Raw genomic sequence first — 144,179 nt, 5'->3', positions numbered from 1 at the left:
TTTTTTTTACATTTTTAAGATCACGTTTTTCCTTCAGGAATCAGCCATATCCTTCCAGCTTCCATGGGGAAAAAATAAAACTTTCAAACAAAACCAATCTCTTTAAAGTATCTTTGCAAATCACTGGGACTTTGCCTTAATAGTGGATCTATGGCTTTCTGGATGCTTTTATTGTATAAACGGCAGAGATTAAAAAAAAAAAAAAAAAAAAAAGGCTGTGCTTCCTAAAGCCAAAGTGTGTTTTTGTCCACGTGTAAGGAAAATAGCTTTAAATCCTCCAATTTTCAGGTTCTTAAAAAATCCCACACTGTTTCCATAAATCTTAGGATGATTTGATTTAATTCTCTTGCTTACAATTTAGATCCATACCCTCTTTCACTAGTAGCTGATGATGCTGGTACTTCCTTGATTCCACCCACAGCTCATAAATCACTGTTTTTTGAATTAAAATCTAAGCAGCTCCTGAAGGTGGATCTCAGTTCCATGGTAGGTATTAAGTTCTTATTTCAATTTCACGACAATGGATCTTCGGTTGTATTTCTCCCAAACTGCATGCTTGTTACTATATGCCTGATACCGTATCAAAATGTTGCACATTTCTTAAGAAGCCTGATTTACACATCTTTCACTTTCCACCCTATAGTGGCTACAAAGCGGATTCTTTGGTGAAAGATATTTTCGAATATGGTGATAGTTCTATGCAAAACTATAATCAAAGGAGTAGTGAGTAAACTATCAAAGGCTACAGTTGTACCCCTACTTCAATTGGTTTAGAGTCAAAGCACAGTAATAATTCTTTTCAAGCCTGCTAAGATTTCAGACATGACCTACGACTTCTCACCAGGTTTGAAGATAAGCTTATATTGTTCTAAAAGAAGACCGACAGGAAAAATGCCACATTTGTGATTTGATTTGTTCCTAAAAGATAACAAACCACCATTTAAGTAGGCTTTTTATTTGCTTCCAGTGCAGCTCTAAATATTAAGGTTCAGATCTTAGAAGTCTGTTTATTATCTTCTCAAATTATGTAAATAACAGTATTATATATTTTAATGAGTGTTTTTCTATATTAATTTAAAACTGAAAACTAAAAGAATGTTACAAATATTCTTTTTTTGTGAAGTTTTTAATAGGAGCTGAATGCCCTGATGAGGCTTTTGGACCCCTGGATTTAATCAACTTTGCACTGAATTTTTATCCTTTTTTTCTCTAGTAAAGATTCCTTTAGCAAGCACTCTTCAATAGTTGAAAGTAGTGACTGGCAACAAAAAGTCTACAGATCAAATCTGGCTGTCCACGTGCTTCTGTAGAAAAAGGCTTATTGGAACATGGCCATACCTATTTGATTACATATAGTTTAGGAATGCTTTTGCCCTGTATCGGAAGAGTTGCAGATGAAAGAGAAATCATGCACACAGTTGAAAATATTTACATTATCTAGCCCTTTCCAGAAAGAAGTGTCAGCCCCTGGTTTAAATCACTTCATTCAAAATTTGTGCATTTGCCTCCAAAAGTATCATTTTCTTTTGAGTATCTATAAATGCCACCAAAGTCTTCAGATATTATGCTGGAGAATAGAATACTTTTGCTTATCATCCTCTCATATTTCTCAGGGCAGAGGGACACAGAAGAGCAAGGGACCTCTGACAGAATGGGAGAATGAGAAGGAAAAACAGGCTTTCCTTGACTCCCTTATAAATTTTTTTTTCTTGCCAATGTAACTTGGCAAATATTTAAATTTCTGGAAAGTCTTTACACTTACCACAGAAAATAGCTTTCCTCTACAAGTATTGAAGTGAATGTTTATGGGAAGTCTTTGCTTTACACCAGTACTTACCACGTACTCCTGTCAAGTTCTAACAGGGGTCTCCTCTGGAGTCATGTGCTGTTTGTCAAAAACACTTCCTCACTTTCCCCTCTGAACTTGTTAACCTCTAGAGAGGCAGAAACTATCTTTGCCAGTATTCATTTTTTGATCCAGGGGTGTAGGGATTTCAGGTATGCCAAAAGTTTTCCTTCTGAAGTGTTCAATTCACATGAAACTCCTGCTTTTCAAAACATTCTATTTTTTTCTAAGTTCAAAATTGTGTGTGGAGTGAAAATTATGACTTGGGGCTAGCTCACTTTCATGCAAGAATTTCGTTGACTCAAAATATACTTCATGTACAGATCTATTTGACATCCTATGCATCATTGTTTAATTTTCTTATGTAAGATTAAATCAATTTCTAAGTTTGAAAAAAAAAAATATCCAAAGATGAGAGGCTTGTGATGAACATGTCTTTCCTCTGATTCTATGTTCAGAATCAGTCATGTTCCCTTTCACCTCATCCTCTTATGAGGGTTGCCAAGGGGTTTTGGTCCAATGGAGTCAGCTGTCAGCTGTTTATAAATAAAAATCACAAGCCACTAATATTATCAGAGAGGAGGGATGTTGTAGGTCAAAACATCTTAAGTCTGGAAATTTGCTTTCCTTTTATATTTTAGACAAAAATTTTAATATCATCTTCTGTAGTCCTATCATTAAATATGCAATATAAAAATGTAATAAAAATTAAGAATCCAGAAGCCTCTTTGGTAGGATGATAAAAGAGACAAAAAACCAAGAAGATACACGAGATTGAGTCAGACAGAAAAATATTACATTCAGTCTCCCACTAATATTCTCCTATAGAAATCTCACTGTCTAGTTAAAATTAACTCTTCGTATTCTCTAAGATATAGAAAGAATTAAGAATAACTACCTATGTTGTGAAGTGAACCATGGAGAGGCATGCAGGGAAGAAAGGTGGAAGGGTAGAGAAACAACATTTCTGTGGAAAACTGGAAGACCTATCAAATCTGAGACATTTAAATGCCTATGTTAGTACTTTAGTCTCCATTTTGGTGTCCAAGTCCAGAGCTCAAGGGAAAATGCACCACTCTTGATTCAAATCTGAAAACCATCAGAACACAGTATTTAAAGCTTTGGAACTAAAAGGGGTTATATATATGTGTGGGTATATATATATCATATACACACATATATGCAGTGTATCTAAGAACACTTAACTTTCCAGTATCCAATAGCAGGCAGAAAAGGAATAGCTGTCAAGGTAGACAGAGAAGGAAGCAATATCCAAGACTACTTTACATGATCCCACAATCCAAGGGAGATCTGTGATGAGAAGGTGAGAGAGACAACATGTCTGAATGCCACAAAACCATGTGCTAAATGCTGCTGCTCTGATGTAAAGCAAGGCCAGTAAAAAGAAAAGGTGCCTCTATTTAAACACTTGAAAGAGCAGTTTAGTTGGGGTGGGAACACAGTTGATAGGAAAGTGGATGAGACATAAAGAATACGGATATGTTAAATATTTTTTGGAGGCCATTTTTTGCAGCATCAATGTGATTAATTCAGATCCCCTCTCATCCTAAAAAGTAAATAAGCAAACAAGCAAAGAACAACACAAGCTATAAATGATGCAGCTGATTATTTCTATTGTTATTAAGGCCTCTTAATGGTGTCTGGAGCCATCAAAGCCTTCTTGGGAGGACGCTAAAGGGAGGACAGTATGGTACAGTAGGACATGACATGGTCATGTGAACTTTTCCTGCTTGCAAACATGAGACACCTAGCTGATAGTTTATCCAAAACACCCTTTGTGGTTGCCATTCATGGAGAGCTGCTTATAACTGTATGGTCAATCCTGAATCTATGATGAGATACTATCATGCTGCATTCAACAGAAAAATTGTGAAGGACAAAATTTATTAAAGGAATATTTTTTTAAAGTCTTTGTTCAGGGACACCTGGGTGGCTCAGCGGTTGAGTGTCTGCCTGCAGCCCAGGGTGTGATCCTGGAGACCCTGGATTGAGTCCTACATCGGGCTGCCTGCTTCTCTCTCTATCTATGTCTCTGCCTCTCTCTGTGTTTCTCATGAATAAATAAATAAAATCTTAAATAACGTCTTTGTACAAATGAATATAAGATATATATAAGTAAGAGTGTTAAATCTCAAAGTTACATGCTCAAACTTTTTCTACATTATTTTGTTGGAGTACCAGTGTAGGGTTTGACTGGAAAAATCCCCTAAAATCAGACTTTCGGTTGTGAAGGCAAGATACTTTACCTTTTTAAAGCAAAATCCCTATCCCTGGTACATAATGATTCGGTTAGACTAGAGCCACAGACCTTGTGAGTGTGAGGGTCAAAAGAAGGCAATTCAAAAGGGTACAAACTGATGGATTAAGGTTCTGCAACAAAGTACTGAAGGATAAAAGGAATTATTGACAATAACTATAATGTACAGTAATGCAATTTACCCTGCTGGAGTCTGTCAAGGGAGATTCGTGGGTGAAGCCAGCAAATGATCTGCAGAAGACAGCCATTTGAGTTGAACCATTAAGCAGATTATTGCTAAATATGAATTCTAGAGAGAAGAATCTGTTTATTTACTTGAAAAGTACCTGGATTACAAAAATACGTGAAAAATGAACTGAATTTATAAACTGGTTTAGAGTGGAGAACCATTTTTCATAGAGTAGGTATAATCCAAGGATTTAAAACTAAGGAATATTCATTACACATTAGACATTTATTATTCCCTGGGTCTTTTAGGAGAGTAAATCTGCTTTGTGTCTGTAAATGGATTTTAAGTCAATGCATGCATTCTCTTTATGCATATCATCAGTCAATTCCATAAGTAAAACTCTTGATTTGATATTACGGGTTGTGAAGCTGATTGGACTCAGGTAGAAAACTGAAGAATGTAGTAGTAAGACTTCCTCTGTGACAACACTGAGAGGGCAGGGATTGCTAATGGAGAATACATTCCAAAACATATTTCATCCCATTATCTTTTTTTTATCTCATGCCATTATTAATCATGAATTTGATAGTGAAGTTTATGATGATAGTGTTGAACTATTATCCTTTTGAAAAGGAAAGATTAATTCAAGAGTCATTTAAAATAATGTGTTCTTGCAGGAAATCTTATCTGTGGCTCAAAACACACTAAACTTTTACTGTATCACTACATTTTTTTTTCCAGATAAGCCTTTGACAGACTTTTCCATAGTGGGATCAACCAGTTTATATGGAGAGACTTTTCTGTCATAATCGAATAACATCAGAATAACAGATAATTACTGATTGTTTACGCAGCTCCACCATGCACATGCATAAACACCTTTAATTTTTAAAAATAGCCTATTAAATGTGTACCTTTCTTATCCTTAATTCACAGATGAGGACACTGAAGCTTAACTAGATTGAGCAATTTATTCAAAGTCATACAATATGCAGTAAACTCTGCAGTTTTGTATACTTTTAAGTGCCCTTGCATACTGTATAGCCATAATTAGACAATCAGGTTTTAAACAAACACTATGTGAGTTTGAATCCCAGCTTGGCCCCTTAGACAAATACCCTATTTTCTTGTCATGTCAGCCCTCTTTGTGGCAGAGGATCAGTAAAGGGAATACTAGTCCCATTAACTTCATAGAGCTGTGGTGAGGATTAGATGAAACAATATATGTAAAATATATAGAATTTTCCCTGGTACTCAATAAATACTTAGGACACTAGAGGTTTAAACCACAACAAGAACACAATAATACTGCTGCATAATTTGAAAACTTTACTCAATCATTGAATAATGGGTGTCAACTGGCAAAGAGAATTACAAAAAAAAATAATAATTTCAGAATTCATCCATGATATGAGTTATGAAGCTCAAACTAGAACTTTTTTAGTGGATCTTCCCACTATCTTACTAAATTAATAATTTTAAAGGGACTAATGAATTTCCCAAATTCACTCTTATCACCATGGGCTTTTCTAGTTCATAAGTGATTTCAGCTGAAACCTTTCTAAAAGGATTACCTTTGTCAAATATAAAACATATTGAGTGACAATGGTTCATTCTCTGAATACATTTTGAAGTGGATACAACATTGGAATTCTACAAGAGTAAACTAAGCCTACATTCAGAACTCAGGCTTAATCTAGTTTGTTTGATCATGAAACCAAGTGAAATTCCAACCCATTCCTTCTCCAAAACCACCAGCTTTGACTCTGTAATCCTTAAAAATTTCATTGTCGACCAACATTGAAAGAGCAGCATACAATTCAGGGTACATTCTCTTCTCTCTTTCTCATGAAAAATGTGAAGGCAACTTCCACCCGTCAAACTGATTTTGACTCATATGTACAGAACAAGTTCACTCAGTGAACCATTCAACAGTAACAAGAGGTAACAAATTCTTCACAGATGCCTTAACTCACTGCACACTTCAGGGAATAGAGGACGGTGTGGGATGGGGGTCAATTTAACAGGCTGGATTTCATTGTCCGGAGGTTAAGAAAAAAGAAGATTGTCCTTAAAGAATCACACTAGACAGAGTGCTGAGTTCTCTATAGAAATTTCTGATCCTTAACACTTACATGCTTTTTCAGTGATCATACATTATCTAATATGTGAATCAATTGTAGTGAGGGAATTTTCAAGATAAAAAGATTATTTGCCCGAACAAAGTATGAAATATAACAAGATATAATGTTCCACATTGTGAAATATTCAAAGAAATGTTTAGCGGAAAATGATTAAAATTTAAAAGGAACTCTGTGGGCAAAGAAGTTGAATCTTTGCTAATTATAGATCCTTCATGGAGATGCATAATGCAGGTTAACAAACGAAACAGTCATAGGTGTGCAATTAAAAGACTCTATTTCGCTTTTCCTAAACAGTCGTCCCCCAAATTTAGTTATCATGGAATCTTTTCCAGATGAAAAGAACAGCATGTGTGCAGAGTTAGGAGCTAGAGAAGTAAGCATAGAGCATAATATGGAAACTCTCAGTTCTCCATGCCAAATACTCATGAGTACTAAATTGTTTGGCTAGAAAAAAAAGGTTGCCAGAGGAATGGGTATAGAATAAAATAGGCCTGCATCCTAAGCAAAGGAGTTAGTTGCTGCTAAATTTTAAAGTATAATATTAACAATAAAAATAATTATCATTCTACTTTAAAAATAAAACATATTCAAATAAATTTGAAAATTAAACATAAAAAGGAGAAAAAAATTACCTATAATTTAACCAAAGTCCTTTATAAAACATAAAAGTAGAGAAAAATACAGGGAATTTAAAAATGTCATGAAATTTTTATCGATTTAAATAATTCATATGTTCATATATTCTATAAATACTTTGAGCAGTTATTTTATAACACATACTTTTCCAGCTATTGGGGATACAGTAGTGGCTAAGATAAATTTCCTACCCCTCAGAGAACTTGTAGTCTGGAGGCAGACAGAGAACAAAGGAATTTTTTAACAAATAAATATATAATGTGAGGTAGTGACATAAACAATAAATAATCCACATCCTTGTGGAGTCATAAGGGGAAAGACTAACAGTAGACAAACCAGTAGTGCAATATAATGTCAGATAATATTAGGAATAATTAAAGGAATACGATAGAATAAGGAGATAGGGGGATTGGCATTAAAAGAGATAAATCATTTTAATAGGGTGATCGAGAAAGGTATTTCTCAAGAGGCTGCCTCAGCAGAGACATGAAAAGAATGAAGAAGGAAACCACTTGCTTCTCTGTTGATAAAAATTTAGGATAATTTACATTTTTTGCTAATAACAAAAAAATAATGAAATGATCAACTAATTTTGTCTCCCTTAGCACACACAAAAAAAGTTTCTTTGGGGTTATGTGATGAAAAACAGGATTCTAGGCCTGCTCATTTTCAAGTTTGCTAGATACTGTTTTGTATATTGCACACCACAATGGCTGCAAATGTACATCCACCTAGGAGCACAAAAAATTAGAGGATCTATAGTCCAAGAAGGTGAAGAAAACCCAAACTGTATGTGTGTGTTTTTTTTCCCTTGTCTTCTTGTTGGCCAAAAAGCTTTAGTTATTCTATTCTGCTGTGTCTCTGATGCTGACAAAGTCATAGGAAGTACATAGTATGTAGGGTAGCTCAAGTTCCATATTTCTGGCCAGAGCACAGAAGAGGGGGATATCAGAGTACTTTACAGAGTACTGTAAAGTATCAGAGAAAATTTGGAGAGGGTGGAGGTCAAGAGTGCAAGCCCATTTAGTTGTTATGAACTAATGGACTCTAAATGACCTAAATACACTAACAAAAAAGAGATCAGCAAAGTAGGTTTAAAAAACTGACTCAACTGCATGCTATCTACAAGAAACTAATGTCTAATGCAAGGATATAGTTTGGTTAAAATTAAATGGATGGAAAAATATTTACCACACAAACATTAAGACAGAGAAATCTGGAGTGGATATAGTAATTTTAAAGCAGACTTCAGAGTAAAGAAAATTAACAGAAATTAAATGGGGCATTACATAATAACAAAAGGGTAAATCCAGCAAGAAACCAAGACAGTCTTAGATATATATGAACATAAGAAGAAAATTTAAGAATATGAAGCAGGAATGAAGCAGAGAAAAAAAATCCCCAAATATAGCTATGGATGTATCAACCATAAATAGAACTAGTAGACAAAAAATTCAACAAAGATATAAAAGAATTGAACAATGCCATCAACCAGTGGGTTCTAACTGATATTTACAGAATATCTGACCTCAAAGAGCAAAATGCACATTGTTTCCCAGTGTGTATACATGAACCAAGATAACCACATTCTGGTTCATAAAACAAACTTTAACAATATAAAAGAATTAAAATTATAAAAAACATGTTTTCTGACTATAATGGAATTAAACTATAAACCAATGACATAAAGATAAATCTCCAAACACTTAGAAATTAGACAAAATGCTTCTAAATAATCTGTGGGTCAAAGAGAAATTCTTAAGGGAAATTGGATGTATTTTAATGGAATGAAAATGAAAATACAATGTATCAAAACTTGTGGGATGCTGCTAATCAGTAAAAAGGCCTCAAATAAAAATAGTAGAGCCATTTTGGAAAAAGAGTTTGTCAGTTTTCTATGAAGTTAAACACTACACTGCCCAAAAATTTTTCTCCTAGAAATTTACTGCAGAGAAATGAAACATTTCCACACAACGAACACTTGAAAATGTATATTGCAGCTGGATTCGTAATAGCAAAAAAAAAAAAAAAAAAAAAAAAAAAAACTAGAAACAATCCAAATACCTACCAGTGATGAATACATAATCGAATTATGCCATATCTACCCAATAAACCAGCATTCACCAATAAAAGAAATACTCTTGATACATGTATGAATCTGAAAAGGCCTATGCTAAATGAAAGCGGCCAGGCACAAAAAAGTACCTTGTTTTTGCCCCAAACTCAAGGGACAGTGTTTCATATTTATTTAACCAGGAAGAAACATGTTATCTGATGTCTTTGCATTGAAACCCTTTATCAAATTAAGAAAGTTTCCTTCTCCAAATACGTTGCAAATATTTATCATGTGTGTTTAATTCTTTATAATCAATTTTTTAAATATTAAATTAAATTATATTAAATGGAATAAGCCTCATTTGGTCATGTTATATATATTATGATTCAATTTGCTAATATTTTAATATTTTGTGTTCATGCTTGAGAGAGATAATTTTTTTCCTTACTATTATTTAGGTACTGTTGTGATGAATTATGATAGCCTTATAAAATGAGAAAAGTTTACTTTTTATTTTTCTCTGAAAGCACCTATTCCTGCTTTAAGTGTTCTGTTCATCACAAAGTCATTGGAGCTTGGATGGTTTTTCACTAAGATTCATTACTTTTAAACAGATATAGGGCAATTCTTTTACATTTTTTTCTTTTGCAAAACACAATATCAGCTTCATCAAAGTTGTTAAATTTATTGGCATGCAGTTTGTAATATCGTCACAATTCTTTTAATAACTGTCGGTTCTAGAGAGATGTCCCCACTCTCCTGTACTGTCCAAAATTCAGCATAAGTGTCTTTGAGAGAATCAAATTAGCTGGCTTTGTACTTCATTCTACAGGTTCAATTCTGTAGGGTAGCCCAAAAGCAGCCAAGAACAGCTCCGCTCATTTCTTTTTTGCCTCAGGAAAAAACTTTGCCCATCTCCGCCAAAAATAGACAAGTGCCTGCAGTAGGAATGTGTATGCTGCTCCTTATATCTAGAAAGAGATAGCACTCTCTTGGAATTTGGTCCTTTCAGATTTCTTTGCATCTCTTGCTCTCTATCAGATTAACAAATATAGAGCGCACATAGCATTCAGATCTCGGTTTCTTCAATGCCATGTTCTAATAAAAGGAATTGGCTGATTCTTACACTGGAGAAGGAAATATATAAGATGAGCTAGAGCATCTTAATGTAACAGAAAGTAAGGAAGTACTTAAAAAAAAAATCCCACTTTGGTGAGGATAAGTCAAAGAGGCACAAGAGCCAACTAAAAGAGCAATTAATAAAACTAGAGCTATTTGAACAACAAAATAAGGTAGTATTAGATTACTACCCAAAGTATAATAAATATGTTTGAATCCGTAGTGATATAGGACAAATAAATGACTGAATAAGTAAATCAATGGGGACAAATCTTTTATACAGAATAAAACCAGATAATTTATGAAGATACTCCACCCTCAAAGAGAAGATACTTTTCCACTCCTTAAGTACGGGCTGTGCATAAAGACATCTTCGCAAAAACTTTAGTATAGAAAAGTGATAAAGAAGGGAGATTTAGAGTGGAGAAAGCTGAAATAATATTACCTCAACCAAGTGATCCAGATCAACATCAAAGTGATATTGATACTATTTACTTTTGACATGTTACAAAATCAAAGTAACCTCTGTGTTTTTCCTCCCAAAACAAGAACAAAAAACCATAACCATAGTCTAATCATGAGACAAAACATCACAAAAATTCCAAGGTGGGATATTTTACAGAATATCTGTCTGGTACTCCTCAAAACTATTAAAGTCATCAAAAACATGGACAATCTGAGGAGCTATCACAGCTAAGAGGCGGCTAAGGAGCTAGGACAGCTAAATATACTGTGATATATTTGATGGAATCCTGGAACCAGAAATAGCCATTGGGTTAAAAACTAAGGAATTATAAATGATAAATACTAACAATGTGTCAATATCATTTCATTAGCTGTAACAAATGTATCATGCTAATTAATGTCAGTTGTTAATAACAGGGGAAGCTGGATACAAGGGTATATGGAAACTCTCTTTACTAGCTTCTCAAATTTTCTAGTAATTTTTAAACTGTTTTAAAAAATAGTCTATATAAAAGTTTTTTAAATACAGTAAAATAAATGATTTTTGTAGTGCATCCTTTTTTGTTTGTTTTTGGTGGGTGATGTGCTGTTAAATCTGTATCTAAATCATTTTGGAGGGGCAGCCCCGGTGGCCCAGCGGTTTAGTGCCACCTTTAGCCCCTGGGTGTGATCCTGGAGACCCTGTATCGGGTCCCATGTCGGGGTCCCTGCGTGGAGCCTGCTTCTTCCTCTGCCTGTGTCTCTGCCTCTCTCTGTGTCTGTCATGAATAAATAAATAAAATCTTTTAAAAAAATAAATCATTTTGGAGTATACTGATGTTCATTTGTTGTGTTAGTTTCCTGTTTATTTATTAACATTAAGCCAGTTTTCCTCACAATATGCGTTAAATAATTTGTAACTTTCCTTTCATGATCTTTTTTAAAATCATACATTACATTCTTATATAATTCAAATTAAACAGGACTTATAGTGATCCCTAAACCACTTCTCTAGCTATCCATTCTGGGACCTATTCTGTTGGTCCTTTAACTTTTTATTTCAAGGTATTGTATTTAAAAATATATCTTTGGCCTTCACCCATACATCTCTCAACCCAAAGAGAGCCATGACTACAATTCCACTATCCCCAAATCTAAATCACTTTAATATTCCTCATTAGAGAAACTAAATGTTTCCAAAACTCATTGGCTCACAGAACACTTTTATTTTTAAGCCATTTTTCAGACATCGTCTTTCACAAAACAACTATTCATACATTACTGACGTAAATAAAGTTAATTAAAATTCGAAGTATATATGTATTTTCTACACAGTTAATAATCATTAATTCTTTTCATCTTTATTCATGTATTTACTAATGACTCCTTTGAAAAGAAAAATACAAGGATTGGGGTTAGTATTACACTGAAAAATCAGCTCTTTAAAGCATCATTTCAAAGAACAGAATACAGATCAAGTGAGAAGAAGCTGTTCATAAATTTTGAGATATTGTTTGCCACATATTGATATAATGGTTGTAGAAAATGTTTCATTCTTCAGTTAGTGGACTCAGTAAGAAGCTCTTGCAACTGTATATTGATTCCTTAATGCTTTCATTTCCTTTAAATTTACTCACTTGTCTTGATCTGGCTCTTTACAGGAAAACTTCACAGTTGTTATTGGTTCACCACTTTGAGGTCTTTTAAATTTTTCAAGAATCTCTGATTACTATCTGAGATTAAATATGTAACCATTGACCCTGAGAGGTAAATGAAAGAACAGAGCAGGCATATTACATTACATAAACAATCTTTTCTTCCTAGATTATTTTTTTGTTCTGTAGTCCTGTTTTCCCAAGGATGCCAAGTAACACTTATCTATGAAGGTATTTGCCTTCTATTATATCTAAGGTGTGTATTGTGCATGACATTATGAGACTCTAGAATATGTTTCCCAGCTCTCAATTCAAATTATCCCCTTTCAAACCTTCTGCATTAATACCAAAGTGTTTTATTCTTCCTACCTCTAATTTTAGCTGTGTCTTATATAGGTTGAAGACAGTGAATTCATCCTTTTATCTATATTCAATGTGATGATAAACAAAAGAATGAAGTATAGAGTTAGGTGTTACAGAATCACAGTAAAATAAAGAGAGTCTGAAATCCCACATCCTTAAACAAATTTGCCCACACTAACTACTTATCCAAATTCTGCTACTTTCCTGTTAGATAGGAAACCATCCTTGATGAGGTAGCTGTAGGATATTTATTAAACATTAACACATAAAAATGATCATGTTTGAATTTTCTGCAATCAGATCACAAGAAAGACTAAACTCTTTTAGTGCTTGATGTTAAAAAAAAATTAGGATGAAATTCTGAATTCTGAAGATATGAAGTTCCCTTCACACAAGGTTCCAAAAGAGTCTATGTATGCATGTGTTTGTGTTTGTGTGTGTAAAATGAGATTACATTTATTTTGTATCTTCATTTTAAAAAAATCTGTGGCTTAGATTTCAAATACCAAAGGAAAATGTCTTTTCTGAACTGGACTAGGCAAGCCAGTAAATTTGTTTTTTCTAAAGTAGCTTGGTTTAAGAGTTGAGGTGAAATAGAACAAGCTTGAGAACTGCTCTTCTCTGAGACTTCTCAAACCTACCAATTATACCTTATACTAGGATATGAAGAAAGATCAGACTCACATATACTCAGACTAGGGCAAAGGCAACAACCACAGAGAGATGGAGACTGAGGAAGAACATTCGATGGGGGAATATCAAAGCAACACAAGAACCAACGTAAGAGCTCCCAGTGGCCAAAAGAGAAGCAATTTGAGAGAGCAACATTAGTAAAATAATACTGAGTTTCCAGCCAAAGTATTGAATATACATGAGCCAACAGTGATACAAATCATTCATATAACCACATACACACAAAGGAACCACATTCCACACAAACCCAGTTTCCCATGGTGCCTACAATTTGGATCAAGACCATATTTTCATATTTTTCCAATGGTGATAATCTACTCAAATAGCTAAAGAATGTGTGGTGGACAGTAACCGAACTGGAAGTAAAACGCTGGTGGTTCTGCACTGATCCTATTTTCTAGAGAAGCAAAAAAACCCCACTGCCCTGGGATATACTACAAACTTTACTTTGCTGATCTTATGGCTATGCTATCCTATTCCTGCAGGAGTGCTTCTTGCTCAGAATGACACTTCTGATTTTGGTAACTGTATGAGAACTGTCTTACTGTTTTAGAATGCAGCATATATGAGAAATCAAGGAGATGGCATTTGTTTCACTCATGACAGTTTGAGTTGACCTGCTATTTCCTGGTGCTTCAGTCCTCCGTTGTAGACATGGGACTTTGGAACTGTGTCTGGCATATTTCTGAGCTCTAGAAGCAGAATTACAGAAGACTGGTAGAAAAATCATCCAGATAATAACAGATTAGCTTCAATCTTTGCACAAGACTAAACACAAGACTAAAAAAATGTATTCACAAATGGATGCCATGTTTGTTTCCATCCACAATTTCAACAACTTCTACATCAAATTCAATGGTAATAGCATGGCCTGTAGTTAAGTTTGTTTTGTTAGGTGTTATTTTTCTAGTAATGGCTGAGTTGAGGCATATTTCTCATATTATCCTTTTTATTGGCTATAGTCTTGAGATTAGAGTCCTATAGCAATGACATAAAAGAAAGTTAACCATGACTCTTACTGATTTATTATGGAGTACTAGTACTTTTAACTAACTGATTCTTTGGAGGAGTATCCCTAAGCAATTTTTTTATGCTTAGTCTTGATCTAGAAACTCAACTGTAAAGTCCAGGAGATTGGTTTTGTACTTTTATTTTCTTCAGGATTAGCACAGCTTCTGGTGTAGGTAACCACTCAATAATATATGCTGAATAAATATTACTATGGGGATACAATGAGGAGTATTATATACTTGGAGCCTAACTTTGTGGAATTCACAGTCAAGTGAAAGAGATTATTAAATAAGTGATTATATTGTTTTGTCATAAGTGTGATGGAAGAAGGTTAGTTTCATAGTGATCAGTGATTAATCACTGCAGATATTTATAACAGAAAGACTACAATGCAACAAAATAACAAAAGTCATTGAAATACTGATGGATGTTCCTAGAGCAAATTGAATGGGAACGATTCACAGTACAATTTGCAGATACTTATTTTTTGTTTAAAACATGATTAGGTAAAGTGTTGAAAGGCACCTAACAAAATTAAGTGAACCTTATAAATGGTGCCAGAATGTTTATTGGATTTGTTTGGAAATTTCTCAAAAAAATAATTTAAGACTTGGCCACCTTACTACAAATCTAATTCTATAACTTGATCCACAAAAGAACAAATCTATTGCCTCAGCATCCTCACTAAGAACAAGAGTAGGCACAAAAACTTGAACAGTAATTTCAAAGATGTTGATTTCTCTCATATTCTTCTCATAGATAATTCATTAAAAGCTTGTAAATGTCAATTCACAAATCAAAGACACATTTGTATCTTCAGGTTCTCACATTTAAAAGGAGAAATGCATTCATGTTTATGTAGGATATGTCATCTCAATTTATAATTACCTGTCAACTTTTAAGGACAAATGAATATTCAAGACACAGGAAGAATCATTACAACAAAACCCACAACTTCACTGATTGTTCTGGAAGGCACTGAGTAAGTTGTCTATTGATAACCCTTAGAATAGATCTAAAATTATCTAAAGCCTTTCCTATAGACCATTAAAAAATAGAACCTAACCAACAAACTCTTGACTACAAGAAGTGATGTTTATAGTTTCCAAAGCAACATTCGGCAAACTTTTCCTGCAAAGGATCAGACTGTAAATATTTCAACTGTGTAGGGCAAACATTCTCTGCTACAACTACTCAAACTCTGCAAGAGTAGAGCGAAAGCAGCCTATGCCAACAAAGGAGTGTGCCTGATAACACTTTATTTACAAAAGCAGACAGTAGATTAGGTTTGGATCTAGAGTTTTAGTTTGCAGACACTATTCTAGGAAATACTCATATTAAAGCTCAGGGTGCTTACCACTAATGATTACAATCAAGTACGCCCAAATTCTTGAATGCTATGGTATCTCAAGTGACATCAAGCCTTGTGAATAAATCCCATTTATGTTAATCATTAAAAACCCAAGTGAAAACACCTGAATTTGCTTGTAGTTGATACATTCAGGCAAAGGATTTAAAACAAAACAACCAAAAAGCCAGAAATTAACCCATAAAAAGAGGTTTGAACAAAAGGGATGCTTAACTCAAATGTCTTACATCCTTTTCATGGGACTCGCCTGAAATTCATGAAAGCAGAACACAGATTAAACCAGAAGTCAAGATGTCTGGATTCTATTACTAGTTTTGGTACTAAGAGCGCATGTGACCTGCACACTTCAATTACTCCAACTCTAAAGAATATGTGAACTCAGTGAACTTTGAAATTATTCCAAATTAGAAAAGTTGCTGGTATTCTGGAAGAAATGGCCTCATTGAGAATATCACCAATAGTAGAAAGTCACTGCAGGAACCGCCAATGACAATCAAGAATGGAGGTGTTCCATTAGGCAGATCTTCTGGCATTGAAAATTAAGTTGCCAGAGACAATTACAATTAATGACAATTACAGCAAGATGTTGGAGTACCTTATAGCATACGTGCTATAGATTATAGGGAGAGTCTGTTCAGCACTCAAAGAAGTAAACAAATGTACTGCCAGTAAGCCAAAATATTTAATTGCTTGCAAAGCAGAAGTATGGCTTACCTCAGAACATATGAAGCATAGCCTCCTATACAAATGTGTGTTAGTATCCTCACATTTCTTTTTTAAAAAGTCAATTTGCACTTTATATTTGATTATTTAAGATACTCTTTTTAACTGTGAATCTTAAACAGCCTCAGCCCAAGTCGTTTTCGAGAAATATCATTTTAAATTCCCAGAAACTCAGCTTTCAAAACTCAGCAGAGAAAAATATTGGAGGACTGCCTGAAGGATATACTGCCTGTGGATTAGACAGGATTCTTTAAAATCTATCTTTTCATTAAGCCAGACCAGCAGAGAAACAGAGTTCTAATGTGCATTTTATTGTCCACCCCAACCCTCTCACCTGCTCACCATAGAATTGCTTTTATTGAATTATACTTTGCTATAATGTTATAAACATTAATTGATGATACTTACAAATAGTGCTGCTATGTGCTCTGGTTTGCTTGGGACAATCCTAGTTTATGCCTGTGTTCCTGGCACAGTGACTAATAATGCCCTTCTAAGCACCATTTTTCCTCTAAATGATGAAGATTTAAACAATGAACACCTTTCCAATAATCTCAGGGAAAAGAAAAAAGCAAAACATTCTATTGCTTATTTTCCCTAAGCCAGGTGAGAAGAAAGGGAAGGATCAATGAACATATGTTCACTATTCTAGTATAGGTATGGCAAATGTTGGATGCTCAAAGAGGAAGATTAATGGCTTTCTGCTTCTTGGTTACTAAAGAAGCCAGATCTTGACTTGTCCCATCACAAGAGGAATGGCAGGGTTCAGTAGAAGGATGACAACTCTATAAACCAGACAGGTGCCTGTCTAGACCAGGAGGTGCCTACCCCATCCTCTTGGCTCAGATTATTCTGGAGAGATGACAAAAGAGAGCTCACTTTTTTAAGGACTAGCTCTCCTCCCAAGTAGCCAAGCATTTAGGACCTAGAACATATAAGAAAAAATCAACTGCAATCCTTTAAAAATACATCACTTCCCTTTCACTTGCACCTGAAATTAAATAGCTACATGATAATTCAAGTTTTATCAGTTCGCTGTATTTTTAAAATATACAAATTTCAACTACTTTGTACGACAGCACAATGATTAAGTGGAGAAAACAACATTTGTTTTGGAGGATCTAGTATCCAAAATGTTATAGTCTAAATTCCCTCATTGTCTTCTGTACTTTATATTTGTTATAGCTACTTGCCTACATTTTTATATCATTTTAAATCTTTGTTGGAACAAGGCAGCTTATAAATAAGTGAATAGAAAAATATAAATGAATAGTTAAGAAGCCAGGATATTTCTCAGGCTTCCTCAAATCACGCTGAGATTTACCAAAAACAGAATGGGACTTGCTCATCTGACAATTATTAAGTATTAGCACTAGCCACTGAATTAGGGACGATAACACCATATCACCCTCTTAAAAGTGTATAATTTCTTTTCCTTTCTCTCTTCAACAATGGAGTATAGTTATAGACAGTGAACCTCTCTCCGCTGCCCATTTCTTTGTATGAGCATAGGACACATTTTTCCAAAGGATCAGCCTGAGGAATGTAAGACAACAGAGGATTTTGTCCTATCCATTGATTTATTTAAAACGCTTTGGCTTCTTATGCATCCTGCATCAAGAGAGCTAATCCAAACATAACTTCTTAAAGAACCATGGCTAAAAAGGAAAATGAGATAGTAATGTTGTGGGTTAAACTGTGTATCCCAAAATGTTAAGTTGAAATCCTAACCCCCAGTTCCTATAAATGTGACCCTATCTGGGAAAAATTCTTTGCAGATATGAATAGGCAGGAAGAGGCTGTGCTGGGTTATGGTAAGCTCTAAGTCCAATGACTCTTATCCTTTATAAAGATCATGACAAATACCCACCATTTGCTTCAACGTGGATGGAACTGGAGGGTATTATGCTGAGTGAAGTAAGTCAGTCGGAGAAGGACAAACATTATATGTTCTCATTCATTTGGGGAATATAAATAATAGTGAAAGGGAAAATAAGGGAAGGGAGAAGAAATGTGTGGGAAATATCAGAAAGGGAGACAGAACGTAAAGACTGCTAACTCTGGGAAACGAACTAGGGGTGGTAGAAGGGGAGGAGGGCGGGGGGTGGGAGTGAATGGGTGACAGGCACTGGGTATTATTCTGTATGTTAGTAAATTGAACACCAATAAAAAAAAAAATAAAAAAAAAATAAAAATAAAAAGAATAGGACTTGTACAGGAATAGCAAGTTAGCAATAAAATAATTTATTTACAAACACCTAAAAAAAAAAAAAAAAAAAAAAAGATCATGTGAAGAAACAGAGACACATGGATATACACAAGGACATGTAGCAATGGAAGCAGGGATTGGAGTGATCCAAACCTTCATACATTCTTACAGTTGGACACTGTCCTATTAAGGATGTTATCAGACCCCACTGGTAGAAAAACTTTTCATATACAGTACATTCCACTTCTAGTTTGCATTGCTGAAATCATACTTCTGGTTCATTTGAACCTAAATCCTAAATGAAAAGTGGTGGATATCTAGTCAATGTAATGGTTATTATTAAATTAACATATTCTATATGTCACCTACAATGCCAGGTATTTACCTATAGAATCACATTAACTACACCTATCGATGCATAGAAAGCATTCAATGATGTCTGTTCAATAAATGAATAGAAATGAATATATCAATGTGCCATCAAACTAAATTTAATAAAGGCATCAAATTATAGAGAAAGGATTTGAAAATCCCTATTCACAATAGAGGAAATGAGCCATTTGTGCATGAATATGACCTTTGGAAAACTATGATTCAAAATTAGGCTTCTGTAAAATTCTCTTCTACTTCAATTATACTAATATATATTTTAACCAGAATATCAAAAATCATATTCTTATTGTTGGTTGTTTTAGTCTCTGAACTAGCTCAGAGCTAGTCCTGCATGATCTCACACCCAGGGTATTCCTCAGGTGAGGACGGCATTGTCCTGAAATCCAAGGAGACCAGCATTCTTCTTTGGAGCAAGTCTTGCTGCTCACACATTGAGGCTTTGGAAACTTATCAGATCCTCTTTTACCACTGAGTTTTGCTTGCCTGTTTACTCATAAATAGCAAAAGTAAGAAACCCTTTCTCTATAGATCAATGATTATGAGCTTAACCCTAGAGTCAGATAGCCTGGGTCTACAATTCACACCACTTAAAATCTTTGTGAACTTGGCAACTTATTTCAACTCCCTGAGCCTTTTTCTTCATCCATATAATGAATGTAAAATAATGCCTAATACAAAGTTTTATTCTAATAGTGAAATTTAGAAACAGAAGCTCACAGCACAATGTCTGTGAGCATTTAAAAACTACTAAGTTAAAGCAGAGTGATAATCAAACTGTACCCTGCCTTTCCCTCTCTCTTCCCCCACCACATACCACTCCCCCACACCTTTCCCCTATTACCTTACATAAACATACTCTGAAAACATGCTGGTATTTGAGAATCCTACATTGTCATGAAGAGTATGGGCATGGAGGATGCCCAAGGCACTGGAAGCTGTGTGCAGTTACAGTAGCTCAACATCTGTCTGCTAACCGCATTTCTGTATCCCAGTAGATTTGTTGCAATTATAGGATTTCTCTATGTCTGTAGTGGTGATATTATGAGGGGGGAGAGTCGTGGATAGATAGAGTCTCAGAATTCAAGGACAGAACATTCAAACTGAAAGAAATATACTAGATCAAGACATATACCTAATAAAGACATGAGCCACAGAAGTAGCATGTCTGACTCAAGTCTGGATTCACTGAAATCCTTGGGTCCCGCTTCTCTTTATAAACCCTATTCCTGCACCACCCCATCTCTAGTAACTTTAGTAATGTCAACCAGAAAGTAGAAGAGAAGAAATTCACTAACCATAGGACTCACTTTGCAAGAAGAGGATGATTCTAGGTCATTAACTGATTAAACGAAGCAAATTCTAATGGAGCATTTCCTTTTCTCTCTACCACTTCTTGGAGAAAAATTTGAGGACGAAGAAACAATACTACTGGTCAATTAAATGTTAAGTATTCCAATAATATATCTTAAAGAGATGATTTTAGTATTTTAAGAAAGAGCATGAGTGTTTTAAAATTAGGATCTAGTTTCCCTTTAATTTTAGCTTTTGATTAGTTATACTATAACATTATCCTACTTATATAAATTTAAATTCATTTAACTCAATCAGAGGGATATCCCAAGAGCCTCCCATAGAATGGTGAAGGAGTGATCTCATGATGAAAGGGATTTTTCTTTTTCTTTTTTTTTTTAATTTATTTATGATAGTCACACAGCGAGAGAGAGAGAGAGGCAGAGACACAGGCAGAGGGAGAAGCACGCTCCATGCACCAGGAGCCCGACGTGAGATTCAATCCTGGGTCTCCAGGATCGCGCCCTGGGCCAAAGGCAGGTGCTAAACCGCTGCGCCACCCAGGGATCCCAGGGATTTTTTATACCTAAGGAACCTCCGAAGCATTTGCTGATAATCAAGTAAAGTGAGGATGGTATATCATGTCTTCATTTAACATCTGTATATTGAGTGGGTACTGTGCCAGGTACCATATCAGCTATCAAGTATATGAAAATAAGACTTGGACCTTGTTCTCAAGAAGCCTATGGTCTTGTAGAAGATCCTAACACATTAATTATTAAAATAAGTGGCAGTAAATATAAGGCTACATGTAAGCCCTATATACTGTATTAATCTTAAAAGTGGTCCTTAAATCACATGGAGCTAAAAAGAAAGACATAACACTGAGGAACTGACTCGATGGACACATTGATTGGGAAGGAGAAACTCTTTAAATTAAAGTAGGGGTTTAGAAGCTCTGATTTTCTGTTACTAGATATTTGGTAAAATCTGATCCAGCTTCACCTCACTTTCCATTTAATAGGTATTAAAATCATACAAATAATTACAAAGTGAAAATACTCATAAAAAACTTGTTATATACTATTGGAATTTTCATTAATCAAAGCCCAGATACAGTCTTATAGCCAAATATGTAGGGAACACTGGGAAAAGGTAGATTTTTTTTTAAAGATTTATTTATTTACTCATAAGAGACACATAGAGAGAGAAGCAGAGACATAGGCAGAGGGAGAAGCAGGCTCCTCGCAGGGAACCCAATATGGGACTCGATCTCGGATTCTGGGATCATGCCCTGAGCCAAAGGCAGACTCCCAACCACTGAGCCACCAGGCATCCTGATTTTTTTTTTAACATCACTTATCTGCTCCTATCCTAGTGACAATATCTCTATTCATAAAAGAAAAGACAGGAGACTGGATACATTTGTGGCCCTGAGTAGATCTTTCTAATAGTGCTGGCTTTACTTCTATCTTCTGCTCAGGTCATGATCTTAGTAATTAGCAAATTAAACAATATATGTATGTGAGTTCACCTTTCCTCTTTATGGATTTGGGAAAATAGTAATCTAACTACTTGACCCTTAAACAATGGGATATTATTTTTAATGTAAAGGACTCTTGTTTCATTAGAAACACCATAAATCATAGCAAAGACAAAGCTTGAGCTGTAGTGAGTTCCAGAAAGTCATAATCTAATAGAGCACCCCCTACCCTTGCCATCACCTCACATTTACAGATCTAAATTTAATCTCCAGGAATCCATAAGGAAAGAGAATGCAGGGGCCAGGGCTCTAACTAGGAATCAGGATTTGGAATTTTAGCTTGATTCCAGAGGTCACAATCAATTCCTTGTTTAAGATCAGTTTAGCAGTTTTATGCAGCTATTCAACATTTATTGAACATTCACTCCATGCCAGGCACTATTCTATGGGCTAGAATATACTAGTAAATAAAACAACTAGCCTGCACACTGTGACTGTTTTTGTGGAACTGGAAAACTGTTCATCAAAATGGCATTGGACTTATCAGCCCAATTACTTGTCAGTTTTATTGCTCCTCAAAAGCAATAGTGAATTCAACTCCTGTTTCGTGTTCAGGAAATAGGAAAAGTTTGAAATTGGTCATTTCCATTCCAACAATGACTGCTGTAACAAATGGACAAGAGAGGAAGTTAAGATAATCAGGAGAGGTAGTGTTTAAGTACAGCACATTCTTGCTTGTAAATGATCACAATGTTGGCAATTTAAAACATTATTTAAAAATATAGAATATGGGGATCCCTGGGTGGCGCGGTGGTTTGGCGCCTGCCTTTGGCCCAGGGCGCGATCCTGGAGACCCGGGATCGAATCCCACGTCAGGCTCCTGGCATGGAGCCTGCTTCTCCCTCTGCCTGTGTCTCTGCCTCTCTCTCTCTCTCTCTTTGTGTGACTATCATAAATAAATAAAAAAAATAAAAATATAGAATATGTGCACGGATGATATGTGTACATCCTATGATGATTCGCACCTTATTTTAATTAATTTATTTTCTGATTATAAACTTCTGATAGTGAGTGGTAAGACTCAGCTGATGTCAGTCAACACCCAATACCATACATAGAAATTGATAATATACATTTGAAGATAATTAACTCCACACTTAAAATATAAAAGGTGAATGGCAGTAAAATCTTAAGACCAGAAACAAAGAACAACCTCTGAAAAAGGGCAATAATCCTTTAATATGGCACCATGGCAATCTAGTTTAATGTGCTGGTAGTGGTCACTTCTGCATGTAAATCTATAGTGCTAGTCCTGAAATCTTGACTTAACATGGTAGGAGAACTAGAAAAGAGACATCCCCACTAATGTACACACACAGACTTAAACATAATATTAAAATACCACCCCTTTGAATTTAGAATTGGGATCCAAATTTATACCACACACATCATAAATTGTATGATGGAAATTGTTGCTGAAATGGGTCCAGGTTTATTAAGCTTTACAAGCTCTTAGCAAAAGTAAAACTCCAGAGTTCACTTGTTATACAAAACCCACAATGACTATGATGAGCATGAACAAAATTCCCATAAGCAAATATTTTATTTCAAGGATAATCTCACATCAAAAATTAGCAAACAAATGAGGAAGTGATCCTACCTAATGGACAGTCTATTGGCACAATGCCAAAAAATTTCTGAGAACTTAATGTGATGGGGTAGTCTAAAAAAAAAGTTTAAAATAAATATGTTAAAATGAGATAAAAAAGGATTGAAAGTAAAATAAAGAAAAGAAACCACATAGAAAGAAAAAGAGGCTACAATTAATCAGCTAGGAGTTTAATAAAAAATAGAATTTTAAAAAATAAAGACTATTCCTTAAAATTTAAATGATAGAGAATGAGTTAAATAGTGAATCTAACACTGCTAAAGAGAGACTTGTGAATGGAAAGATAAATTTGAGGAAATCATTTGAAATTCAGTAAAGAGATAAAAGAACTAGAATAGTAGATCTCAAAGTGTAGTCTCTGGATCAGAAGTACCAGCATCACTGAATATTTGTTGGAAATAATTTTTTAAAAGATTTTATTTATTTATTCATAAGAGACAGAGAGAGAGACAGAGAGAGAGAGAGGCAGAGACATAAGCAGAGGGAGAAGCAGGCTCCATGCAGGGAGCCCAACATGGAACTCGATCCTGGGACTCCAGGATCACACCCTGGGCCAAAGGCAGATGCTCAACCACTGAGCCACCCAGGCATCCCAGAAATAAAATTTTTGAGTCCTACACTAGACTTATGGAATCAGAGATTCTGGAGGTGTAGACCAGCAATCTATCTTTTAATTCTCCAGGTAATTCATATTTTTGCTATATTTGAGAATATGTGAACTAGAAGATGAAAAATAGATTTGGAGATATAGAGACATAGAAGTTCTTCAACATACCTTAAATATTTTAGGGGGAAAGGAATTGAATAAATAAAAAAAAGATGCACTATTTTAAATCAGGTGACTGAGCTTTAAAGATTGACAAAGAAAATGATCTAACATAATAAATGCCAGCAAATCCAGTTTACACATTGTGGTGAAATTATAGAATATCCAAGACAAACTATTATCTTAAAAGTAACTAGTGAGATTGACTTTTAAAATGGCAATATGAAGACTCTGAACTAATGAAAAATTTAGAAAATAACCATGTCCTAAGTGTATATAGTAAATGGACATCCATCTATTCAAAACAAACTACTACATCTAGGTAAAGCAGCAAGAATTGGTGGTATTTAAACCATGACTCAATATAATTCCTTATCCTGTTCCTCTCCACCTTCAGCTCAATGTGATGGAAGGTCTACTTCAGGCATGTGAAGCAAAGCAGATAGGTGTCTCTGCCTATTAGCTCTCACTCTAGGACTACAGTAGGATCTAAGAGGGCACCCACATCCCACCCCAACTCTCAGAAACCCTATTCTGGGAACTGTTGCCAAGAACACTGGTCTCTTCCTTCACCTAGTGCCCACTAGGGACTGAAGTTCTACTTTAAGCACAACAGCTATGAAAGCCTCATCCCAAATACCCGTGCCCAGCTAACTTATAGAGAACGGAGGTTCCATCCCCCAAAAGGGCAAATCCAGAAGTACAGAGGCTACTTTCCTGCCCAGAGCCCCATTTGCTTAACAGGGAGTCACTCTAGGAGAAGAGGGGGGTTGTCTTCTGCCCTCAGCCCAGATGCAGTGTGGCACAGTGGTTCTGTCTAGTAGGAGAGGCAGACAGTAAGCACAGAGTTCACAGCTTTTCCTAATTAAGCCTCACTTAATTTGGAAGAGATTATGGGCATTTCTGAACACAACTGAGATCACCAAATGAGCAATTAAGGGGAGATTGGTAGCTCATTTACCCTGATCACAAAAGTCAAAACTGAAAACAGGAAAGATTTTTAATTGAGAGAATCAGTGAAAGAGACAATGAAGGTGAGTCTTCAGGGGATCAGAACAACCAGGAGAGTGACAAGACTGTGTCCTTCTAAAGGGCCCTTACTTTAATTGGATCAGACTGTGGAACTATTTATGTCTCAGGATAGTGTTGCAAAAAATACAGCAATCAGCTAGCAATTAGTGAAAGCAAATGGGTCTGATATTAATAGAGGCTGACCATCTCAGGTGCTCAGGGGGACTGTATATGCCCAAGGCAGCATACCCTCAGAAGAAACATTAGAGACTTCACACTACTGGAGTAATCAAATATCCTAAACTAGTCAAATTATCAAGCAACTAAATATGCAAACAATAAGTCCCAAAAGGTAGAGGAAATAAGAGTCCAGAGTCGCTGGCATATATTACCTAAAATATCCAGTTTTTAAGGAAAAATGATAAATCACAAAAGGAAAACAAGGCACAACTCATAAACAGGAATAAAAGCAAGCCTATAAAAAGGCCAAAAATATTAGGTATAACAACAACCAAAAAGAGTCGAAAGCATCAATTAGGGAAAATCTACTTTCAAATTAATAAAAGCCAATAAACTTATCCTGTAATTCAGAAATTCTGAAAACCTTAGTGAAATTTCCCTAACTTTCAGGTCTCCCATACCAAACATGTTTCTCAAATATTTCCAAAAATCCCTCATTTCCAAAATACCAAAGAAATAAAAATATTTACAATAGCTAAGGAATAAAGTATTTTTTTCTAGAACTTTTGAAGCTTTACCTAATTACTTAGTTGAAATCCGAACTTGATCCTCAAAAGCATTTGGGGGGAATAGAGTCTCTGACCACATTCATTTACAAGGATCTGATTAGGTCTTCCACTCTCGGATTGTTCTCATTGGTAATAAGTCATTCTTTGTACTGTGCAGAAATCAACTACCTCATCACTTTTCCACATGAATGTGCCCTCCAGAACAATGTAGAATAAATTAATAAAGCCTTCATTTCTGAGTTCTTACTGTACTTGCTCTTCATCTTGCACATGGCATGTCTTATGTTGTAGCATTTTGAACACCTGCCTGCAATGTTTCTCTCCTACCATTGATCCAGATTTGGTCATGCTGCTACATCCTATCTGGATGACATGGTGGAACTTATGAAACCAAGTGGTTCTTTGAGGGTTTTCACATAGAACCACCAAGTAACAGACATTGTCAATATTTAATTCGAGGTATTTTCTCACTTCTTTACTTTTCCTGCCTTGTGTACATAACTGACTACTGTACTCTGAAATATTCATGACTTCTTCCTCCTAGAACCATCACATGGGATTCCCTGCAAAAGCGGGATCAGAGAAGAAGCATGGTGCCAAAAGTTTGCAGAGTAAAGACAATTTTCTTAGCGATTTCACAACAACCTGAGTTATTACTGTGGTTTACCAATCCTTACTCTGTGTTTCAGAATGAGTTACTATGAGTCTGGCTTTCTGCAAGGTAGCGATACGTTTTCAATTGCTAGTTATTTTCCAGGAATGTCATTTCTTGTCATGTATTCAATTAGTCATTTTAAAAAACACATTTATCGCTATAGAGCAAGGCTAGGATTAATGCTGACCTATTTCTTTTCCCTGGATTAGTGCATTTTTTCTCCTATTTGTGCCTTAGCACACGAAACCTATGTTCTTTTATTAAGGAAAGAAGAAAAATGTTTACAAAAACATTTATTGGCCAACTTCATGGTGTGTTGCTCAATGTCATTTATTCCAGATTCTATCCGTCCTCTGACGAACATTTGTTTATATCTGAAATGGCCATTATATTTTTAATAAGACGTTTTCTACTCCATTTGGGATATCCTTGGTCTAAACACTAACATATACTTAAAATTTTATTTATTAATTTGTATGGTATTGGATCTCGGATTTAGAAGTTGTATTCTCGAACAATAGTATTTTCAAACAAATTATAGTTTATGGTCAAAAAAATAAAAGTTACTTCCCAAACTGGTGCTTTAAATGGCTGTAAGATAAGAAGAACAGAATGCATATTGTGTTTAGGGTAGACTATACTATTTCCTGTGGAATCAATTTGTTTCTTGCCTCTTGTGAGGAACAAAATTGAATGGTCTCCTAGATGGCAGATTGGCCCATGTGTGGTACGGTGCTATTGCTAAAACAAAAACTGCTGGAGCCTATACTAACTTTATCCTATTCCCTTTCACCTATATGTGCAGCAGCTGAGACATAACAGCTGCTTCAGTGAATATAAAATTTTGCCCAGAGGAACACATGCCTTGCTCCTCCTGCATATACAGATATTTCTCTTGATTCCCTACCTATGCACATCTGCTGGGGTATCATGGTTTACAAAGATGACAACTCTTACTGAACACCAAGGGAGTGGTTTTGGCACATTTTTGCATGCAAAATCCTTGTTCTGGATTAAAGATAAAGGGATAGAACCTCATGAGAAGCCCCTTCCAAGGAAAATCAGATGCCAATAACAACCACTGATATTTGTAATGCACCTTACATTACATTGTAATTCATGCTGTATGAATGAATAGTCACAGGTATCATATCATTTTAATTTCAACACCATGATGTGGGGTAAAATATTAGACAGTTTTGGTTACCTCCTCAGCATCCTCTTAGTTATTTACCCTTTGCAGAAGTTTTACTTCCTTTTACTTCCAAGAAGCTGTTTCCTTTCCTAGATCTAGGGTAAAACCCATCAATTAAGCTAAGCCAGTCAGCATACATAGCTTTCCTGGTCATAGTGATTGGTGCTAGTGTGGACATAAAAACCCATGCTGACATTTTCTAAGAATCCTGGGTTGAAAATTTTACCTCTTTCATACAACATGTATGACAAAATATCTGGCCCTGGAAGCCAGTGAAACCCATTTTGAGACTATGAAGAAAAGCTACCATAGGATGGAGAAGATATTTTGGGGGGCCAAGAAAAATAATGGAGAGAGAACAATCTTTGGAATATGGTAATAAAATAAAATAAAATAATAAAATAAAATAAAATATTAAATTAAATTAAATTAAAATAGCAGGGTTTATGATGGACTTAAAACTAATCCTTCTTCTGGGTGTTTTACTTGTCTGAATCAGTAAAACTCTTATTGTCCCAATCAGTTTTAATTTGTTAACTGAAAGCAATGTGATAAAGAGGGAGATTTTTTATGAACTACCCTAAAACAGAGCCTGAAGCAAGGACTTAGGTACAGGTAGTCTATTTAAGTTAAAGTTCTAAGTAGGGTGATAAGAGAGAGAGAGTAGAGAGAGAAAGGCAAAGAAGGATAAAAGCTAGTAAGAGAAGTTCATCAATGCTGTGGGCAATTGGGATTAAAATCCTGGGGATCCTAAGGGATCAATGTAAAAAGTGCTTCATTGTTCCTCTGAAGGACAGGAGGCTGCACATTTATTCACCACACCCACATCCCACTGATTGAGAGTTAGTGTTAACACCCCTGCACTTTCAGGTTACACTTGAGGCCAGGTCGAATGGTTTCCAGTGTCAGGAAAGCCTTGGGGCAGAAAAGCAGAGACTTTGCAGTGACTTGAGGTTATGTGTCATCCAGTGCACTGACCTGTCCCCAACAGCAATACTGACATCAGGAGTGGATTGAAGGGATGGATTTTAAGCAAAGAATGGAGTGAAGAAAATAGGAAAGAAAGAGCACATGCTGATTTAGATCAGAAATTACTATCAATTTTTGTAGCAGTCTTTTTTAGAGGGATTATATCTTCAAAGTCAAAGAACTAATAAGCAGGGATTGTGACACAACAGCACTGAAAACTGCACTGTGTGTTATGTTCTTTTCATGTATTATGTCATTTAATATTCAAAATAGTTTCTTGAGGGAAGGGAACCCTTGTGCACTGTTGGTAGGGATATAAATTGGTACCAAACTATGAAAAACAGTATAGGGGGAGGTTAATAAAAACATTAAAAAAAAAAAAACATTAAAGATAGATCTACCATGTGATCCAGCAATTCCAGTATCAACAACCCAAAGAAAACAAAAACGCTCATTCACAAAGATACTGCCCCCTCTGTTTATTGCAGTATTATTTATAACAGCCAAGATATGGAAGCAACCTGGATATCCATCAATAGATAAATGGATAAAGACGTGGCACAGACACACACACACAGAGGAAACTTATGCAACTATAAAAAGAATGAAATCTTGCCATTTGTGATGACATGGATGGATCTAACGGGCATTATGCTAAATGAAGTCAGTCAGAGGAACACATATACCATATGATTTTTCTTATATGTGGAGTCTAAAAACTAAACAGATTCATAAATACAGAGAACAAACTAATGTTTGCCAGAGGAGAGGTAGGTAGGGGGTTGGGTGAAATAGATGAACGGGATTAAGAGGGACAAGCTCCCAGTTGTAAATAAGTTATGGAAATGAGAAATACAGCATAAGTAACACAGTCAATAATATTGTATTAATGTATGGTGTCAGGTGATGACTGCACTTATCCTGGGGAGCACTGAGTAATGTATAGTTATGGAATCGATATCAATTTTACACCTGAAACGAATATAACATTGTACATCAGTTATACATCAATAATTAAACTTAAAAATTAGACATCTCTAAAATGACTGAATAAGTGAATGAATGAGTCTCTTGAGATAGCATTAACATCCAATATATAGAAAAATAAATTTGGGTAGAGAAAATTGTACAATATACTCCAAGCTACATGTTGAACACACCAGAAGTAGATCTCAAATTCAGATCTTCCTGACTCCACTGACCATGCAAGACTGCATTATACTCAGCCACAACACATAAGGGAGGGGACAGACAACATAAATACTCTCATTAGTGAAAGAAATGTTTATGTCAATTCTCTGGATTTCTTTGGCAAATTTAATATATTATTAAATTTTAAACTAAAAATGTCCTAATTTCTCAAAGTTTTATTTTCCTCTTTGATAACATGAAAAAGACTATGTTATCTTTAAGGACCCTCATAAATCTTAGATTATATAATTGTCTGACATACGCATTTAAAAATTTAGTATAAGTGAGTTTTAAACTAAGGTCTACATGTAAGTACACCTGAGAATATATTTTTAATACATAAAATTCAATGTACTTTGGGTTTTCTGGGGCCAGAATGAAAATAAGTGTTATTTGTGGAACTATCAGATATAAACAGAGATTAATAGCATTTAGCCTTTCAAGGATATTGGACTACCTGATTTGGGTCAGAAACTATACAGTCATTAGAAGTAAAAGGGAGGGAAGTCACCTGGGTGGCTCAGTGGTTGAGCATCTGCCTTTGGTTCAGGTCATGATCCCAGGGTCCTGAGATCAAGTCCCACAGGGAGCCTGTTTCTCCCTCTGCTTATGTCTCTGCCCCTCTCTGTCTCTCATGAATAAATAAATAAAATCTTTTAAAAAAGTAAATGGGGATAAAAAGATGTCCAAGAGTTGATAGCAACAAATTGCACGCCATCAGTTTTTCTTCTGGATGGGATGAGGGTACTATAGATTGAGATCAACAAAGAACAATAAATCACCTAATTCTAATCTGTATCTTATTTTTTTCCCCAAATCTTGAAGCTGATCAGGGACTTGTGTAAGGAATTGAAGATTTTACATAAGCCTGTACATGTATGCACTCACACACACAACCCTGTCATGTGACAATTTCTTAATATGATACTCCCTAAGGAGGCAGCATAACCTGGTGGAAAGAGCAGTGATTTGGAAATCAGGGAGATTCTGGAGTGAACCTCAGCTGAGTCATTTTCTAACTGACAAGTTGCTACATCCCTGAACTTGACTTTTCCCATCTTTTGAGTGATTTGTTGAAACTGCAAATCTGTTGGCTAGGGTTGATGTATATACAGAGCCTGATCTAGGCACTTAAATAGAGGAATAATGATAATAGAAACAATAGCAATTACTGTTGATTGAGTGGGCATTTTAGCAATCATTTAAAATAGAGGATTTGAGGGGTTTCTGGGTGGCTCAGTGTGTTAAGCAGCCAACTCTCAGTTTTGGCTCAGATCATGATCTCAGGGGTTTGGAACGGAGCCCAGCATAGAGCCTGCTTAAGATTCTCTGTCTCCCTTTCCCTCTGCCCCACCCTGCTCATGCATGTGCTCTGAATGAATGAATGAATGAATGAATGAAATGGGTTTTTAAAAAACTGCTTCCTTGAAAAATATAATTTCAGCCCAAATCACAAAGTGAATTACAGCTTTTAAAACATTCTGAATGTCACAAATGATTATACATAATTAACAACTATCGACAATCAAAAACAAATTTAAGGTGTGATTCTCCCCAGGAATCTAAGTTAGTATAAAAAAATACTGATATTCAAAGTGAATCTTTTAAGTGTAGGAATGGTTTTCCTATTTTAGCAGTCTTCTTGTTTTAATAACATAAACATTTAAAAGTAAAGGATTTAGAAAGCTTATTCTTCTGAGCTAATAATCCCTGAGATTAAAGGCTGGAACAGGAATTTTGGAAAGTCATTGATATGGAAGCAAAGGCATCCATATGTCTCCATCATTTTACCTTACTTGGTGTTAATTCAACATTTCAATGTCCCATGAACCAAGAAAATGTTTTTTAATATAAGCATGCCCCATCATCACATTAATAGTTAATGATTAATAATTACTATCAGAATTCACATAGTTGTATAGGATAGAAATTTGTCCAAGAAATGGATTTAATTTAATCTGTCCCTTTCACATTAGTGAGGATCTTCAGATACGGTTGTGTGATTTGTCTGCCTGTAATTCTTCATATATTATGTTGTGCCCTTTTTGCCGTATTTGTATTAAAATCTAACTTTCTTAGGTGCTGACATCTTTCCTCCCCAGTAAGATTATAAGATTATCGGTAAAAAGTAACCTATCTCATGCCATTCCTCTTGTAGCTCTGAAGGTCCCGTAGCACATAGTCTTCCTGCACAGTGAGAGCCCAGTGTGTAATATATTTAGTGTTCAGCTGATTAATTCACTCATCTCCGCACACATCTCCATTTCTTCATGCTGATTTGTTTCTGCTCCGTAACTCTTGTTCTTCAATTTGACCTCTCCATCACGGTCCCTGTTTTATCAAATTTCCTCCTCATTTTAAATCAAATCAAGTCCTTCTGTTTACTTTCCACTTACATTACCACCTGCAAATGTCTATCAGGTACACTTATACCTGGTTATTTATGCTGGGGCTGTAATGCATTTCACAACATCGTATGCATCAAAGAGGCTTCCCAGAGCAAAACTCTTTCCCATTTTATTACAACTACTCAATTTTGTAAGACTATAACTCCTCCCAGTTGTCATTTCCATAATAGGGCCAGGAAGAACACTGAAGATAGGAAGATTTCACAAGATGCCTCTCAATCTAAGGCCATTTTTTTAGTTAATCAGTTTATTTTTTTTCTCACAGTCCCTGGTAATCACCACCCACTCCACATTATTTGGTATTTGAGAATTTCTATAGCCTTCTCCTTTAATTTACATTTAGTTCTTTTCAGACATGAGATTCTCATAGACATTTTAATCACCTGCTCCATGTACCAAAAAAAAAATGTTTTGAAGCATAAACAGCCCTCATCACCCACACTGACAAAATATAGGATCTGTCATTGGTTTATCTGTACCTAAATGACAGGCAAAAAATACAAAAACAGATTGTAACTAACCTATTACATTATATTACCTGTTCTATTACACTGTCTGTCTTAGGGACAACAGTTACAGTGTAACTTTCAACTAATTCTTGGTTCTCACTAGATCTGTTTCCTTTCATATACAGAACAGAGAGAGGGAAGGGCTAGAAGCCCCCTGTCATTCTTTATTTGTAAGCATTACCCAGTGTCTGCTTTGTCAGTTGCATGACCACAATATAGAAAATATATTGTTTTCTCTACTGGAAGTCTGTTTATTTCATGATTATTCAATGGTAAGAGAAGAGACAATGAAATTCTGACTAGAAGAACCACATCGTAGAGTAATGACATGGTTTTTGGTGGTTGCTCTAATTTTTCAGATTTTAATTTCAAAGTATCTCAAGCCAAGGACGAGAGTATATCTCTTTCCTGAGATGGATATATAAGAGGCAGTGAAAGTTAATAGGGATGACTTGTTCCTAAAATCCAGAGGCCAAAGCCACATCTTTGCACCATACTCTAGCTGACGAACAAAACATTTCCCACAGCAAATACTAAATTTAAATAGAGACTGAATATCTGTTTTCATGCTCTTGACCAAGCCAGGTATCTGTGGTTGAAAAGTAAATTAAGATTGCCTTTAAAATAATCTATTTTCAAATCTAAAATGTGGAACAGACTCTAGAAATATAAATATCCATATGGAGTAACCAAGATAAACTATTTAAAGTTATTTTTGTCCTAGCAAATATGGGATATACGGTCACTGCAACCAAAGTGGACAAGCCCCTTCTCTTTCCACCCAATGGAATGTGTCTGCGGTCTTCCTAAGAAGCAAGTTGGAATAGAGAGACTTCAGGACTAATCAGATTTGGTAGGCACAATTTGCTTTCCTGTTCATACCTGGGAACAAAAATCAGACCTAAATGGACTGATCCAGAATTAAAGACTTTACACATCAACAGTATAAAGAATGCCACCTTGTTACTGATCTATGTGAAGCATTTAACTATGCTATTTTTTTAAAGGCATTAGTGGATTTACTTGGCTTTTAGAAAAGGCTTTTAACAATGGAGGTTGGTTGCAGATTTCTACTTTGATGCATCTTTATTAAAAAGGCTTGAATTTAGACATATCTAGAGAGTGCCACCTTGTGGACAAAAGGCAGTAGAGGTAGGTGGAGAAAAGCTCATACAGGATGTGTAAATCTTAACTGTTTGTTCCTAATTGCTGTTTTATATTAACCTCAACAATACAAATAGTTCTTCAATCACACACAGAGACTATAATCTACGAAAAAGTGGTTCAAATCAACCTAAATATTATGCGTAAACCATCCCCTCTGTTTTGTTATTATGTGGTTATTATATAAGGAAAAATATAGTGCATTACATTAAAAAGGAATCACAGGTGCACATGTATTTATACAAAATGTCACTTTGGTGGTTTGTCAAACACACAGAAACAAAGTCAGCAAATCTTATTTAAGATTTAAGTACTAAATTTACCTCTACCCTCACATTTTGATCACTCAGCTCATCCTCAATCCCACATAATTATTAATTCTCAGGTACTTCGATTGTAAAACAGCATAAACATTGCATTCTTTTTATGAAAGAATAATGTCATTATAAAGGAAAGAAAATACAGTACTGTGGTGGGTTTCCATTGGTGGCAACCTCTCATTCAATGCATCTTGTTAACATTATGCAGCTTTAATGCTAAAAACAAACACATCACAATTCTGGGGATAACTGATTTGATCCGGATTTTTATAATCTCCAAACACTATACTGTCTTTGATTCTAGAACGATAAACTGGAAAGATGTCAAATATAGCCAAATCCTTTCAAAGAAATGTTAGTATTACTGTATGTCTATAGCTGTTTATACTTTTTTGATATCTTAAGTTCAACTCTAAATATTTGACTGCTTTGAGCTCTTCAAAAAATATCGAATACAAGGACTTGTTAGTAATTATAACAAAGAAATCAGTTTCTTCCTTATTTACCAACTATTTTATGGATTCTGATTAAAAAGATAGTAGGTAAGTCAGCTGAACTCTATTCTAGCCTCAAATAAAAAAAACATCTGGAGATGTATTAGGCTGATCTGTCTCATTAAAAAAAAAAAAAAACTGCTTATTTCTCTTTGAAGTGTGCACACTTGGTGTCCTCTCTTCCCAAATACCCTAACTCTGAGCCATTGTACATCCATGTCTCCACCTGTCCTGGCCAAGTCCCACAGGTACATGTCACAAGGGAAGGAGTCAGAGAAGGGAGTTTAGTTAGGAAACATTTTCCAATGTCCTTACCATTTATCCTTTTATCTTTCCGTCTCCTCCATGAAGCCATCCTTGATTTCTTTAGAATTCATCAATTTCCATCCCTTTAAATCTCTATACATCTTCATCACACCATTAAACTCCTAATTACATAAAATCATGTTTCGCCCTCTTATTGTTTTACAAGTGCTGATCTTGATCTCCTGCTAATTGGTGACCAACTTGAGAACAGGGATCCTGTATTTTATTTTTTTCCAAATCCTGCACAGCATCCATCACAGGACTGAGCACAGCCAGTGTTCCACAAATATTTTAAATAGAATGAATTTGGAGTATGGCAAGGCCTTGTCCTTGTCCTGTTGAATATTTGGGGAAATAAAGGCCAAGAAGAAAAGCTTTTCAAGTTTGCAGATATCTTTAGGTTGGGAATGAGAACTCATAATCTAGTGATGGAGACAGTATGCATTCAATTAATTTATGTGTAATCAAGTACTAGAGATATGAAAAAATACTGCAGGGGAATTTAGGATGGAGAAACTATGTGCCTGAGCCCAGAAATACTCAGAGAGGATGTCTGAGCTGGGAGAGAAGGGCATTCTGAAGACAGGTGGCAACTACAAAACAAAAGAACAAAGTGATCCAGAATTATTTAAAGAATTGTACATTTGAATGGCAGAAATGCATGCAGACAGGTGAGCCTTGTAATATACTACTCCAGGAGAAATTAAATACAGGTTATAAAGAGCCTTATTTACCTTACAAAATGCTTTAATTCAACCCATGGATTCTGTCCACCACAGTGTGTTTCCAACACTATCATTCTAAAATCCTTCTTTGTGTCTTGAATGAAATGTTAGAAAAACCACTTAATTGGTCTCCCTACTCCCAGGATTTTTTCTATATAATGAAACCTCCACTCAGTCTAATAATACCAACGCACTTGTGGTTTCTTGTTCCTACCAAATTGAGAATAACCTCTCCAACAGTGAGTACTCTCTGCTGTAGGATCATGACCTAATATCCTGCACCATCTACATGATTCCTCATGAGACAGTCAAATCCAATTTCCCCTGGCACCCAAACATATTTCAGATTTTAGATTTTTCATATTTTCAAATTACTCATGGCTTTCATTTTGTTTGAAATACCCATCTGCTTACAAAATTATACCTCCTTCAAGTCCCACCTTGAGGGATAAAGTTGACATAAATCATCCCCAGAAACTCACTATACCATGGGACTGCTACCTCCTCTGAATCTTCGGACCTTTGTTTATGACAACTGCACATACACTTCTTGTCCTATGTAGGAGTTATCTGTGTTCTTATCACATGAACACCTTATCAATCTCACCTTGTTCTCTCCTTAAAGGAAAATATGTGGATTATAGTAATCTACGCAGACCCGAAAACAGTTGGTATAGCATCTTGCTGAGGTCAACTGGCAGCATTGTACAATTTTGTCTGTTTGATTGTGTTTTTTTTACTCTTGGTCATAGCGTGATGGGCGCTGTGCTAACACCAAGGATGTGTTGCAGGACTTGACACCATAACCTCCACAGAGTCCACATAGAGAAAGTGCATCATGTATGCACTTAATAGCATAATGCATAAAAAGGAATTGAGAAAGCTAATAGAACTGCTTAAGTGTGAGTTCATTAAGGAAATAGCAAGATTTTGGGGGTCTTACTGCAGAGGTCTGGTCCATGGACTGGAGTGATCCCAGGTAATTACATAGAGGTAGAGAAATGAAGGGGATGAGGAATGAGCAGATCCAATGACACTCCCTACCAGGATTCAGAGACTGACTAGAAGGGCCAATGAAGCCCTCCCCCCCCTTTTTAAAAGATTTTACTTTATTTATTCATAGAGACACAGAGAGAGAGAGAGGCAGAGACACAGGCAGAGGGAGAAGCAGGCTCCATGCAGGGAGCCTGACGTGGGACTTGATCCAGGGTCTCCAGGATCATGCCCTGGGCTGCAGGCGGCACTAAACCGCTGAGCCACAGGGGCTGCCCCAATGAAGCCCTTTTTAAAAACAGAGCAGTGATTTTCTTTATGTTTACAAGGAAGCACATACTCTTGTAGAAACTTTGGGAAACAAAAAATTATCTATATAGAATTTTTAAAATCTGATTATTTGAGATTGTGTTATATAATGTTTTAACCCTGTCTTTTCTTACCTAGTAATATATTGGGAAGATTTTTCCCATGCTTATTAGATAGAGAATAAATAAATAATGGTTCCAGGGTGCTGGGTCTATGTACCATACTGTGCACCATAACTTATTTAACCAATTGATTTGGATGACTTCATTACTTCTGGGTTTTCAGCAAGGGGCAAACAATCTGTTGCATTTTCTAAATTGAATTAAATGGAACTCAGTTGTCAGGGGAAAAACTATGATTATGACTACTTAGACTCAGCTCAAACTTACCTCAAAATAAGTTAGTATCATGGAGAATATTTCTGCCTAATTTTTCTCCTTTTGTATTCTGGAAATATAACCAAAGAAGACATATGATGAGAACCTACGTTGATGGGGTGTGTGTTCTTCTGTAGTGAAATCAGCTGTTCATTCAATTACCTTCAAAGACAACCAACCCAAAGCAAAGATCTCCCTGAAGAGAAAGTGTACCTTATTTCCCTATTAAGCACCAGTGGCTTTTCCAAGATGGGCCAGAGATAGGAAGGTAAAGGAGCAGTTGCTGAAGAAGTCACTGGAAAAGTGAAAATTTGTTCCTATTGACACAAGTTTCCTTCTCTGAGGTTGTCTTGTTCAGAAAGGAGCACATACTAGTCCATGAGCAGGTTCCTTTATCTACATCTGGGTGTCATTCATTAAAGTACACCTGTTAATATCCACTTTGACTAACCAGTGTAGGATTTGTAAATTAATAATAATAAATTTACCTTTAAAATTGATGAGGAAGGGATGCCTGGGTGATTTAGTCAGTTAAGCATCTGCCTTTGGCTCAGGTCAGGATCCCCGGGTCCTGGGATTAAGCCCTGTATTGGACTCTCTACTTAGCAGGGAGTCTGCTTCTGCTTCTCCCTCTCCCTCTCCCCTCCCCCACCTCGTGGCTCATGCTCTAATAAATAATATCTTTAAAAATGACGATGGAAACCTAATAATTAATATATTTGCCCGAGTTTGCCATCAGAAGATTTTTTTTTTTGGTGGAATAAAATTTCAGTTCTATCTGCATGTGGATGCTCAAGAAGCACATTTATAGATGGAAGGGGGTCAAAAAAAGGTTAAAGAAAGACACAACCTCAAACTTATCTTAATAGTGGATTTTATGATTCTCTTAGAGTCCCAATATGTAATCCTATGTATGTCAGATCAAGATATATAGATGTAGACATAGAGCTACAACCCTATGTACAAACATAAAATTGAGTACTTAGCCATAAGTCAAAAAGATGTGGTAAGTGTTTTATGTATATTGTGTCACTTAATTTAGCAACTGAAGGAAATTATCATACCCTTTATTCTCTGATGAAGGAAATGAATCCTGGATTTGCCACTGACCTTACAGCCAGCCTATCTACAACCAAAGACCACATTCTCCTAGTACTACTGCTAATAGTACTGATGCTATATTTACACTGTTCACTGTATCATTATCATTTATTTCATACTTAGCATCTATTTGTTGAGTGTTTGCATTACGTGTTAAGCTAAGCAATTGATATGTGAGATGTATTTATTTTTTTAACTTTGAAGTGACCCTTGGACTCCGCTCTACTGGACGCCACTTGCTTGGTTGTTTGATTGTTTTTCTTTTCTTTGGGGCACTTCCTCTTCCCTAGTCCATGAGGTTCTTGTGGGGCTGCCAATAAAAGATACTTGCTCTCCTTGATACAAAGGCAGGTATGAGGCTCAATCTAGCACAGCCAGGTTCTCTCCTCCAGAAATGAGAACAACATACACCTGGAGAGGGATGATATTTGGAGTCCAGTCATCTGTTCAGAAACACCTAGCTCTGCTGTAGTTCTTGCACTTTCCGACAATGCTTAGTTGCTCAGTCCTCCCTTTGATTTTGGGGAATATCCAATAAAAAATAACCTATTTTTCCAATATAAAGTTTGATTCTTGTCTCTTGCATTCACATTCAAATTACTACTCTCCAATTCACAAATGAGGCCAGTGAGATGCAGATATAAAACTGTGATGGCAAGATGTGGAGGGGACAACCATAGACATTCACTCAACTAGTGAGGATTTGAACACTGCTCAGGCTGACTCCCAGGCCTGCACTTAGTTGTGCAGCTGTGTCTGCTCACGCTGTACCCAGCCCTGTGTCAGAGGCCTCGGGAGGAATCCGATAGATTTCACAAGTTAGAGGAGACTGAAGGACACTGAAGGATGTATCCTCTTTGGATTAGAAGCAGCTGCATGATGCATCATCTTCAGCATGTTGTCAGGCAGAAGTGTGGAACGGGCACAGCTACCACCACCCACATGCTCAGACGGAGGTCTGTAGACCACCTGCCAGGCTGGATGCCAACTTGGATCATGAAAAATCTGTGGGTTCCAGGAAGGAGCCAAAGTGGTTGGGGCAGCTGAGGAAACTCAGGGGCTGAGGACATGGCTGTTTTACCAAACAGTATGGAAATATTTTGTTCATATTTGTTTTGTTTTTCAATTACAGATGTGTTCATTCCAGCATGCATGGGCCGAGTATCTGAGCTGGGTGAAAGGTGATCTTGGAAAAGGCCCAGAAAGTCTCCCTTGAGACTTCTGTCTCTCAAGCTGAACTTGCAGTAAGGAAGAAGCTGTTAAGGATGGGCAGAAGCTCAAGCTGTCCTTCCCAGAGGCAAATTCCTACTGCCCCCTACTGCCTCCCCTCAAGGCCATGTCTTATAAATAGCATTTTACTTCCTGTTTGAAACTACTTCCCTAGAGACACACACCCTTCTGTGCCACACAGATTCCTGGTGAAACAGACTATGTTTCTATGTGTTTGCCTTCTATGTAGATATAGTTCAAATAGTGCAAGGTGTTTTCTAATGTCCGAATAGAAGCCACGGTGCTGGCTGAAGCTCCCCATGCCTCTTAAGAGGCCTGTTTAAAATATACAACTCTTGCTTGCATAAGAAGGCAGGCTCACACCTTCATTCTTTTCCTCACTCATTTCTCTCTTGGAAATAGCAAATAGCTTGTTCTTCCATGAGGCTCTCTGCATGACTTCCCACTCTCCTATGTGATTTTCCTCCATAAAACTGTTAACTAGTGTCAGAAACTAAAGCAGATGAATAGGGCCTGAGGGGACGGCATCCAATGTGTTGTGCTCCCAGACATCTTCATTACTTTAATTACCTAAAATATATATATATATATAGTTTGGCAGGGTAGAAATCTTATTTCTCAGCCTACATGAGGACAATGGCTGGGAGATAGGATTCCAAAGCCTGCTACTTGTAGATTTCCTTATTTATTTTTTCTAGGACCAGACCAAATGACTTTGATGTGTATATGGTATATATCCCTTTAAAGTGGCTTAGGGGCTGGGCTTTGGACCCCCTGGGGAACTGAGAAAGGAAACAGCAATGATATTCATTATAGGTCTACTATGTACTGTTATTCCCTTCAGTGCATGATTATGACGTAGCTACTAGGTGTCAAGCAGTGTTCTAGGTACCAGGAATGCAAGAATGAAAAGATAGTCCCATTCCTTGGTCTCATGAAGCTGATGGATTATCTGGGGTAGGAGGAATAGGAAAAAGTGATCAAAACCAAATACATGTACTATTTCTAGAAGATGAAAAAGAGAAATGTGAAGAACTGGGGGCAGAATATTTCAGGACTATAAAAGAATATAAAAAGGCCCTAAGGTGGGAGCCAGTGTGGCATAGTCAAGAATGGCAAATAACATGAGCTGAGCAGATGGGACTAGCATCATATTTGACAGCCTAGCTCTGCCACTTACCAGCTGTGTGAATTTAAAAGAATCATTTCACATACCTCACCTCCCATTTCTACATCATTATATGTGGTTAATAATACTTCCCTTACAAGGTTTTATAAAGTTAAGTTTCAGAATGTAAATTGACCACTTAGTGCTTAGCAAATATAAGGATAAAAATAAATGGCATTGTCTCTGACATCGTTATTAATTTGTAATACCTTTCCTTGTCTTCTATAGTATCCTACATTCCAAAGCAAATCATTATTCTCTAAATGTGCTATTTTTCTAATATGCTATCCTTCATCCTGAATGCCATACACAAAACACTCCCCACTGCCATCTTGACATCTTGCCATCTTTTCTACCATCCTGCTCCCAAGTTCTATCATTTTTGATGGCTCTCTCTTAGCATCTGACAATCATGCTGATGTCAGCATTGGTTCATGAACCAATGATGAGGTATATTACAGATCTCAGCTTAAATTCATATTGTCTTATCAATGTTAGGCACATCAGGGTACATCTCAAGGTTCTACGTGGTCAGGGCTCCCAAGGTCTTTTTGCATGGGACTTGGTTAGGAAGGTAATGCCCATTCCAGGTAAGTAATAGGATTTTTATTTTATTTTTTTCAGTGTTAAAGCATTTTTTATAATTATAGAAAAATGTACTTCAATAGAATTTACCATTTTAACTATTTTTAAGTGTTATTGAGCACATTCACATAATTGTACAATCATCACCACCATCCATCTCCAGAACTTTTTCATCATCCCAAACTGAAACCTCCTACCAACTCAACAATACAGTAAGTCTCCATTCTCTCCTGTCCCCATAGCCCCAGGTAACCACTATACTGCTTCCCAACTCTATGAGTCTCACTGTTTCAGGTACATATAAGTAGAATCATTTACTGTTTGTCCTTTTGTGTCTGGCATGTTTCATTTAGTGTAATAGGCACAGTCTATCCATGTTGTAGCATGTTTTTGAATTTCATTCATTTTCAGGGCTGAATAATATTCTATTGTATGTATTTGCCATATCTTGTTTAATCATTTATCTATTGATGGACATTTTGGTTGTTTCCACCTTTTGGCTATTGTGAATAATGCTAAGAACTTTTGTGTACAATACCTGTTTGAGTCCCTACTTTCAATTCTTTCATGAAAATATCCAAAAGTAGAATTGTTGTAACATGTGGTAATCCTTGGTTTAATTTTTGAGGTTTCACCATATTGTTTTCCACAATGACTGCATCATTTTACATTTTCACCAGTAGTACACAAGTGTTCTGTTTTCTCATGTTCTCTTTTTTTGTATATATTTTTTTTATTGGAGTTCAATTTGCCAACATATAGTATAATACCCAGTGCTCATCCCGTTAAGTGCCCCCCTCAGTGCCTGTCACCCAGTCACCCCATCCCCCCACCCACCTCCCCTTCCACCACCCCTTGTTTGTTTTCCAGAGTTAGGTGTCTCTCATGTTCTGTCTCCCTTACTGATATTTCCCACTCATGTTCTCTCCTTTCCCCTTTATTCCCTTTTACTATTTTTTATATTCCCCAAATGAATGAGACCATATAATAATGTTTATCCTTCTCCGATTGACTTACTTCACTCAGCATAATACCCTCCAGTTCCATCCACATTGAAACAAATGGTGGGTATTTGTCATTTATAATGGCTGAATTAGTAGGATTTTTTATACAGAAAACTCATTACAAAGATGTGGGAGAAGTCAAAATATCAAACAGTAGCCCAAGTCAGAAATAAGCAAAAGCAGAAAGTCACAATAACCCTTGGGCTGGAGGGATCATGGGAGGAAATAGAATCACTAGAGCCCAGAGACTGGTTACCCTCAAGGGGCAGAAGTGGTGGGAGGAGGGGCCAACAGCAGACTATAGTTCCTACTAGGAACAGTGCCAAGTCAGAGAGTCAAACATATCTGAGGCTCTCCTTTTCTCAAGTTCAGGTTCTTGTCAGTGTTTGCTGTTGGCTAAAGCTAGCTGGAGGCCAGGTGGAAGAAAAGTAGTCTGGGAAATAGTTTGTAGAGTTCCATCTCCTGTGATATGGGGTGGAGCAAAGGATGGATAAGTGAAGCACTTTGGGAACAAACCAACAGACAGCAGAGAACAGATCCCAGGGCTGCCACACTATATAGTACACATCACAACCTGAGCATTAGCACACATAGGTGCTTTGGAAGGAGAACAGGTACCTAGGAAACAATTCATCAGCAAACAAGAGTCAGATACACATACCCGCTGAAGGAGAAGAATGATCTGTGAGGACTGCACACTGCCAGACATTCAGCTTCTCCCAGCCTGAGCTTAGCCCCAGGACAGAAGCCTGAGCCTTAGGAAGGCCAGTCTACAAACCAAACCTGGAAGAGTTGATTAATTACATCTGTAAAGTATTAAGAGTTTCAAGCCGTGCTGGTGTAAACTATGAGTAACAATGTGACACAAGGTACATCTGTGAGATTAGCTCCATGTTGGCAGAAATTAGAGTGATTTGGGGCATAATAAACACTAATCATTCTTGTAGTAAAAAAATTACTGCTCTCCATGGATACCCTAATGCCCCAGACCTTGACTGCTAGACACCCCAGGGCAGGTACCAGCAATATCATCAACACAAGCAGTTTTATTAGATTCCAGCTGTAATGTCCACATAATTACTTGAACCAGATGTAAATGTCAGATCATCAAATTGAACTGGATCAATAAGGAAAAAACAAATAGGAATACACAGCTGATAAGGGTTGTTCATGAACTAATGATAATACATATCATAAATATGTTATCTGAATACATTATAAATGTATATATGCATGGTATATAAATATGCATTTTACAGAATTCTCCTTCATTGAATTTAAGACACTGTATATTTTTAAAGGTTTTATTCACTCATTTGAGAGAGAGAGAAAGCATGAGCTACAAGCAGGGGAGGGGTAGAGGGAGAAGCAGACTCCTTACTGATCAGGGAGTTTGATGCAGGACTCAATTCCAGGACCCTGAGATTATGACTTGAGCTGAAAGACACCCAACCAACTGAGCCACCCAGACTCCCCAAGACACTATATATCTAATTCATATTCTAATTTCAGAGATCTTAAAATAGAAAAATGCATCTTAGAGTCAATGAAACATGTAATATATATCTAACTACATATACAGATTTATAATAAATAACCGTTGAGGGTTTATATCAGGCACTACACACCAAGAGCTTTTACATTAATTGATCTTTACAGCAAATCTGAGGGAGAGTAAGCGCTTTATTTCCATTTTTCAGAGGATGAAAGTGAGGTTAATTAAATAACTTGCCCAAGGTTACCAAACTATTAAGTGGTGTGGGCAGAATGCAGATTCCAAACTCTGTTTACACTACTTCTACATGAGACACTTTTAAAAAAGATTTTATTTATTTATTCATGAGAGATAGATGGATTGAGACGGGGAGAGAGAGAGAGAGAGAGAGAGAGAGAAAGGCAAAGACACAGGCAGAGGGAGAAGCAGGCTCCACACAGGAAGCCCGATGTAGGACTCGATCCCAGGACTTCAGGATCATGCCCTGGGCCTAAGGCAGGCACTAACTGCTGAGCCACCCAGGGATTCCCCTACATGAGACACTTCTTGAGAGCTTCCAATAACTTAGAGTCTGGGAAAGACTTTACAAAGAGGATATAAATCTGATAATAACAGATTGAGCTGCTTAGACTTTCTGCTTTCTTATAGTGAATCAGTAGCTACATTCATTGGACCTGTGAATGTGTGTGTGTGCATACACACATATCACACACATTCACACCATGATGTAGTCTAAGGAAAGTTGGATTTCATGTAAGTCATGTCTGTATTTTGTTGGTGGGCCTGGACTATGTATCTCTCATCATCATATACCTCACAACACCCATTCCTCAATCAGTGCCTCAATAAAGGTTTTCTCTGTAAGTTAATAAGTTAAGCTTTTGTGTGCATGTGGTGGTTAGGGGTGCATTAATGCTGGGCACAGAAGGTCAGAGAGACATTTCCTAGTTCAATCAGAACCTAATCAACATAATATGGGTATAAGGAGAAGGAGATGCCAATTAGAAGGCTGTATCTTTTTTTTCTTTTTAAAGATTTTATTCATTTATTCATGATATATATAGAGAGGCAGAGACATAGGCAGAGGGAGAAGCAGGGTCCCTGTGGGGAGCCCGATGTGGGACTCGATCCCAGGATCCCGGAATCACACCCTGAGCCAAAGGCAGACGCTCAATTACTGAGCCACCCAGGTGTCCCGAGGGTTAGATCTTTTTTAATTATACTGGGATACTTGCAAAAAAGGGGGGCTGTCTCATACATTTTTCACCAGCTAAAATGATAAAATATTGATTCAGGACTCACAATTAATCCTTATAAGCCAACCAAGCTTTTAATAATTCAGTCCCGTCTCTCAGTGGTCTTGTTTGTTCCCTCCCCATAGCTGAACAGAAATTGCTTTCTGGAAAGATGGGGACCATTTTTACCCAAGAGCATCAGCTCAAATTCCTGTAATTACACATCATGGTAAATATTAACTCACTCTAAGTGCTTCGCCTCATTCCCCAAACATTTTTTAAAGCAGAAACTCAGGCAGTTCTTTTCCTTCTGTACCCACTTGAAATCCGTTTTCTTTTGTATGTTCATTGAATGTCTTCTTATTTTGACTTCTAATTAGCTCTGAAGCCTTCTGAGTTACAAAATACACTGTAGCTTTCAAGATAAGATATAAAATTACATGTGGACAGTCTCTCAAAAGGCTCCATATTGAGTAACAGCAATCTAAAACCCTGATTCTGTCATCAACCTGCTTTGAGAATGTTAAGTCTCCTTAGTAGGACTCAGTCTCCTTATTTTAAAATGTAGGACCCCTCAAGGCTCCAAAACTTTTTTTTTTTTTTTTGGCTCCAAAACTTTTGACTTAAATAACTTGCTTAAAGCTAAGTCTAATTATTCTATCAATTCAGGTACTTACAGTTCAAGTAAATTCTGTAGAGCTCACAAAATAGTGGAGGCAATATCTTATCCAACAAAAAGGATTTCTTATTTCAATAGAAAAGATGCCAGATATGAGGTCTTTCAATTCCTAAAGATTACTTTTCTTTTGGTGATATGGTGTTTACTCCACCTCCAAAGTAAATTCTTATTTTAGCCATGTGCTCAGTATGTTCTATTGATATAACAGTCATTGCAAACACACACATGTTAATTTTTTGTTTTTGTATTCTACATGTTTTAGTTGGCAGGGTAAAAACACAGATTGTCATATAAATTTTTATGCTTACAATCCCTATCCAAGTGTGTCAGTTGCATAGGCACAGTCTTGGAGGGAGGTCTCCAGATACTGGAGTTAAAGTATTTTAAATCAAGCAGATAGAATATTCCACCTCTGTCCCCTAATCTCTAAACTTCTGCAGTTTCTTCTCTTCTTTCCCTAATCATATTCTTATTTTCCCCCATTCTTTGGTTCTGTTTTCTTGCTCGGCCAACTGCAAAACCCAATGATGAGGCAAAGTGGCTAGGTTGGAAACTTCAGTTTGAGCCTGCCTTAGCTACCGGGAAGTAAGACAAGTTGGGGTTCAACTTCAGTAATGATACACTCTTTCAGGCTGACAATCTACATTATTACTTTCTCTTTTGCCTTGATCCATTAGATTCACCAATGAGCCTGACTTTTTTTGGCTTTCTTTTCTTATATATATCCAAATATCTATCTATCTTGCTGTAAGTCACCTCAAATTATTTGCAGAGGGGAAAAAGCAAGTCTAGTAAATGTTGTGAGCCATTTCCCTAAGTAAACTACAGCTCAAGTAATAGACTTACAGAAAAGCCAACAGGGAAAAGGTTCAGATGTAGTAATTAGATATAGTAATTATGTGCATCAATTTCCTAGATAAAACCCCAATGCATTTAAATAATTATATTGTATACATATTTTAAATACTAAGAAAATCTTCCTTCATCTCTGACCTAAGAAAGTATTATGAGTGTCCTATTAGTAAGGCTAAAATTGAAGAAAAATAGGATGGTAGTTGTAGTCCTGACAATTTTCAACGATATCTATCAATGTGTCCACAAGGCCTGGATTCAGTCTTGCTTCTGATATACATCGAGATGGTCAAGTCATTCTGGTATATTAAATTCCAAGTTTGTTCCTTCATTAGTAAAATGGAGATAACAAAAACCTTGCATTTGTTTTGAAAATTAAATGAAAGAATATATAATGCTTGACTGAGTAATGACACAGCTGGTAATTGTTACTGCTACTACCACCATTTCCTTCTGGGTCTGGTGCCTGACATCAGGACAAGCATATGTGCCAATTGCTGCCCTTTATTGGAACTAAAGCCCATTTTGCCTCCTCCCTCAGCTGAAGGTCATTGATCTTTTCAGGAAACCTCTCAAATTCATGTCAACCCTTCATCCAGTACTGGTCTTCTCAGCAGTTGATACTGTGACCTTGCAAATGGTAAGAAATGGGTAATTAGCCATGCTCTTAAGTCATCCAAATAATCTTACCAGTCACTTTAATGTGGGGTGATAAAATTTGTAATTTTTATGAGGCTTACCCTGCAGATCCTAACTATAAAATATGCCACAGATAGATAGTGGATAACTGGAGAAACTGCTACCTGAGGTTTAAAATACGCCCCTAACAAGCCCAGCTCCACTCCACCAGCCATGCTTCAGAATCACAGAGAATGAGTACCGGTGACAATATAAACATCCGTAGAAAGAGAACTCCTTTACCCCTGCTCTCTTCTTGCCCTTATTCATGGTTTAAGATTCTCCTAAAGTAGCCTCACACAAATACCATCAAGGTCTAGTGGTTAACATTGGGCAAAACAGAGTGTGTATCTCAACAATTTATTATCAAGGCCATTTTCTCTTAATAATGGACAAAATCCATCAACAGCTCCTTTTAGTTTTTATGAGTGTAGATTATAGCAGAGACTTGAGACATTCAGACCCCTGACTTGGATTTTCCTGGTATTTTCACCCTTGACATCACAGACCTTTTTTTTTTTTTTTTTTTTTTTTCCTTTTTTAGGATCTAGTCTAGATGCTTGTTGTTCAAAGTGAAGCCCATGAACCAGGAGCATCAGCATCACCTGAGAGCTTACAGAAATGCAGAAACTCAAGCCCTAGCTCAGACAGAAACTCAAGCCCAGCCCAGACCTGCCAAATCAGAATCTGCATTTTAACAAGATTACAACTGATTTGTATTCACATACAGAAATGCACATTTTTGGGTCATGTGTCATCATTTTGAAATGGGGCCAGGACAGTGGTTCTCATAATGTGGTCCCTAGAAAAGCATTATCATCATCACTTGGGAGAATGTTAAAAATACAAATTATCGGGGCATCTGGGTGGATCAGTTGGTTGAGCATCTGACTTGATTTCTGCTCAGGTCATGATCCCAGGGGGTGTAAGATCAAGTCCCACATGGGGCTTCCCACTGAGTGTGGAGTCTGCTCGTCCCTCTCCCTCTGCTCCTCTCCCACCTGCCTCTTTCTATTAAATCAATCAATCAATCAATCTTTTAAAAAAAATACAATTTTGAGGGGCTCCATACCTACTGAATTAGAAACTCTGGAAGAGAGACTCATTAATCTGTGTTTTAACAAGTACTATAGGTGATTCTAACATAGGCTAAAAATTGAAAACCTTTGCTCAGGGGGAAATACCAAATTTATAGTACGCTCATAATCTATTTTCCACAGATTATGGATCAGAGATGGGCTTATGACTCAGACCTACATGATGAGCACATTCAGGGATAAGAATGAGACTGAAACGGTACACTTTATTGCAGCTGAGATCCCTCTTGTCTAAATACAAATCAAGGTACATGCAATTTGCAGCCAATGTGAGTGAAGCCAGATTGAAAACTCAAACTGTATCCCTGGTGATAGGTGTAGATGAACTTTTGGATATTAACTACTTCTGAAGCATGCCCTATCTCCTGACTTCCATTCACATATGCTAATGTGTTCCTTTATACGTTGAGCTCATTTGCAATGGATCACCTCTTCTTTGAAACATAGAAAATCCTGGCATTTAAGGTATCTCTTCCATCCAAGGGAAAAATCAGAAAAAGATAATACCTTTGATGAAAGGTTGCTCAACCTATATTTTCAAACCTCTAGTGATCAGAAATTCAATGACTTCAATGATCAGAAATTCAACTACTTCAATGACACTCCATTCCAACATCCCAAAGACGATTATTAGAAATGCCCTTCTTATATTGAGCTGAAGCCAGAGAAAAGTTATATTTACAACAACCTAAAACACCTGATTTCCTCAAACAAGAAACAACACTTTAAACATTTGAAGATACATCTGATGCTACCCTCTCTTCCTAAGTAAACATCCAGATTTCTTTTCCACCATAAATGATTTTGAATGCCCTCACCATCCTAACTGCTTGACCCTGAATACTTGGAGCTTTATCATGTTTTCTTAATTAGTACTTTGCAAATGAATGCTGTAGTCTCTTTCTTGGAACAGTGGATTGAAGCATATATTAGGGAATTTGACTCTTCATGTTGCTGCCAACCCATATTTGTGAGGCAGTGATTCTCAATTGAGTAGGAGAGAGGTTACCAAAAATCCCTCGGGAGATTTTATACACCTCTGTCACCCCTCACAGTTACTCTTGATTAAAAACCAAAGAAGTTTCAATCTGTTTTATAATCTAGATCTGACACTTATCACTCTTCTGTTGCAATTGTTTCATTGATACTTTCTCTTTGTGGTTATTTGCAGCTTCCTAGCCAGTTAATTCAAACTTTCCTTCCCCACTTATCCTTAGCTATTCTACTTTAAGGCTTAGTTTCTACATTTATAATATGTGGATAGAAATCCCTTTCTCTTGGGATACTGCAAAGATTCAATGAGATTTATTATATGTAAACTGATTAGTTTCAATGTCTGGCATATATTCAGTGCTCAATGAAATCTTGACTTAAAAATAATATCATGAGGGCTTTCATAAACTGATCTATATATATCTTTTAGTTCTTGTATCCTAAATTCCAATCATTTTCAATGTTGCATAATGTTTATCACATGCATATTTTCTCTTAATGCCGTAGTTTACAGTCCGATACAATACTAGCCTTTTCCACATATATTTTGTATTCTATTTTCACATATATTTCTATTCTACAAGAAAATTACATTATGTACTTGTCTACAGTTTCTGCAGACCAAAATATGGTACCTCACAATGATTAAAATTCAATTTCACTTCATCAGATGAGACAGCTTACTCCAACATTATTTTTTTTATCCCAGCTCTGTCATATGCTTTATTAATTATATCTTTTCTGCCATCATTCTTCAAGCCCTAAGTAAATAGAACTCTGATAGTACAAAGTTTCTCATATTTAGAAGCTTATCCTCTAAGAAAGATGGAATCTAGTCTAAGAATAATGGCAAAGTAACACACCAACAAGATAGAACATATGTACATGACAGAATAAATATATTATGATGACTACACAGGCACTATATGGAAATCTGGATAAATAGAATTATCAGAATAGGAAAATCTTGGAAGGCAACTTAGAAAAAACCAGTTTTGAGACAGAACTTAAAGTATCTATTTGATATGGACCAATATAAGAGGAGAGAAGGGAATTATTGCAGGAAGATGTTTGGAAATGGTTGGAGGCAGGGATGAGCAAGTTTTATATTATGGAATTAAAGTTGATATAAGTCTTTATTTTCCTAAGGTAAGTAAACACTTTTGTTTGGATTCTCTATTTCTGTTTGCCTAAATTTTCAGAAGTTCTGAATACATAACACTAATTCATAGGTGAATCTTTAGCATATGCTAACCATTTTAGAGATGTCTGGTCTGGAACGATATGTGATTGGTCCACATTAGGAATTTGCATTCCAAAGAAAAATACTGCCAAGGCAGGGAAATATTTTATCCAAATCTTTGGAAGTGAAGAAAGGAGAGAATTAAAATTATGATTAAAAAAGACATTTACATGTTTTGCTCTTTTGATTAATCTTCTCTGTATTGTATGAATACCCACAATATGCAATGTACCATCTGGAAAATCAAACACAGGAAAGCTGCCGGGATACTGTTTTATAAATCTCTTGATTCCAACATTTTCTGGTCTCCAAAGTATTATAAAATAGACATAGAATCAGCGGACTGTCTTCTCTTTTCCAATTTTCTGACTTATATAAACTAGTTTCTGTTATGAATTTTGGGCTGTATCTGCAATTCCCCAAAACATCCAGATTTAAATATTTTTAAGCAATTACTTAAATATGGTACAAAATGATATCAAATCTTTTCATATTCAACATATTTCTTATTAAAAAATCATAGTGGGTAACTAATTTGTGCAAAGCTCTACTAATTGCCACTGGAAATTTATAATGCATTAAGAGTGCTAAAACATGTACACCATTATCAAAAATGCATGACAGTATTGGATAAGAGATAAGAAATTCAATTTCCAATCACTGTCGTTAAGGAAATCATTGGGAAAGAGGTGAAATTTGAATTATGAGTGGGTAGAAAAAATAGTATGATTGAAGTTGAGGAAGACTCGCCAGGCAATGCAGATGGCAGGAGTAAGATGCTATCTTGTTAACTGTGAAACATTTTTGTGGATTCCTAGCAAAATGAATTCAGATAAACTAGGTAGGTCCTCAAATATCAGATAGTCAAAATTGGCAATAGACCAATTATCTTCTAGTTTTGCATTTAGAGTGTGCGTCTTGTTTGGCAGGGCTCTTTGTTTATCTTTTGAATGACATTTATCTCAGAAGAGCAGGGAAATATCACTGCTTTCTTGCCCTCCATATACTATGCCAATTACGCCATAAAATTAGATTAGATACATAAACATCTAAAGCCAAAACTAAAAATATATTCTTATTTATAATAAAATAGTGAAATCTTCACTTAAGAATAGAAAAAAAAAGAATTATTAACTATTAAAACCTCTGATAACTTGTGACAAAGATTTCACTCAACTTCCTCTTTTGTGTCATACCATTTTAGATTGAGACATGGAGTATAGTAAACACTCCTAATTTAGAAATCAGTTCCTTGAGATAGAATTCAGGGAAGCACAATTCCCAACTCAGGTTATTTATTTTTTTTCTGAATTAAAATTGGACCAATCTACAACCAAAACCATCAATTAAGTTCTTAAAATAATTATGTCAGCTAACGAATGCATAAGTACACAATATCAGAAGGCTCTAAGTCAGTAACTGATCTTAATGCACAGTAGAAAGTGTAACAGGACAGTATTCTAAGAAGCTGGTTCTATGTGAGTAGGAACCCTCTCTGCAAATTTCAGATATTTAGACTACCCAGACTTTTATTCCGAGGTGTTAACAAAGACCAGTTGTGTGTGTGTGTGTGTGTATGTGTATCTGTGTGTGCATGTATATGTGTGTATAGAGAGAATATTAAATAACATATAAATATTAAATGATATTTTGTGTAGGTTTCTGTGTTCTTTATTCTTATTTCAAGGTATTTGCTCTTTTAATGAATTAATTGTTATATATATTTTATCTTCATAACTCTATATTATGTTCTAATTCCTCTCTTCATTCCCAGCATATAGATATAATTAATATTAATTGCCTAATGCATATCCTTCCACAGTAGTTTTCTATGTACATATACATGCATAAGTGTGTTTGTCTTTTTCTTGTTTTTTTATGAACTAAAATTATACTATATATAAATATATATATATTCTTATGTATATTTTCTCCTTGTTAACAGATCAACACAGGCAGACATAACCTGTTTTTATTAGTTGCATTCTGTTTCATAAAATAAATCCCTACAACCTCTTCAAATATTTCCCCTATGATGGACATTTTTTTCCACAAGTATTTGATGTCACAGTATAGTAAGAATTCTCATAAACATGTCCTTAGATACTGATATTTTTATCTCACCATGGTAGATGACTAATTAGGGGATTGTGGAAGCAAAGCAAAGGCATTAAGATTATAGATAAGGCCATTTTACCATCCAAGAATGTGGTTGTAGAAAATCATACTCACACCAGTAATCTATGATAGTGCTTTTGTCACTACACTTCTTCATCACTGCATGAAATTAATCTTCTCCATTTTGCCACTGGGGGGAAAAAATGACACAATCTCTCATCTTGCCACTGGGGGGAAAATACAACATATTATTTTAATTTGTGATTGACCAGAAACTAGTGAAATGGTACAACTTTCCATTTGCTTATTTCACATGTGCATTTAATTTCTTGTGAATTTTACATTCATTTATTTATTTATTGTCCAAAATTTATTGTCCACTTTTTCTCTTAAGATATCTGTAGGCCTTCATATATTAAAGATGTTAGTATTTTGTCTATTTTATGATATCCATATTTTTTCTCTTCAAAAAAAATCTTTTTACTGTTTTTGATTAATTTAGCCACATAAACTGCCTAACTATAAATGTTATCTAATCTTTCAGGTTTGTTTTCTTGCTTTGCTTTATACTTTATGGCTACTCAAGTTTGTGCTTCTCTCCACAAAAGTATTCAAATATTTTCTTATATACATTCATATACTTTATATTTAAAGCTGTAATACATTTTGGGTGGTGTGTGTGTGTTGCCTGTGATATGTGATTAGGTATACTTTTACATCCTTCAAATTGAATAATTATATCAATTAGGATCCTGCCTGTCATGAAAAAGATGGTGCATTCAAAAAGACTAGAAAGCTTAATAAAGAAACTACTGATAAAGGTGAGGTGAAATTTCAGGAAACCAATAGTGAAGCACCTTTCCTTTCTTCTACCTGGAGCATGAAGGACAGGAAAGTCAGGAGGACAGAGTGGGTTACCAGAACCCTGCAGGACAGGGATGAAGCCAAATCACAGCCCAGCAGGGAGATACATGGAAGAATAAATACACCAATACTCCAATAAGTATTCCTTCCACTCTATATTTCTCTCCTTGGTGCTTTTCTTTGGGTGAACTCTATAAGAATTCATAGAACAAGGGGTGGTCTGATGGGTGCAGTTCACAGCATTGATCTATCTCATCAATTAGAGAAGTATGGAGAGAGGCTCCAACCTGGCAGCTAGTACTTACAGGCTACTCCTGAGTACTTAAAATACATTAGTCGAAAAAGATGCCATGTATACAATAGATACTGATGTCAAAGAATTAGTAGGAAAAACAAGCAAAAGAGAATGCGTAATTAATAACCATTGCATATTGAAATGGTAATATATTGAATTAAATGAAATATGTTAAAATTAATTTGATCTGTTATTTTCTTTTTCAATATAGCTCCTATTTTAAAATTATGTATGACTTATAGCAATGATATAGACAAATAAATGGAGAAAACCCAATTATTCTTATAAAAAATCTGTCTCTTCCACACAGTGCAAGTGCTATTCCTCACATATATTAAATTTCCCTTTAAAATTTGTTCTTGAACTCTGTATTCTGTTTCGCTGATCCCTTATCCGTTTGCCTATCTCTATTCTAATAACATAATGTTAAGATTAAAAACGTTCTCTAGAAAATTCTAATGTGAAAGAGATACAAATGCTTCCTCACTTTCTTTTTTTTTCTTCCTTGTTTCCTACCAATTTCCGTATATAAATATGTATATATATATATATACATATATATATAAAATACACATAAAATATATATTAGTTTATGTAAAACTGAAATTGGCCTAGTATTTTCTTCTCCCAAAAATATCAATCTGAATCAAAGCATATTTTAAAAATCTGGTAACAAATTTTATATATATATATACATTTGGAAGGAAATGGAATTTTTAAATTGCTAATTTGTACCATTTGGTGAAATGATTTGTTACTCCATTTATCAAGATCTTGTTTAATGTTCTTCTGTATCATTTTATAAATTTCTTTATGTTACATGTTATATAATTGTTATTAAGTTCACTTCTAGGTATTTCATACTTTTTGGTCATATTTTTTTACCATTTTTATTCTTGACATATTGTTTAAATAAAGGAAACTATTGGGATTTATAGATTTATCTTGTAATCAAATGACTTATTACTTCCATATATTAGGTTCACCTGAGTATTTTAAAAGCACAGGTATGTTATCTATGTTTCAAATTGATTTTCTTTTACTCATGTATTGACTATTTTCAATTATATTAATTATATAAAACATTTAGTACGATGGTGATTAGTAGTGGTATAGTAGCCATCTCTTTTCTCATCCAGATTTCAATGAGAATGGCTTTATTATTTCATCTTTAAAGGTGATGTTTGCTATTAGTTTTGGGTGAAGAAATTAGATTAGGTATATGTGGTTTCCTATTATTTGTGTTTTATTCAAAATAATTACTTTTTACAATGAATTTTTGTTCTCCTTCAACTTATTGATATAGTTATTTAATAAGTTGTAGGTGTTATTTTTACTTTAATTTAAATATATTATTAATATTTTGATATTATTCATATCTTACCTCAGATTGATTAATGTTGGCATTCCTAGAATAATCCCAACTTTCTCATAGCATCCTATTCCTTCAATATATAATTTATTAATATTTATTTAGCATGTTCACACCTGTATTTATAAATTAATTTTGTCTGTAGTTTTTGTACTGCATTTCCTAGGTTTGACTAAAACAATTTGGATTACTTATAAAATTACCTGGGGAAATCTCTAGATTTTTCTTTGGTATGGAACTATCAGAAGTATAAATCATCTTAAAATCAATTCTTAAGGGATGCCTGGGTGGCTCAGTGATTGAGCGTCTGGTCTGCCTTCAGCTCAGAGCATGATCCTGGGGTCTTGGGATCAAGTTCTGCATTGGGCTCCCTGTAGGAGTCTGCTTCTCCCTCTGCCTGTGTCTCTGCCACTCCCTGTGTCTTTCACAAATAAATAAATAATTAAAAATAAATAAATAAATAAAATAAATTCTTATGTAACTCTTAAGAAACTTATGACTCCTAAGCCCATCTGAACTTGGCACCTTTCAAGTTGTAATATCTTAAAAAAGGTTTTGAAATTTCCTTATGCTGATTTGTCTGTCATTTTCCTTAATCAAAGTGACAAAATCACCCTTTTTTATCAAAGTTTAAATATATTTTTAAAGGGTCATTCACAATATTACCTTTAACTTTCTGTAATTTTACATAAATCAGGTTAAATTTTATTCTTAATGTTGTGTTTTTCTTTCTTTACCCAAACCAACCAGCATCTCAAAGAGTAGCTAGCTATTCATTGTATATAATCTTACTGCTTTCTTATTTCATTAATTTCTCTTTCTGTCTTTATTAAAAAGTCTTGTTCAATTTGGGGGGCTTAGTTTTAGTTTCATTTTACTAGTTTCTTATTAGTAATAACTTGCTCAAAACTTTCTTTTTTTAATTAAAAAATACTTAAAGCAAAAGTATTCTTCTGAGTCTAGCTTAAGTTAAGCTCATGTTTTACTATGATTTGTTACCTTCATTAATTCTAGATAGTTTTTAATGCTGAGTTTATCATCACTGTGATTAGGAAATACTCAGAAAATTATTTCTTAATTTTTTAGGGTAAAATTTGTTCTCTTTTATTAATGTTTAGAAGTTGTGTGTTTATTTTTTCATTTTTGGTATGTAGTCTTATTGGACTGTGATAAAATAATTTGGCCTATGCAAAATCTTAATAATTTAGAAATTTAGATTTTCTTTGTTCCTAACTATACTATATTAGTGAATTTTTCTGTAAATAGTCCATTGACTTAAGAAAAGAATATGTATGTATGTGATCTCTTTGAAAATACTTGTATATTATTCAAATTTATGTTTAATTTTTGCCTACTGGATTTATCAATTTCTGTAAAAGACACATAAATAACTCCCTTTATGTATTTTGCTGCTATAAGATTTGGTACAAGACAGTAATGACCACTATATTACCATAGATTTTTTTTCCCTTTAAGATAGAAAGTTGTGTCTTTTTCTTTTTTCTTTTTTTTTGTGTGTGTTTGTCTTTTTCTTTAACTTAATGTAGTTAGTATTAAATAAAGCATTGATATTAATAAAGCCAATTTCTTCTTTACATTTACAATACATAGCTACAGTAAGTACAAGGTATATATTAGATATATATGTTTGTCTGTAGGCATGTGTTGATTTTAAATAAATTTTTCAACACTTTATTGAGGTATAATTGCTAAACAACTACACACACTTTATGCAATCTGGTGAGTTAGTACATATGCAAACACTTGTGATAACATCACCATGATAAAGATAATAAATGCATCTGACACCTTCCAGAGTTTCCTTGTGCCTCTTTCTTTTTTGTTCATGTCAAGAACACAGCATGAGATCTATTCTTTTATAAATTTTGGAGTCCATGATACTGTGTTGTTACTGTAGCCATTGTGTAGTATAGCAGATCTCTAGAATTTATTCATCTAGCATAAGTGAAACTTTATACTATTAGAATAACATTCTCAATTCCCCCACTCCTCAGCTCTTGGCAACCACTCTTGTATTCTCTGCTTCTTTAAATTGGACTATTTTAGATAACTCATAAAGTGGCAAAGGGCTCAACAGATGTTTCACCAAACAAAACATACAAATGGCTAACAGGCATATGAAAATATGTTCAACATTATTATTTTAAGTTAACTTTTCATCAAAACCTAACATTCCTAAAAGCTCCAAATCATAAGGGCACAGCTTGCTAAAAACTTTTATGGAGTTACTATACTTTTGTAACCTCCAACAAGATTAAGAAATACAGTATTTCCAGTGTCCAAAAAAACTAAACAGACCTTGTTTCTGGTTCCAATTATTTCCCTTTAAATAAACATCTTTATGTACGTACTTGGCAAGCAGACTGTAAGGTGCCCTTCCCCCCGTCTTCTACTCTCTAAACCAATGATCTTGATTTACTTCTAACCAAAAGAAATGGTAAAAGTGATGAGATGTCACCATCTACTAGGTATATTATATGTGACTTTGTCTTGCTAGTGAGTTAGCTCCACAGACTCTTTGCTGGCTTGACAAAGTGACTATGTTGGGAAAACCCACAGGTCAGAAATTAAGGGCAGCCTCTAAGAACTGCGGAAGTCTCTAGGACCAGAGGGTGGCTGTCAGTTGACAGACGGAAGCCATATCTCTCATTCCTAAAAGGAAATAAATTCTGTCAGAAAACTGAACAACTTTGGAAGCAGATTCTTCCCCAGACATAGCACCAGAAGACAATAAACTGAGTAGATACCTTGATTCCTTCTTTGTAATACTTAAGCAGAGGATCCAGCTAAGTCACTTGAGCTCTGAACACACAGAAAATTTGAAATAATCAACATGCGTTGTTTTGGTTCTCTAAATTTGTGGGAATTTGTTATGTAGTCATTATATATATATCTCCCTATTCTGAATAATATCACCATAGTTTTGTGTGATTAGAATTTTATATCAATAATTTAATTTAGTGATTTAGTGTGTGGTCATTTGTATTTGGGTTCATTTGCTCAGTGTTATGTTGCTTCTGTAGTTCTTTGGTGCTTTAATATATATAAACATTAGATTTTATCTGCATTTTCTCCTTGTTTTTTGATATTGTATTTATTCACGAGAGACACAGAGAGAGAGACAGAGACATAGGCAGAGGAAGAAGCAGGCTCGCTGCAAGAAGCCGGATGTGGGACTTGATACCCGGACCCCAGGATCATGCCTTGAGCCAAAGGCAGATGCTCAACTGCTGAGCCACCCAGGCATCCCTGTCTTTGTTTTTATGGGAGCACTGGCCTATTATGTGGCTCTCCATATGTACCTGTGGTCAGTACTCGTTACTTTACCAGTCAGAGTGAAAGCGGGTGACCAAAAGGACTCATAAGGAATACCTATTTAATTGGTCATCTTTCCTGATTCCCCTCCATTTTAGTTTATGACTAAATTATAATGTATGCTTTTTATCTTTGAATTTTTGTTTAAGTTTGAAATTATGCAGACAAATTAATCTGTAATTCAATTCACAATTTTAATATTTTCCCAAGTTATTTTGAGTGAATGCTACTTAGAAATCCTGGTTATAAAAAGCATTTTATTTTGCCACTAGCTAACATGGAGTGTTCTCTTAGAGCTGTAAATGAGCTCAATATTCATTATGCAAATGACTAGAACCAGACAAAATTAAATGGGTTCAGTTTTGTGGCATCATTTCAGGGATCTAATTCAGGGGTTTCAGGCCTCTAGGCTAAGGGAGTCGTGTTTAGCCATTCTTGAGAAATAATAAAACATTTTAAAGAGAAATTTCATTGTGAAGTGTCTGACCTAAAGAGAGGAAGGGTTGCAGGGAGATGGCGCTAGGAAGTGATGTAACTCCATCATATACTGCTCTGTGCCTGAAGGCGACTTTCATGGTCTATTCTGCTGTGTTTAGTTTGGTGATCAACTATTACCCCTCACATGGTAAGGACCAATTATCTATTTTTATCAGCTTCCTGATGAACTAACAGGGAGATACATATTCTCATGTATTTACTTTTTGAGAGATGGAACAAATAGAAAAATGTTCCTAGCATACTTAGTACAAAACTAAATCTAAGTACTATTTCTGGCTTTGCCACCAAAAAGCTGTATATCTTTGAGTAAATAACTTCAGCTTCCTGGCTCTTCATTTCCTCCTCAATTAAAATACTGTTATCATGCTACAATTAGTAATAATAATGATAGAAGAGAGATGGATGGACCAGACAATCTCACAGACAACTAAAACCTCAGGAACTAAGATGGAAAGATTATTGAGCACAATCTGATTCATAGGCCTTATACACTCAAGGGTGGAAACTATGCTAGGTAAGTTAAGTAACATCTCATGGGACTAGCTAGTGACTACACCCCAGTTTTCTTGGATTCAATTTTTTTCCATAATATTCTAATTTCTAAATGTATTTAAGGTTCAAAAAGTCTTTTCTAGATAACATAAAAAAATCCAAAAGGATCTGCAAAGTAATTGGCAGCTATACTGGGGGGCAGGGGGAAACGTCTGGAACTCTGTGAGTGAATAAAACAAGTTAATCAAAGAATAAACATTTCTGGTTTAGGGATACTATGTGGAAAATTCTATGCATTCTCTTTTCTTATTCAACAGTGCTGTACCAGACATTAACTCCAGCACCCCCAGGCATATATAAGGATCAGTTGTAACATAATAATCCTAAATATGGCTTAACAAATCGAAGTTTTGACAATAAGGAGTGCTTCTTCACCAATTTCAAAGAAACCAAAATGTTTTGCCAGTGATTTTTCTCACTTAAAAAATAAGTGAATGGGTAAAAATAACAATGAAATTAGATTTTATGTTTAAGAACATGCTTTCAGATATAATATCATTTATTTATCATTTTATTATTATTGCCAGATATAAAATTCATCTGCATTTTTCAGATGGAATTTTGCCTCTATTTTTGTAGCATCACAAAGAAAAACAGGGGACCCCCTATAATTGGCTCAGAACATCCAAATAAGTCCAACTCTTCAGAGAGAGCTGTAATTATTTTGATGAGGTTGTCTAAACAACCAGCCATCCTGTCTTTGCAGGATTAGATATAAAAGAATCTGTTATTTCTCTAATTCCTTCCACTAATCTCAAGGAATTGTTTCCAAATGGGAAGGAAAAGTTCATCACTTTTCTTACAAGCTGTTTTATAAGTACTATTATCAAAAGAATTGCAATTTCAAAGTAATCAAAGATGTATTTTAGCAGAACTAGCAAATGCTCAAGATTAACATTTCATTGGGTTCTTAGAGTACCAATGCATGCAGCTCACATGCAGCTCACACCTACCATCACTAGCCTCACATCCCTAATTCCCTCAAATTTACCCAGAAAAATCTTTTTGCTGCCGGGTGTTGAGACCCAAAGATAAAAACCAAACAAAGTCAACTGCTGGTATGAGCCACCAGAAGGACCCTGAGGAAATCTGCATCTGTCAGGCAAAGCCTGACCTCACTTTCCCAGATCCCACTCATAGTATTATTTTGACAAATAGCCATTTTCACTATGCCATGCTTTATATGACATCCAGCAATGTTGGTATATGTCTGAGACTTTTTCCTGGGCTTCAATGACTATTTTCAAGTAACTTTGACAGGGCTCCTCAGCCGTTGTTTTGGAGACAAATCAGAGAAAACGATGTCACTATAAATCAGAGTGGATTTTGGTAGAACATTAGGAAGAACGTCTTATTTGCCTGGGATAAAAAACAGTAATGAGGGACTGGTGAACACTGAAAATCTTCCAGAGTAAAAGAGACAAGCTCCATTTCAAAGTAAGCCTGAAGGTAGGGCTTCTATCAAATGGTCTCTTCAAATTTTCATCTGAGAAGATAATAGTTCATTTCAAGTATTACTTCTCAGCATATAAGCCAGAAACAGGCTCAAAGAAGAGCCTCATGGGAGGATTGTTTCTTTGAGTAGTGAAAAGTCACCTGCATTGCTTTTAAAGAGTTTCCAATCTTGTTCTCAAGTCCATCCCCAAGATTTAGCCTATCCCAGTGTTCAAAAGAGATTAGCTGAATAAAATTGTAAAGGAAATAACCATTGTCTCTTATTTTATGGTATCTCAGTTCTAAAAAGGTAAGTGATTAATCCAAGGCCACATAGCAAGCCTTGAAGCTCACTCCAATTGAAAAAAAAAAAATCATGCTTTAGCAGAGCAGTGTATGGAGGAGAAAGCCTTCCAAGAAGTCTCCATATCATACCTCCAATAATTCAGGCCTGGAGTGTGAAGATCAGCTCTTTTTCCTTTAGTCTTTGCTGAGGTACTTTCTAACCAGGCATTCAGGAAAACCTGATATTGGCAATAATTCTTTCCCGAATCTTCCTTTATCAAAACCCAACATCTCATTAGCCTATCGAGTTGGCTGCTCACTTTCACTAATTAAGGTGGTTTTTTTTTTTCTCTTACCCTAAAGAAATAATAACCAGCTCCTTATTTGCATTTCTTGTGAAAAAATCTTTCGCTTAAACCCCAGCTTGCTGTATGTGAAGTGCATGTATTTTCGAACCTGAGAGTTAATCATCACCCAATTATCATCTTTGGCGTTACTTGAGAATTTGTTTTTCCTATTTTCTCTACACCTGATTTATCACAGAGAACAAACTTGTATAAGGGCATTGAGTACGCATTTGCCATATATTTATCAAGATAATAAAGAACATTATCCAGATGGACTTAGGGGATGAATACAAAACAGGCAAATAGTTAATAGAGTAAGAAAATAAATGAATATTTGGACATTTTGCAGCATTGAGTCTTAGATGGGAAAAGACTCTAAAGGTCATCTCATCCCTCTGTCACTTGGTCACTCTATGCATGCTTGCAAACACCAATTTTAAATCTCTACCATTTATTCTAGGTTTCCCTCTGTCTTGTCCAGCACACCAACTTACCATAATAGTTTGCCTGGTGGGATGAGCCAGGCACTTATCCCTGGTATGTTTTTACCCTTAATTCACTCTTGTAAAGTCAAGGTTTTGCAAATGTTCATTCACTCTTATCCTTGGGCACAGAAGCATAAATGCCACAGTGAACTCCCTAGTTCAGGACATTCCTTCCAACACTTACTACTATGTAGACCCAACCCCAACTCATCATGATAACCCAGATCTGCTACTTCCATCAGTATAGTGACCCTTTCTTATGCCTGTTCTTCTGGCATAAGAAATCCAAAGCCACTAGAAAGAAGTTATAACTTAAAATTCAATAGAACTCTTGACGTTTCTAAAAGAAGCATTCTTTCTCAAAGATCTACAATCAATAATTTGGCAAAGCTTAAGGTCTGGAGGACAGAAAGCATTAATTCTGTAAACACATCATCAGTAGTAAAATGAGAAGACCCAATCCTACTTCCACTTCTTTGTTCCCAGACCCATATATACTAGCTATTATGGTCAATGTTGAGCCATCGAACAGACTGTATTTTGGTGGTCAGCGTCCAAATCTCCAGGATATTGCTCTTGAACTATCTCCTTAGCTGAATTTTTATTTTATTTTTGTTGTTTTTTAAAGATATTATTTATTCATGAGAGACACAGAAAGAGAAGCAGAGACATAGGCAGAGGGAGAAGTAGGTTCATTGCGGGGAGCCCGATGTGGGACTCCATCCCAGGACCGCAGGATTACAACCTAAACCCAAGGCAGACACTCAACCATTGAGCCACCCAGGTGCCCCCTTAGCTGAACTTTTAATAATGCATTCTACTGTTCTATCTGGATGAAGGGATTTATGGTATGACCAATGTATCTGTTTTCATGAACTCATTGTTCATAGTCCCTTTGTTGTAAAAGGGTCCCTTGTTCTGGAACAATGGTATGTAGGCTACTATGATAATGAGTTAGGTATTTTTTAAGTTCCTAAGTGGTAATGGTAGATGCACTGCTGATAGGGAAGGAAAATCCATAAATGCAGTAGAAGTCAATTCTTTCCCTTTCTGAGTGGAAGGAATCCAATTGAAGTGACCTACCACCATGTGGATAACTGGTTTTCTGGAGGAATTATGCCATATGGAGGGATCATCCTTACAATGGGCCTAATTTTCAGTGCAGTCTGTGCTGTGGCTTCAGAAAATGAAAATCTCCTTAATATCTGCCCCAGAGGCTCTCTGGCTTTAGTGTGCTTTGAGAGAGCAGTTGGCTGCCCTAAAGCTATCATCATCTTTGTTCAAGTTTTCCAATAAAGAACCAAATGAATTCACATTCTTTAAAATTATCATTTCCTCCACATCATTCAAGCCCTCGGCTACTGCATAGCCAGTGCCTTACATTCCACCTGCACTTCATTCTGATTACTCACAGCAAAAGTCCCAATGATAATGACACCATTGTCACTAGTCATGAGATCCTTGTTGTCATCAGATCAGGGAGTAAATCTAACACCAAATTCCCATCTCCTTTTTAGAGCCACCCCTAATTCCAAATTCCACTGTCCTAGTCTGCCCTCTCACACAATGCAGGGTCTAATGTGAAGAGGTTTAAGCTATCATTTTATCCAGAGTTCTATCCCAGGGAGCAGGATTGAGGGAGAGAAAATTGAGGTAGGAAGCAAGGAAGGAACAATATGAGAATGTGTTATAGAGTCAGGTTTGTGTAACAAAATTCTGCCCCTTGACCTCAGTGGTATGGTCATAGTTGAATTCTTGACCTATAATATATCATTGACAGACTTCCTCAAAACCTCTCTTTCACTCCAACCCTTTTCCTACTTGTGTTCTAATACAAAAATAAAATGTGGTCTATAGTTAGAAAGAATACAGCAGAAGCTCAGAGTGAAACAAAGACAAAAGATAGAGGCAGAGAAATGCTTTTTCCTTATAACCTAATCTCTAGAGTCCAGAAACTACAAGATAACCAGTTTTCTGTCAAGGAATTATACTTCATTGCTTGAGATAACTTTAACGAGAATCTGATACAAGAGGGAAAAAGCCCTAAGCAACTATTTTCTATTCATGGCTAAAGTTTGTCTCCCAGAAAACTCCAGACCTTGGCTCTCTATAGGATACTGGTGAATGAGGACAGGTGAAAGAATTAAGTGTTTGAAATTATTTTATGCACCTTTTTTTGGGAGTTGGCTTGTTTCCATTTTTGTATGACATAGGGCAGATTTTAAGTTGACCTCCATGATTCCTGCCTTCTAGTATCTGCACCTTGGTGAGATCCCCTCACTTGTGTAGATGTTTAACCTGGAACTTGCTTCTAATCAATGAAATGTGGCATAGGTAAGGGTCATTATATAAGGATCTAGTACCTATTTTGCTAGAGTGTCTAGTTCTCCCTTTTTGGCCTTGAAAGAAAATGTTGCCATGTTCTAAGAGGGCCTATGGTGAGAACTGTGTGACAAAGAATATAATTGGTCTCTAGTTGTGAAAGCAGGCACTGGTCCAAAGTCAGCAAGAAGTCTGGGACTTACATCCGTCAACTGCAAGGAAATGAATCTTGCTCACAACCTGAGTAGGTTGGAGGTTATTTCTTCTCAAGCCTAAACTCCAGACGAGAATGCAGCATGAGTACCGCATGCATTATAGTTTTATGAGACACTAAGAACCTTGCTAAGCTGTACCAAGACTCCTAACCCGAAGAACTGTGAGATACTTTATATTTGTTGTATTAAACTTCTATGTATTTGATAATTTGTCACACAGCAATGGGAAATTATTATATATAAGAATAGACTAATTATTGAAACCATACTATCAGAATATAACTGTGACCTGGGTCATTGGAGAGGAATATGAAAAAAGAGTATTAAAGTCAAGGCTCTAACTTACTATGTCTCCTTAAGTCACTCCTTATGGTTAATTCCAGATGCCATCTCTTCAAGGTTGGGATTCAGAGCCACAGTGAAGTTCTTAAAGAAGAAGATATTTGCTCATCATGACTCTTACACTTTTCTTCTATGGACTCCCTTGAACAAGTGTGAAATTTTTTTTTAAGATTTTATTTATTTATTTTAAGCGAGAAAGTGAATGAGAGAGTGTGCACAAGCAGAGGGAGGAGCAGAGAGAAAAGGAGAAGCAGACTCTGCTGAGCAGGAAGCTCAACACAGGGCTTGGTCCTGAGACTCTAGCTAGCGTCATGATCTGAGCTGAAGGCAGACACCTAACCAACTGAACCACCCAGGTGCCCCAAACAAGTGTGATATTTTTGAAAAGAAACAAACAAACAAGCAAACAAACACCTTACTCTTCCTAGAGTGTGGATCAATAACCAATTTTAAAACCAAATCACTAGGCCTGGTTAGATTTTTTTTTTTTTTCAAATAATATCAGTGACAAAAGATGCAAAAGGACCAAACTGTCCAGGTAAGTGTACACTCAGGTGATACCAATGGTGTCACTTTCAATTTGTCAGAAGTAGGAATGTTCCAGGAGATATGTCTTAAACCTTTATGACTTCTTAAACTGAGCACAAGGAAAAGAATAGGTGATCTTTTTTCTAAAGGACTTTTTTTTTTTTTTTTTAGATTTTATTTACTCAAGAGAGACACAGAGAGACAAAGAGAGGCAGACACATAGGCAGAGAGAGAAGCAGGCTCCATGCAGGGAGCCTGATGTGGGACTCGATCCAGTAACTCCAGGATCATGCCTTGGGTGGAAGGCAGACACTCAACTGCTGAGCCACCCAGGGGCAGAAGACTTTGTTTTATCAGAAGGTGTAGTAACACAATCATAGCCTTTGTGAGCTTCTTATTAGAATTTAGGCTGAAGTCCCACTGATGTAGCTTTGTCCTTCACTAACTAAGGGAAACTGAATGAAACATATAATTCCTTTAACACACCTATTTAATGTTAACAGTTTTTATTTATTTATTTTTATTTGTTTTTTAATTAATTTATTTTTTGGTGATACTTTTTAAATTATGCTCTTGTGACAAGGCTTGAAAGAGAGGTTATATACTGATTAAGACCAGGACTTTTGACATCAGGCAATCCTGTATTTGATGTAAAGTTCTAACTTTTGTTGAGTCTGTGTCCATGAGTGATTGCCTTATCCACACTGTCAACTTGTGGTGTGTAACATGGACATTTTAATTCTACCCTTTCCAATTGTTATGAAGACTAAATGACATAATGCAGGAAAGCACTGAGTCTAGGCTGTTCTATATAGCAAATGTTCAGTAAATGTTATCTAACGTATCTAGATAATATATAGCATACCATGAATGTGATATTTAGTTCCTTTTTCTATATACTTTTATCACCCTTTCCTGCGTGCCATTCCTACCTTAATGTTCAGAGATAATTCTTCCAGAAGGTCCTGGTATGCCATAAAGTTGTAAGAGACTAAATAAAAAAGGTGTTCAATCAAACATCCTCTGAACATGTAACCCCACTAAAATCTAGAAAAATGGTATGTCCAAATTTTCAAATTGTTTGGAGAATTAAGTATAGTGTTTAAATTTCTCCTTCCATTTCGCCTGGAAACTATAAATGCCTATATTCCAGTACAGAGTAAGTGTCTATGATGTGTATGTTATTCTCCCAAATACCACGTGTAATTAAAAAAATGGAAATGGTTTCCTGACATAATTTTATGTTCAATGGAGTTGAAGAAAACATTTATTCAGTATGTCAAGGAAAAATTTAAATGCCTAAATTATAGGTGAAGAGAATAACTACCCCATTTGGGTTTTATTCATTTGTTTGCCTTAAAAATTTCTGAGCTCTGAACAAAAAGCCTTAACAAACATGAATACAGTTGGACCTCCCACTATTTTTTAGAGGTCCATGGAAAATGGAGGATAGGGAGAGCGATAAACTGATGTAATATTAATATAGAAATTGAAAAATTGCCATAGATTTTTAAAGATTGATGATGGAGATAATGGAAATAGGCTTTATTGTATTGACTGAAAATAGAATAAAATGCCAATATTCCAGATAGATAAGACAGTGAATAGTGAGCACTTGATTAAGAAGTATATTACCACCAACCTCCTACTTTTCATTTGAGAAGAAAAATGAATCATATAGCAAAGGCAAATTTTGAATATCTCATGGAACATTTGTGGTTAAAGATTTTTCATGTTCCTCATCAGGATGTAAGATATACAAAAGTGTTCTTAAATAACAATTTTTAATTAGAAATTTTCAAACTGTTTTTCATGTACGTGAGATTTATAGCACCTCAAAACAAAGTAGTAAATTAAAATATCATTATCTTTTGAATGGTAGAAGAAGAAGAAAATGAAAGAAGGAGGCAAGCTCAGAATCTATTAAATCACTAAGTAGCTCGCTGGCTTTATTGGACCATGGTAACAGATCCTTTTTTTTCCCCCTTGCCCAACACATTTTTCTGTTTCTGTTCTTTGGTAACTCACAGAGTTACCTTTGATCACATAGATTGGCAGGTGAGTCAGGTCTGTGGACTCATACAGTGAATAGGACATGGGACAGTCATTCAAGTCTAGAAGAATCAATCAGAATTTATCTCCTGGTTTGACACATGGGCCCTATGGAAAGAAACTCCTTCTGCTGCAGCTGCTAAACTGGAGCTGACAATGGTTATACATCTATAATGTTACGAAAGTATTGCTCTAAGTAAAAGGAAATGACATCAACACATCGCGAAGTTGGAAAAAGGAGAGATGAAATATGAATAGAGTCAAAGAGACAAAGAGAGAGTCTTCTGGAATGGTGTCCCAGATTGCAATCCTTTAAAGCCTAATTCCTACAGAACCTTCTTCATTCTACTAATTTCTCAGTATCTTTCTCAACTTTATGAGCCCTTTCTTCATTAAGCTACCATGAATTGGGTTTCTGTTCATTGCAACTGAAAGAGTATTGATGGGACAAGAATATACTTTAAATATGCATTCCACTAAATTCTCTGACATCAAAGAATTTCACTTTACTCCAGGATAGCAGAAATCTAACCAAGTATGATCTCCAGTATGAAAGAAGTTAGAAATTTTGAAAATCTTTCTACTAATTCCTTAAATTTTAGCACACATCTCACATTTACACACTATACTTTTCCTCAGAATATGTTTCTCTCTCTGACTCACTAATCGTAAGCGTAGAAACTTCTGTATAATTATATTTAGATGATCAGAATGATGGTTCAAAAGGCTAAGAACAAGACAGAATTAACTCTTAAAATGTTTATAGATTCACTAAACATAAAGTCCCTCAATGAGTAATTTACATCCTAAGGTAGATGAAAGGATCACACTAGTTCTGTAGATACTGTCATTCTCAAATTAAACCATACAAAGACATAAACATGAGAGTCAAGGAAAGGGGAAAATAGCTTTGGGAAAAGAGCCCTATTTGTGTCTTGGTTTCCATGGAGCGATAAGAAAGCATGTTGTAATCAATCAGCACACAGCTTGTGGGGAAAGACTCTAGGTTCAAAACCTGGCTCTGCCTCTCCATATACAAACCACCTAAGTCAGTTGCCTCACATGTAAGACAGGGCTAATACTACTTACCCATGTGATATGATCACTGAGAGGACTCGTTATCTACAGGTTCACTACAGTACTAGAGAACACTTACTAACTCCATTTTTGTCCTCCTGCCTTGGTGCCTGGGAGGCAAATCTTTGTGCTCTGGGCAGCCAGCCGCGTCCTCTGGCTTCCAATTAGGTTTGTGGTCCAGAAGACAGCTCTGCAGGAGGGTAGAAGTCACAGGAGAAGTGAGATCTATGTATATACCCCTGCAGCAGCCCCCTGCCAGGCCACAGAGAGGTCACAGTGCAGTCCTCTACCAAAAGGCAAGTTGGTACTGAGTGGCCCCCTTCCACAGCCACTGTTGGCCAGGTTCCGGTAACCTCACCCAAATCTTACTGCTTATGAGTCTAGCAGCTTCCTTCTGTTGCTGACTCTGGAGTACTTCACCCTCCCCTGCTGTATCCCCTTAATTCTGCTCATGTTTTTGTAAATAGTCCTTCATTAAACTCTCTAATAATTCCTTTTTGGTCTGCTGTCTCTTTCCTGATGGATCCCTGAGCAACATACACTTAAGAAGGATGTCCATCATGCAGTCAATATTAAATAAATGTTACCTTTTATTAGAGAAACACAGTGGCGTCTATTCTTATAAATTGAAAAATCATCACAAGAACAAAGAGTAAGATTATAATTCAAGACTGAACAGGAGCAGAAGGACTACTTCATTCTAGAAGCAGTGCCAGCATGATTGCTGCTTGTAAAAAGCAGGCAAGCCATGAAGATTGAGATATGCAGTAAATGAAAATTTCTGAGTGAAAAAGAATAAGTAGTTTGTTATGTTAAAGTTTTAAAACACTACATTCTTTTATTCCAATAAAACAAAATGCATGAGTAACAAAAACATAAACAAAGAACCATTTTGAAAAATGTTATTCTAAATTCTTTTTGAAAATAGGCACACTGGAGTAGGGTTAATTTTTTTTTTAACTACACTGACAAACACTCTTGTATACTCAGTTATATAACTTTGCAAAGATCTTAGAGGAAAAACATAAATCCAGAGTAGGTCTGAAATCTGGATTTACCACATGATGACAATTATGCCAATTTACCTTAGAGAACATATCAAAAGAAAGGATTACGGAAGTAAGTGGTTGCAGAGGTTTGCATCTTTCTTTAAAAACTGGAGGGAAGTGAATGCAATGAATGGTAACACTGTTATTTGTAGAAGAAATAACAAATGACCATGAAAATGCAGATAATCAGGATTCATGCACTCATATTCAGTATATTTAAGGAGGTGGCTCATAATGTACGATGGTATAAATATTAGAATTTTAATTTATTAGAATTTTTAATTCCTTATAAGCAAAGATAATTATGCAAGTCCTTTAAAAGTCTTGCCGTCTATTTTTAAAAGTTGGATTGAATGTTATCAACATCTTACTAAAGGGAAATTTCCTAAAAGTAGAAAGAAATGCAAGACAAAAGTGCTGGTTTGTTTCTGTAAGTCTGCCAAAAGGATTACATATTTACAAACAGAATATTTTCTATTATTAGGTTTTTAGTATTACTGCAAAAATTCAATGATTTTTCCACTTAATAGGGGGAAAAAACCCCAAAACCTTCCTATTCATAGAGAATTGTTTGTTTCGTCAGTGGTAAAGAAGAAAAACGACAGAAAGAGAGAGAGAGAGAGAGAGAGAAATCATAGTCTTCTCACCAGAAATCATTGCCAGGGTGAAAAGGTAATATATTTCATTTCCCAGTCTATTACAATTTTAAAGTTTTTATTATTTTTTTTCTTCTTCACGCTTCTTTTTTCCAGCTGCCTGTTTTCTCACCAGCTCTTCTGCATTGATCAGATGTCATCGCTATTATTCTCTCCTGTTAAAGGAGACGGATGTTTCTAGGATATTTGCTTTTGTTCTTTATGTTTTGGTAAAGATAATTCAAGCAGCCTCTCTTTAATCAGATCAAGTTTAAGGTAAAATAGGGACAATGTTCTACATGCATAGGCAATGGGGATAAGCGGAATGGAATAGATTGAAGGTAGCATTTAAACTTACAGAGACTGGTTTTTATAGGGCTGCTCAATGAACTGGTAAGCTATTTGTGTGCTAAGCATCCTGTGAACTAAAGTAGCCTTTTCCTATTATGCTCAAGTGGGGAAAAATAACTATATATTCAATGCTAACTATATAATACAACCTAATAGAATCTTCCTCTGCAAAGTACTAAAATTAGATATTGAGAGCTATTGGAAAAAAAAATCTAGAACTATTCCAAGTCATAATGCTACTTTAATAAAACAGGAGGAAGAAGCTGTTAGCAGGATATTAATTTAGAAACCATGTTTGCTCATAGGGGCCTGGCTAATGCTTCTCCGTGACCAATTTCTACTCTATTAGATTCAGATCATTCTCTCTGTGTTTGATAGCGAAACTTAGTTTAGGCTCTGGGTAATGAAGTAAAGGAAGAGAAGAACGTCAAGTCTTCTTCCATGAAAGCTGAATGGTATTTTCTATATAAACACTTGAAATGAAAAATGACAAGTAACATCATGCTGGCATTAGAATTAGCAGGCTTCAGTTTGTGCAACTTGCAGCAATAGAGGAAGATAAAGGCTTGATAATAGATTGGGGATCTCTTAAAACAGGGAAAATAGTGAAAAGAGGTTCTGTTTGGCATCTTACTTTCCTGCCTTGTTGGCATGTGAAGTAGGATGGTTGCAAATTAAACAACATGTTTGGTGGTTTATACCATTCCGGACTGAATTTCAATGTCATTGGGCTGTGAATCCTTTCCTAGATTTGTGACCACTCCATCCTCACATTATCTCCCTCTCACACCTCCAGGGAAGAGGAAAACGTGTGCGTGTGTGTGTTTAAGACTTAGTGCAATAAAAGACCTTTAAAACCAGCCAATATCTAATCTCTCATAAGATCACTTTATTAAAAACATATTTTCCTTTTATGAGCACCAATCTTCCCTTGGATAGCTTACATGCAGGCTGAGGCTGGCAAGGCCCTTTGACTGAGTGGAATTAAAGGTATTGATAGCTATCTCAAGTTGAGGGGCATTGGACTGGTCATTGTATCCCTCAATATTTGTCAATTTGACTAAACTTCCAATGTAAGAAGCCTAATTCCAGAGAGATTGCAACTGCCCTGTGATGAGAATTATCTCACTATTGTAAGAGCTTTCCTTTGATTGGAGCAAATATCTAAAAGCATGCAGCCTAGAGCATGGACTATAAGATAGGCAATGGGGGAGGGGGGAGTCAGCAGAAAGGGGAATGGGGAATAGGAAGCAGAAGAAAAACATTCATCTATTCCATGTTCAGTGTACATATGCTGAGCTGCTTGTGTGGCAGGTGTTCCCCCTGGACGCTGATACAGAGGATGGACACTCAACAAGTAGATAGGCCCCCATCCTCACTGAGCTTCCATTCAATGAAAGGAAACAAACAAATAGTAAGTAAATGAGATAATGTCAGAGAGTGAGAAACGCTGGGGGTAAAGTAAGAGAAGCATATTGTGGAGCATTCTGGGGGTAGGGCAGGAGGGATCACTCCCCTTGAAATGACCAGATATAACCTTTTTGGTGAAGGGGCATTTGAGTTGAAATTTAAAGGAAGAGAATGAGCCACTCTTAAAAACTACCAGGGAAAGAGAGTTTCAGTCAGATAAACCTCAAGTGACGATTTTTCCCCTCCAAATTCAGAATGTCAAAAGAAGACAAGACGGTGTGGATGAAATTTAGTGGGGAGAACAGCAGGAGATAAGCTCGGACAAGTGGATAAAGCCAGATACAGAGTTTCAGACATTATGTTTAAAAGATTGATTTTATGCTGAACTGAATGGTGAGCAATAGGAGACTTTGGAGCGGGGGACATGAGTCAGCCTGGGCTGTCATAACTGAATACCACAGACTGGCGGCTTAAACAGCAGAAATTCATTTTCTCACAGTTTTGGAGGCTAGAAGTCCAAGATCAGAGTGCCAGTAGGCTCGGTTGCTGGCATAGTTTCCTTTCCAGACTTCCAAATGGCCTCTTCCTTGCTGTGTCCTCACAAACCCTTTCTTCTGTGCGCACATACTCCTGGTATCTTTACCTCTTCTTATAAGGACACCAGTCCTGTTGGATTAGGGCTATCAAGACCCTATTTAACTTTAAATCCCCCCTCACAGGCTCTATATTCAAATAGTAAGAGTTAGGGTTTCAACATATCAATTTTGTTGGGGGACCCAAGTAAGTCCATAACACGTGGGCTGGGTGGTCTTACCTTCTACTTGTAAAATATGCCTCTGACTGCAACGTAGAGTTCAGATAGGGGAAGGGGTCACAGCAATGGAGAAACCAACGCATCTTCTGTACTTTATGCTAATATTCCCCAGAAGCCTCATCGTTGTTAGAAATAGGTAAACAAAGAGGAAGACTTATTAGCTGTTCATGTTTGACATGAAGGTCAGGGTTCAATCCAAAGAAAAGAACCTTGGATATACTCAAACAAAATCCACAAAATTCTTTTGTCAGTTTATTTTCCTCTTGTGGTAAGGATTGTAAGGTCATAGTTTTTCTTTCTATAAATTCCAAGAAAGGCCCTGTTGGATCATCAGCAACAATATCAACATTGTAAAAGCCTCATAGATCAGAAAGGTCTGGCATGCTGTTGTCATTCTATCAACCAAGAAGTGATTTATTGTCTGAGCCCCATTTACTGTGGTCCTTGCAGACCTAGGATGATGCCTCCTACACATATTGAAACAGAGAATTATTTTCCTAAACCACACCCAACTGGAATAGAAAATGAGAGAAATAGGATAGTAATAACAGCTATAAAATTAGAGCCTTTGATGAATGCCACTAGATGTTTCAAAACATCATTGTCTTGAACCCTGAGGACAAAACTAGGAAGTAGGTATTATTAATCCAGTCTTAGAAATGAAGAAAGCGAGACTTAGAGGTCTGAGCAACTTGTCCAAAACCACAAGATAAGTAAGTTTGGAGCCAAGTGCAAACCTTGATACATCTCAAAATCTTGATTCTGAGCTAGTGTAGTGGTACATACTGTACACATCATTGGGGTTTTGCTTCTGAAATCACTCAATGCAGCAAATGTTAGCAAAGTTCTCCTAGATTTGAGATGATCACAACTATATATGCAGGCTGTGAAACAAGTTCTTGCCTATCCTGATTAAACAATATATAAGCATATTTTATGGGTACATATTATTGTATAGCTTATGGAGTACCTCAACATAAATAATCTCACTTGCCTCTCACAATCCTTGTGTGCCTGTTAAAAACTGCTTGTTCTAGTTTATATCTAAGAGAAGAGGCTGTAAGAGTCTAAGTATTTAACCCATGGTCCTACCACAGCAGATTGGCAGGGTTTGAATCCTATGGCAGGATCCTCTCTTGTAGGCCGATGTGTTTTGCACTGATCATAGTGTCCATCCTATAGCACCTCCCCACACCCCTGATCATCCGTAGCCCTCTCCCTTTATACCTGCTAACTTCGGAACACATACAGCTTACCAAAACTGAGCCATGGAAAGAGTGAGGCCTAGGAAATAGGAAAATATTGTTTGAATTCCTCCTGCCCTAATGACCTCTTTTGTGACCTTGGCCCTTTACCTAACTTAAATTACTTAATTGTAGGGGCACCTGGCACAGTCAAAAGAAGATGCAACTCTTAATCTTGGGGTCTTGAGGTCAAGCCCCATGTCAAGTATAGAGGTCATTTAAAAAATAAATAGATATATAGATAGACATAGATATAGATAAATAAATAGCATTCTCAATTGTAAAAGCTTCAAACATTAGGAATTTCCACCTTCTATAGAAAGTGGTTTTTCTTTTTTGTTACATTAGACCACAAAATGTCATTTGCCAGCCTTATGCACTTGCCTGGCATGCACTCCTAGTGGTATGCTGGAACAAAGCAGCTTAGGCTGTGTAAATGATGGTAGGAACACTTACATATACCTGATTGTGTATTGACATGGAAGGATGTGCATGACGAACAGGAGACATGGCATGATCTTAATTCTGTTTTTTTTAAGTGTGTATAATCTCATATGGGACTCTAGGTACAATAAGAAAATACTGCATTCCTCTCTCCTATTTGAACACCCACCCCGCTTGAGGCTGGTTATACCCCTAAATCAAAATGTAATATTGAATAGACTCTATAGCTTATCCAGTCACTCTCAGAAAATATTACTTTCTTATTGCCAGAAAAATCTCATTTATGTAATTAAAATGTTCAGTGTCATGTAGTGGTCAAAATTTTGAAATTCATTTAAGTTGGTACCTCTCCCCTCTGTAAATGGAACTCACCCTGTGAGGAAGCCTTCACTGAGAAATGCTGGCATAGGTATTATCTTCTCTCTTTATTGGAGACCCTCCTCTCTTCTGCCTCCACTTCTAGAAGGAGACAGGAAAGCAATAAGGAAAAGTCTTACTAACCACTATTAATGCAAGTGCCATTTGTTTTCTCTAAACCAGGTAACTACAGTCAATTCATTCCTCTCTGGGGTCCTCTGTACCTTCTTAAGAAATATCTTCCACTGAAAATCTTGTAACTACAGCTCTGTAGACTCACAGAAATATACCTCCACTGGTGGAATTGGCGGGGGGGGGGGGCGGGGGGGGGGCACAGCCTCGTTCTTCAGGCTAAGGGCTCCTGAGTCCTCCCTGTGACTCTCTCAGACCTTGCCAGGCCTGCTCTCTCTCACTCATAGTTCTTATCTCATCAAGTGAAAACTTACACATTTGTTCTGCCATTTAAAAAAACGTGATTGCTTCTCAAACACAGGCTCCCCAAATCTCTGCTAGGGCCACTTTTGATTTTCTCCTCGAGAGGAAGCTTGAGGTGAAAGCAAATTAATTCTTCCATCCCTCAAGGCATGGAAAGAGGGAACTCACAATTTTCTCCAGAGGAATCCTTTCTCTAAACTCCAGCATTTCCTTTCTTGGCCTTTTCAAAGTCTTAGAGGATGGAGATGGGTGCTCAACTGTTGAAGCTTCATAATCAGCTAGTTCTTCCAAGTTCTCCATTGTTCATTGAGAGACTCACTTTGAAATGTGAAGTTATTGACTCTTACAGCCACAGTGGAGTCAGAATATTTATAGTCATGGAATATATTGACAAGGATATACAGCACTTTATAAACAGAGGTTATATGTTTGGGGAGTGGATTTAGATGGAAGGACGTTTTCTGTACAATTTGCATTTCTTCCCATTGAAGATTGATTGTTTTATAATTAAAAAATAATATACTTTTTAAAAAATAGCTTCTACCTCAAGAATTTTTGTACATATAGAGGGGCTTAGCATATACTAAATCTTTGTTAAATGGTAGCCATATTACTATACTTACTGGTGTTATAATTATACATTTAGAATATACTTACTGAGCACTTCTACACAAGGCGTTCTGTAAATTTCTGGGGATATAGCAGTAAACAAGACAAACTCATTTCCTGCCCTTGTTTCTGTAAAGGGGGCTGGGGAAAATCAAATAAATAAATAAATACAATGATTACAAATCATAATCAGAAAAAAAAAGAAACAATAAGGAATTGAGAGAGAATTCAAATGATGGGGGTGATCATCTGCTCTCTCTAGGATGGTCAGAAGGCTGCTCTGGGCACATAGATTTAAAGTGAGACCCAAAAGATAAGAAATGTGGGGAGAAAAGCCTGGAGAGAAACATTACTCTTGGAGAGAAGAGCATTTCCCAAGGCAGGAAGTAACTTTCTATGTTTGAGGAACTAAAGTAAGACCATTATAGTGGCTGGAAAATAATAAGCACTGGAGACTCTGATATAAAATGAAAATGAGAGAGAGAGAGAGAGAGAGAGAGCCCCCAATACACAGCCCCATGAGCCAGGGTCTCATCTGGACTTCAATCTAGGTAGTGGTTTTTTTTTTGGGGGGGAGGGTGGGTAATCCATTATAGCATTTTACAGGACATAAACCTGAGGTGACCCAATGCAAGAATTCCTGTGCTCCAAAATCATAAAGGTTTATTTTCCTCATCCTTTAACTAATAGGATGCCTTATGAAGACAAAGGTAGTCAATGTTGTGTTGACTGTTTTATCCCCAGAACTCATAAAATGATCTTGCATAAGTTAAAACTGCAATCAATGCGCTCTGGAGGAATAAATGAATGATGTGAATACTACGTAGTGACTAAATGTTTGAGCTGTGGAACCTCAAAGACCTGGATTTGAGTTCCGACTTTGCAAATGTATAGCATGTGTGGGCTTGGACAAATACATTTAACACTTAGAGGTAAAGGCTAAGGGAATGATGGGTTCCCTGAAAGATGGCCTCCCAGAGAAGGAGCTGGTCTCCTACAGGGAAGGACCATTTGAGAACTGAAACCTGCTCCATGGAAGCTGGCCACTGCTGGGAGCGTTGGACATACAATCATGGCCACGGCTGTGAGGCAGTGCATCATGTGGGAGCCATGTCACACAGGGAAGGGATGGGAGTCTCCACCAAGAACTAGGGAAAGGGAGACTGTGACCACACAGCTGCAAGCAATGCTTTGACTCCTGCTCCTAGACATGCGTGGGGAGGGGCCAGGAACAATCTGCAATCTGGGATGCAGGAATAGGGCTTTGGAGATCAGAGATCCACTACATCATAACAAGACCACCTCTTCCTCTTCAGCAGCTGAAAAGCTCCAAAATCTGTGGCCACCGCTCCTCCCGCATGTGACACCCAGTCCTGCCTAGATCCCTGTACACTGCCCAGAGCACAATGGATAGTGAGTGACACATACCTTTGTCTGCCTTTGAACTCATTTCTCAGCAAACACTAATCCTAACCTGGGAACTGCATGCTGTCCCATCTTTCTTCCTCCTTTACCTCTTCACTACTTTAAGAGTCATTTCTTATCAGTAAAATACATATAACAATATTATCAACTTCATATGGTTGTTCCGGTATTAAACCAGACAAAGCAGGCAAAGAGTTTCGCACCTTACTACCAAACTTGTTTGTATTTATGATTTGGATATTTTTTCAAAATGGATTTTTTGCATCAATTTTGATTTTTTAAATCTTGTTTGAAAATATTATTTATCCTGGTGACTTACTTTTTTGTCATTTTCTTAAATTTTGCTTCTGAATTAGTATTGTACTTGCCTCACTCTAGTCTCAACCTTGCCTTAGGTATATTAAACATTAAATAAGTATTACACATTGTTTTTTGTTGCTGTTGTTATATTTTATTAGTAGCTTTTACCTCTCTCCTTCTCCCCCTTTCATGCCCTGCCCCTCAACTTCCCTCTTTCAATTTCTCGGGTTGTTCCCCTTCCTTCATACACCCACATGCTCATACACACACATGCATATGCTGCAAAAAGCTACCATCACAGCTGCATGGTTATTTATTGACATAGAGCTTCATTTCTGAAAAATGAAAAATGTATAGGACATTCATCATAGACAGCCCTTTCATTTTTAATTACTCCCTATCACAGCGTACAGACACCTTGTTTTATAAAGGACTCAATGCTGAAACTGCTGCATAAAAAGGCTTTATCTGTCACTAACGTGCTGTTGCTATAAGCCACATTTCTGTTTAATCTGATCAACAATGTCCACAATTCTAGGATTGTATCTCAGGAAATAGGCACAGATTTAGAGCTCAGCATAACCTCATATAATGCCCAACCTGAGAGAGTAGTCATGGAGAAGTTTCTTGACCCCCATTGGCACTCTTGAAGGAAGGCAGTGACCAGATTAGGAGGAATATGCTTTAGGGAAGGAATTGCAAACAGCCTCCCTATGCATTAAAAAAAAAATGTACATACAGGTAAGAAAATGGCCATTTATTTTATATCCATTTATTTATGGATTTCATTAATTTTGCCTACATGATTTTAAAAATATCAATAATTAATAGTAATATTTCAGCAGCTATGAGGTTTAACTTTTGTTCTCCACTAAAATTGCATGCTAATGTTTTCTGGCATATTTCATACAAAATTTTTGGTAACTATGGTCATTGCAAAGACAGCACAGTGTGGGGAAGAAAGGGAGGAAGAAGCAAGAGAAGAAGAAAAGAGAAATGTAGAGGTAGAAGTGGGTGCTTATAAATAATAGAACATTTGAAAATTAGTTTTGGTTTTACAGAGAATAGACCTAGTCCTAAAATAAATCTGGGAGCATTAAAGTCAAAATTGTAACAAAAATGAAATGTGAAAACCATGCTCAAATGCAAGCAATGATCCCTGGATTTTTGTGCTTCCTGCTAACAAGGGGTTTTCACTGATTGATTGCAGAATCTGAATACTGGCTGAAATCTGATTTAAAAAAAATTCTGGGAAGAATTAGGATTAAGGCAAACCAAAGACATGTGGGATCACTTTCAATTAAATGACCTTCTGAAGAGCAAGAATTAGAGTCTTGTATATGCTGGCAAAACATCCTGATCATCTTAAAATAGGTGCTGTCTTGAGAGCAGATGGAATTTATGAAGTCTCTCATTGGGTGTTGTAAAATACATCTTTCTATTATCAGGTTCTATAGAATCAGAGAGTACCAGAGGGAAGAGAGGCTTTCATGAATGATTAAATAATCAAAGGAAATAAAATGAGGATGAGCTACCAGCAAACCCAGGAGGGACATATTATGGGCATAATAAAAGCAACCTGATATAAAATCCTTGGGAGTAGTTGCCATTTCGGTTTACAGATAAGTGGGGGAAAGAATTAATGCAATTCCTGAAGTTGCTGACTTTCTCTGGACCCTACATGTGAGCAGTCTCTCTTAGGATCCTGTGTATGTAGTCTATTCAGAATGGAATTCTTTCACTCAGGATACTGTGAGTCTGTCTAAAATGAATGAGACTTCAGATTTCACCAGTGAAGAAAATATTTCTAGTTTTATTTAGGGAAATGCTAAACACCAGGTTGATTTACAATATGTAACGGGGTCAAGCAGATTTTGTTGTTAAAAAACTGTGCTTCACCTTATGTTCACCATCCATAATTTATATCTATCTTCCCTGACCCCAAAGTGACATACTATGCACTGTTTATAGGCTAATAACTAACCCATAAAAGGCATCATGTGTTCTAGCAAACTTCTAATAAAAAATAATTGTCCATAGACAGAATAAATCTTAGATGTACATTTTTTTTAAATTTTTATTTATTTATGATAGGCACACAGTGAGAGAGAGAGAGGCAGAGACACAGGCAGAGGGAGAAGCAGGCTCCATGCACCGGGAGCCTGACGTGGGATTTGATCCTGGGTCTCCAGGATCGCGCCCTGGGCCAAAGGCAGGCGCTTAACCGCTGCGCCACCCAGGGATCCCTTAGATGTACATTTTAACAGAAAATTAATTCTAATAATTTGAGTTTTGAAGAGTCTTAACAAAGACAGTATTTTTAAATTGAATATCCTAATGAAAGCGACAGCTTGCCAAAGCCATAATATGCTATTTTTTTTTAATCTTTATTTTATTTATTTATGATAGTCACAGAGAGAGAGAGGCACAGAGACACAGGCAGAGGGAGAAGCAGGCTCCATGCACCGGGAGCCCAATGTGGGATTCGATCCCGGATCTCCAGGATCGTGCCCTGGGCCAAAGGCAGGCACCAAACCGCTGCGCCACCCAGGGATCCCTATGCTATTTTTTAAAATATTGAGAGGTAGTATCTTTTACAGTAAATTAAACATTTTGTATAGCCTACATTTTTGGTATATTCTGTTACAATACTTAAAAAATTTAGATTATCTCCAAATTTACCAGTGAGTAGCCCTGAAGGATATATTCAAGCATACCCAACCTCTTGATTATTGTTTAAAGCATAACAGGAAGAGAACCACTAATAGCTCATAGTTAGACTCCCAATAAAATGTATCTAACTAGAGAGCCACCAAATCTAGTGCCCAGCTGTCAGTAAGGCAATTACGATCCACCTTCATAGTTGCCATATAAGTGAGGAAGAATAAACACTATTCTGTATATTCATTTTTGTTTGTTTTTAAGTGAACCCACAGAACCTTATTTAGTATCCTAGTAAAAAACATAAGGTGATTCTTTCCAATATTTACCAGGAAAAAGCAATGCAAGGAACGATATAGTCTTCCAAATTAGGAGGTGAGTGCTGTGGGCCTGATACCAGGAGGAAAATATCTCAGTCGTTTGGAGAGAGACCAATTCTGAGACCCATTGTAAACCTTATTATGCCACTGTTGTAGAGATAAATGCTTACCACAGAGTGGTTTTTCTTCATCTAGATCCGTAAACATGTTACCAGAGATCAAAGACATTTTCTCTCCTTTCAAAAGTATTCAGGACCCATTGGCATTTGGATATCATTGTGATGGAATAGCTCCAGAAAGTTTCAGAAATGAGGAGCTGTTATTTTTCCCCCTGTATTTTCTGAAACCTTCAAACAAAAGTGAAAATAGGTGGGAAAAACCATATCCTCAAATTCACTGTTGGAGCCATTTGCTCAGATCCCACCACCCCCAGAGATTTTTCTATATCAAAAGAGAGAGCTTATGTTTTGCTGGGGTGGGCTTGAGGGTAGGGAGAAGGCAAAATGCAAGTTTAAAGAGTATTTTCTTACATCTAAGAGGCAGCATCTGAGCTGCTCTGCCAGAGGGACACAGGCTTATCCAGGTGATATACAGAGTGCAATGCAGTAACACAGGAAGCAATGTTTATCACAGCTCAGTGATGGGCAGACCTGGGTGCTACGGCTTAACTGAAGGAATGGAGAAGTCTAATGTACCCTTTGGAGATGTGTAGGGGGAGGGTGAGAAGGAAGGAGCAAAATATAAACCAATAGGATTGGTCTAGAAAAATCTAGAAAAGTCAAATTTGAAAATGATCCAGGCATCACAATTAGGAATTCTTTCCCCCAGATTTCCAGGTCTTTTAGTGATGTCAGCCAAGGACTTCAGTCAACCTGAAAATCCTGGAAATTTAATCTTTACAGAGTAAAACTGAATATATCACTGCTTTGTTCAGAAACCTTCAGCGCTGACTCAGCCATTTGACCATTAATCAAATACTTGGCTTGACATCCCAGGCCTTGAACAAACTGTTCCAAACTACCTTTCTTCTCTTTACTACTGTAAGCTCCAGCTCTACTCTTTTTTCTATAATTTTTAGCTTTTCATTCCATTGATACTGCATTTTGGCCTATAATATTCAGTTCTTCTGCCTAAGTGCGAAGCTGGCCCAGCCCAAATGCTACCTCTTCCATAGATCACAAGATTTCCTCCAGCAAGAAGCACGTTTTCCTCTTTGCTGCTTCCTTCATTTGCTCTGGGAGAGTCCACAGGATGGAGAAAGAAAAACACAGGATATAGAATTAAACTGGAGTGGAATGGACTTCGCAAGCTACTGAGCATGTCATCTTTGACATTTCAGTCTTGCTTCGTTTGTGTTTCCTCATCTTTACAATGGGAATAGGGAAGCTCCCAGTCTTCCAGAGTTGCTGTGAGGAGTGAGCACAGTAACATGGCCAGAGTGCTAGCCTAACTGTCCTTCCGAGTTCTTCCCCACAGCCCCTTCCCATGTAAAGCCTCCTTCTGGAAAAGAGTTGTTGAAGCTTACCCTGTGGATCCAGCTCCTCTCCATGTTCAATCTCTGTCTCTATTCTTAGTTGTTTTTTTTTTTTAATTATTAAAGATTTTATTTATTTATTTATTTGAGAGAGAGAGAGAGAGAGACAGAAATAGCAACAAAGAACACAAGTGGGGGGAGAGGGAGAAGCAGACTCCCTGCTGAACCGGGAGCCTGACAAGGGGCTTGATCCCAGGACCCCGGGATCATGAGCCGAAGGCAGACACTTAACCAATTGAGCCATTCAGGCAGTCCTCCGTCCCTAGTTCTAAGCCAGGGCCATCCAATGAACTTCACACTCAATATACCCCAAATTAAACCTATCATCTCTCCATTGCCTTCCTCCAAATCTGTACATCATTTTGCATGACCCATTTCTCGGGATTCTGACACAAGTGGAATCATAGAGGAAACAGGCTCAGAGAGAACCAATCTGTCGGAGAACACATAGTGAGTAGAATATGCACTCATTGAAATTAAAGGCCTTATTTTTCTTCCTGAGGGCTGTATGTCTATGTCACAGATCATACAGTACCAGGTGCTTTGTAAATGTTTTCAAATAAATGAATGGGGGGAGGAAAGACTCCAGACCTCTCAGTTCATTATCCGGTGGTGTTTCTATTACATTATGCCATTAGACTTCCCGTAGCTATTTTCTGGTTATATTCTTTTCTCTGGGCTTCTCTGGAGAGATGAGGGCAGGTGTTGGCACCATTCATAGACACCCTTTCAGTCACGAAGTCTACTCTCTTGGAGTGCCTTCTTGCAATACGAGCATTCTGACATGCTCACTTTTTTACTGGTCATACGTCAGTGGGTTTAATTAACTTTTTTAAAAATGGCACTAAATTTTGTTTCCCCAGGATGGAATATGGACTCTGGTGGTCCACTGCAAAATCAATGTCTGTGTCTGGATCTTTTATAAAATATATAGCCCCTAACATTGTCTTTCAGTGAGTGATGCAAATGACTTCCTTTAGGTCTTTAATCATTTTGGGATGATAATACCTCTTAATCTAGTCATTGCTGAAACTCTGCTCACTAAAGAAACTGGTTGTGCAAAGAATTGTCCCCCATGGGGAACAGGCAAAAAATCTTCTCTATGTCACACAAAATATAGTAGCTGTTTACAAATGGGATACCAATTATTTAGTGGAAATTACATACCAAACACTCTGTTATCAATGTTTTAAGCTTATAATGCAAAAATACTGTATATGATATCTTGATAGCACTTGTCCTTCTAAGCAAAGGAGGAAACCCTCCCAAAGTATTCCCTGGACATATCTGGGGGTCCTTCATGGATGTTTTTCAGTGCCTATCAACCTTTCTTTTACCTACAGTTACCAGGAGGAATTTTCCCTGTCCTTTTTCCTTTCTTCAAAATTCTAATCACTAATATGGCTGCTCAAAGATGCCCCACAGCTGCTTCTACTAATCATGAGAAAACCAATGTCTGTGCTGAGAGTGTTGTATTTCTATGTTCCCAGAGCTTGCAATCCCAGTGTCACCAGCTCAATACTGGGTCCCCTGCAAATGGGTTGCTCTGTAATGTATGAGTATAATCATACTAATACTCAGGAAAGCCCCATTTAATTGCTCTTGTATTAACTCCACTTTACAGATGATTGAACCAGAGGTAAAGAAATTTTCCCAAGTCACAAAGTTAATAAAGTGTTAGAACCTAGATAATACCTCCAAGTGATTGGTACTCTCCAAATGGCATCTGAATAGTATTACTGAGTTAAAATCACTTTTAAACTCAAACCATATCCTTGATGATATATCACATGAGGAGGTACACTTACACATATACAAACATTTTTTGTGCTGTAGGTTTAAGCACCAAATTTGAGTTTTATTTATTTGGACTCTGTCATAATGAGTACTCAGGAAAGACAAAGAGATGAGAGGGAAGATATCATTGGAGGGAATGGAGGGAGAAAGAGAAAGAGAGAATAGACCACAGCAATTAGCAATGAATTTAAGTACTCTTGTTAAATCTTTTGGAAGCAGAGTCATAAAGTGGAAAGGCCCTGAACGTGTGGCCAGAAGACTTGAAGTAGCTCTCTGGCTATAGGTCATCATTGTTTAAATCTAGACAAGCCAGATTTTTGGACTTTAGTTTTTTCATTCTGTAATGGAAAGAAGGGTGGCATTGGTCATATATTTTTTTGGGTTCCTTATTCCTCTGGTACTGTATGATGCAGAATCAGCAAATACACACATGGATATTTATGCCATACACACACATTCACTTACAAATATGTCTTAGTTATTTTTCTTTGTCAACATTTTAAACTGCCTCCTGGTGCAGAGAAATAGGCAGGCTCTTGGAAAACTTCTACCCATTTGAAAGGCAGAGTTAGATGCATATAGAACAGCTAGAAAGGAGAGTGGCACAAGTCAAGGAATTACCTCTGCCTTGTGAAATTTAAGAATGTTTTCTTGTAGCAATGACCTTGAGTCTTAAAGGTCTTACCACCACAATCTGAGAAATGAAATCTCAACACCTGCTGCGAAGAGTTCCAGTGATCCTACAGAAGGATAAGGACTTCTGTCCGAACTATTCACATATAGATTCTGGGTCTGGGTCTGCACATGCTCTACTCACAGAAACTGATTCGTATCCAGATCAGCCTGCAAGAGTCTGGGAATGGTGGTTTCAAATTTTCTAGGCTCTCCAAAGATAAAATAAGTAGAAAGGAGACTGACACACTCGATGCAACACATGATACTAGGTTCAACAATCATGATACTACTACACATGATAACTAGGTTCAACAATCATGGTATGATATGAACATTGCCCATAAACATTACCCTTGAGAATGACATAAGTTTCCCCATGGTATTATCACTTTATAAATTCAATACAGTCAGATTTACTTCAGTCAATTTTACAAAGCAAACTCTTGGGTTCTAGTTCTGCACTTGTATCTTTAGTCACAAGGTTTTTTTTTCAATAATTACTACCATACTCAGGGACACAGAAGGTTAAAATCTGCAAGGAATTGAGAGCAAGTAAGTCTCAACATTCAGAAAGTGAAATGGCGGGATAAATAGCTTCAATTTATGTATTATTGTTAATTTACTATTATTATTATCCTGTCAGTATAAATGCATTTGTAAATTCTAAATGCTCATTAAGTTTAATTCTAGTGAATTAATTAAGTTTATTTTGTGTGTCCTGGTGCTATGCTCAGTACTGAGACCATTATAGATATGTAGCAAGCATGGATCATAACTTCAGGGAGTTTGCACTTGGCTTGGAAAAGAAGCGTGAGTACATATATGCGAGCTAGAAAGAGCAAAGTAAATGGAACACACAGATTTGCATTTAGGGAGTTCCTAGAATGGGGAGTGGGTCCCTTTTAACCAGGAGAAGTTAGCATCTGAGATAAACAAATGTGATGATATATGGAAATGAATACATACTTTATAGAACTTTTGCCTCTCTGCATGCAAATAATCAGATTTCTATTAGTGTAATAAAACAGTACTTACTTTTCCCTTAAGAGTCAATTGTAATATGTTTTTCTGATATTCATCTGACCAGACCTGCAGTCGATTATTATTTGCCCAGTGGCATCAAGATAATTTTTAAGATATTAGTTTTTTTTTTACTTAGGGTATTTTCCCCTTTATCCCTATCTTCACCCCTACTACAGGCTATGCAGGTTTTAGTGTTTTCTTGTTTCTAGAATTTTATAAGTATAAAGTAAAAGCTTCAACGTTAAATGTTTCCTTCCATTCTTTAAACTCAGGGCAGAGAATGTTCTCGGGGTACTGCAGAGGAAGGGGGAGAGCTCAACCTTTGAAGATGTAAGAGGAGAAAGGGAGATTTTCCCTCAGCCAAGTAGGAGTTAGGGGTCTCCGGGGTTTTCATTTCTGATTCTGGACATCAATCCAGTGTGATGGTGAAACACCTGAAAGGTAACGTTGGACAAACTTAAGGAGGCTAATCCCTGGCCCCTTATTCTTCCAGACGTGGTAAAGCATCACATGTCAGCATGTGGCATGGGATCCACGAGCCAGTGTTATTCCATGTAGCTTGTGGGCTTGAACGATAAGGCCAACAGCAACAAGCATGACAGACTGGAGATTAGAACTTGCTGGATTTTCCCAGAAGCACATAAACCTTCCATGGATGAGTGAGATAGAATTCCCCACCCGTGTTCTCTTGCATACTTGAGTTAGGGAACTAAGTCACATCCACCACATACATTTCTCCAACAAAAGTAAATATTGATTTGCAGCTCTGTAAATGAGAAAAAAAATATTTGCAAAGGGAGCTGTATGGACTTAGAGACAAGGAAAATAAAATCCTGCTGACAGATTTATCTCTAGCTATTGCAGAGGAGCATACACTGGACCCAACCACTTCAGGGAACATGAGCTTTCTCATCTCATTTTATCTCTGACCCGTTGTCAGACATCATTTCATTTCCACAAAAATGGGGAGACTTTTATTTGCTACTGTAAAGTTTCCCTAAAGCCATTCTGCTTTAATCAGAACCTCAGAATAGGGAGAAAGGTCAGAGGATGATTTGGATCTATGTAGTCCAGTCAGCTCAATGCACAAAGGCGTGATTTTAAGTAACAATCCCATTTTGGAAGTGTGTACACAGTTCTGAATCGCTGACATGAAAAGTTTTTTAAAAGTCTGTTGGATTTTTAGTATTTTCCTCTAAAGTAGGAAATGTCAGGTACATAATATAGGCCTTGGTTACACCGAAAGAAAGAAAGAAAGAAAGAAAGAAAGAAAGAAAGAAAGAAAGAAAGAAAGAAAGAAAGAAAGAAAGATTGTTTTATCAATCTCATATGCTGAGGTGGTTTCTTAATTCATTTTTTACACTGAAGGTCTGTCTGGAGAATACATATTAGATTGAAGAGACAGAATTAGTTTTGATAACTATAAATTCCTATAGCAGAAGCAATTTTAAAAGGATACAAATGAATTTAAGATAGGTTATTGATCATGATTTTCAATTGTGAGTGGATACTTTTTGATAAGCAAACCTGTTGAAGACTACTTTAAAAACAAGACAGTAAGGAGCTTCACAACTCAGCCAAACTTATCTATTTAATTTCAAATAGATTTTTTAAAAAGAAAATTGTCATAATATCTAATGATTCGGTTCCAAGTCTAAGAATACAACTTTTAGGGGCAGCCTCATGGAATGATTCAAATATGCCATATCGTGATTAATTCAGAGAGACATAAAGACAAGCTCCTGAGATGACCCAGAAAGTAGCTAATCATAGTGAAAGCATAGATGGCGAAATGACTTAAATAATTTAAATAATGCTGTTTCATGGAATATGTGGAAAAAGTCATTAGGACTTAACATCTCATTAAATGAGAAAGGAATGTCATAGCACTGATTCTTTTGAATTTTTTTAATGTAAAAGTATATGTTTGCATACTTTTAATCAAAGAATGCAAGGTAAACAGATACTTTGCATTTTTACATATTTTTTTAACTTGTTTAGATTATCTATAGCATATAGCCAAAACATCAAACTATTTAATAGGATCATTTTTCTCACCTCACTTCAATATGAGGTGCATCTCTTTGAGTGTTTGTAGTTCCTTTAAATTTTTCATAAATCTCTAGTCAGAAATAAGATATTCAGATACTTTACACATTAGGGATATTCACATTTTTAGTCTTTCCTCACTGCACGGCATCACTCTAGCAAATGGTGTCTATTTTATGGTTCACTATCTTTTGACTTCTCTCTTCCATGTTTATCCGACACAGCCTACATCCAAAATCAGGCTATAATGTAGACAACTCCCACACTATCATAGTCAGCAGGGCAACACTGACAATGAAGGAAACATGCATGAAGAAAAGTAAAAGTAGCAACCTCATAAACCACTGCTCAGGATCTCAGGGTGACAAGGCTGGATTTAAGGTACACACAGCTAAGGAAGGCCAGAGAAAGAGAAAGTCAGGAGATGGGGACAGACTGCAGAGCTGATTGGAGATAACAGTCAGGATTCCTCAGAGGATCCTGAAGCCACAGCTGCTTCCAGTCTAGCCAATAGCTTCTTTATCATTTCCAGTTATATCAGAATCTTATGTTGATATAGAGTTGGCAAGTATGTTTCAAGCTGCATGTTAAATTCTAATTAACTGGTAATGAATTACAGAACTTTTAGGAGCAGGGAAACACTGTATCCCATTTTGTTTGGACATTCCTATTTCATGTTTTTTTTATTCAAGCATGTTTATTAAAAGCTATTACTTTGACTCTCATAAGAATCCTAGTTTTAACAATCAATTATGTTTTCACCTTATCTACGAGGAAGGAGTTGAGTCTTCTTAAAGTCCACTGATCAAATCGTGAAATCTCCCTAGGGTTAAAAGTAGTTTAAAAAGCTAAGAAAGTTGGCAGCATAGCATATGTACCTTGTGTTTGTCATGTCCATGTTAATGGATGAGCCAGATAAAAATACTTTGTTTAGCTAGAAGAATAAGAAGAATCAAGGAAATAAACAATATGGGGAGACAACTTGAAAACATATTCTATATTGATATATATAAATAATATTTTTTAAATGTGATATGGTAATTAGAGTAAGTGCTTAATAAAAGTTTAATATCATTTTCTGGTTTCATTGTAAGACACATTTTTTTTCAAATCTAACACTATTAAAATTAGGAAACATCCTACAATTGATGAACCCTTGTAGTTTAATTACTGTAATATTTGTTCCTATTGCTACATAAAATCATAATGCATTGTACCTGTCCTGATTTACTTTCTCTTTTAACAGCCACCATCATCCATTAGGCTCTGGTTCCTATAAAATTCTCCCTGGAGTGACCCTTAATGAATGACTTGAAAATGAATTTATGTAGAAGGAATTAAGATGACGAGTAGTAGTGAGAATCCTATGTTTTCCTCATCCCTCGAATACAGCTGTATAAATATCAAATCATTCTGAACACCCAAAAACTTGATTGGACAACTAAGAGAACAAATTGCACAACTAGAGGGAGAAAAGACACAACATCATGGAAGGTAGGAAGTGCAGAGACATGATTTGGGGAGAAAAGAATTGCAGGTGCTGTGGAAGGGAGGGAGCCCTGATCACAGAGAGGTGGGAGGGAGAGAAAGAGAGAAAGGATTGCACAAGAAAACACTTCCCCCAAACTACTGACTGGGAAGATGAGAGGGGCTGATTATCGAGTTTTTACAACCAGCAGAGCTCAAAAACTGAAGTTTTAGAAGTCTGCACAGGGGTCAGTATGGATCCCAGCAGGTGCAGTAGTGCTCCTGTAGAGAAGAAGGGCAGAGGCAAGGGAGTAGACAACATGATCTGAGGATCCCCTGGACCACATTGGGAGAGACAGTTCCCCTTTTTGGAGTGCATTTGGGAGAGGTGGCCCTGCCCCTCAAGGGACGAAAGAGTCAGTGGCCACCAGTGTGCTGCTCCATTCATCAGCCTAAGGGCAGAGACATCTGCTGACAGCAGCTAACCTGGGAACCAGCTTTTTGCTGCACTTTACTCCAAACTTCAAGCATCTGTGCATTTGTGCAGCTGCCTTCTGGGACAAACCTGCACCAGTCCTAGAGCAGTGAGATTCTCCTCCAGACAATCAGCCTGAGTCTATGCTGTGTTGGATCCCTAAAATTTGGAGTTTTGAAACTCAGCCAGTGCGCCTGAGGTAAAACACAGGTGCACTGTGCTACCAGGTGAGCAGATGGCTAAGACACAGACAGGATGAAGGTAGGGATCTGAGGGATGTGTGGAGGACAGGAGGGGAGATTGTTCACTAGACAACAGTGGGCACAAACTCCTCATTCTAGGTACAAGAGAGCAGGTTGGCACCATTTTTATGCCATACCTATCAGCACAGACTTCAGTGAGCAGCACAGTGTTCGTAGTATAGGTCAGAGCTGCTTACACCAAGCCCTCCCTCCTTTACACTATGCAGGTGCTTTTTTCCTAGGACAAGTGTGCCTGAGAGCCAGAGCAGCAGCAGGCCCCCTCTCCCCAGAAGACCAGCACAAACTTCATGCATGTACCAAGTCTACTGAGCATAGAGTGTTGCCAAGTTTCAGCTCTCCTGAATATAGGATCCAGCTTATTTTAACAAGTAGACCAAAGCTTGTTAAAACTCACTTCACATTGGACAAAGTCCAAACACTTCCATAGAGCGAGTGGCATATAGAGGGCTGACAAGAGGGAAAGAGCATCCAAAGCACAATAGTAGAGTACATGCATACACCAGAAACACTTTTTAAAGCACCAAGCACTGCACAGTGTATGACTTCTTAATAAAGTCATTACTCTCAGGAGCAGGAAACATAATGAGCTTTCCTAACACAGAAAAGAAGACAGAGACCTAGACAAAATACCAAGACAGAGAAATTCATTCCAAAAGAAAGAAAAAGAAAAGGCCATGCTCAGGGAACTAATCAAAAAAGATATAAGCAATATGCTTGATCCAAAATGTAAAACAACAATCCTAAGGATACTAGTTTGCCTTCAGAAAAACATACAAGACACCAAGGGATCCCTAACCATAGAGATAAAAGCTCTAAAAACTAGTCAGCCTAAAATAAAAAATGCTATAACCAAGATGTGAAACTGACTAGATGTAATGACCACAAGGATGAAAGAAGCAGAGGAACAAATATGTGATACAGAGGACAAAATTATGGAAAATAATGAACCTGAAATAAAAGAGGGAAAGAAAGATAATCAATCAGGAATGAGACTTAGGGAACTCAGCAACTCCATAAAGCATAATAAAGTTTGTATCATAGGGGCAGCCCGGGTGGCTCAGCAGTTTAGCGTTACCTTCAGCCCAGAGTGTGATCCTGGAGACCCGGGATTGAGTCCCACATTGGGCTCCCTGCTTGAAGCCTGTTTCTCCCTCTGCCTGTGTCTCTGCCTCTCTCTTTCTGTGTCTCTCATGAATAAATAAATAAATACAATCTTAAAAAGAAACAAACATTTGCATCATAGAAGTCCCAGAAGAAAAAAAAGAGGGGAAAAGGGCCAAAAGGTTTATTTGAGCTAATTATAGCTGAAAGCTTCCCAGGGAAGGAAACTGACATCCAAATCCAGGAGGCACAGAGAGCTCCCATCAAAATTAGCAAAAGCATGCCAACACCAATGCATCTCATAGTAAAATTTGCAAAATGCAGACATAAGGAAAAAATCCTAAAAGCAACAATGGAAAAGAAATCCATAACTTACATGAGAAGACAAATAAAGTTAGCAGCAGACTTATCCACAGAAACTTTGCAGGCCAGAAGAGAATGGCATGATGTATTCAAAAGCTGAATGGGAAAAATATGCAGCCAAGAATACTTTATCCAGCAAGGCTGTTACTCAGAATAGAAGGAAAGATAAAGAGTTTCCCAGACAAACAAAAACTAAAGGAGTTTGTGAACACCAACCCAGCCCTACAAGAAATATTAAAGGGGACTCTTGGAGTGGGATAGGAAGACCAAAAGTGACAAAGACTAGAAAGGAATGGAGAAAAAGCTCCAGAAACAATGACTTAACAAGTGATACAATGGAACTAAATTCATATCTATCAATAATCATTCTAAATATAAATGGACTAAATGCTTCAGTCAAAAGACATAGGGTATCAGAATGGATAAAAATACAAGATCCATCTATAGGCTGCCTACAAGAGACTTGCTTTAAAACTAGAGACATCTACAGACTGAAAGTAAGGGGACAAAGAACTGTCTATCATGCTAATGATTTCAAAAGGAAGCCAGAGTAGTAATTCCTATATCAGACAAACTAGATTTTAAACCAAAGATGAAGAAGGGCACTATAGCATCAAAAGGGATCTATCCAACAAGAAGATCTAACAACTGTAAATATTTATGTCCCCAACTTGGGAGCACCCAAATATATAAATCAGTTAATAACAAACATAAAGAAACTCATTGATAATAATACAATAATATTAGGGGACTTTAACACGCCACTCACAGAAATGGACGAATCATCTAAGCAGAAAAACAACAAGGAAATGGCTTTGAATTACACACTGGATGAGACAGACTTAACAGATATATTCAGAACATTTCATCCTAAAGCAGCAGAATACACTTTTTTTTTTAGTGCACATGGAACATTCTCTAAAATAGATCACATCCTAGGTAACAAATCCACCTTAACAGACACAAAAAGATTAAGATCATGCCATGCATATTTTCTGATCCCAACACTATGAAACTCGAAGTTAACCACAAGAAAAAACTTTAGAAAGACAACAAATACATGGAGGTTAAAGAACATCCTATTAGAGAATGAATAGGTTAACCAGGAAATTAAAGAAGAGATTTTAAAAATACATGGAAGCAAATGAAAATGAAAAAACAACAATCTGATACCTTTGGGATGCAGCAAAAGTGGTCGTAAGAGGAAAGTATATAGCAATACAGGCCTACTTCAAGAAGCAAGTAAAATCTCAAATACAAAACCTAAAATTATACCTAAGGAATCTAGAAAAGGAACCACAAATAAAGCCTAAGGCCAGCAGAAGAAGGGAAATAATAGAGAATAAGAGCAGAGATAAATGATATAGGAACAAATAAACAAAAACTACCATAGAACAGGTTAATGAAACCAGAAGCTAGTTCTTTGAAAGAATTAATAAAATTTTTAAACTCCTATCCAGAGTCATCAAAAAGAAAAAAGAAAGGACCCAAATAAATAAAATCATAAATGAAAGAGGTCACAACCAACAACAATATAATTATAAGAGCATATAATGAAAAATTATATGCCAACAAACTGGGAAATCTGGAAGAAATGGATAAATTCCTAGAAACATATCAACTACCAGAACTGAAGCAGGAAAAAATAGAAAATTTGAACAGACTCATAACCAGCAAAGAAATTGAGTCAGTAGCCAAAAATCTCCCAACAAATAAAAGTCCAGGGTCAGTTGGCTTCCCCGGGGAATTCTACCAAACATTTAATGAAGAACTAATACCTATTCTTTCCAAACTGTTCCAAAAAATAGAAATGGCAGGAAAACTTCAAAACTAATTCTATAAGGCTAGTGTTACATCGATTCCAAAATCAAAGACCCCACTTAGAAAGATGAATTATAGCCAATATCCCTGATGAACATGGATGCAAAAATTCTCATCAAGATACTAGCAAATTGAGTCCAACAGTACATTAAAAGAGTTATTTACCATCACCACGTGGTATCTATTCCTAAGTTGCAAGGGTGGTTCATTATTTGCAAATAAATCATAAACCACATTAATAAAAGAAAGGATAAGGACCATATGATTCTCTCAATAGATGCAGAAAAAGCATTTGACAAAGTACAGCATCCATTCTTGATAAAAACCCTCAACAAAGTAGGGATAGGGGGAACATAACTCAAAATCATAAAAACCGTATACAAAAGACCCACAGCTAACATCATCCTTAATGGGGGAAAACTGATAGCTTTTCCTCTATGGTCAGGAACAAAATGGGGATGTCTCTCCTTACCAATGTTATTTAAGATAGTAAGGAAGTGTAGCCTTGGCAATCAGACAACAAAAAAAATAAATAAATAAAAGGCATCAAAATTGGCAAGGATTAAGTCAAACTTTCTCTATTTGCAGATGACACGATACTCTATGTATAAAACTTGAAAGACTCCACCAAAAAAAAAAAAATATGAGTACTAAAACACAAATTCAGCAAAGTCATAGGATACAAAATCAACATACATAAATCTATTGTATTTCCATACATTGATAATGAAGCAGCAGGAAGAGAAATCAAGGAATCTATCCCATTTACAATTGGACCAAAACCCATAAGATACCCAGGAATAAACCTAATGGAAGAAGTAAAATATATACTCTGAAAAATATAGAATACATATGAAATAAAATGAAGATGACACAAAGAAATGGGAACACATTCTATCTTCCTGGATTGGAAGAATAAATAGTGTTAAATATTTAACAAATATTGTTAAAATGTCTATACCGCCCAAAGCAATCTACACATTTAATGTAATCCGTATCAAAATACCATCAGTGTTTTTCACAGAACTAGAACCATCCTAATATTTATTTGGAACCACAAAAGCAATCTGGAAAAACAAAAGCAAAGTTGATGACCTCATAATTCCAGATATCAAGCTATATTACAAAGCTGTAATCATCAAGACAGTATGGTAAAAAAAATAAATAAATAAGATAAACACATAGATCAATGGAACAGAATAGAAAACTCAGAAATGTACTCACAACTATATGGTCAACTAATCTTTGACAAAACAGGTAAGAATATCCATTGGAAAAAAGACAGTCTCTTCAACAATTGGGTGTTGGGAAAACTGTATAGCAACATGCAGAAGAATGAAACTGGACCATTTTTTTGCAACATACACAAAAAATAAATTCAAAATGGATGAAAGACAGAAGTGTGATACAGGAAACAATCAAAATCCTAGAGGAAAACATACACAAAATCCTAGAGCAACCTCTTTGACCTTAACCATAGCAACTTCTTACTCGACACATCCCTGTAGGCAAGGGAAACAAAAGCAAACACGAACTAGTGGGACTTCATCAAGATAAAAAACTTGAAGTGAAGGAAACAACAAAAGTAGAAGGCAACCTATAGAATGGGGGAAGATATTTGGAAATGACATATCTGATAAAGAGTTAGTATCCAAAATCCAAAAAGAACTTATAAAGATCAATATCCAAAACACAAAAAATCCAGTTACCAAATGGGCAGAAGACATGAATAGACATTTTTCCAAAGAAGACATACAGATAACTAACAGACCTATGAAAAGATGTTCAACATCACTTATCATCTGCAAAACAGAAACAAAACTATGATGAGATACTACCTCACACCTGTCACAGGAAACACAGAAGTTGTAAGGATGTAGAGAAATGGAAACCCTCTTATACTCTTGGTGGGAATGCAAACTGGTGCAGTCACTCTAGAAAACACTATGGAGGTTCCTTAAAAAACTAAAAATAGAACTACCCTATGATTCAGCAATTTTACCACTAGGTACAAACACTAGGTGTTTACCCAAAAGATAAAAATACAGGTTTGAAAGGGGCACATGCACCCCGATGTTTGTAGCAGCACTATCAACAATAGCAAAATTATAGAAAGAGCCCAAATGTCCATTGACTGATGAATGGATAAGGAAGATGTGGTATATATATAATATTACTCAGCCATCGAAAGAAAGGAATCTTGCCATTTGAAATGAATGTATGGAGCTAGAGTGTATGATACTAAGTGAAATAAGCCTGTTAGAGAAAGACAAATACCATATGATTTCACTCAGATGTGGAATTTAAGAACAGAGATGAACATAGGGGAAGGGAAAAAAGAGAGAGGGAGGCAAACCGTAAGAGATTCTTAATTATAGAGAACAAACTGAGGGTTGCTGGAGGGGAGGTGGGCAGGAGGATAGGCTAAATGGGTGATGGGTATTAAAGAGGACACTTATAATGAGCACTGGGTGTTATATGTAAGTGATTAATTACTAAATTCTACTCCTGAAACAAGTATTCCAATGTATGTTAACTAACTAGAATTTAAATAAAAGCTTGAGACAAACAAACAAACAAACAAAAGGAAGTATATTTATATTCCTTGGTTTACTGCAGGACATTTTCTGGATCACACCTTCGTTTGGACTCCTCCCTATACTAGGCAATGATGTGGACAGCCTCTCAGCTCAAAAAAAGGCAAGGAAACAGAATCTTCTCTAAGCCTCCAGCAGGAGAGACAGTCCTGACAACACTTTGATTTTGGCCAGTGAGACCTGTGTTGTATTTCCGATGTGAGAAGTTTAAAATAAAGTATTTGTGTCGTTTCAAGCCACTAAGTTTGTGGTCATTTGTTACAACATCAATAGAAAATGAACACTCTCTTCTTTCTGCACTGCTTAAAGCCCTTCAGTGGCTACCATTGTACGTAGGCAAAGTTTAACATCCAATTTGGCATCCAGGATTTTGCATGATCTACCCTGTGCTCAATGTCTGTCAACTCCCCTTTCTGTCTCTGCTCTGGCCTTCCTCAGATGCTCATGCAAACCAGGCTCCTTTCCTCTCAAGCTTTGGCAATGCTATTTCCTTTCCCTGGAACACTTATCCCTCTTCTTTTCTGTTGGCCAACTAACTTCAACTCACTTTCAAGTTCTAGTTTAATATTTCATTTTTCCTTAGGAAAGACTATCATGATTTCCAGACAGCTGAGCAGTTCATCAAACCTGATAAAAATTTAGGAAACCATTATATGTGATTTAATGTTTTAAGTCTCCTCTGCTAAACGGCAAATTCTGTGAGAGCACAAGCCCCCATTCACGGTGTTCATTCTTATGAACCTAAGCCTAGCATAACACCTGGCACAAAAAAAATATTTCATAATTGAATGATAAATTCTATGAGCTGACACAGATGAGATTAACTTGAGGATCAAGGAAGTTAACTTGCCCCAGATCATGCAGCTGGTAAGGAGCAGATCCAGGATTCAAAGTAAAGTTTTTTTTTGTTGTTAAAGTTTGAATGCTTACCATAAAACACTCTATTATATTGCTTCTTATAGGCTTGTAAAGGTGAACTTCTGAGCATAATAAATATACATATAGAAATGTATAAAATATCTGATAGGGCCAGATAGAGAAGATATCTGGTATGTAAGCAAACAGCTCACAGAAAAAGAAAGATAGGAAGTAAGTACGTGCACTCATAGAAAAAATACATGGGTGAAACAGACAATAGCACGATCATGAGAAAATGGCACTCTGTCCTCACCTGAAATGCCAGAATTTTAATCAAGTGAAAACAATTGATTAAATTTCTGATGGTCTCTCTGATTTTAAGATGCCTTCTCAGTATAAACAACATCAACAGTGCATTGACCTGATTTTGCAGGCCCCATGCCCTGCTATGGTTTTATTAAATGCTACTGAGAAAGTTAATTTCCCTAAATTATTCAAGTTCAACTCCTGTCCCTGAAAACAAAGTTATCCTGCCTAACCATTAATAAATTGGATGAATGTTAAATAGCACTTTAATTTTGTTTCATTAATGTTCATTAAACAACCAAAAAAGGAAGGAAGTTGATTATGTCAAGCTCACAGGTTTTAATTAAAATGGAAAGAAGCAGGAGCTCCTAATTTGCAAACACAGAGCTTCAGACAGCAAACAGATAAGTTTACTGTGCACACCACGGGAAGAAAAAAATTAGCGGTTAATTAAAACCTCAGTCATTTAAAATGTCTGTACCACAAACACAAAATGCTACTTTGCATCTTCCCATAAACCACCAAACTCTATAGAATGTTTTATATGAGGAATCTTAAATAGTGATGATGCATTTTGTTATTGTACCTTGAATCATATGTACTTGAGTACCTAATGGAGGCAGCACATTGGTGGAAGCTGTACTTGCTAGGAATCAGAAAACGTGGTTCCAGTTCCGACTTGACTTTTATCTGATTCATGGTGCGATTTGGAATAATAATGTCACTAAATCTTCCTGTAACTCGGTTTCCTTTACCAGAAAAATGAAATAATAACGTGCTCTTAAAAGAGTAGTTGTCTTTTTAATTTGATTTTTATTTGCTTGTTTGTACATTTTGGCAAATAGATGCTGGGGCTGCATTACACCTGGGTTCTCATCCAAGCCAATTCAACATCAGGAAAGAAAATACAGAGACTAGCTCACTTTGTCAGCTTGACCCTTGAAGAATCTGATTCAGATTCAAGGTGTCAGCCTGTCAACTCAGAGGCTGTCTAAAAACCGCAGACTTCGTTTTATCCTTACTGCCCGAACAGACAAAGGAAATATGCAAACTTTTCAATCCTGTTTCACACAGCCAAGGAAAAACAGAGAAGTTATGATTCCTTGCAAAGTAACTACTTTTCAGAGCACGACAGGTGAAAATACTTTATGTTACAGATGCATTCAAGGGAAAAATAGTATATAATTTGAATCCCATTTCAAAAGTACTTGGAGAACTTGCTATTTAAGAAAGACTCACAAGGAACACATGAAAGTATAATTTTTTATATATGTATCATATAGTCAATTTTGCTTCTATCTTTTAATTTTATCTGCACCTTAGGTGTACAGAATTAAATAATTAAATTAATTTAATTAAATTATTACCACTCATCACTAGCCCTGGTAGTGTCCTTCTATTTCATTGCATTATTTTCTCTCTGTTTCTCATTCCTCCTGCTCTTCCCCTCCTTTTTAAAGGTACTCACACTAGTGTTTTTAAAATATATCTTTCCAATTTCCCTTCTGTGTACCTATTTAGATATATGCGTATCCTTGAAAAATATATGGTGCTAACGTGCAGTTTTAATTTGCATAAATGGTGCTATAAATCTTATTCTTGCTTTCTTTTCTTATTAACATGTTTGTGAGATGTAGCCTAACTGCAATAAATCTGGTTCTTTGCTTCTGACTCTGCATCATATTTTATTTTATGTGTATAACATATTTTATTTAATCATTCCCCTGGGAATGGGCATGTAGGTTGCTTCCAACTACTCACAATCGCCATCAAAAGAAAAGAAGTTGTTATAAAGAAATTTTGTACATGTCTTTTTATGAATTTACACAGGCTTATTTTGGGTATAGACTAGGGAATAAGTTATTAGATTTAATGAAATTATTTTATATATTCAGCCAGTCTCTTCTTCAGAATGAATGGACAGTTTAATCAGCCACCAGCAATTCACAAGAACTTATAATAGTCTCAGTATTAATATTATATTAATGTAATATTATATAATATTGTAATTATGTAAATTTTACATAATAATTTATTACATTCACATTATATCCACATATATAGTTATGTTTACTTAATTTATATACTTGGGTACATATTTATATCATAATAGTCTCAGCATTAATATTACATTAACATAATATTGTAATTATGTAAATTGTAAATAAGTAAAATTACATAATATGTTATATTTGACAACTTTGTAATTTTGTCATTTCTTTCTTTTTTTTTTTTTAATTTTGTCATTTCTAGAGTTAAATTATCTTTTGCTCAAAATTGTCTATTTTATCATAGTTATATAGAACATGATCATATTTCTTCAGATTGTGAGATTCCTGCATGTTTTATGTGTATTTCTCACCTGTAGTTCATTATTAACTACAGTTCTATTTTTCTAATTTTAAAACAATTATATTCCTGGAAAAATCTACTGGTTCCTGATGTATTAGTTTAACATATTATTTCTTCAGTTAAATTAATTTAGAACTTTTATACCTATATTTAAAAGTAAAATTGGCCTATGATTTCTCTTCTTGTAGTACTTTTAACTTATTTGGGTACTGAGATTATTATTAATTTCATGAAAAAATAAAATTACTTCCTTATTTTGCTTTTCATAACCTCTTATTAAGATTGGGATTATTTGTTTATTGAAAATTTAGCATAACTCACCTCTAAACCAGATTTGGTCTTTTTGATTAAAATGGTATCAGAGCTTTCATTAGTAATTAAAGTTTTTGTTGTTTTTATTATGTGATTCACATTTTTATATTATATTTAGCCAATTTTGGCATTTTGTGTTTCATGAAACATATCAAATTCACCTAAATTTCAATGTTTATTGATATGTAAATTGATAAATGTCTTAATTTTTAAATCTATAATACATGTAATTATTTAAGAAGAGAGAAAAATGTGAATAAATAGAAAAGAAAGAAGAAATTAATAAGGGAATGGGGCACCTGGGTGGCTCAGTTTGTTAAGTGCCTGCCTTCAGGTCAGGTCATAATCCCAGTATCCTGGGATGGAGCCCTGGTTCAAGCTCCCTGCTCAGAAGAGAGTCTGTTTCTCCCTCTCCTTCTCCCTCTACCCCTCTTCCCCCTCTTGCTCTCTTTCTCTCTAAAATAAATTTAGAGATAAAATTTATCTCTAAATAAAATATTCAAAATAAATAAATAAAATCTTTAAAACAATTTTTAAAAAAGAAATTAGTGAAGGAATATATTGTTGACTATAGTGTTTTATCTAGAACATGATTTTTGAATCTTCTATGTATTTGCTTATTTGTGTTTGCTTGATCTATTATTTTAGAAAAGGATATTTTAAATTATTGAACTATAATCATTCACTTACTTTTTTTCTAATATAGTTCTGTCATCTATTATCTATGAATTTTAAAATAGCATTGAATACATATACATTAATTATTTTTATGTTTCTATTTGTATTTTCTTTTTCATCTACTCTTATATTATATTTGATTGGCTCTTAAAATTCCTAGCCTGAATTTCTTTGAGTTTACACATTATTTTCAAGTAAATTAAAAAATAATTGTTTAAATAAATTTTTTGTATAACAACATTGTGTATCTAAATTTTTATTCATTTAGCAATCTATCATGTGACTAATGAGTTGAGCCTATTTACAATCACTGATATATTTGATTTATTTCTGTGTCTTATTTTGTATTTTCTACTTGCATTGTCCTTTTGTATCTTCCCAAATCGTCTCCGTTTCTGCCTTTTAAAAATAGATGTAAATTTTTTTCTGTAGATAAAAAAAAAAAGTTACTCTTTAATTTTTATTCTTTAGGGGGTTCCTCATAAATGAAAAAAAATATTCCCTATTAATATCCCTTTTTAAAGATTTTATTTATTTATTCATGAGAGTCACAGAGAAAGAGGCAGAGACATAGACAAAATGAAGAAGCAGGCTCCCCACAGGGATCTGATGTAGGACTCGATCCGTAGACCCAGGATCACATCCTGAGCCAAAAGCAGATGCTCAACCACTGAGCCACCCAGGTATTCCCCTATTAATATCCTAAGCTCAAGAATATTTCTGCTTCCAAATTGTAATCATAACCATAAATCTAACATACTCTCTCCTCCAGTCCCTTTATCCCTAATATCCTCTCCCACAACCACAGTATAGAACTTTAGTAAAACATGATCTGTTATGTGGTGAATTGTATCTCCTTGCCATTAGGCTTGGCCTTATTAGGCATAGGAATTTGGACAAGAAACTAAATGTGCCAGACTGAGTATCCTCATTTGTAAAGTGTTAACATTTTATTCATACACCTACCTCATAAGACTTTTTGGGCAATCAAAGAAGAGAAATTGATTCATGCACAGTGATACACATGTAAATAAGGTTGGATGCCCAGGGTCATATGTTAGCTGGTAATATGGATTGACTGTCTAGCTTCTCAAAGAAGAGCATAGGCACTTGCCACACACAGCAAAAATATATTGATGACTGTACTTGTTTCTTTAAACCTAGGGCACTGCCCAAGAAGGCAGTGGCTATGCGAGGCAATTTGACATTTTGAGTTTGGGCAGCACCATAAAACTTCACCTACTTCATGTTTTTCCATGATCAACATACTAGTTTCTCATTATACTTTAAACATATCATTAAAACCAAAGCATGGGGCAGCCCAGTGGCTCAGCGGTTTAGTGCCACCTTCAGCCCAGGGCGTGATCCTGGAGATCAGGGATCGAGTCCCACGTCAGGCTCCCTGTATGGAGCCTACTTCTCCCTCTGCCTGTGTCTCTGCTGCTCTCTCTCTCTCTCTCATTAATTAATAAATAAAATCTTTTAAAAAATAAAAAATAAAACAATAAAACAAAAGCATGATATCTGAGAAACTAAGTCTTTATAGACTTACATACTTTAATATCTCAGATAATTCCAAATAAAAAGCTCTAGACATTTGGGGAGTGTTAAAAATAAAAAAGTATAAAAGAATGATTCTCACTGTCCTTTTCCTCCCCAGACTTGGCTGACATGTAGAGAGACCTACCTACATGTCCTGGATCCATTCCCCACATGCCCTAGGCCCTAGGATCTGCTGTTATGATCACTAATTGAGCACTGCACCCACAATAAGATGGACTTAAAAACAGGTCCTCATAAACCGTGAAACAGACGAGAGACAGTTTGTTTTCATTTGGAAATTTCTGGATTCCGGCTACATTGAACATGGTCTAGATAGGAACATACATGCATACACCATTGGCAGACATATCCTATTAGTTCTCTGAACTCCTCTCAGAGAAGGTAGAGGGGTGCAGCTAGGGAAGGGCAAAAACAGACCCTATAAAGCCTGGTGTTTAAGGGCCCAGTACCTCAGAAATAAGGGTATTACTCATCCCAGGTTTCTCTAGTATCATTTTAGTCACCAACTCTGAGAGGAATTCTCTCCAAAATCATTTAGCTTTTATTTTGTCACCCGTGAGGTAACTTAGTGAAGCAGCTCCTCTATGTAGTGTAACAGAATAACCTAAGGTGTTTATTTATTCATTGGTACCTGATTTTGACATTATGTCTGAAAATTTTGATTCAGTGGTTCTGATAGAAATATAGATAGATAGATAGATAGATAGATAGATAGATAGATAGATATTTAAAATTTCATATACTGTTCTTTATAAAACCACTTTATTGAGGTATGACTACCACACAAAAAGTTGTATCTATTTAATATATAAAACTGATGAGCATGAAAATAAGTATGCATCCATGAAATCTTCACCTTAAACTGTGTCATAAATATATCCATCACCACAAAAAGTTTCCTCTTGCCTTATTTATTTATTTATTTATTTATTTATTTATTTATTTAAATATTTAACATAAGACCTACCACTTTAGCACTTTTTAAGTATACTATACAGTATTGTTAATTAGAGACTTCACACTTTCTGGTAGATCTTTCTAAAGATGTCAGTTGGACATTTAAAAACTTGTTAAGAGGGCAGACGTCATGGTAAGGGTTCGTTTCACACACATACACATACACACACACACAAATGGACACAGCAATCTTCTGGAGGTGATGAATATATTTATTTCCTTGATTATGGTGATGGTGTCACAGGCATATGCATGTATAACTCCTCAAAATCAAAATAAGCAGCCTCATAAAAATGTGAATATTGACCTGGTGTGAATTCCTTATTTTAAGTATAACTCAGTTAAGCTGAAAAATTATAATAAAAGCATATGACCTGTAAAGTTCAGACATTAACGTTTTTTAAAATGATTACAAGTGGTCGGAAGTATAGTACACTTTGTGGAATTTAGTACCTCATGAGATTATCACATTAGAAATTGTAAGTTGTGAGGCGCTATATAATATTACATAGGTTTAAAAAAAGGCCAATAGGTTACACTGACACTGAGATAGAGTGAAAAGACAAAAAGGTATTGAACCAAGGGTCAAAAGAATCAAACTAAATTAGAGTCAGAAAACAACCACTAGCTTTTGACTTTTCTAAGGGAACGCAATTCACTTTCTGCATCAAGTTCCCTCTGTGAAATGAGAGATTGAGAGATTACAATTAGATCATCATCCTCCTTTTATTCCTAAAATCTATATAATGAATAAATAAAAAGTCTGCAGTGCTGTATCATATCAAAGTCAAGTGCCCATTCCTAAGCCATTCTCTCAATTACAAGAATCTCTGTGTAAGTTACCGAAAAAAATGGACTTCATCTTAAAGTAGTCTACCTTATAGGATTGAAAAGGAGGATTATTGATTAGTTGCTCTCAATAAACTAGTCTCAAATGTGGGATTTGCTAGGGACAAAGTCTAATTATATTTTAATTGATCTGTCAACCAACTCAAGTGAATGTTTTTAAATTCAGTAGATACAAAGAAACACACATGTAGGAATTTCATCATGCTCTCCCACTCCAGTGTTTCCAGCTCTAGAATTCTATTAGAATTCTGAATTGGACTTTGGACTTTACAAGGAAAGGTAGAGTGGTGAAAGCAACACCTGTGAATCACAGGGATTGGCTTCTACCTGCTTCTTGCTGCTTGGTGAACAAAGGAATTTACTTACGCTGTCTAGGCTTCTGTGTCCTGTGTTGAAGGAAATAATGGCAATCATATTCGTAAGAAAAGAGGTTCTCATGAAAGACATAGTGAGAAATAAATATAAAAGTGTTTCAAATTATTTTTTAAAGCCATAGACATTTATACACTAATGATGACATTTTGAAACCTGTTTTAACCCAATCTTTGCTCTCTGGGTGAGGTCAGGCTTAGATACGTGTCTGTTGGGAAAGGGAGTAAGAACAGCAGACAGAGAAGCATTAAAATAGTGCTCATTATAACTAAAAGTCCAACAGTAGAAAGGAGTCACTGTGATTAAAAAAAAAAAAAAATAGAGGAATGCGATCACAGATTAGCTGATTTTAAGTGTTTGTAAAACATCTGTTTGTTAGCTACCGTTTTCAATCATTAAACAAGATGTTTGTTGTCCTTTCATTTCCATAAAACTCTATTCTAATAGAGTGCTATTGCATGTAAAAAAAAAACAAAAAATTCATGTTGTTATGCATTTTAGATAACATTAACCCTACATATGTATATTTAGCTGCATATATATATATATATATACACACAATATTTCATGGCACATGAAATCACAGTTGAATTTGGGTTATATGGAAGTAAGATTCTAACAACCAAGAAGAAAACTGGAGGTATAGAACAGGTTTGTGTGTTAAATACAAATGTGCTGTGAAGGATAGAGAGACAAACAATTTTTATTAAGCATTTACCATTTGATAATTCACCAAATCACTATGCCGGATGTGTTTTATACAGTATCACATTTTATTCTCCAACAAATATATACTTGTAGATGATTCTGAGATGTGCCTAAGGTCACAGAACTATTCTAATACATATTGTTAAATCTGAGATTCGAACCTCTTGAGCCCATCTGATGTCCAAGGTGAGAACTTTCCTCTCCTACTGTGCTGCATTCCAAAACATATATCAGTTACCTTCAGTACTTTATGTCCCTGAACTTTCCCTTTGCCTTTTTCCCAACCATCTTTAAGAAGAAGTAAAGGGTATTAGGGAAGAATGCTGTCTATTTGAGTTAAATCCCTTTATACACTTTTTGACCTTTACCCTTTAATTCACCATGATGCTTATCCTCACAGACAAGCTATTTGCTCATGTTTCTGCATCTTGTCATCAGAAGTAGAAAAGTTTTGTGACAATTAGGACATTTAGCCACCAAACTTCCAGTCCCTGTGAATCATACATTAATTAGTGCCAGACTGGATACAAATTGTCAAAATACCCAGATGAATTGCACAGATGCTGAGGCTAATCAACACCTTATTTTACTCTCGATCTATTGAACAATGAGGTTAACTATGTTCCATTAAAACTTACTAGATTGAGAAATGTACCAATTTAATGTAGCTATTGAACCTGTCATCTTGTATTCTAAAGAAAGGCATTCTTACTTCTTCATTGTTTCCAAAAAAATTTACGCTTCGATCAAACTAGCAATGGGGCAATACCCTCTTTCCCCTTCACATCAGACACAGTTCATAGACTTATCTTTCAGGGCTCTGGGTATTTTATTGAAAAACTTCTCTGTTGTTCTAATTATCTAGAAGAGCTCTAGATTCTATTATATATCAAGTCATTAGATGGATGAATTATTCTCAGAATTATGAAAGCAGTGAAAAAGTACACTTCTCTAGCAGCTATAAAACAACTTTTAAAAAAAATACTTTATTTATTTATTCATGAGAGACCCAGAGAGAGAGAGAGGCAGAGACATAGAGTGAGAAGCAGGTTTCCTGAGGAGAGCCTAATACTCCATCCCAGGACCCCATGACCATGACCTAAGCCAAAGGCAGACGCTCAACCACTGAGTCACCCAGGCATCCCTAAAACAACTTTTTGATAAAAGAAAACAGTACAACTCTCTGAACATGTTGTTCTCTTTTTCTCAATAACCTAATAAATGCAACTCAATTTGTTATTTAAGTATACACATTTTACCCCATATACCAAAACATTCCAAAGAAAATAGGTATACAGTGGATAACCATAGCCAATTATGAGATTCCCTCAAAATTAAGGACTCCGAGTTGAGGCTATGTATTAGTTACGGATAAAATGGATATTACTTGGAAGCAATGAGATGGGATTGACTTGCATCAGAAAGGATGCCTTATAATGCAGATTTAGGGGGAAAAATTGCCACTATTCCACCTGTCAAAACAGAATGGCAATCTGAGAGAGCCACTTCACACATTTTCCCATTTGGGGTGACAGCTGATTTTTTGTACAGATGGTAACACTTCCTTCATGTATAAAGTCATCAGCCACTCCTGCTAGAAGGGAGGCACCTGCCATTTTTCTACTAGCATCTAACACTGACTTCTCCATATGCTGCAGAAAAGAATTCACAGACTCTCTTTATGTGGCCCAGTGGCTTTCTAGACTGATAGAAGGAAGTTAAACAGCTGAAGTTGTCCCCACACAAAGTTGATGTCATCCTAAGAAGTACTGACAGTGGAAGACCAGGGGGGCCAATGGAGTCATAATAGGCATAAGGTAAACAGAGTTACATTTTTTTTATCTTAGTCATCGATTTCCAACATTAATGTTTGTGAAAAACAGTTTTATGAAATAATAATTCCAGAAGATACTCAATTAGAAAAGGTTTAACTGAATTCGTAAATATGGAGAATACTCAAAATATATAGTTCTCTTGTAAATACACATGATACTCTAGCCTATTAAGGTACTGAGAGTTCTAGAGGGTTTTTAAAATTTCTGTTTACCTTTTGCTACCACTTATAAAATGTTTTTGAACACAGAACTTTTTAAAAAAGCCTATAGAATTATTTTCTACCACAGATAGCTGTATTATCTCATACAAGGCAAGTATTATACGTAATTTCTATATACTAGTCTCACGTTATTCATGCAAGGACATTTGAACCTACCTTCCCTCAAATTATACAGAAACTTTGTCTTCAAATAAGCTCCATCACAACAGAGATTTTTTGGTTTTTTTCTTCTTTCTCTATCATTGTATCTTTAATGTTTAATGGAATTTTTGACACATTGTAGGTGTGTCATAAATATTTATTGAATGCATTGTAAGGTCTTCTTGCCATTGGTCCTACTTATTCTCATTCCTTTGTTTTCTCCTTCAACATCTAAAGCTCTCTTGGTCTAAGTCAATTTGCTTGGCTTTTAGCTCTCTCACCTTATCTGAGTTTGATTTTTGGGTCTTCTTTGTAAGTCATCTAACTGAATCTGACCCACTGCTTTTCCTGACCCTATTCCACCTGCTTTACTTGACTCACGTTCTACTCTGACCCCTGAAACCTGTGTCATTTCTCTGCATGCTGATTCTTGTTTTGCAGTTCTGACTTCTGTTCTGATACCACCCCCCTTTAGTTGTGAATACACAGAACACCATGAAAGTCAGAACAAGAATGAAGCTCACCCAAAGAAGATAGGCCAATTGGACTTGGAGACACATCTAAGTGTCTCAGTGGTGTGGGTCAGAAGTTTCCAGAAGAGTCTGCAGTCTAGAACTCCCAATAGGGGCTTATTGAGTAGTGTGTCAATAAGAAGTAAACCAGTGCCAATGTGCAAGTTAAGGAAGCTGGACATATGATAAGTTTTAAAATAAGAAATAATCATATCCAGAGAAAAGAAACTAATTTCAATTGAAATGAAAATTAGCTTTTACCTACCATGTGCAAAGTTGTCAGGAGAGCCTACATGAGTAACAAAGGGGATACCAAAATAACTTACAGCTTAAGTCTGAAAGTGTCTTAAAAGCTTGATTCTTCCAGAACAGGAAAAATCTCTTATCATGTAGCAATTTGTTGGGCTAGATGTATGGCTCCAGGACCTTAACTCAATCAAGTAGAAATGCCTGATGGTTATGCCTTTTTGTTCTTTTAATTTTTTTTATTTTCTTTTCACAATGAGAAAAACCATGTACCAGAAATCCAGAGAGGCCCCACTCCATTCCCACCATACCCACAGAGACTCTCAGTGTGAGCCAGTGCCAACTGCTACTGCAGACAATAGTCAGTGTAAAGGAACATGTTGGACTGCTGCTTTACGAAGGCGGTGCAGTCAGAATAGAATAGAGCCTTGAAAACATTTCTGTCCTTCTATAATTCAGGCAAACTAGATGCTGAAACATAATTAAGGTTCAGCCTCATTTCTGTTCCCTCACAGAATCAAGCTACAATGAGAGACATAGAAGCAAGAATAGAAAGGATGATTGGTACCCTGAGGTGGCATGAATATAATGAATTAATTTCCCTACAGCATTCTTATGACTAAACGTGCCATGCTGAACGTGGTGAGCCTGTGAACAAATGCCAGTCATTCCACAGCCGCCCCAGCTCTCTTATTATGTTTAAAATAGAGTAACTCCCATGTGCACAAAAACATATGTATGAGGATGTTTATTGTTTTATTGGTTTTAGTAGCAAAGGATCACAAACAACCTAAATGTCTTTCAGTAGGAGATAGGATAAATAAACAATGGTACATAAATGGAATAATCTACAATATTAAAAATCATTGAATAAATTTGTGATATGCTATTACTGAGAGAAAAAGGAAGGCATAGAACATTCCCCAAAATGTGCAAGTATTTTTGTATTTTTAGCATATACCTGTGTGTATTATATACATATAAACATATTTATGTATGCGTGGTATCTCTTGGCAGATGCAAAAGAAATGGACAAACTGTAACCTCTGAGAGAAAGAAAATTTTCAGTGTATAACCTTTTGTACTTACTTTTATTAAGAAAAATAACCCACCCAAGTCAGACACCAACATGTATATCCCCTCTCAAAACAAAAAGGAAGAGAAGAAAGGAGGGCCATACATCACACTTCCTTTTAGAATGTCGAATGTTTGCTGTCATGATTAATCCATCTTACATTCTACATAGGAGGAGTCTTCAGCCTAGAGTGCAGGCCAACAGAGGATTCATGAAAACTAAGTGAAAAAAAAATGAGTGTATCTGCTTATATCTGTTTTTCCTCAGGAGAGGGTTCAGAGCTTTCATCACATTCTCAAAAGAATCTAATAACTAAAAATATGATAAGAAATACTATTCACCTTAGGCAGACTTTAAAGAAAAGCTTTTGTCAAATTTTGTCAAATTTTGCCAATTTTTTAGATGACACATAATATTATTTGGTAAAATAGCCATGTGGCATCTTTCCCTGGCAGCATGATAAATATTCATCTTTTTAAGTGAATACCATTTTTTGTAGTTTGATCCCATAGTTCTGTGATTTGAATTTATAACAGTGATGCTCTGTGCTTTTTAAATGAGAAATCACAGACCTCTGTGGTACTTGCCAGCTGGCTACAGATTCCTTGAGGCCACAGAACAAATAGAACACACCTTTGGGTAGCATCCATTCTACTCAGGAATTGTAAACTTGTATTTTATAGTAGAACAAAGTTAAGTTGATTATGTATTATTTAAACTTATTTTTAAGATGACACTTAAGATGAAAAACATTTTATGTACCAGGGAGGGGTACAATTCTTGGCTACACTCTCAATACTTCCAGCTTTTGTGTTCCTCTACAGTAGTTTGATGAAAGCTTTTGAAAAGGTCCACCTTACATTTATTAGCATCCTACAGTTTACAGGGCATTTCTGTTCCTTTATTCTGTCCTTACTTTCATCATTCAACCCTTGAGTAGATGTCAGGCACAAACATACAAAGTGTTGGCCTTCTTGAAGTTAATATTCTAATCTAGACACATCATTTCCTTGGAGCAAGCATACAAAGAATATTAAGTCTGTAAATAACTGTCCTTACCTAACAGTAATTAAAAATAATCAAAAGACAAAACCTGATCAATTTTTACTGCTTTGTAACCTAATAAGGCCTGAGACATGCTATTTCCTCTATTTACTGGAATTTGTAATTTCTTAATTTATGTTCTTTTGGTTGTCCATTCCTCTAACCTAATAAATCAAAATATACATGATATTATAAAGAGAGGAAGACTTCCATCCTAGCATGAAAGAAGTCACCACTCCATCCTAACAAGAACTTAACAAACTGAAGAATCAATAGCTCTTCATAGATTCCCCCGAGAAGTGAGATCACAGGGCAAACCAATGCCCTTAAAACTGAGAAGACACAGGTGCACACAGAGAATTACAATACAACCACAGTAAAAATTCATGGATAGAAATCTTTCTGGGAATAATTGCTGAGACAGGAAACTGTGACTATAATTGACAAATTGCTGGACACTCAATGTGGACAATTCTGAGGGTAGGAACTCCAGGAGGATCCAGTCACATGTAGGGCCCCACAGTTCTGTTAGTTTTGTTTCCAGGAGCTTTACCAGGTCCTAAGAGCATAATCTGACACAAATCCCCTTATGCTTCTGGCAAGGGGGGTTGGGGAAGAAATCGTTTTGTAATATGCCATAGTATTCTGTTTTTCTAACCAGGCATACCCTCAACAAGAAAGACAAAATACAAAACAAAACAACAACAAAACACTGTATTACTAGATACTAACCCATTATCATTTACATTAGCAGCCAAAAAATGAAATACTTGGTATAAATCTTAAAAAGTATGCACAAGATCTATATGAGGAAAATTGTAATACTCGGTTGAATGAAATGAAAGAACTGAATAAATAAAGAGAGAGTCCATGTTCATGCTTAAGAAAACAATATTGTCAAGACATTAATCCTTCCCAGCTTGGTTTAGATTCAATATGATCCCAATCAAAATTCCCTCCAGTTACTCTGTATATATCTGAAACTTGATTCTGAAGTTACAGGGAGAGACAAAAGATCAAGAATAACAAATACAATATTAAAGAAGAACAACGTCAAAGGACTGACACTACCCAACTTTAAGACTTATGTAAACCTATACTAATTAATATGGTGTAGTATTAGTGAAAGAAGATATAAACAGATCAGTGGAACAGCATAAAATTCCCAGAAACAGACTTACATAAGTATAGTCAACTGATCTTTGACAAAGGCAACAAAATACAGCAAAGGTAATGATGCCGGAACAACCAAACATCCATATGCAAAAAAGAAAAGAAAGGAGAAGAAAGGAAAGGAGAAAGGAAGAAACAGAAAAAGGAAGAAAGAAAGAAAGAAAGAAAGAAAGAAAGCAAGCAGGAAGGAGGAAGGAGGGAGGAGGGAAGAGAACCTAGATATAGATTTTCCACCCTCCACAAAAAATAACTCAAAATAGATCACAGACCTAAATATAAAACACAAAACTATAAAACTAGAAGATGACATGGGAGAAAACCTATATAACCCTGTGTATGGTGATGACTTTTTAGATCTACCACCAAAGGCAAGATCCATGAAAAAAGAATCGATAAGCTGCACTTGACTGCAATTAAAAACTTCTGCTCTTCAAAAGACAAGGTTAAGAGAGTAAGAAGACAAGCCACTAATTGGGAGAAAATATTTGCAAAGATACATCTGATAAGGGACTGTTAATCAAAATATACAAAGAATTCTTAAAAATAATAAGAAAACAAATTACCCAACTTAAAACATGGCCAATAGACCTGAATAGGTATCTCATCAAAGATGTAGAGATGGAAAATAAGCATATGAAAATATGTTCAACATCATGTGTCATCAGGGAATTACAAATTAAAACAACAATGAAATATCACTACACACCTATTAGAATGGCCAAAATCCGAAACACTGACAACTTCAAATACTGGCAAGGATGTGGGAGCAATAGGAACTCTCACTTATTGTTGGTAGGAATACAAAATAGTATAGCCCTTTGGAAGACAGTTTGGCTATTTCTCACAAAAATAAACATAGTCTCACACTAAGACTCAACAATTACTGCTTGGTATTTACTCAGTTGAACTGAAAGCATGTTCACACAAAAACCTAAACATAGATGTTTATAGCAATTTTATTCGTATTTGCCAAAACTGGGAAGCAACCAAGTTTTCCTTCACTAGGTGAATGGATAAATAAATGGTGGTAATCTGACAATGGAATATTATTCAGTGCTAAAAATAAATGAGCTATAAAGCCATGAAAATATACAGAGGGATCTCAAATGAATATTTATTAAGTGGAAAAAGCCAATCTGAAAAGGCTACATACTGTATGATTACAAGTATATGGCATCTGGAAAAGGCAAAACTATGGAGACAGTAAGAAGGTCAGTAGTTGCCAGAGTTGAGGGATGGAGGGATAAATAGGCAGAGCAAAAAGGATTTTAAGGCAGTGAAACTATTGTGCACCATACTATCAGAGTGAATACATGTCATTATACATTTGTCCAAACCCATAGAATGCATAACACCAAGAATGAACTCTAAACTACGGACTTTGGGTGATAATAATGCATCAATGTAGCTTCATCAGTTTTAGCAAATGTACCATCTAATGTGGGATGTTGATAGTGAGGGAGGCTGTATTTGTGTGGGAATAGAGGATATATGGCAACACGATACTTTCCACTCAGTTTTTCTCTGAATCTAAAAAAAAAAAAGGTTATTAATTTTAAGAGAGGAAATATGGAAACTACTCTCAAAGAGTCCAAGCAATTTTTATATGCGTATGTCTGATTTTAATTGATGGACAGAAAAATTAGCCCTTTCAATCAAAGAGTTTCTAGTGGAACAAAAACATTTGGTTAATCATATAGAACTTGGTAGAAAGTACATCTATTGGTACAAAGTTTTTACTGCTTGCTATAAACACAGAGAATCTAGTTAATTATATGCAAATAAGCCTCACTAACAAACACCTAAATAACTCAGCCTTGTCTTCATTAAGCTAGAAGATATAGTACATTTCTCAGGAAATTAGACAAGGAATATTAATCAAAGATGCTTGTAAGCCCTAATGAGTTTATTGATTGTTGACCTTGATGCTACAACCAATGGCAGAAACTCCAATGACAAGAGTTATTTGAGCAAGCAAATCTGATCTTCAAAAATTTAGAATAAAATTTGTTGTTCATATTTGTGATACCTTGTCCAACACTTTTTGTGCAAACTTTCTTTGCGGAGAGAAAAATCTATATTCAATGTTGCCCTTATTGTCTGCTTTGCGCCCAAAAACCATGAACAATTTCTATTTCGCAGCAATCTAGAGAGCATTTGTGGCTAGGAGAGCTAGAAGTTACTCTGTGAGCTAAGGGCAGAGGAAAAGAGCAGGCAGCAAATAAAAGGCACAGAACTGAGAAGCAAAACTGAACTTCTTCATTGCTGGCAGTTGACCTTGAAGCTGATTTCTCCCTTATGCCTGTATTCTCAGAATTCAATAGCTGCTTTTCACTTCCCCTTGGCTAGAGCGGATGGAGAGTATATCTTGTCACTAATTGGGCTTAATGTTGGCTAAGCGCTTCCAACATCGACAACAACTCCTGAAACATGGCTGCCTTTCTGAACAGTAGTTGCTTGGTTACTTTTCTGTAATAAAACACTCTGTTCTCTACCAGCTGATGACTTGATTGAAAGTTTCAAAGAGTAATTTAGCCCTTGTTATTTTCCATTGTAAACTCCAATTGGGTCTTTATCCAATTCCTTGATACGATTGATTTATTTCAAATAAGATTCCCCATGTTCAAGCACCACAATTAGCTGCTGTCACTATTGATCCTCAAACCCAGGGATTTGTACATGGCTTCAAAGTTGACCACTGACAGTTTAGCACCAGTCCATTAAATCTAAATGGAAAAAAAAAAAAAGAAAGAAAAAAGTTGAATGAAAAGTGAAGACAGTAAGAATCTTCTGGGAAAGAACTTCCTTGTAATAGTGCTAAAAGTAGCAACCATGAGTAAAATGTTCATAATGTAGTAAAACATTATTCTATGAACTTTATATGTGTTAACTGTTTTAATTCACACAACAATCCAATAAGGAATTACTCTTATTATCCTCATTTTTCCAGTAAGGAAACTATAATATAAAGAGGTTAACTGCCTGATTCATAGATATACTAAGTGAGAGAGCCAGGATCTAAACCAAAGTAATCTGGCCTTAGAATTTCTGTCCTTTACCAGTGGAATCTACAGCTCCCATAGTTGATATTGAATGAGTGACATTATTTTTTTTAAGATTTCTATTTATTTATTCATTCATGAGAGACAGAGAGAGAGAGAGAGGCAGAGACACAGGCAGAGGGAGAAGCAGGCTCCATGCAGGGAGCCTGATGTGGGACTCGATCCCGGGTCTCCAGGATCATGCCCTGGGCTGAAGGTGGCGCTAAACCTCTGAGCCACCCAGGCTGCCCCGATTGACAACATTATAATTAATAACGCCTGCCAGTTCTGATAAAATAAGTGTCTTTCATAGGTATCTCCTGATGCTACAATTCTGTGGTCCTTTACTTGTTCCAAGCTTTGAAAGTGAATTGACTGATAGTGATCATATACCTAGTAAATGGGAGAATCAGAAACAGAACTCAGATTCTCTTTGTGCTTTACTCAAGCTCTACTGGGCATGTAGAGGTTGAACCATTGTGATATTTGATTATTTTTTATCTCCATGACAGTATTTTCTTATGGTTCAATCTAACGTGTGAAGATAACATAAAGAGACAGAATTCTCTGTCAATAGAATGATGAATGACTAATTTGGGATAAATGTTCCTTAGTTTGAAGAGTTAACATCTTGGGTAAAGCAAAATTCCTCATCATCAAACTTCCTACGTGCAGTGTGTGAATGCCAGAACCTTTGCATCGGAATCAGCTCTGAATGAGCAGATTCACCTGTCCAGAGGCAAAAGTAGTTATTTGAGGTCTTATCTTTCTGAATTATTGATTTCTTAAATAATACACTCTCCACAATTGTAGGACCAATGGGTCACCAGGTAGTTGCTTGGAGTTTGTTCTTTTGATTGTCAACTCATCGAATGAAGCTATGTGATGTGGATCTATGTGTCACAGTGCTTAGATATGGTTGTAGGACAGAGCTTAAGGTAGACAGCTCTCACCTCTTCCTTAACTCACAACCAGTTCTCCCTCTGATTTCACAGGAGAAGTGTGAAGTTCTCACATTTTTTATAGCCTCCACATATCTGAATCTTCTTGACAGGAATGACTATGCCATTAATCTTTGAATTCTCACATGTAGGAGATTACACTTAGTTAGCAACAATAAAAGCATGAGAATGAGTGCATGGATATATGTTTACCTCAATAAATTCTCAAGTCTCCTTTAAAGAATTCCTATGCTATGGGCCTTTCTTCTGAATTTCCCGAAGATCTCATACTAAATACAATAACATGTGAGATTCAGCTGTGCTCATTGATGGTTCTTTTTTTTAATTATTTTATTCATTTATTTATTTGAGAGAGACAGAGCCCAAGCAGGGGGAGGAGCAGAGGGAGAGGGAAAGAGCCCCAAGCAGACTCCATGCTGAGCACAAAGCCTAACATGGGGCTCCATCTCACAACCCTGAGATCATGACCTGAGCTGAAACTAAAAGTTGAATGCTTAAACAACTGAGCCACCCAGACACTCCATTTATTGTTGTTTTACTCCTATTTATTCTTCTCTGTTGCTCATATCACATAGTATTATAATGGAATTGTTTTGATGTATATTTTTTTTCTGTCACTCTGATTGTTTTGAGAATAAAGGACAGGTCTGATCAACGTTTCTGTCTCTAGTACAAACCCAAACATATTTGCCACAAATACACACAATGCTTAACCATTTAGTTAGTGCTGAAGTGAGGACTTAAATTTAAGGTGAAGAATGAGGGATGCCTGGATGGCCTAAAGGTTGAGCATCTTCCTTTGGCTCATGGAGTGATCCCAGGTCCAGGGATAGAGTCCCACATCAGGCTCCCTGTAAGGAGCCTGCTTCTCCCTCTGCCTATGTCTCTGCCTCTCTCTCTGTATCTCCCATGAGTAAATAAATAAAATCTTTTTTTTAAAATGAGGTGGAGGATGAGTAAAAGACTGACCGGTCTTGTCCTCAGACAAGTCTCTGAACCAAGAAGGAGGAAGGCTTTCATTTGAAAAGGCATTACTTTTCTATTTAGATTAAATGCAACTGGAATTTTCCATAAGCAAACATGATAGGAAACCCATGGGATCTGTCCAAAATATTGAAAGATTCCAGGGAACATGGCTACAGAAAATGATGGGAATAAAATTGCTTCAAGTTTGTACTTAAGTTCAGATCTTTTCATATACTGACTATAGTAGGCCACTGTGATCAAACATGGCCAAACTTTTACACACAATTTCTGAGAAGTATTAGCATGTTTAGTTTATTAAATAACAAGATATAGACCAATATTCTGACACGCATAAAAATAATTGTGAGCATCTTTCTCCCAGGACAAACTCAGAATACCTGCCCATCTTTTCCAATTCCTACTTTAACTTGTGAAGGAGGGCAACACATAATCGCTCCTTGAAAGACTATGCTATGAATAATAATTTATTAAAAATCACTTGGCAGAAGTGTTACAGGGTAGATTTTATAAGAGCTATTTTTAAAACCCATGCTCATTTTTTTTGTGTGTGCTTTTCAGCTCTGCATAAAAGGCTTGCAATAACTCCACAAACCTCATCTTCTGTCTACAATATAAGTGGTTGCTATTGAGAAGGTCAAAGTTACAGTGGCATTTGAGACTGTTTTGTAGAAAAGCTTCTTTTAGAGATACAGGCATATTTTGCTTTTATTCATCTGTGGGGTTTTTTGTGCTCCTTACTCATATCCATAAAAATATATATATATATATATCTTTCAAATTCAGGCCAAAGGCTATTGGTAACTACAGGTCTGAAAGGGAAAGAGGTGACTATACACAGGTACCTCAAAAGCATGAATAACAAACTATCTGAATATTCTCTTTACCAGGTCATCACCCATCAACATGGTACATAGAACCAAGGGATTATAAATTTAAATTTACCATTATGATCTATGTTAATAATATGTCCCAAACTATGTTTAAACTACTAAGCATTTATGAGAATAATACTAAGGAAAGTAGAATTTTTTTTTCTTAAACTTGGCTAGACTTTTTCTGAATTTCATAAATTAAATACAGGATAGGTTAAGGGGTCAAATACTTTGAGAACAAAAATCAGGACTGTTGCTTTTGTTTTGGTTAAGACGGTACAGAGTAATGGTGAGAATGACAGGTCCCAGGATCAGATTCAACCTGATTTCAAGTCCTACTCATTGGACTTAATTAGTTGAGACACTGGGCAGAATGTTCACATCTAAGCCCGTGTAAAATTAGGGTAATAACAGTATCTCATTGAAGGCGGTCATATGGTTCGAATGATGTAGCTCTTGTAAAGGGTTTAGCATAGTGCCTGCTGCAAAAGAAAGGATCAACAGATGCTAACAACTGTTCTGTTATCTGACACTAGGTAAGAGTACACACATCAAGCCAGAAATAATGGTGTTCTCATCACTCTTAAAAATTTCAAGAGAAGGAAAGAACTTCTATCATATGCCATCTTCCATTCCCATGGGTCAGTTTGCCCAACTCCACCTCCACATCCTTCTCAATAACATGACAGCCAGTACTTAAGATGCTTAAGTCATGTTTATGTGTGTGATTTACTCCTCAGTGTTTTGATAGATCCTGCCAGATGCATAGTTAGAATAACCAAGTATTGCATGTTTAGCATATGTTCTGCACAGAGTTAAAACTTTAATATAGTTATACTTAGTCTTAGAAACAGCATTTTGAAATAAAATAGTATTAATCTCATTTTATAGATGAGGAAGTTAATGTGTAAACATGCTCAGGGGATCCCTGGGTGGCGCAGCGGTTTGGTGCCTGCCTTTGGCCCAGGGCGCGATCCTGGAGACCCGGTATCGAATCCCACGTCAGGCCCCCGGTGCATGGAGCCTGCTTCTCCCTCTGCCTGTGTCTCTGCCTCTCTCTCTCTCTCTCTCTCTCTGTGTGTGTGTGTGTGTGTGTGTGTGACTATCATAAAAAAATAATAATAATAAATTTAAAAAAATAAATAAATAAACATGCTCAGGTGTTTGCCTCAGGTCCCCAGAACAAGTATGAGGACTTCTAATACAGTTTTAGGTTCTGAAGGCATTGAATTTATCACTATCTTTGATTCCTTACAATCCTCAGCTTCTTTGGAAATGTTGTCCAAACTTATCGGAAGAATTCCTCATTTAATCTGTCAGTCTACAAAATCAACAAGCATTTTAAGAGCCACATACTCTGAAAGCAGAATGTTAAAGATTTAAAAACAATGAAGGCAACACGTCTATCTTCAAGAAATTCTTATTCTTTTATGTTCATGATTCAATATGTAGTTAATTTTTAAAATTTAAATGAGAAAAGAATACATATTCTTTGTATTATAACAAGGGATTATAACACCACTTAGAACATTGGGATTATTATTATTTTTTTTTTTTTAATTTTTTTTTTTTATTTATTTATGATAGTCACAGAGAGACAGAGAGAGAGAGGCAGAGACATAGGCAGAGGGAGAAGCAGGCTCCATGCACCGGGAGCCTGATGTGGGATTCGATCCCGGGTCTCCAGGATCGCGCCCTGGGCCAAAGGCAGGCGCCAAACCGCTGCGCCACCCAGGGATCCCCTGGGATTATTATTAATAATTGCCAACCTTTTGCAACATCACCTATAAATTAAGTTCTTTACAAAAATTATGCCATGCAATTCTTTCACCTAACCTATTTTCATTGAATAGACACTATTATCATTGCCTTTTATAATTATAAAAAAATCATGAGGGCTTAAATATGTTAAAAAACTTGCTCATGTCCGGTAACTAATAGGTAGCAAAGTTAAGATTTCAGGGTGATACATTGAATTTCAACTACAAACTTATTACATTTAACTAAAATCCTAATAAAACTTACATGCTTTAGGATTCAAACCATTATGTATTTTTATTTCTATCTCCACATCTCTCAGTATAGGTGTATTATATGTTACAAATGTTCAACAAGTATTTGTTGGAAAAATAATGGGTAACTATTACATGAACTGCAATGACCCCAGGGTGAATTCTGAGAAGGCTATAGAAAAATCAACCATCTGTGTCACTGAAAAATAATTTAACTGAAAACAAATCAAGGGATTCAATGAACAATGAATGATAATATAGTGTAATAGTACTTTCCACAAACCCTCAAGCCACTATTAGTTGTTAAATTTATAAACTGTAGTGATAAATTGCCCATAATTATCAAACATCAATCCATACCTTTCTTTCTTGGAATCAAACTATATCTCCCCCATTTACCTAGAAACAATGGTAGCTATAAGATGTTTTTTATCCCAAGGAGGATGCTATTACTGCATTTCACATTTGTCATAGAAAAATGAGACACCATTCCTCAGAAAAAAAAAAAGAAATTAGCATAATCCATCCCAGCATAGGATTACATGGCTATTCCCAGCATCAGCTGGTACAACCCAACCCAGGTGAGACTAGCATAACCCACACAGCTGAGGCTATCAGAGCCCACTCACAGAACAGAATGGCACAACCCAACTCAGTCACAGGACTGAACATCCCCATCTAACTCATCCAGGAAGAAGATTGGCAATACTAATTTCACAGTATCCCTGTGTGAGCACAGTATCCCAAGGAGAGTATTACCTCTCCCAAAATGAAATCAAGTGACCATTCAGCTGAAAGACATGCTATGTGATATTTGGGCTTTCAAACTCTAAAATCATAAACTAATCTAAAATCAAATCATGATAGGATTCCATCATATGATATATTTTACTTCTACCTCATCCAATGTGAAGTTAAACTACAATAGCTAAACTTGGACCCCTCTCCTTTGATGATGATAAGGAAGTCAGTTTGAAATTCTAAGCAAACAAGCCTTTTTTATTCCATCTAAAAATTCCAAAATGGCTGTTGGTTGCAGCAGGCTACATACAGAAGAGGGAACAAGAGAAATTATCTCTAGGAGCTCCCACACCAAAGCCCTCCAACTCTTCTACATTCTAATCCAGTTAAAGGGAGTGAGCTAATGGTCATATAGCCACTTGGTGTTTGCAATGTCTTGTTAAGAGTTTTGAAAGATGAAAGCTTAAGTAACTTTACATGAAACAAAATATTTGTGTGTGTGTGTGTGTGTGTGTGTGTGTGTGTGTGAATGCCCATCAACTTGGGGTAATTCGGAAACATGAGTCTGACCCTGAGTTGAAAAAATTGCCATTGTTAGTAAAAGACAACTATTGCATGAAAAAAAAAATCTGTTGTTTGGTACTCTGCTCTGTTGATGATTCAGAGAAGTAGCCTAAACCCTAAAAAGGGAATTTCTGTACCCATGTTGTGATATGGTGAACGTTACAAATAGCAAAAACAGGATTGGCTGTGAGCCCACCTGTAACCTGAAGAAATGCACAAAATTAATCCACCTGTTATAGGAATCCAGATGCATATATGAAGGGAAATGCTGCAGGTAGTTATCACCAGTGAGGGACTGACTCCCCCTGCTGGCTATGCAGGTAGTTCATACACAGGAGTCCAGGATTTAAGTGGTAGTTTCCCAGTGCTAGGACTCTGTGTTTGGCCTCTTCTCTGTATACAGTAAAGTGAGGGAGGGAGCAGAGAGTGTCTCATCTGAAGACAGAGATCACTCCTGTGTACATTCAACCCAGAAAACACAACCTAAGGTACCTGGATGACTTGAACCTAATCTCCTTTTTGCTTGGGAACTTCAAGTGGGTCTCAATATGGGGAAACTCCTTCACCTGGTATGAAATAATATGGTGAATCCCCTCATGGAAATATTTGACAGGCCGAGAAGGAGTCCAGGAAGATATCAGATATACCAGCCATTTGGTAGCAAAAAGTGTGGTAGAAGGCAAGGGGACTGGCCTGAGCTTCACTGTCACTAAAGCCCTTCTCAGATTCAGGTTTTTGGTCCTATCTTCCTAAGACACTGAAAATTTATAAATAGTGCCAACTTTTTAAATGGAAAATTGTTTCAATGGAGATTTTAAAGCACCAATGTATTAAGTGGAAAATTTTTAAAATTAACTCAATTTGCATAACATTTTCTCATCTTATAATGTGAATAACTCAAGAAATGGGACACCTATACCTTGGTTTATATTGACCATGAGATGCTGATTGTAGGATTTGTACATTATCCTTTGCAAACTTGTATCGGCTCCGTTTGTACTTTCTGTTAATGTTTTTCTCGTTTGTGAATAAAATTCTTTTCTAATACCAATATCTCAGCTTTTCGAACATGACTGGCTAAAAGATTCATGTTCATTCTTAAGTTAGTGAGGTAGAAACAGGGCTGATAAGAGGAAGAACTGAAGAACTATTATGTGTCAGTTCCAGGATCAAATGCAGGGACACACTTAACAGTGCCTTGGCGAACTCAAATTTAGGTGACTCTGCATATTATCCATTTTCATAAGGAAGGCTGCTCATGTACAGCACAATGTATCCTCTGAGGACCCTGTTTGAACAAGATTACATCCAGCTGTTCCATTTGGCAGAGATAGGGACGTATCTAAGTGTCCCTGCTCCAGAGTGACCATAGGAAGCTCAAGCCAGGGTTACAGCCTTCTCTGGCTGCCTTGCAATTAGCTAATACAAAAATCTCCTCAGTCAACTCACAAGCAAGCAGTAAAAACAGCAAAATTCTCTGTTTTCCTTCTTTTGGCCTGTCACAGAACCAAGACGCTGGAAAAAGACCAAATCTGCATAATATCACACATATTATTTGGTACTTCTAAAGAAAGTTTGCAACAAATGTTTCTATTAGAGGGTCGCTGAAAGGTACGTGCTCATTGAAATCTTGAGGAGAGGGGCTGCATGAATCAAGAGATGCTTTCTGGCTTTGGAGAGGCATTTGTCACAGACAACACCAATGGAAACAGAGCTTACCCGCTGATCCTCCGACAAGCTGAGCAAGGAGAGGCTCCCTATCTCTATGCCTACCCCGCAGACTAGCTTTCAGGCATAAAGCACTAGGGCTCCTACTGCTTCAGGATAAAGCAGATCAGATGCTAATGCTTCTTGTCTGTGTACAATGTCTCAGAACATGTTCCCATAGAAGGGAAGCGGCTTTCAGCTCAGAGAAATCCGGCTTTATCTGCTCTGCTGCAGTGTCATTAAATGAATACACTCGCAGAGGTGATAAAGGAAGGAGGTAAGGAGAGGGGGTAGAAAGAGATGCAAACTGATGAATGAAAAGTGAGCTTTCAGGCTCAGTATACAACATCTGCCTGTGGTCAAATGAGGTTTGAAAAGTAGAGAGGACAGGCAACTGCTCACTGGGATAAGTCCCTGAAGAGGGAAGATACTTCTTTAACCCCAAGACATCACTGGCAGGTAAAAGACCCTCAAATAAATACAGCTAATCCTCAAACAGTATGGGTTTGAAAAGGACAGGTCCACTTATATGTGGTTTTTATTCAGTTAATATAATACAGTACTGTAAATATATTTTCTCTTATGATTTTTTAAATACAGTGGGTATTTTAAGATTTTTATTTATTTATTCGTGAGAGACACAAAGAGAAAGGCAGAGACATAGACAGAGGGAGAAGCAGGCTTCCCTCAGACAGCCTGATGCAGGACTCGATCCCAGGACCCCAGGATCACTACTTGAGCCGAAGGCAGACACTCAACCACTGAGCCACCCATGTGCCCCTCTTATGATTTTCTTAATAATATTTTCTTTTCTCTAGCTTACTTTATTGTGTGAATACAGCATATAATACATATAATACATATAACATACAAAAAGTGTTAATCAACTGTTTTAGTAAAGTCAGCAGTAGGCTCTTAGTAGTTAAGTTTCGGGGGAGTCAAAAGTTGTATGTGGATTTGTGACTATGTAGGGTGTCAGTGCCCCAGCCCTGCCATGTTGTCCAAGGATCAACTGTATTTGAAAGGATCTGAATTAAAGTCTTTAGTGTTTGCTGAAGGATTGCAGAGATTACTTAATTCCACTGCTTTTAAAATCAGTATGTTTGAAATGCATGCTGCTAGATGAACATCTCCACCAGAATCACTTGGACTTTAATTCAGCTATACAAATTACAATCCCTGGGGTAGAGTCCAGAAGGAAGGCCCCAACCCAGGCACCCAGGCCTGGGGGAATATTAGACATCCTAATGTTGGATATCCACTGCCGCAGAACTTGCAGGGAGGATTTATCCCTGAAAAACTATTGGATTGTCCCTCTTCTGAATCTGGCCATTCATGCCCTGCATCTTTCCGAATTTTTTATCGCCTGATATCATTTCCTTAATTTCTGTATCTTGAAATTGCTTGTTTAGATATATTTTCCTGATATGTTTTCCACCCTATGTTTCCAAGTGCATCATTGACACCAAAACTACCCTATGAGTTTCAGGTCTATCCTCGCAGTGCCCAGGCCACAATCCAGAGGGGCTCTTTTTTTAAAATATTTTATTTATTTATTCATGAGAGACACACACACACACACAGAGAGAGAGAGAGAGAGAGGCAGAGACACAAGCAGAGGGAGAAGCAGGCTCCATGCAGAGAGCCCGATGTGGGACTCGATCCTACGTCTCCAGGATCACGCCCTGGGCTGAAGGTGATGCTAAACCTCTGAGCCACCCGGGCTGCCCTCCAGAGTGGCTTTTAACAGGATTATCTTCAGAGCCTGCCTGACTTGGCACTATTATTCCTCTAAGCCTTCAGAGAGGTTTCAGCATTAAAGAGTACCCCTACTCCCATTAGAGAGACATTCTTATTAATGGTGAGCAATTTAGCAATATTTATGAAACAAGATTTTTAACTATATTTACTTATCCAGTAAATACATAATTAGTGACATACACTAAGATGATAGTATTCAATCTATAATGGCAAAAACTTGAAAGCAACTTCAATGTATATTAAGTAAATTTTTATATTCCAAATAAATGAATGATATTAATATTTAAATATATTTGCCATGTAATATGAAGGGAAATCTTTTTTAAACAATGTTAAATCCGATCATTTAGTTTGGGCTCTACAACTTCTGTTCCCAAAGCTACCAGTGCCATTAAAAAATGAGAGTAAGGGCTCCCTGGGTGGCTCAGTGGTTTAGCGCCTGCCTTTGGCCCAGGGAGTGATCCTGGAGACCCGGAATCAAGTCCCACATCGGGCTCCCTGCATGGAGCCTGCTTCTCCCTCTGCCTGTGTCTCTGCCTTTCTCTCTCTGTATCTCTCATGAATAAATAAATAAAATATTTTTTATAAAATGAGAGTAAGAGTAAAAAGGAGAGAAAGGAAGGAAGGAAGGAAAGAAGGATGAAAAGAAGGAAGGAAGGAAGGAAGGAAGGAAGGAAAGAAGGAGGGAAGGAAGGAAGGAAACTAAAATTTAGAACAGGCTGTAGGGAAGAAGAAAAGAGAGCAGGAAATAAAAATTAATAAATAAAATTTATTAAACGCCAAAATAGGTAGAATATGATTCCAAAGAGTTCATTAAACAGGCTGTCACTCAGCCCCCACCAGCAGGCCCCAGAATGCTCTCACCTACACGTAATTCATAAGGGACTCAGTGAAGTCACTGGCCTAGCTGCTGGACATGAAAGAGCTCTAAACTATGAGCATTGCCAAAGGCAGTAGAATTTCGGAAAAGAAATCTCCCCTCCTCCCCACAAAAAAAAAAAAAAAAAAAAAGGATAAGAAAATAATGCAGTTTTTGGTGTTTGCCACATAAAAGCAGGTTTTCCCCTGACCTAACACTCTAGTATAAACATGGTTGCAGGAGACAAATTGAATAATAGCTGTAGAAAATTCAACTATGAGAATGAGTCTTAGACCACAAACAGAGGTGCAAAAAATAGAACATTCTTTAATTTTTTGTATTGCACTAAATTTCTATTTCAACCCTTCCTCTGCCGAGGTATAGGAATACCAGATCTATTTCAATTTATCTGCCCTTCACAGCTTTTTCTCTCTACACTGACTCTGAATACCAAGTCATGAGGCCTCATCATGCTGTTAGTTCAGCTTGTCATTGTTAAGTCATCCTTTGTAACCGTCCACAAAACCCCATTATATTAACCAGCTTTTTCTATTAACTTTGTGCCATTCATGGATACAAAGGAATCTTCCTGACACTTCTGGGCCTTGCTATGCCCTGGAAATATCTGCAAAACTGCCTAAGCTCCATTTGTCTAGGCACAGCAGATAGTCATTTACTTTCTAGGAGGTCTTAAGAGTTACATGTTGGGACACCTGGGTGACTTAGTGGTTGAGCTTCTGCCTTCAGCTCAGGGCGTGATCCTGGAGTTCCGGGATCAAGTCCTGCATCAGGCTCTCTGTGTGGAGCCAGCTCCTCCTCCCTCTGCCTCTGTCTTTGCCTCTCTCTGTGTCTCTCATGAATAAATAAATGAATATCTTTAAAAAATAAAAATAAGGGTTAATTACATTTTAAATATTAAAATTTTAAAAATATTGACACAAGATTTAAATAGACATTTCACCAAAGATGTACCAATGGCTAATAAGCACAAGAAGGGAAGCTCAGCATCATCAGTCACTAGGGAAATGCAAATTAAAACATTAATGAGACAATGGGGGACTAGGTGGCTCAGCTGGTTAAGCATTTAACTCTTGATTTCCGCTCAGGTCCTGATCTTGGGGTTCTATGATCAAGCTTCGCTGTCTGGCTCCATGCTCAGCAGGAAGTCTGCTTAAGATTTTCCCTATTCATCTCCCTCTGCCTTCCCCTCCCCCCCCCCCACTCTCTCTCTCTCTACTCTCTCTCTCAAATAAATAAATAAATCTTTTTTAAAAAAAACATAATGAGACACCACTAGAGTGGAGACGATGATAGTAGCTCATTTTAGTTTTAATTTGCATTTTTAAGATACTGATAGTACTAAATGTCAGTGAGAATATGGGGAACCCAAAATTCTCTTATACTGCAATTTTGGAAAAAATTTGGTAGTTCCTCAAAAAAATAAACATGTACTTCCCATACTGCATGCCTACAATTCCACTCCTACATCTCTTTTCAGAGATATGAAGACATATGTATGCACAAATGTTCATTGCAGCAATTATTCATAATTGCTAAAAAAAATGTTTGTCAATGAATGAATAAATGAAATTTAGGATAGCAACAAAATGGAAAACTACTCGGTAATGAAAAAGAACTCATTATTTTTACAAGCAAAAAAAATGTGCCTTCAAAAATGTTCCATGAAACAGAAGAAGCCAGATACAACAGATGATATGGCGCATGATTCCATTTATGTGAAATTTATTTATAAAGACAAAACTATACAAACAGAAAGCACAGTAGTTTTTTCTTGGGGCTAGGATTAGGTGGAGAAATGACCTTAATACACTAGAGGGAACTCATTTGTGTAATGAAACTCCTCAAAAACTAAATAGAGATGATGCATGTACAATAATATAAATGTATCAATAATAAATTATCTGTACATTCACAATGCATAGAACATTTAGATAAAATGGACAAATTCTTAGAAAGACTCAAACTACTTAAACAAACTTCAGGAAAGAGGAAATCTGAATAGACCTATAAGATATAAAATGCTTAGGAGCACCTGAGTGGCTGTCAGTTAGCATTTGCGTTTGGCTCAGGTCATGATCCCAGGGTCCTAGGATCCAGTCCTGAGTCAGGCTCCCTGCTCAACAGGGAGTCAGCTTCTCGCTCTCACTCTGCCCCCTCTCCCTCCTTCTGCTAGTGCTCTCTCTCTCCCTTTCTCTCTCAAATAAAATAAAATATAAATATATAATATAATGTAAATAAAATATAAATATTTTATTTATTTTATAAATAAAATCTCGAAAGAAAGAAAGAAAGAAAGAAAGAAAGAAAGAAAGAAAGAAAGAAAGAAAAAACTGCCTAAGTTAGTAAATAAAAAAAAAATTCTCTAAAGAAAAACCCAGAAATAGTGTCATTGGCAAATTCTATCACACTTTAAAAAAAAGAGAGAGAATTAACACCAACACTGTACAAATTCTTCCATAAAGCAAAATAGGGAACTCTTCTCTATTCGTTTTTTTAAGATTTTATTTATTTGTTCATGAGAGACAGAGAGAGAGAGGCAGAGACACAGGCAGAGGGAGAAGCAGGCTCCATGCAGGGAGCCCGATGTGGGACTCAATCCTGAGTCTCCAGGATCACGCCCTGGACTGAAGGTGACACTAAACCTCTGAGCCACCGGGGCTGCCCTCTATTCATTTTCTGAGGTCAAGTATTTGGACTTACCAGCCTCCCAACTATGTGAACCAAATCCATAAATCAATTTCGGTCTGTTTTTTTCTCTCACATATATATATATATATACACACACACACACACACACACACACACACAACAGGATATAAATAAATATATATAATATACATACATATACATACACACAGAAACATATTAGCATAGATACACATTTGTATGTGTATTTTTCTGATTATCCTTTTTTCTGAAGAACCTTGAGTAGCATAATCCCTTATGAATATAAATGCAAAACTCCTCAACAAGTATTAGCGAAATAAATCTAGCTATATATAAAATGATTATATAGTATGACCACACACGATTTATCCTAGGTGAGGTTGGTTCAATATATGGAAATCAATCAATGTAATGGAGCATATTTAATAAAGGAGAAAAACTCACAATGATCTCAACAGATGTAAAAAAATCATTTCACAAAAATTAATATTCTTTCATTATAAATACACCCAACAAACTAGAAGTAGAAGAGAACTTCAACACGATAAAGAATATGTATGAACAAATACATAGCTAACATCATATTTAATAGTGAAAGACTAAAACATTTTCCTCTAAGATCAGGAATAAGATAAGAATGTCAACACTCATGAGCCATTTTAGTTCAACATTGTAGTGGAACACTAGTAGCATCCAAGTAGAGAAGAAAGAAGTAAAAATGTGTCTAATCAGAGATGATGTGATATTGTATATTGAAAATCCTAAAGAATCCACACACAAAAAAAGGTATTGAATCTATTAAATGAATTCAGCAAGATTGTAGGTTACCAGAGAGAGAAAGAGAGAGAGAGACATGGAAAAAGTGATGATACAAGAAAGCCAAGGAACAGTAGCAGGAGAGAAGTCCTTGAGTAAACAAGAAACAATGGAACTTAGAACCTGAGTGTCAGATCTGGCTGGTCACACATACAGAGCAATGAGAAGAAATACCAAGAGTGTGAGTGCGGTTGTATAAAGGTTGGCAGATTCAGTGGTGGATGATGATGCTTTTCTTTATGACTTCATCAAAAGTGCAGGGATCTGGTGGAAGATATGAGGTTTAAAGAAAGAAGACAAGTAAAACATTCTGGGAAGAGGGAAAGCGATCTGGCTGGGGAAATTTAGAAGAGTATTTGGGCACTTCTGATAAGTTCTGAGTCCACACTTTAGATTTGTTGTTAAAAATTTAAATTGAATCCTAGCAGTAAGGTTATATGATTTCTCTAGACACTGCTTTATGGAAACAAAAACAGAGTAGGGAGAGTTAGGTTTAGGAAATATTGAACTTTTGTGAGATGCATGGTGGTAGGAAGGGTGCAAGGGAATTGAAAGGAAATTAAAAATAAATGACAACGATGGCGGACTATGGAAACTAAGCTTGGTAAGAGGGACTGCGTGCATACACCAGGAGAGAGTGGAAAATGATGGGGGAAAATGGGTGAAAAGTTCATGTGCAGTTGAGCTGTTGTCATGGAGGGAGTAAAATAAATGAGCAGAAATACAGGAGGTGGTGGCCAGAGACATTTGAAATTTTGGAGATGGTATCATTATTACTAGTGGTGTGTAAGCAATGAATTTAGGACTAGATAGCCAAGGTAGGATGGTAAAAATATGAGAGCCCAGGGTGTACTAGAGAAAAGCCCATTACTGCCAATATCACCAAGAATTATTTCAAATTATGAGTCAAAAGAAAATCAGTGAACCGGGTGCTAAAATTGCAGGATTGGTAGATGATAGCAATAAGAAGGAGGAGTAGGTAGTCAAGGGCAATGACAAGCCCTTTATAGGAACAGGAGTTTTTGAGGAAGAAAGATCTAGAAATTACTCTTAGAATCAAGAAGTAATCCTGGTTCTGGAATTTGTGGTATAAGAAGTATACAAGTAAAAATACAATACAACTTCATAGAGCTGCAAGTGAAGCCATGGATTCAGGATGGATTCAGTATTCACAAGAAAGATACCAGTAACTTATACTAAACAAAGCAGCAATAAAATATAATCACCCTAAAAAAAAAAAAAAGAAAGAAAGATACCAGTAACTGAAGAAATTAAAGACATGGGGGACTTACATGCTGACAGATTATGAGATCCTGAGGGTTTTGAGTCTTTGAGGGGAATGAGGTAAAGTGTAGAATGGAATCAAATTGGGGTATATACATATTCATATGGGAAATAAGCCTTCTATACATAGAAATATGGAATTCTGGACTTCCCACAGTGATGGAGGTAAAAAAAGAATATAAAAATGGTTCTTTCCAAATAATTTACCAGACAAAGATGGAAATATTCTAATGATATCCTCTCCTAGAGATTACCTGAGATAATAAATCACAGTCTTCGTGTCATGACATGGGTTAGTGGTTTACCAAGAAAAAGAAGACCTAAGGAAACACCTTGTTTCTTATTAAATGATATATGATAGCCAGGAAGAACATGTGAGGTACTAAAGCTTCTGTCTACATTCAGAATTCGTTTTTAGTAAATCACCCTACGTCAGCCCTGCAGAAATGAATCTGTGCCCACTGTACTTACAAAACTACCTTGGATTTTGCGGAAGAACTCTGAATCTTGATGATTTGATCAGCCATTCCTTAACTGGGAAAGCCATGGTTTTACTCTTTCTCTAATTTTTTTTTCATGAGCCTATTCCCTTGCATGTGGGTAATGCAGAAGGAACAAACTGAAATTAGCATGGCATTTTAGCAAAACAGCACTAGTGTGCTTAGTGCAGTCTATGAAATTTAAAGAGGACCTAAGTAATTGGGCCGTGGAGTCCTAACATCTCCTCCACCTCTCCTCCTAACACATTCATTTTCAAATGTCAATGTTAATACTTTTCCACCTGAACTTGCTAAAATGGTGCAGGAGGATTATAACCTTATCAATAAAGTCAGAATGAAAAAAAATGCACTGCAAGATTTAATTTTCAGATCCCATGAATTTCTATTGATTTGGGAGTACACAGCCAAGAGTAGTGAGAAAGTAATCTGCAATTTGTATCAAGGATGCCTATTTCAAATGCCTTTGTGTTCCCAAGCTGTTATATTGCAGAAAAATGGTAACCCTGCTGATGGGAAAACTCATGAGAACCTTCCTAGATAATGTATTTTCCTAAAATTAGTTTTAAATGTGAGAATAAGAAATAGTGATAACCTAGTAATGCTGTGAACGTATATATATTTTTTAAATGTAAGTGAGGCAGTGAAGATTAAAAAAAAAAAAAAAAAAAAGATCACATTCAAAATGACCTTACAAGAAAAACTTATATGTGGAAGAAAGGTTTTCTTGTAATTGTATCTTAGAATTTATCCTTCAGGCTTTAAATGGCCAATTATTAGAATTAAATAAGAACAAGTAAAAAAAATAACTGCCAAAGAAATAATTTTGCCTAGAGATATGGCATTGTATATTTCCATGTGTGTCTGACTTTTCCAGTTGAACTAGAATAAAAGCAGATGAGTAAATTTAGAGACTCAAACAAATGAGGATCATGCAAATAGTTGCTTCAACAACAGTGTTTACTCAGTTTCCTTTACAATATCTAATTTGGGCACTTTTACTTCTAGATCAAGGGTAAACAGAACAAAGAGTGGGAGCAAATGAATAGTGATGTTTTCTTCCTCATCTGCTGTGGGAAGAATACACAGGCAGCAAAAACATGGTCTCTGCCAGCAGAGAACTTATCCTCTACTTGCAGAGAACTTATATAAGTATACATGTAGAAATCTAAAAGTTGCTCAAAAAAGTTCTTAGAGTTCAACATTGCTCAGGGTGAGTTGGAGGAGGCTGTGGTCCAGAAGGGAGATTGCCTTAAATGAGTGAGGGGACATGGTCTAGAGAGGAAGCGTTTGAGTCTAAGAATTTGAACAAAGCCCAGATAATGAAAACCTCAGGTACATAGGATACATCACTGTTTCTGCTCAAACAGCAGCTTTGCCTTAAATTATACATTGGTATGCTTGGATTTGACAAAATGAAAACATGTTCTTGATCTAATAAGTTATTTTGAAAACACCTTTTTTTTATTTGCTAACATCATACTAAGAAAATCAATATTTCTCTGGAGTCTCTTAAAAAAATAATGTCTAAGAATTTTTTGTTCTTACAATCTTTTGGTTTATGGAGTCCTTTGACCTTAAAAATGCAGAAACACATACAACCAAAATGAATTTTGCATACTTCTGGATAGTTATGGGTTCCCTGAATCACTGGTGGATCAATACACCAGGTTAAAAGTCTATAGATTGCAATTCAGTAGTGCATAGTTTCTGTAGAAAACACAGACAAATACAATGAAATGCACAAATTTCTCTCTCTGAAAATTAATATATTAGGTTTTATGAAGAAATGTTTATATTGATTAATATATTGTCTTTCCCTCTAGTATTTTTCAAAGTATTTTTATGAAGGATGTGAAACAAATACAAAATAGATAGAATAGTATATATGAATTCCCATACACCTATCACCTAGCTTCAACAATTATGAACTCCTGGTGAACTATGTTGAATCTATGCCCCATCTACTATCTCATCATCCATATTATTTTGAAGCAAATCTCATCTACCATATAATTTCATTCATAAATATTTTAGTATGTATCTCTAAAACATAAGGACCATTTTCAGATCTAAGAACAATCCCTCTTTATACCAAAAATACTTTATTTCTTAATATAATCAAATTACAGCTGTTTTCAAATTTAGCTGTCTTAAAGAAATCTTATTTTTGCCATTTATTAGAATCAGGATTCAAATAATACCCTCACACTGGGATTAATTGACACGTGCTTCAAATCTTTTTTTACTCTATATTTTCTCTCTCCCTTTCCTCTGTCTCTGTCCTACAATTTATTAGTCAAACAAACTAGGTCATTTTTTCTGTGGAGTATTATAAAATCAAGATTTTGTTGACTATACTGCATGGTAGAGTTTAACATGTTCCTTTGTTATCTATATTTCTTATAAATTAGAATTTGGATCTAGAAGCTTGATCAAATTTGATCAGATTTTAAGTCTTTTTTAAGACTGTTTTATAAATGATGTGTTTTTCCATTAGAAAGCAGAAAATATCTGATTGTTGCTCTCTCTTTTTTCCTTTAAGAGTTTTATTTTATTTTTTTATTTAAAGGGGAGAAGAGCAGAGGGGGAGGGAGAGGGACAAGCAGACTCTGCACTGAGCACAGAGCCCAATGCAGAGCTTGATCTCAGAACCCTGAGATCACAACCTGAGCCAAAATCAAGAGTCAGACGCTTAATTGACTGAGCCACCCAGGTGCCCCCTCTCTCTTTTTTAATATAGGCAGTCTTTGATGTTGAATGTTTAGACTCATTTCTTGATTAGAGATTGAAAATGTTTAGTATTTTAACATTAACATTCATTTTTATTCATTATTTCCCTTCATCTATTTGGTTACTCAATTAGACAATGGCACAGCAAAGCAGCATAAATTCTGGACTCTTCCTTTATTTAGCACTTTCCAAATGATGAACTGATTTCTACTATATTTTAATGATAAACGTTATTTCATTAAGATCTACTATTTAATCAGCAGGAAAATGCAAATTAAAATCACAAGAAGATACCGCCTTACACCTGTCAGAACAGCTAGTATCAAAAAGATAACAAATAACAAGTGTTGCTGAGATATGGAAAAATGGGAACCCTCATCTACTGTTGGTGGGGATATAAATTGATGCAACCACTATGGAAAACATTTTTCCTCAAAAAACTAAAAATATTATATGAGGGGTGCCTGAGTGGATCAGTTGGGTAAGCATCCGACTCTCAATTTCGGCTTAGGTCATGATCTTAGAGTTGTGAGATGGAGTCTTGTGCTGGGCTCTACACTGGACATGGAGTGTCCTCAAGATATTCACTCTCCCTCTCCATCTGTCTCCCCCCTCTCCCCACCCTTTCTAAACAAACAAACAAACAAACAAACAAACAAAAAACATATGAATCAGTAATTCTGCTATTGGTTATTTACCCAAAGAAAGCAAAAACAGTAATTGAAAAAGATATATACACTTCTATATTTATTGCAGCTTTATTTACAATAGCCAGAATATCGAAGCAACATGAGTTTCCCCTGATAGATGAATAGATAAAGATGTGGCATATGCATACAATAGAATATTACTCAGATATAAAAAAAGAATGAGATCCTGCCATTTGTGACAATATAGATGGACCTATATTAAGCGAACTAAGTCAGAGAAAAACAAACACCATATGATTTCACTTACATATGTATCTAATAAAACAAATTAACAAGCAAATAAACAAGACAGAATCATAAATACGGAGACCTGGTGGTTCCCAGAGTGGGGGGGGGGGTGTTCAGGGGATGGGCAAAATAAGTAAAGAGGATAGAAAGGTACGTATTTCCAGTTATAAAATAAGTAAGCCATGAGGATGAAAAGTACAGCATAGTATAGTCAGTCATATTGTAATAACATGGTACAGTGACAGATGGTATCTATACTTATCACAGTGAGCACAGCATCATGTACAGAACTATCAAATCACTGTATTGTATACCTGAAACTAATATAGTATGTCAACTATAATTCAATTAAAATCAGATTTAAACACATTTTATATGCTTTAATTGTTTCCTGTTGTTGTCTTTATAGAGGATCAAATTCTCACATCATTGGCCAATTTTTTGGCCTCTTTTTTTTTTTATAAAAAAAGATTTGTTTGTTTCTAGAGAAAAAGAGAGAGAGCACAAGCAGGGGGAGGGACACAGGAAGATGAGGAGGGGGAGGGGGAAAAAGAATCCTCAAGCAGACTCCTGCTGAGTGTGGACCTTGATGCAGGGCTTGATCCCACCAACCTGAGATCATGACCTGAGTCAAAATCATGAGTCAAAAACAAAACAAAACAAAATCATGAGTCAGACATCTAACCAACTGAGCCATTCAGGCGTTTGAGTGGGAGCCTCTTAAAGTTGACTCCTGGGTGGTTGTGACTTGACTCTTGCTACTTACTATAAAAATATTTTTCTCATAATAGGAACGCAATGAATAAACAAAGAAAGGAAAGCTGGTTATCAGTCAGTAGTCACTAATTGAGCACTTACAATTTGTAAGCTTAAATTTAAGGACATTACAGGAGAATACAAAGACATTCTTTGACACTTTGAATGAAAAATAATTGTGGAAACAAAACATACAAATGTGGATTATATAAATGGTGATGCCTCCTTGAACTGAAAGGTCAGAGCCCAATGAGAGGTACAGATAGCAGGTACCATGAAGTTAAATGAAGAGATTTCCAAAGCACCAGAGTGCAAAGTTGCTGCTGCCACCCTTCAAACTACATCCAAGACAATCAAGGAGCCCCAGTGACAGAATGGTAAATGTCAGGTTTGGCTTTTGCTGAGAACTTGTGTTCTATCTGGTAAATGTGTAACTCTGTATATAGTTTCTATCATCAATGAATGTAAAACATTCAGCAGTTTCCTCACTATTTTGTTTCATTCTCCACAAGGTTGTGTTCACCTGTATATGGAACATATGTTCCCTGAATCTATGCATTTGTATGATATCTAGTAATTAACAATGGTCCATTTCTTTTCTCTAGTAATAGACTCTACCTCCAATTAAGCAATGCTCATTCGAGAAAGACCCCAGCCAGTCAATGTTGCGAACTCAAATGAGAGCAGATATATGTCAGTATGGGAGAGGCAACTGCTGATCTAATATTATTAAATAATATACTTTTTAATGCAACAGCAATTTAAAATGAGACTGTGTCTCATCTTTCACTGATTCCCCAAAGGCCTAGACTAATACAGTAAATTGTGTAGAGAAATTAGGCGCTAGGCCTACTAGTCAGGACGTGGAAAGAGATTGTAAAAATGTCCATACTGCCTTTACCTTACACCCCCCTCAAGAATATAAAAGGCTTTAGGTGGGAAGGCTAGAAGGGAAAGGGCAGTGTTTGAAGAAAGATATTAATGTTACTTGCTGTGTGTTCTTTCTCTCCAGAGAAGAGGAGATTGGAGGACTTTTCAATCACCCTGTGCCCAACCAGATAGGCTTCAAGGGAGTCTGGAGTATTCACTGCATTTCCTCAAGTGTGGGGATTTGTGACTTGGCTTCTGATGCACTCCTGAGAAAAAATGGAAGTGACAGCCTGGCCACAACTGACAGAGCAAAGAGAGAGAGGATTTATTTAGAGAGAGCAGGTACTGTGCTATTTATATTGCCAACCATGAGGGAAAGTAGAGGCAGACTTCCTCAATTCAAATTAAGACAGAAGGATTGCAGAAGACTGTTCAGTGACCCTGAAAGATACCATCTGGAATATAAGGACCATGGTGACTTGTGTTTGCCCCACACTTGGGTGTTTAAAGTTGAGAGTTTATGACTCCGGAACTGTGGAGTATGGAGGGCTGTGTTGAAGATCAAGCTGCCTTTTCCTTCACATTTTGTAAAGTAAAAATCTGCATATTTTCTGGAAATTTGATGTGGAACCCCAGAAAGTGAAGTGGACTGAGTTCTTCAATTCCTACAAAAGAACACAGAAAAAGATAAAGGGGCTCCACTTACAGCAAGTGGAAAGTGGGTCATAACTAACCAGACAAAGGAGGTACAATAATCAGGAGGAGGAAAGGACCCGAGCCTTGAAGATATTTAAAGAACTTGCAAAAATGTCTCTGAAGAAAAGTCATCTTTGGTCAACTCATGCCAAGAGGACACTGACACTAGACTGCATCTGTACTAGCCATGTAAAGCTTTACACTTCTCTCCCTAAACTCTCCTCCCCTAGACCCAACCCTGGAGGAGTACAGATCGGCAGCAAGCCAATGGTATAGGTAGTGAATGAAAAGAGGAATGAAGCCAACCAAGACCCCCTTCTCCACTGCAGTCTTCCAATCTTGAAGCATGCTGGATCATGGGAGGGGAAAAGTTTTAGCTTTGAAAAATTTTAGAGTTGTGACATCACGTCATTAATGCTTGAACATGAACAAAGTTCTTTTTATTGTCTCAAAATAACTGAAATAGCCAAGAGGTCTGCCTGAGATTAATCCAGAGACTGAGGAAATGGGGAACCATAAGGCAAGTTAGTGGGAAAAGGCAAGGAAGAATGACGTTTTCATGATTGCACCTTAATTAAGTTTAGCTCTTTCCAAAATCTGGATATGTTCAACTATTATATCCAATGGGTAGGAAATAAAGGACAAGTTCAAGGAGAAAGCATAATGCCTAGTAGATGGCTCTAACTGTTCCCAGAAATTCCTAATTTAGGCCATATGTGGTAATGATATTTTATTAGACATATAATCATTCAAACTTTCATCATCTACTGTATGCCAGGTACTGTTTTGAGTTCTAGGGATATGACAATGAATAAGACACATGGACCTATCTTTTAATAAAGCTTAAATTGTAGCAGATGGAGATATGATAACTTAAAAAAATAATGGGGTGCCTGGAGGCTCAGTCAGTTAAGTGCTCGACTCTTGATTATCAGCTCAGGTTTTGATCTCAGGGTTATGAGTTCAGGCCCCACATTGGGTTCCTTGCTATGTATGGAGCCTACTAAATAAATATATAAAAACACAAATAAAAATTAGGAATTTTAAGTTGTGGTAAATGTTACAGAAAAATGACAGAGAAATGTGACAGAGAGTAACTGGCATGTGTTTGTGGGGAGGGAGGGTTAACAAAGCTAATCATGGAAAATCTCTCTCAAGAGATGATTGATGAGGTAAATAATGAAGAAGCAAGACAGGAAAATCTAGACGATGGGTGCTTTTAGTAAAAAGAATGTCAGATATAAAAGGCCCCAATACAGGGAAAAACAGGGTGCAAAGAAACCTATAAGTCTGAAGCAGAAGAATTGGAGGGACAGTGAAATAAAACTGGGAAAGGCAAAAGGACATAAGATCTTGCAGACCACAATAATGCTATGCTGAGTATTTTTGCAATGTCAGAATTAGGGGTATTATGCAGACAAGTTACAGAGATTAAGATGACTTCAGATCACAATATGGCACCACACATGTGACAGCCTTTCGAAATAGAATAAACCATGAAACATGCCCTTGTAAATCTATGAATAAGCAATTGCTTGCTGCCACTAAGCACCATGTGACTCTTGAAATCCTCCCATTTCCATGCCATAATTACCATTGACACAACTCAAAGCATATCATCATGTATCTATGTGCCATGGACTTGCTGAGGCATGAACTCCAGCTAGAAAGAAAACCATCTATCTCAGATACACTCTCACCTTGTATCACACAAGTTAATTTCTGACATTAGTAGTGAGGAGATGAGTTCCCAAGGTATCTCAGACAAGCTACTGGATATAGTTGTCTACACAATGAGGGTTGATGAGTTAGTTCCTAAAGCATTCAAAGAACCTCTCCATCGAAACTTTAATTCTAAAATAATTGCTTTAAAAGCATTCCCTCTCCATCAGAACTTTTTGCTGGGGTTGTTTTAAATGATCAGTCATGGTAGGATGCAATATAACTATTATCTTCAATAATCCCAGAGTCTATGCATCTTAATTGTAAAGTAAATACTTTTTAAAAAGTTTTTCTATAATATTCAAAATCTCATTCAGAAGTATATATGAGATATGTATGTGATATATGTTATTTTTAAATATATCTTTTCATAGATTGTAAATATATATAGATGTGAATATATATACACATACATATGTATATATATTGCCCTTGCACAACTACAAAATGCTCTTATAAGCTCATTATGAGACAAAATCAAGATATACCTTACTATGTCTCACCATAGGCAGACATACATATCTCCCCTACTCCCCAAATCCCTATGGAAGGATGAAATGCAAAAATACCATACAGGATTAGTTGTGATTGGCAATGTACCTTCTAAGAAAGACAGATTAAGACTTAAAATAAATCACCACCAAGAAGTAAGCAAAATTCTCCTAAACTCCAGACTTGTGTCTGCAAGGTTAGTGGTTAGAAAAGTCTTTGGATTTAGTCTATTGTTGTATTTCACATAGAATTAGCTTGAAGACATCTAGAGAGCTCTGCTGTAACTTCTGAAGCTCCTTGAAAATATTTTAACTTAATCTCCCAACCTCACCCAAGTCCCAGTAAATTTCCTAGGGAAATAAGCCAGGAAAAAAAAAAAAAAGATATATATATCTTTTTAGCATGTAGACTTCTTCTTAAATACTAGAACCCCACTCCCCAAACTTCACAAATTTTATATCCATTAGACAATAATAGCTCCGGAAATGTAGAGAACCTAATGGCATGAATCCCTCTACAGGGGACTGGTGACGGATCATTTAAAGTTTATTATGTTTGGGCAGCCTGGGTGGCTCAGCGGTTTAGTGTTGCCTTCAGCTCGGGTTGTGATCCTGGAGTCCCAGGATCCAGTCCCTGTTGGGCTCCCTGCATGCAGCCTGCTTCTCCCTCTGCCTGTGTCTCTGCCTCTCTCTGTCTCTGTCTCTCATGAATAAATAAATAAAATAGAATCTTTTAAAAATAAATAAATAAAGTTGACTATGTTTGAAGTCTGTGTGAGAAGTTCATCAGCTGTTTGTTTTAACATCTTAATTCTTTGATCCCTTTCTGACATTCACTAAAATTGCATCAGTGCTGGAAACGGTGCAGACATTTGCATATCCAGGTTATAGTCGGTGGGGGTTTTTCAATAGCCAGTGAAAGTGATTTTACTACTGCTTTCCAAGCAAGCTGAGCCCAGGGTCCTCTAGGACCAGGGTCATGCCTGAAAGCACTGCGAATTGTGCTGGTTCTCACCAATATTCTAGTGACATTATCCTTGATTTCCTTTTGTGTAAAATAAGGAATGCATAGAGTAGATGCTCATTAAAAGTTCATCTCCTTAAAAAAAAAAAAAAAAAAAAAAAAAAAAAAGTTCATCTCCTCCCACTTTCCTAACTGAGATCTTTCTACTTCTGGGAATCTCTAATTGGAATGCCAAGACAGACTAGTAAGGAACCGGTGTTGATGTCTGCCCTTATATCCAGAATACATTAATTTTTTTTTTTATTTATGATGGTCACAGAGAGAGAGAGAGACAAAGACACAGGCAGAGGGAGAAGCAGGCTCCATGTACTGGGAGCCCAACGTGGGACTCAATCCCGGGTCTCCAGGACTGCGCCCTGGGCCAAAGGCAGGCGCTAAACTGCTGCACCACCCAAGGATCCCTATATCCAGAATACATGGTACAGCTTTGCACGATGCCTGTTACATGGTGGTTACTCCATTGTTACCTATTGAAGAAACATGAATGAATCTTTTAGACAGTTGGCACCATTTTAAACATGCAATACTTTCTAGCAAAATAATAATCCACAGGATGTGTGTTTCCAAATTAAAATACACACCTAATTTTTCATGAATTCAGCTCAACAATATACATGAAATGAGCAAAGGTAGGGTAAGACACAGATAACACCTGATTATAACCCTCACAGAATCTGCAACTACATCGGGGAAACAGACATGTTAAATAAAATGTGTAAGGTGGTAGGATGCACACCACTCTAGAGATAGTACAGCAGCAGAATGAAGAGGGAAATCTCAGGCTGTGTGGCTCAGGGAAGGTTTCTTAGAAGAAAGGGGCAAGTGCCCAGCAGGCAGATCAATTTTGGGGCAAAGGCACTGCAATCACAGGAGACAGCATGTGTCAGGGCACAGAGGCATGATAGCATGGTGCATTTGAGGATTCTAAGTGGTTTACTATGGCTGAAGAACTGAGAGGCATGTTTTGTTTGTTTCTGATGAAGATGAACAGATAGTCAGAGGCCAGGACACAGAACTTTTTACATACAGAATTTGGAGTTTACCCTAGAGAAAATGAGGAACCATTGAAGATTTCCCAAGCTGGGCCAAGATACTGGTAGATTTGGGTTTTAGAAAGATCATATGGTAACTAAATATACATAGGAGGTGGGTTAGACAGGAGTTTGAGAAATTAGTTGCAAAACTATGGGTAAACATAGCATAATGTAGAAACTTGTCAAATCACTATGTTGTATCCCTAAAACTAATGTAACATAGTGTGTCAACCGAAACTAAATTTAAAAATATATATATTTCATTAAATATATTATTTATTAAATAATATTATTATTTAATAATATTATATTTATTAATATTATTTTTAATATTTATATTTATAAATATTAAATAATAATTATATTTATATTAAATTATAGATTTATATAAATAAATGTATTTATTAATATTATATTTTAATGATATTATTATATTTTAATATTATTAAAATATATATTTATTAGTATATATATGGGATATAATTATTTTAGGGCAACTTCACCTAAAATGCTTTTTACTATCTCCCAACATAGGTTGTCATACGACTTATGATCTCAGAGGATGCTTTTCAGGGTGAAATTAGGTGCCATCAATAATTACTTGAGAATAACAGAAGTAAACCAGAATTATCCCAACAAACCAAGACATGTAGGATGATCTTAAATTTAGAGTACCTCAGGTACTTAAATGGCACTGTTTTCTTGAGGGTCTATAATGCCATAGTTTTCATGCATTGCTTTTCTTGTCTACTGCCCTCACTGAACTCTATGGTCACTAAAGAGGGAGTATCTTTCATTATATTTCTAGTCCCTAATATTGTACCAGCCCATGTGAGGTTCCCAATAAATTTGATTGAAGTTAACTGAAAATCAGTGAATTAGAATTTAATTGTAATTGGAATTAGAAGAGTTGATCCTGGATTGCATCAGACTGAAAGAATTTTTCATTTTGGTTATTGACATTCTTGCTCTTGGCTACAACCTCCATTCAATAAATGTCCTTAACTTCTCTGAAACTGTAGTTTCTAGTCTGTAAAATGATGATAGGTATTTCCAACTTTCCATATAATGCAGAATATCAGATGAGACAACAGATGGGAGAATGCTATGTACATATCAGGGTTAACTAGCTTTTTTCCATACACTATGTTCCTAGAACATGATTTCTTTCTTCTATTCTCCATAGCCATTTGCAGAGATATAGCAATTACTATATCTAGTCAATCAGAAAAGAATTGGGGAAAATTATTTTTTCTCAATTTTGCCTGTTAGGCCCCTATCAATTTTGTACTTTGCTAACAAAGCAGAATGCCTTAGATTTTCTTACACTTTAGAAAACAGTAATTCTAAAAATCCCAGCAACTTAATTTCCCTTCCATTAACATCTATTCAACCAAAACTACAAACTAATAGTCATTACTGCTTTTCTCACCAGAATTCTAGATATAATTTTTCTTCACAAATGAAGTGTCTGACTTGCAAGGAAGATTACAAGCAGTGCTTGTAATCCCTGCTTTGTTTTCATACTCTAAGAAACAAGGGTCCCTAATCAAGCCAACTAGTTATTTTTGCTTTCAGAGAATGAAGAATATTTTTTTAATGTTAGTTTGAGGCTGTAACAAGACCCATAAAACCCTAATGCAACTTAAATTTGATGGGTGTGATTAGTTTTATTTATTTTTAAATTTCTATTTACCTATTTGAGCAAAAGAGAGCAGCAGAGGGAGAAGAAGAAGCAGACTCCTCACTGAACAAGGAGCCCAACATGGGGCTTGATCCAAGGATCTGGAATCATGATCTGAGCTGAAGGTAGACCCTTAATCAGTTGAGCCACCCAGGTGCCCTGATAAGATTAATTTTAATGTTAAAGTTATTCCAAACAGGACTGGGGTGGGGTAATTTGTATTCACTTAAAGAAAAATACCAATACAGAAATTGGAGTTACCTTTTGAAATATCCTCATTTGAGGGCCACCTGGGGGGCTCAGTTGGGTAAGTGTCCAACACATTAGGCTTGGTCCCAGGAACCTAGGATCATGACCTGAGCTGAAGTCAGACAGAACCAACTGAGCCACTCAGGTGCCCCTAAATAAATCTCTTAAAATAGATAAAATAAAATATCCTCTTTTGATTTTTTATCATGACCTAAGATTATTTTAGCTAACAGTTCTCCCTACCATGTCTGACAGTCTTCAACTATAGATATTTTGCTTATTAAGGTGATTAAATTACTTTAAATGGCCAATCATATACTCCTACATTTCTCTTCTTTTAAATCATCATGGCTGTATGGTGAAGGTAATTAATTAACTCTCTGGAATTGGAGAAGTATTGACCAGATACCCCAGTAGAGCAAAATTAATATTTACAAGGAAAGAGGCCAGACTGGAGGTCCTGTCCATTTTTTTTTTAACTGTTGCCAATTAGGTAACCAGCTCTTAATATCTAAGTACTACTGTCCTGCAGAGCTCTTACTGACTAAAGACCAAAGGTTCTGGCTCAAAAAGTTTTTATAAACTTTAAAGACAAGACTGATCCTTGCTTGTTTGGTTTTGCAGCACTGGAGATGAGGGTTAAGTCCTCAAACCTTCCTCCACTTAGAGAAACAAAGTGAATAAGAGGTCCAAAATCTTCTCTGACATTTCACAGCACAGATGGGGAAAGGAAGAGTAAAGGGGAGAGGAAAAATTAAAATAATCTCTTCAAAAGTAGATTTAAACTCTACCACTCAGATATTCTATGCTAAGCACTATAATTTCTTTCAGATTATTTTATAGGCAGGTGTCATAAGGGAGGGTGGTAGACACTCCAATCTTCAGGAACTGATGTTCTTCCTCACTGAATAGCAAAGTCTGATCACCTATAGTGAAGAAAGCCTTGTACTGTCTGGGAAGAAACATATGAAATGAAGAACTCATCTCTGATGTCATAAATTTTTGTGATACTTTAGAGGAAGCACATATACACAGGTATGACTTTTGTAAACCTCTACTGAATTAAAGGCAAAAATTCATTCATGGTCAGTTGTGTTTTTTTATGGTCAGTTGTTTTATATTTAAATTATTTACATTAATTGGGGTATAGGTGGGAAAAATCACTATTTTTTTTACCAACAAAGTCACTACCTATGACAGGTGCTAATTCCAAATGTAAGGATACAAACTGGCTTTGAGATGTATTGACTGAGAACAAGATTGAGATCCCTAAGATCTTGACTTTCGTCTAGGCTCTGTTCCAAAAGGGCTGTGTGACCCTGAGCCAAGGCATTTCTCTTCCTTAGACTAAGATGGTCACCTAGGGAGATAGAGATTACATTTTTACATTCTTTGAATTCTAAAAGTCTGTGATACATTGTGCCAGAGGACCATGAATATCAGTCAATATCTAGGCTATCATATCTTGTTAAGGTATTTTGGTGCCATTGATTTACTGCTTTTCCCATATTAGGGTTGCTTGCAGGAGGTGGACTATTCCTTCACAGTTTAGATACAATTTAGGATCCCCTTGTGTTACACAATATTCCTGCATGAT

Source organism: Canis aureus, chromosome 29 (genome assembly GCF_053574225.1).
Source record: "Canis aureus isolate CA01 chromosome 29, VMU_Caureus_v.1.0, whole genome shotgun sequence".
Taxonomy (NCBI): domain Eukaryota; kingdom Metazoa; phylum Chordata; class Mammalia; order Carnivora; family Canidae; genus Canis; species Canis aureus.
This window is presented reverse-complemented; position numbering follows the sequence as displayed.